This window comes from Gobius niger (assembly GCF_951799975.1).
Source record: "Gobius niger genome assembly, chromosome: 24".
Taxonomy (NCBI): domain Eukaryota; kingdom Metazoa; phylum Chordata; class Actinopteri; order Gobiiformes; family Gobiidae; genus Gobius; species Gobius niger.
The window spans coordinates 7,388,088-7,532,266 of record NC_136875.1 but is presented as its reverse complement, the minus strand read 5'-3'; the positions used below and the strand labels follow the sequence as shown (position 1 = coordinate 7,532,266).

General features: G+C 41.9%; 1 protein-coding gene across 1 annotated transcript; it reads right to left on the bottom strand.

The window, feature by feature from the left end:
• Positions 1–29,826: 29,826 nt before the first annotated feature.
• Positions 29,827–113,053, bottom strand: LOC306982494 (copine-5-like; the record flags this gene model as incomplete). The annotated part of the gene is made up of 3 exons (XM_079582430.1): positions 112,902–113,053; positions 32,708–32,748; positions 29,827–29,915 (listed from the first exon to the last, which is right to left on the bottom strand). Exons 1-3 carry the CDS (start codon positions 113,027–113,029, stop codon positions 29,827–29,829), a joined length of 258 nt encoding a protein of 85 aa, XP_079438556.1. The 5' UTR covers positions 113,030–113,053.
• Positions 113,054–144,179: the final 31,126 nt, after the last annotated feature.

Below are 144,179 nucleotides of genomic sequence, written 5' to 3'. Positions count from 1 at the left end.
ACATTTTCTAACAGTACAAGGAGCTCTAGTAGAATCCAGGAAACTTTCAGATGCTGTGATGCAAACGAGCCCAGTCTGAATGACTTAACCTCGCGGAGGCGTTTTGACTCCACTTCCTACACGCAGATATAACAAGTGAAATTGATCTAACTGATCAGAAACTCACTTTAGCTGCAGGGGAAGTTGCAGAGTAAAGGAAATGGTGCGAAGAAAATTGCGGATTATTGGAATAGTTACAAGATTTTGGAAGAGATGCTGCTTGATTTTGCGTTAATAGTTGCAATCGCAGCAACGCAAAATCCTGGAGGGACCTATAATATACTTTGAGTTTTTCTTAAAGCTACAGTATAAGCAGTGTTTTGCTGCTTTGTATTCTATTGTAATTAATTTCCGCCATGGCTGCACACAAAACATATTAATATATAACATATCACTACTTAACATATTAAAGAGGGGGTATTATGCAAAATCCACTTTTTCAAGGTTTACATCATGTTATTCTGTCACTCCCTCATTAAAAACATGCCTGATGTGTTGCCTTGGCACATTCACGTATTTTGGAGTAATCTGTAAAAACTCTGATGGCGGCCATTTTAGGGATAGGTTTGCCTGAGTCCTCCTAGGAACGCCCCAACCTCCTGGAGACGCCTCCGAGCTTTCGTCACCAGCCGAGTAACCAACCACTGCTCCTCAGCAGAACCCCCTCCCCACTGATGCCACAGACAGTGTGTGGAGGGGGCGTGTCAGAAAGGGTCAGAGGTTCTTAAAGAGACAGAGGCCTATTTCAAGACATTCACTACAGCCATTTTGAGAGAGACATTTTATACAAGAGAGTTATTCTAATTTACTGCATTTACAGACCAACAGAAGGTTTGGTCATCATTGTAGTGTGATATAGACTGGTGCTATGTGAATGAAAAAAAGCATAATACCCCCTCTTTTAGTAGTGATATGTACTTTTGTTAAAACATACAGTGTTGCAATAATACTCCCCAGTATTAGTAACAAGTAGCTATTGTAATCAACCCAAAACCAGAAGAGTTGTTTATGCCTTTCTGCTACACAAGTTGACTGAAAACACATGTCAGAGCCACAAAGCTGCACGACAGCTTTGTTTTGCACTGCTGAACTGTTTTTATTTTAATACATATGTCCAGTATATATAATTTAATGAGGTGCTGAGTACATCTTTGAGTAACCTTTGGATCTTCTCCACTGGCTATTTTTAGCAGCACACGACCACCTGAAGTCCATCCATGACTTCCACACCACGCTTTCCTCACCTCTCCATCTCTTGCTAAGCTCCATCCTTTCACCATGAAGTGAAAGCAGCTGCGCAGCAAAGGGGAACAAGAGGAGGGGAGGGGCTTATTTTAGTTCGTTCGAAGGATCAGGAAGTGAAACTACTGGATGTATACTGGATATGATCTGTTTTACACTGATACTGCATTTTCTAACCAACAAAGGGTAATGCTAGGAAAAGCTTCACAACTGTTACTACGTGTTACCATTAATAAATTGTAAATAAATTATTGGGCCGTTGGGAATAGTTGCATCCAGCCAGGAATCTGTCAAGAATAGGGCGAATGTGGAATCTATAAGTATAAATAAATATAATCTAGGGCTGTGCAATTAATCGAAATTCAATTACAATTTCAATTACAACAGTAAACGATTACAAAATTAGCATAATCGCCAAAAATCGCTTATAATTTTTTTTTCAATATATATATTTTTAATATATATATTTTTTTTTTAAATGCATTTTTTTTTTCTTCTAATTTTTGGATTTTTGTCTTTTTTCTGCTGGATTTTTGTCACTTTCAGATGGATTTTTTGTCTTTTTTCTGCTGGATTTTTGTCTTTTTTTGCTGGATTTCTGTCTTTTTTTTTATGGATTTTTGTCTTTTTTTTAATGGATTTTTGTCTTTTTTGATGGATTTTTGTCTTTTTTGATGGATTTTTGTCACTTTTTTGCTGGATTTTTGTCACTTTTGTGATGGATTTTTGTCTTTTTTTGCTGGATTTTTGTGTTTTTTTTATGGATTTTTGTCACTTTTTAGCTGGATTTTTGTCATTTTTTTAATGGATTTTTGTCACTTTTTTGATGGATTTTTGTAAATTTTTTTGATGGATTTTTTGAAAGGCAACAAATAATCGTTTGAATAATCGTGATTTCAATTATGACAAAAATAATCGTGATTATTATTTTTTCAATAATCGAGCAGCCCTAATATAATCTAAATAAAATCACTCCCATTCTTGTCTGCAGTACTGTATATTGTCGGAGCTCATGGAAGTGGACAAGTTTTGTTTATTTGCAAACAAAACTACACAAAGCTGGCTTCATTTAGGGCCATATTGTAATATTCCAACATTGGGAAAATGAGACTCTGCCTGTTTGATCGTCACTTTTAATTTTTTTTTACTTCCAAGATCAAGCTGACAGCCCTTTGGGAACGGTTAGCAACACTCAAAAGCACTTGTAAATCCACTCAACCTACAGGATTAGTTTGTTATGTTCAACCCAACTAGCAATTCATGAAAGACAGACGAGGTCGGTCGTGTGACTCCCGCCGAGAGCGGGGACGGTACAGAGGACTCGGGTTCATTAGAGCGCTCCGGGGGGAAAGAGAGAAAAGCAGCTAACGAGGATCTGACACACCGACAGGCCGACGGGAGTCGAGTGTGGAGACGGAAATCGACTTTTCTGTCAGAGGCGAGGCAGATCTGCAGGAAAACTTGCACGACGCTCGCCGAAAAAACATGGCGGTCGAGGGATTTGTGCTTTTATAGACCCCATCAGCAGGTCATATCTGTCCCCGGTTTTCACCTCATTTCTCCATGAAATCGGCCAAACTACTACTATGAGAAAAAAACTACAGGAACAAAGTAAAGAGGTAAAGCAAAAAGGTCGTACTTGAGTTGGATTCACACCAGCCCAACGCCCTGTCGCTGTTTAGTTCCCTCCTATTTTCCTGCTCAGGTTTCCTCTCGTCTCACCTGCTAAGGGCAACGCATGCATGGAGCGACATGAGCCCCAGACCAAGCCCGACCGGCTCATGATGCTACGCAGGGGCGGACTGGGACTGAAAAACAGCCCTGGACTCTGACTGGCCTGGCTCTTACCACCCACCTTAACATTCACGAGTGCATTTTCTCCCAGTTCGGCTTTTGATTATTATTTTTTTGATCGGTGTCATCAGCAAAAAGAACGGGAAAGGTGGTCGTAGAAACAGAAGCAAAATCCTTAATATAAATAATAAATAATAATGGTCCCAAAATTGAACCTTGTGGTACACCATGCTCCACGGAATTCCTTTTAGATTCATGTTTTTTTTTTCTCTCTTTCTATCGTTTTTGTAGGTTTTTTACTGTCCGTGTTTTTCTCATGTTTTTGTTGACTTTTCATCCTATTTTTCTCGCTATTTTGATGCTTTTTTTTTAGCTTTTAGATTTGGGTAAAGCTCGGTTGAGGCGGGACTGGTGGCTCTAGAGCCAGTGGCCCTTCTGTGCTCTTCCAGAATGGAAATATGGCCAGTCCGCCCCTGATGCTACGTCTCTCTGTGAAATGTTTAGAACGCGTCTCTAGCAGCAGGGGCCGTTTATTCCTATAGGCAAACTATGCAAGTTGCCTAGGGCCCCCCGCAGCTACAAGGGCCCCGCGTGTCTGGCAAACTACGGTGTTGCTTCGCTGATTAATCAAGGCGTTGTTACGGCCTATTTGTCTCAAAGATGAGTTGAATCCACACGGTTCTCATGTGCGCAGTTACTTACAGTAACTGTGGTTCTCTGAATGTGCACAGTCTAAAACCAATTGGGCGACTCACAGGCTAATTCTCAGTGGTCAGACAGAAATAACCGTCAGGTGCAGGTGTCAGCTAGTTTTAAATCAGCGGTTCCCAAACTGTGGGTCAGGGACCAGAGGTGAGAGAATGTGTCCATTTCAGTGTTAATTTTGACAACATATTTTATTTTAGTTTTAGTTTTAGTCTTTTGACTAAAATGTAATTAATTTTAGTCAAGATTTAGTCAAAAAAAGCTTTTCAATTTTAGTCTATTCTTAGTCGATTAAAATTGCATGTCAATTTAGTCGACTAAATTTAAGACTAATTTAGTCGACTTTGCATTGATAATATTCATTATAATCATATTTAATCTTGTTCCTCTGCTTCATGGAGCTGCTCCAACATGAACAAAGCTCAGAGCTGATCCTTTGGCAGAGAATTAAATGATCTGAGGCTTTTTCAGATTGTCAGTAGAAGTTTGGCTGATTTTAGTCTCTCCTTTTCTTTTTTATTTAGTCTTATTTTAGTCGACTAAAATATCTGGACATTTTAGTCATAGTTTTAGTCTCATGAGAAACTTTTCATTTAGTTTTAGTCCAATTTTAGTCGGAAAAAATATCACTTTGACTAAAATTAAGACTAAACGTTTTAGTCGACAAAATTAACACAGGTCCATTTGCCATTGACCATTTTCAAAAGTTGGGAAATAGACTATAATTATCCTAAATCCCAGTCTCACAGTGGCTTAGTGGTTAGTGGTTCTCGCACAGGGGGCGGGGCCTGAATTGAGGTCATCATTTTCCCCTTTTGCCCTGCACTACTGCACAGTGGAACCGTTGTTGCCTGTAAATGGGTCCGCTCTCGTAAGATGCTACTGTAGGGCCCCCGTGTGGATTTTTGCTTAGGGCCCCAGAAGGGCCAGCACCGGCTCTGTCTAGCAGTGAGTTGTGAAGAAAGTGCCTCGGAAGTTTGTACATTTATCCGGATAGTTGATGAAAGCATGACACTTGTCTCAAAAATTAGCCAGAGGCAGCCCAATGTAGTGAGTCCCACAACTCAAAAACAGAGTGCAAAAGCTTCCCTTCCAATATCCAGCTGATTCAGAGTGTGTTCATAGCCATCTTGGAAGCAGCTGAAAACTCCAGTTGTTTGGAGGCTACCTTGTCTTTTCTCCTGCCACGTCCTATGGATCTTTAACTACACCCCCATGGTCTACGCAGGATCTCCCCGGTATTCAAGCCCACGTCACTGTTGGGGAAAGCTCCTGATTGGTCGACGCTCGCAAATTTCCCCCAAAAAGTTCAACAATTCCAACTCTAGCGTCGGCTGCTGCTTTGCTTTGGTCTAAACCCGGCATTAGGAGTGTGACAATGTATATCGATTTTCCGATATATCGCGATGTTTTACGGGACGATGCGATTACTTTTTATTACGATATGGATACTTTTGATGACGTCATGCATATTAATGAGGAACGTCATGCACATTAATGGACAGCAGGGGGCAGCACTACAGTTTTAAGCACTTGGAACAAACACTGTCACACATATAAATTACTTTTAATGATAGTTTGTATAATCATTAAAAAAAAAAAATGGGGGTTGATTTATTCCTTTTTAAATAGGACTGTGGTTTCTTGTTTATTTAAATGTAAATGAAGTCACTGACAGATGTATAGGCCCATTTTCAGTGTGTAAATCAGGGATCCTTTATAAAAGTGGTACAAAGAACACCAAAAGAAATGTAAATGATGAATAATATGTGGTATGTTAAAAATGTTATTGTTTTTTTTTAATCGTGATGTACCTTTTTTTGTGTAATATATCGCTTATCGCAGTATCGGCATATTGTGAGATAATCGTTATCATAAGCCATGTATCGTATCGAATCGTGAGGTACCACCATACACACGCCCGTCGTGAAAACCTGCTCGGCCACTCCCAACTGGAGATTATCACGTTGGTGTGCAAGAGCCTTTAGACTTGATGAGCTTACCCCGGACGGTCCCGATTCTGAGCCACATGTCCAGATTTGGCCGAAACCGTTGAGAGCTGCACAGCGTCTCCGAGCTGGAACTTCAGTCTGTCTCTTAAGAATCTGCTTCCTCTCTTTGCTCGAACATCGCCGCGCTCAATGACGCGCACAGGCTTTTCAGTTGGCTAACGTTCTCCCATGTCAGAGGGCACTTCCTGGGGGCTCCTGCCTCAGTAGCTCCTCACTGTTTCATAGGTCATGTCAGCGGCCCGAGAGCGATTCCAATGCGTGTCCATTGACCCTGGTCCTTTTTATTGTTGGTTTAACAGTATTGCGGATATCAATATGGCTTCAGTGGCTTTTTGAATGACTTTGCCTTCAACTGTAAACCAAGAACAAGCTAGCACTACTTTAAGCCCTGCAAATTTGTGGTTTTTAAGGAGTCTCGTGTTGTATCTGCACAATCAGTTCGACATAAATGGTCCAAAGATGGCTCTAAACTCACCCTACAAGCGTACTTCTGAACTCACCACGGTAGATGTTTGTGTCTTGAAGCTGACTGCAAACACCAAATAAGATTTTCACCAAAAGTAGCTGGCCTGCCTTCAGAATAAATACCTTTTAGCTGCTTAATGTTTGTGGTGTAGTTTTGGATATTAGCCATTAGCTCCGAGATAAAAACAAAAACAAAAAACTACCTCTTCCTGTCTCTGTCGAGTACAGACGTGTCTTCTCGCTGCTCCTGAATTGCCGTTCGCCTAGCGGTCCTGTCGGTCGAAGACATCAAAGATATTTACTTATTTGGACTCTTGATATCAGGGTACCTGTTTATTGGATGGTCTGCCCTGGATTATGGGAAATTTGGAATGACAGCAGTTTGCAATATGACCCCGCTGCTGAAATTAAAGAGCGGAAAGTAACACACAACAATGATGGACTGTTGTATTTGTGGAGATGGACAATGGGTGGACGATATTTTGGGAGGAAAAGGGATGAACTGTGAAGGGAAGGACCTGCCCTGGAGAACTGAAACAAATGCTGAAGCCAAGTAAAAGCTAATGAACTATAAATCTATGAACTATTACCGGAATAATTCTCTTCCTCCTGAGAGAAGAGGTTTGAAGCAGCCGGACCGCTTAACTCTCCTACGCCGTCAACACTTCCCTTCAAGGCCAAGCCATGAAGCTAAACCAGACACGGACTGAGCTCTCTGGGTCATATTTTTGCATAACACTGACTTTAAATAACTAAACACACATATCCCCTCCCTAACCACGCCCCCGTCATTCTGGGTCTGCCTCAACACGTTTCCTCAGCCCCTCCAGCCCGGTCAATGGCCCCAAGAAAAGGTTAAGTTAAGTTGAGAAGTTACAAATGACTTCGACAAGGGTAATACAAGAATTGAAGTGCCACATGATAAAGGCATCCTGTGTTTTAGGTGCTGGATGTTGACATGTGTTTTAAAGGTGATGCCAAAGACAAATTTCCATCTTCCTAAACTAGGGATGTACCATCACCGATGCCAGTATCATCAGCTCGATAACATTTGCTTTGTACTCACTGAGTGGTCCCGCTCAGTGTTAGTAACTGAGATTATCCAGTAATGAGCAATGTCTAAGTAACTGAGGTAATTATTCATCAAGGCTCACAGAAAAACGGCGTTCCCTCAGATCCTGCCCTCATCTGTTTTTTCCGAGGAGCGCCTTGTTTCAGGGGAGTGAGACAGAACAAGAGTGACGTTGATTGTCTGATAGAGTGATCGTCTGCACAGGGGAACAATCAGAGGAGGTGCTTTGCAGGCAAAAAGTGGGTCTGTTGTCTTTCCTAAAAGTGGACCAAACTCAGCCTGACACATGAGCTGTTTTACTGATATATATATAAAGCTGGCAACGACAGACGTGAAGTGCGGGAGGTGCTGCGTGTTTGTGGAGTTTATAGAAGCCGACAGCGAGGTGGGTAAGTCAGTGTAGAGATATTTATTCACTTTGCGCTTCATCTATCGTAGTTTACGCACAGCGACAGGCGCTGACATGAGTCTGGATATGACCTGATATAATGATACATTTAGTAAATGTGTTGTTTGGCCATCGTCTACAGCTTAAAGATGTCAGATTGGTTGTTTTACTTCTGTGCGTTCGCTGTAGCTGTTAGAGACTGAGCTCTGGGTGATAGACTGAACATAAGGTTATGGTTATGGTTACCTGGTTATGAGAGCTTTAGAGATTTTATGGCTAAAACAGGCTTATGATTTGCTCCAACAGGGCGAATGAGCGCTCTTCCTTACAGTATCTTTGTAACTTAGTACTTTGTCCTGCAACGAGTTACTTTTATCATACTGTAAAACATACTTTAAAGCAATCTTCCCAATACTGGTCCCGATACCAGGAACCGAAACCCCTTCAAGTGTGGCACACTCACAACAAGCTGGAGACATTGTGGAAACACAATATATCACGTACAGCTGACTTCATTATAGACTCCACTCCCTAAGTCAGAGTCTGTGCTAAATGTCGTCTTCATTGGGCCACAGGGCCGGGTTGCAGTGTTTACAAAACAAGCTGCTGCTGTTCTAACTAGCAGTTAACAGGTCTGGTGATTCTTCACGCTCAAGGGGCCAGATCTTGTGGCGGCGCACGGGGCGGCGCAGGCTCTTGGCGAATTATTGTCCGAGTGGCGGCGCTATATGTGCCATTCGCCTCTGCCACCTGTGAGGGGGCGTCACAAGAGGAGGTGACTGCACTGATGGAAACACGGCTGACATTCACTTCCTCGTTTACATTGCGCTGTCTTGCGTTCTTTCTTAAGCCTTAGGCTCTCACAGGTCAAACTAAAAACTTTATTTACCCCATCGTGAGCTAAATCATGTTCACGTCTCGAGAGAAAAAGAGCTACAGTGTCCGCTGTGGCGCGGATCGGCCAACGCTTGGCGTGAACGCGAAGCAAAACAAAAGCACATGTTCACCCCCCACTCCCACACAACCACTCTCCTGGACGCGGAGTCGATCTGGTTGGAGGAAAATGTCTGTGTCTCAACCCACTAAAATGCGCTAAGTCTGGAGTGGCAAGATCACAAAGTGCGCTCCGACTGAGCGCAAAATGTCACGCTATCGTCTCCGTTTTGATGCACAAGATCGGGCCCAAGGACTTAAAGGAACAGGCCAACGTTTTTCCATACTGAGATATGTTCTTACCTGAGCTTAGACGAGTTGATATGAACCTATCTGGTCTTTGTGCGTACCCGTGAAAGAGCGTGGTCGCTTTCAACTTCACCCCCTGTTTGGAGCTATAGGAATACATAGGGAGAGGCCAAATGCTAACAACATCTTTGGTCGTTTTGTGTGACTGAGGGCACGCACAAAGACCAGACAGGTATGCATCAACTCGTCTAAGCTCAGGCAAGAACATATCTCAGTATGTAAAAATGGTGGCCTGTTCCGTTAATGCACGGGTCCTCAAACTACGGCCCACGGGCCAAATCCGGCCCGTGAGATGCTTTAATCCGGCCCCCCACTTATAGAGCACAAATCCCTGAGTATGTCAAAATAAAAAGTAAGTTTCTAGTCCATTCCTGTGCGGAGTTGGGATATTTTAACTAAATAACCAGTTTACTCATTCCAGCCACTAGAGGGCAATTTGAATAAATAAAAAATAATTCCACAGGTGCCCACCAGAGGGCACTTACATAAGAGATCAGAATATAAACACATTACAGCCACGTGGTAAATGAAGCTTACCACCACAGACTGTGGAGAGAATGAATAATGACTACAGTACTTTGAGAAACTTGTGACACAGGCTTGTAAAGCACAATACAAGTGTAAGAAGTTATTACTTTGGTCACATTACATAATGATGTTTTATTTGAAAATACAAATAAATGGAAACTAAAACAAAGTGTGAAGACTTGATTACTATTTTTGCAAACCACTACAGCGAAACAAATATGAGCCTGAATCAAGTGTTGATCTTGTGGATATCGTCGTGGGGACGACTGTGCAGGCGAGTCATCTCTACTTCACAATGAGGCATTTTGGTCGAGTCATGCAATTCTATGTAATAGCCAACCCGGTCCGGCCCCCCATCACAGTCAGGAACAATAATGTGGCCCCCAGAGAAAAAAGTCTGAGGAACCCTGCTTTAATGCAGCTGTAAAACAAATCCAGCGACTAAAAAGTGCTACAGCGTGCACTTGCTATACGCAAACACCGCGTGGAGTTGTAGTCAGGCCTCTTGCTAGTATCGGCTTTGGGAAAAGTGTTTTCTGTGCGTCACATATATAGCTAGTGGCTGTCCATGATGACTTGGCGCTGGCCTCTGCTTTTTTTTTTTTGTAGTAATAATCTTGTTCCAATTGTTTCTTGGCCGTTACGCCGTCCTTATCGTATTCCCTGTCCTCGCAGTAATCCAAATTAGGGACACTGGATATTGTATTTTGTGTCACGAATCTCTCCTCAAGCCCTTGTTCTGCAGCGGAGCCTATTTTTATCAGATATTTTTAAGTATTTTCTCTTCCCCTTTTTTTTTTTACACGAGCGGTGAATATTTCATTATTCCCGTCCCCAGAGCTCCCTCGCGCACAATGTTATGAATATCCAGTTGCATCGAGTTGCTCTCTCTCTCTCCCTCCCGTCATTGTAACATTAAGCCTTTCTAATTAGTTTCTTCCCGTTCGGTGCTGCTCAAAGGTGCGAACGCTCCCGCCATCTTCAGACTAAAATCTCCTGGGGGGTAATCTGAAGAAGAAGAAAAAAAACATCTAAAACAAAGGGAAGACTAGAGTCCGGAGAGATTAAGTAAGGAGCTCGAAGACTGGGAGTAGGAGTCTTTTTTTTTTTTTTTTTCTTTCGAGTTCTAAAGTGTTCCCAGTTGAACCGAAGTTTGGAGGAGATCTTCGCGAACAGATGCGATAGGACAAATATATGCATAAGAGGATAAACACAAAGCGCCGTCTACTCGGTATACAAAGCACTGAAGTAATTAGAGCTTTTTCGCAAGTGTCCAAATTTAATTGCCCGTCAAGCTTTTTCCGAAAAGCTTTGGTCTCCGTGGGATGCTCATTTTTGGGGGGAATATGGCGAACAACGCACCCCCTCGATGACGTTATTACTTCAATTCTCCATCTGATTGAAATTACAGCCCCCAAAAAAGAAAAGTACGGGAATTCAAAATGCGTAAAAGTTCAGCGTTTTGTGCACATTTCGTTTCATTTCAAGCTTGCTTTGTTCCTGGCTTGATTGTTATTTCCCTTTCGTTGCTTTCGACGTGGACTTTCACGGATTTTCTGTGCAATGTTATAAGAAGATGTTGTCAACAAAAGTCAGCAATACAAATATGACGAGTACGAGGTCCGAGAAATAGTAGAGCTCATTTGAAAGCCAAGAACCTCTACTTTCCAAAGTGAAAAATCCGTAAGTCAGGATCGCTTTCACTTTTAGCTTTTAGCAAAAGTCGTTGTAGATGCGGTATACTATGTACTGTTTATGTGCACCGTCGTGAGAACCAGGGACACAAGTCGGCAGCCCAGGTTTGGAGAAAAACGCAGGCTAGCAGTAATGGTGTATTTAAAGGTGCAAACTTTTAGGTTTAAACTGGCTTGTTTAGGGAGATTTGTGAGCGTGCAGTAGGGGCATGGCTTTGTCTGTGAGTATTTACATACTTTGTAAACACCGGGGGCCAGATCTTGTGGTTCAAAGCGCAGGCTTTAGAGAAGACGAGGACGCAGACGGGAGGCGCTCCTTGCAATCTTCAGTGTCATACCTGCCGCAAAAAAGTGGGCAGGACAGGAGGGGGGGAAGACTCGCATTGCGATGTTGTTGTGCCGCCCCCCTCCATGTGCAACATGCGTGATGCAGCGCGAAATGTTTAATAAAGATTAAAGAAATAAAAGTGTCCCTCCGCTGCTTCAGCCACTCGCTGCAGATCCGACATGAGTGGGCGGGGAAAGAGAGGCAGCAGCCTCGCGTTGGACACCGTTCGAATGCACAAAGTTACGAAATGTACAGGATTTAACTGATCAGAAACTGTCATATCGGCTGCGGAGGAGTTGCAGAGTTATGCAGCAGTTGCAAGAAAACTGTAGCGTATTGGAACATTTGCCCTACAGCTGCAGGATTGTTGGAGCGGCTGAATTGGAAAAAAAAAGTTGCTATGTGCCCTGTAAAATGCGCTTCTTTCTTTTGGACTGAGCTGTGGCTACACAAGGAGCATCATCAGGAGGTAAAGACTGACACAAGATGGAAATGTCACCTTAAAACGCAGATTAGATGTGGTGTTGTGGCACTTGAAGGCATGTGTGGTTTATTTATGGAAAACTGTATCAAAGTAGGCCCGTGCGTAACCTACGCTCAAACAGATTTTCAAGGCAATTTCGCTTTTGTTTTCGATTTGAAATTTTGATCCCCTTTGAATAAATTTTTTTTGTAACTGATCCACGAATAAAACCATGCATTTAAACCTGGCCCATCTACCATTTACATTTACATAATGTAAATGCAAACGTCATAAAAAGTGCAATACATGTTTTCCTCATATTTATATCAGTAACCTACAGCACAAGCTTCCACTTGATATCACTCAAATGCATCTCATTCACCTGCAGCGTCTCGCCTTAATGGATCGGCCAAAAGAAAACATTCAACAAAAGATCACTTCCTTTTCTCACAGGCCGTTTATGTCGTAAATCTGCAGGACAAGTTCAAACAGATAAACCTCAACATTTCAGTTTTATGTTTATGTTTTTGCTCTTCACCTGCAGCGCCTTTAGATGTAACGAACGTTCTTGTATATTAACAAAAAGTATGTTAACAAAAATGATCAGGACACCGTTAAAGAAAACAACTTCTTCTGGGGAAACAAGTCGATCATATAATTAAGTAATTGGACTCATTGAAATCCTTATCACATCACGATGTTCTGAAAATGAAGTCTTTGTGCAGCTGCTAGCGCCTGATGCAGTTCATATTCTGCAGCAAACAGTGCTTGACTCAAGAGCTGTAATTAAATGTGGCTGTGGCCCTGTGGCGCGTTCCACTCATTTCTACCACCGCCTTACAGCTGCAATTACTTCCCATGAATGCAATTAGAAAATACCGTTCAATTGCCGCGCTTTATAATAATGGAGAATAGCAGCAATCAGCTCATGTGCTTTTAACGTCAGAAGTATCTCCACTTTAAAGTGTCTGGAAATGACAGGGCTGAGCCGAGACCAGAGGTAGAAGCTGGACTTATGAGAGTAGTAGAGTATTAGAGCTGCAAGGTTTATCCATATTGAATCGCTGTCGAGGTTTTGACTTTTTTTTTCCTCGTAAAGTATGTAAACTGGGTTAGGCGTATTAAGTATTCATTCATTTCGGTCATGCTGTACATGTATAATGGAAATGTTTCTTTAATGTTTAAAGGAATGAAATGACCGAATAAACTACTACTACTGCTACTACTTTTACTACTACTACTGCTGCTACTACTATTACTACTACTACTGCTGCTGCTACTACTACTACACAAACCAGTAACATTTTAAAATAAGGTTACATGAAGTCATGTATGAATAGCATGAAATTATGCATGAATGAATGCATGATTTCATGATGTATTTATGCATGACAATATCATGACTTCATGTTCTTTCATAGATGCCTTCATGCATGAATTAATGAAGTAACTACTGTAATGAATTCATGAGAAAATCTTATTAACAAACACATGAACTAATCATAATTATGAAGTTAATGCATGAATATAATGATCATCATGATTTTGAAGAAAATCATTTTGCAAGTTTTATATCTTAATATAGCACTTGCTGCTGTAATGAACTCATCATTAGCTGATCCTTAGTTCATTCATAAATTCATGATGATTTTGTCCCCTGTACTAAAGTGATGCACTTTTATGCTTTGGACAATAACCAGGACAAAAGGACAAAACAAACACGAACATCACTGACATTATAATTTAGAACTGTCCACAAAGCATTAAGAGTTTAAATGTTTTGTGATCCATTACATTTCACTTACATCAACATAAACACTGGCTATTGCTTACATTTATGCTTAGCTTTTCAAAAACTTCTATTAAGACTTATTTATGATGTAAATAATTTTTCAAAATTTTTTTGCTCTTGCACAAGTTTGTCCAAAGCATAAAAGTGCATCACTTTAGTATCGGGGACGCAGACATCATGAATTTATGAATGAACTAAGGATTTGCTCATGAGTTCATTACAGAAGTAAGTGTTGTGAAGTGTATTAAGCTATATCTCGCAAACCTATTTTCTTAAAAAACATTATGAATAATGATATTCATGCACAAACTTCATAATTACTCTTAGTTAATGTTTTTGTTTAAAAATTGGTATGAATCTGATGTGCGAAGCACCCGCTTTCTTTATTTAAAAATGCAAATGTTTTAATGAATTCATCATGATTCTAAGATCATGATATACTAACAAGATTTTCTCATGAATTCATTATAGCAGTTATTTAATTACTTCATGCATGAAGTCATCTATGAAAGAACGTGAAGTCATGTTAACTCATGATGAGTCATGATATTGTCATACATGAATACATCATGAAATCATGCATCAATTCATGCATAATTTTATGTTGACCTCAAGTGGCTGGTGTTTATTTTTTTCCTTCTGTCTCTGGTGTTTGAGTTATCGATGTTCACTGATCAGAATGGTCGAACCTTGCGATCTCAGGTTCAGCTGCAACAGGGAAAATAGAATCCATATCCATATCCAGAAGTCCAGCAGATTGTTCTGTAGAAGTGAATGAACGGCTGTCATAGCAAGCACTAGCTAGCGTTAGCATTAGCACCTTTTTTTTCATGTATTTATGGGCTGTTGAACCACTTTGCTCCTCTCCACGTCTTTGTATTTTTATGTAGTAGAAAACTATATTCAGAATTCAGCGTTTGTTGAAGTAGTTTTTGAATAATTAGAGAAAGTTTAGATTTTTCTCAATATTGTTTTCCCCCTTAACTGTTTTAAAAAATGACCATATATGGGCAATTCCAGAGATGCCATCTGTATCTATGATTCACTCAAACCCCGATTTGATTCGATTTCCGATGTTGCTCAGTTTGAAGTCTTCTGTTGAATATAGTTTATTAAAACGGGTTCTTGTGCGTTGTTTGTGATCACAGACGATGCAAATACACGTCCGTGGGCAGAACATGAATTGAAATAAAGTGCGTCGGGTGAGGCGGCTAAAGCTAGCTTAATGATAGCTACGGTTCCACAAGTCATTAGCTATTAATAAATAGACTTTTCCTCCTGGAATCCCTCGTTTGAGCAGCGAAGAATTTGTAGCTCTCTGTAGTGAAGCTATATTTGATCCGCTTTACAATGTATACAGCATAACAATGTTTTTAGCTGCTAGTAATTTCGGGCTTCCAGTCACTTCCGTTTTGTTCGGTCACTTCCGTTGCGGTTTTCGTTTAGTTGTTGTGTTGTGGCTTTCGTTAAGTTGTTGTGTTGTGGCTCAAAGTTGTTGCGCTGTGGCGTTTGTATTTGTTTTAGCATTTGTATTTGTTGTGACCCCTCTCGGCCACCGTACATTTTAGTCCTGGTAACAAACTGCAACTTTCTCATTAAGAGAACATTACATTACAGAAAAATGACAAGACGTGAAAATCAGCAATCATTTTGACACAAGTGCTTGTAATTTTACATGTTTTCAGCATACATAAGATTTGTAGCAGTTCTTTCCCCACAAACTGCACATTACAAAGGCTGCCTCCCGGTGCCGCCTTTGTAATCATAAGGAGGAAAAAGACATGACGGCTCTCTGTTGGATAGAGATTGGAATGGACTCTACACAGGGACGAGAAACACATTTCCAAAATAAAAGCGTGCGCCGTTTTATTTTCACATCGCTGTTCCCGAAGTGGCTTTAGGTCAGTGCTTTGTGAAGCGGAAAAGGCAGAAGCGGTGACTCAAGTCCACGCGTAATCCGTCAGGACAACCCCCCCCGTGGACCTACAGGTGCTGAGCGGGGGTCAAACTTCAAAACAAACATGCCATTGGAAGCGGCGCTACACGATGTTAGTGACACATCGGTCCTGCAGCCCTGCGACATCTGGGGCGGGGGGGAGGGTGGGAGGCGGGATTTAACGCCTGGTTTAACGCTGACGACCGGAGACCAGAGGGAGAGGTAGAGAGTGGGGAGAGAAGTGAAGAGAGAGATGAAGATAGAGGAAAGGGAGAGAGTCGGCGGAGTGTAAAATGGACCAGAGTCCAGTCCACAGACCTGTGACCTCAGCTCCTCCAGTCACTAAAACCAACAACAGACCCCCTCATGGCCACCTGGACCACTAACCAACCACTGGAAAGCTGGAAAGAAACTATAGATGTAGCTACAGGGGTTGCACACATTTGTACAAACTGACCTGTGCCCACAACCGCAAACAAATGAACAAATGACTGACCGACCGACCATCCGTCTGTCCGTCCCTTCCTTCGTCTGTCCCTTCATTCCCTTGTTTGTATCTGATACATGGTCAAGTTACTTTCAGATTGCCAAACAGCATGTTCTTGCTTAAATTGCCCCACATTAGAACAATACACAATTATTTGCTTATAAAAATGTTTAGTTTTGTGTGGACAGCGCCCTCTTCTGTTCAGCTTTCACCTTTCCCCAACATCCAAAGAGTAAATAAGTCGAGGACGGAATAATAATAATAATGCATTTGTTTTATATAGCGCTTTTCTGGACACTCAAAGACGCTTTACAGTGCACTATTCGTTCACTCCATACTCGGCAACTATTGTAGCCACAGGTGCCCTGGGGTAGACTGACGGAAGCGAAGCAACCAGTCTGCGCCATCGGCCCCTTCGACCACCACCAACCACTCACTCACTCACTCCATTCGCTAGGCTTCCTGGTGTTCCCAAACGGTCTCCCATCCAAGTACCGACCAGGCCCTTCCCTGCTTAGCTTCCAAGGTCATAGAAGGGGGCGTGGCCTCACCAAAGGGGAAAATAGAATCTTTTGGGAAACTGTTTTACACTATTTTTAGCCATTTTCTGGTGAAATGTAAACTTGTTTTTTCAAATACAAGTAAAGTTCACAGCAGATTGTTCAGTAGAAGCAAAAAAACGACGGTCATAGCAAGCGCTAGCTAGCGTTAGCATTAGCACGTTTTTTTATGTGTCTATGGGCTGTTGAACCTCTTTGCTCTTTCCCATGTCTTTTTAACTTTATTTAGTAGAAAACTATATTCATAATTCAGCATTTGTTCAGCAAGTAGGCTAGATTTTGAAAAATTTGAGAAAGTTTAGATTTTTCTCAAAATTGTTTTCAAACATGACCATATATGGGCGATTCTGGAGATGCCATCTGTCTATGGCCACAACATCACATAACATCACATCCGTCTAAACATTTTAGAATCTGCTTTAGGGAAACTTTTATCTGTTGCAGCTGAACCTGAGACCAGAGGTTCAACCATTCTGATCACTCAAATGCTGGACAGAGACAGAAGAAAAAAAAAACTCAGCCTCTTGAGCTTAGGTTATTGCGGTTGTCAAAACCTCCATTACGATTCGACATCGATAAACCCTGCAGCCCTAATTCATTCATCCATCCTGCCTATTGGACATGTTTTCAGTGGAAGGGGAGTACTTGGAGAGAACCAGACACAGTGAGAACATGCAAACTCCACACAGAAAGGCCCCGATGCTACCCAGGCATCAAACCGGGACGCACAAACTGGTTTTGTTAAAGGCCCATTCCCAAAGCCCACTAATAGGACGTTTCCACTTGCAAGGCCCTACATTTTATATTGAATTTGAGTCGGTTGAGTCGGTTTGAACTTATCCAAGTTGAATCTCAGCAGCGGGACCAGAAGCACACGGGCTTCGGAAGCTGATGCACATTCGGTTTTGGCTTATGCCTGGTGTACCATCTTACATCTTACACCATGGTGTAAAGTATCATCTTATCTTATCTTACACGGTCTGTCTTATAAGATTTTTAAATGTCACATTGCACCACATGGGGATTGTAGAATTGTGAGCTGCTCTCGTCTCCACTGTGCGATTGTCCAAAGAGACAATTGCAGCTACGACCAAAGTTTTGTCGTATCAGTTTGAGGCTTCAGAAAGGATGTGTTGAGCCGAGGAAAGTGCCGGGGTTTATTTTCATGGAAAAGTGCAGGGAAAGTCCTGTAAAATGAGTCGGACCCGCTCATGCCTGGGCTCTGTTGCTTGTGACGCCGGCGTGTTGACGAGGCACTTGAGATCATTGTTGCAGCGAGAGGAGGCTCACTCTGCGACGATTGTTCCAAAATATACACACTGCCTGACGTCTGTCGTAGCTCGTCTTTTAAGGCGAGACACGGCAGGTGAAAGTATCGTTTTTTCACGCGGTGGTCGAAGTGGAGATTTTTATCTATTTTCCTCCCTTTACCTCTTAGTTTTCATGTCCGAGTATAAAAATGACAAGGAAGAGTGCGGAAGAGTCGAAGAACGGGCAGCTCCCACAGACTCCAAACTTTCAGACTTAACAATATTTTGATGTTTTCTTTCAGAGGGATTTTTTAATATCTAATTCCTAGCCTGATTTATTCAGCTTTGCGCCCCAAAAAACAGGCGGACTTTGAGTTTTTACAGATTTTTTCACTGATGATTAGTTTATTGAAAAAACTAAAGAATACATCCAAAATCCCCTCTGAAAAGATCCATTATTTACATTTCGTTGGCCAAAATATAGGCAATTTTAGCCATTTTCATGCACAAAATGCCTTATTTTTATGTAAAAACATATAATGATAGAAAAAATGCAATACATTTTTTTCTCATATTTATATCAGTGATGTTCAGCAAAAGTTTCAAATTGATATCTCTACAATTTTTTTGTTTTCCCTATTCACCTGCAGTGTCTCGCCTTAAATCTTTGTCCCTGTCTCACTCTACGACCTACGACAGTTTTTGAGCTACAATCTAAGACCTCCTACAAATTTAAACGATTCGGATTCAGCCTTATATACAAAAGAACCTGAATGAGTGAGATTAATCTTCATTAAACAGACTTTTTTCAGTATTTTGGAGAACATCTAAAAGAAGCAGGTCTTTAGATGTTGGGTGCAGTCTTATTTCTCAAACTCTTTTGGGAGGCCAGAGGATGTGCGCAATCACAGCCATTTTCATTATAATCATGCAACACTGCAGCCCTACTGTCTCCATTTAATACATTTCTAAATTCTTAATCAATAACATTATAGCGGCAGCTCCCGAACTCTCCATTCTCCACGTTTCGTAATCCATCATCCATAAACGACTTGCTTCTGAAGACGGGCTCCTACACAAACTAATGCCACCTGCAGCATAAGCTCGTTGTTATAGCCTGATATAAAGCAGCACATCGAGCATTTCCACACTTCCACGCGGCCTACACAGCATCTGCTCTGAGCGGGAAGCCACGGGGGTCAACGCGCTGCAGCGAAACCATATGAATCACTCTCCTCACAACAAAACCTGCCTCCGAACGCATCGCCGGCCCTTTCGGAACTGCGAGTTAGCGGAGGAAACTCGCAACAGTTGGAGAGGTCGGAGGGGCAAACGGAAGCCAAACGTTGTCCAAGAACATGTTTAAATAATAGCGTGTTTGGAATGATTTAGTTTGAGACTTTTACAACCTCAGGCACTGCTGGTTCAGGCGTATTTGTACAGACGAGATTGTTAATCTTAGTGGGACTTTCCTGGTTGGATAAAGGTCAAATAAACGAAATGATGGACAATAAATCGAATGAAATTGATGAACTTGTGCTTTTGAAAATGGCTAAATCGTTAAATCAGGCCCGTGACTCTATGCATCGCCCCGACTCTTGAAAGAGTGGTGCGCACTGAATGGGTGCTGCTGCCGGATGCTCTCTCATCGAATGCAATTTCTCCATCTGTGAGATCAATAAAGTATCATCTAATCTTATCTTATCTTATCTTCCTTTCATTCTGAACTGAAACAGCAGCAGGCTTAACTCCGCCAACTTTTCAATCACAGACTGCACTCAAGGTTTGAGGATGAAAACTCAATGGAACCTATTGAGAGCAAATCGAAGCATATCTAAAACAGTTTTAAGTTTTTTGTCTCTTTAAGTGGGTAGTTGACCAGGTCTAAATGGAAAGGACAGGCCTGATTCCAGTGGCCTGTTCAGTTAATTTAGAATAAAATCGCTTAAAGAGGGGGTATTGTGCTTTTTTCAATCACATAGCACCAGTCTATAGCACACTACAATGATGACGAAACCTTCTGTTGGTCTGTAAATGCAGTAAACTAGAATAACTGCCTTGTATAAAATTGCTCTCTCAAAATGGCTGTAGTGAATGTCTTGAAATAGGCCTCTGTCTCTTTAAGAACCTCTGACCCTTCCCGACACGCCCCCTCCACACGCTGTCTGTGGCATCAGTGGGGAGGGGGTTCTGCTGAGGAGCAGTGGTTGGTTACTTGGCTGGTCGGAGGCGTGTCCAGGAGGTGGGGGTGTTCCTAGGAGGACTCAGGCAAAACTATCCCTAAAATGGCAGTTTTTACAGATTACTAAAAAAAACGTGAATGTGCCAAGGCAACACTTCAGGCATGTTTTTAATGAGGGAATGACACAATAACATGATGTAAAGCTTGAAAAAGTCGATTTTGCATAATACCCCCCCTTTAAAGTCGTAATAGTCCACAGAGAGAAAGAAATCGAGATTTCCAAATCGCCCAGCCCTGTGCTCACGATAAGATTGTCGACGGTGATCAAGGAAACTGATGAGCCTGTAGGATGTAAGGAGTTTGGGAGTGCTGAATATGATGGAGCTGTTGAAGTGTAAAGTGTTAACGTTTCCAAAGGTGCTAAGTTGACCCGTAACAGCCAACCAGGAAAACTCCCAGTTGCTCCAGTTCTGCCAAAACATCAGCAACATTTACATATTTTTGTTTGTGAAAAACCGATTACTACATGTGAATTTGCTGGTTTTCCGAGCCCAACAATAATTAAACCAGGCATCAGCCAGTGTTCAGATCTTCACGAGCCCTTGTCAGCCCCGGGCCCTTGGAATCGCTCACACCTTTCACCCCCTTTTCCGCGCCCATGGTTCCAACGGCGGCTTCAAGTACTCGTTTGAAGCTATAAGATCTCTTCCCTGCAGCAGGTTAAATGCACGGCTGAACCTCAGATGCGGATCATTCAGGCGGCTCGGGGAAGGGAAGAAAACGTGAATGAAGAGGCGTCTCCATGACAACGGGCATGGGGTGTCGCACGTAAAAGGTCCGTCTTCACAATAGTCGGGTCGCGCGATCCAACGGCCGCACTCGAGTGAAAACTGAAAACTCTAGCTTCAAGATTAAACATCTCCCTGCATGATTGTGGCTGCTCTGTGTTGGCATATTTCATGTTTTATTAATCAAATTCACTCACATGTGCGGAAGAGACATCTAATGAGTATCGACTACTCTTTGAAGAAGGAGGGTATTGCACTTTTGGAGGAGGAGGAGAACACATCTTGACCAATATCTCACACTTTGTTATTTAGAAAATCCGTATTCAAAGTTTCCCTTGGCCCTCCCTCCTGGTTTCACAAGCACTCTGTTCTTGAACCCCTTGCTCCCTTTCACAACAAACTAGATATGTCACGGTAACCGGTGTAGCGGTAAACCCCGGTAAAAATTTTGACGGTGAAAATGACCGTCTTGTTTTGTGTTTTTATTATTATCTCGGTGAATAACCGCACCCGCGGTGTAGGCACGTTGAGCCTCACCAGCCACCGTCTCATCTGCTGCAGTTTCCGCGCATGCGCACTTTGTTGTTTGCCCACACAAAACTTTCTCGAAGCTGGAATCATGTCCGACACGACAGTGCGCAGGATCTATCAGCCTCAGAGTTCAGTTTGCGGAGCGTGCAGGAAAAAGTGTCTCCAAATGCAGCAATACTTCGAACCTCTTGACTCCCCTGCGTGACCGTCTCCCACAGCTCTATAGCAGTAAGCTAACGTTAGCGTTTTAGCTGAAATACTGATGTGGGACTTTGGGTTGAGGGAGAATGTAACGAGTCGCCCCATAGTGCAACTGCAGCACCACCGCCAGTACATAAACATGTCGCGGATACCTCCGCACGATGGCACAATGCGTTACGGGGCTCCCGGTGGCAGATTGCAATAGATTCACTCTCGCCGCAGTTTTATGAATTTAATAATGATGGTATTTTCCCAAATCTGCAAAGCGAAAGCTCACTGGAAGTACAACAACAATTTTCCTGATATAGACGGTTTATCTTGTTCAAAAATATTCTTCGTTTCTGACGCTATAAATAGTCCATGTAATACCCTCGAAACATCAACAACACATCGTTATAGTTCCTTTACTTTGATGTGAAAAGGCTTTGTCTGTATTTTTTTTATGTAACAAGCACAGTTAAACTTTTTTGAAACTATTTCAGTTTGTGTAGGACTATCAATGCTTTCTGAACATATTAACACACATTTAAAAAAATACCACGATAATACCGAAAACCGTGATAATTTTGGTCACAATAACCGTGAGGTAAAATTTTCATACCGTGACAGCCCTACAACAAACCTCCGCACAGTGCTGTCAAGACATGCCTGGGCTGCTGCGTGTCACTGTTACCGGAGGTTTGGCGGATGTTTTTGCCTGTCACTGTTCTGCGATGGATGGAGAGGCATTGCCAGAGATTGTATGATGAGATAAACACTTCCTGGTTAACTAAGAAGCAAAATTGTACATACAGTATAGCAGGGGTGGCCAACACGCAGCTCTCGAGGCGCACGCGGCTCTTGGCCAATCAGAGTGCGGCTCTTTGCATGATTGGATATGTTAAATACAATGCGGCTCTTTGCAAAATAATTGGTAAATATTTCCCATAAACTGTAACAGTCTTTGACCAAAAATCCAACCATCAATCTACAGACCCTGTTTCCATCTCTACACACATGAATGAGAGTCTGTACCTCTCTCCTTTTCGAGGCGGTGTGTAAAAGGAGCCCGTGCAGCAGGATGTAGGTTGAACAACAGTCAGGCAGATTTGTGGCACTGGGATCAGCTTCTGTGCTTTTCAGGTTTCTGATCAGCTACTCTTTATCTAATGTAATTTGGCCTCATATTCACAGAAAACGATCAAAAGTAGGAAATGGAAAAAAGCGGAGCTCTAACGAAGCATATGATGCGAAGCGCGACATCGTAACACGGAAATACGCAAAGTCCTGACTTTTCTTTCACATGTGACTGAAACTGTAACAGATGCAACTTAAAACAGACTCTCAGACGTCCAGAGGCTCCTGATTATGAACTTTGTGCAGCCTAGAGTGCGTTCTCTGCACAGTCCAGTCAGGACAAAGCTGCAGGCACTGAGCGCACAGGCCAGGGGCGAATCAGAGAAGGGGGCTCAGTGGGCAGGGCCCCACATACAAACACACCCCAGCATTAAAAAAAAGTGAAAAATCTAATTCTGTTTCAGTCAGAGCAGAACAGCACAAAATTTCAGTTAATATACTTTTATTTCAATCTTGGTGAGGAGTAAAACCATTAAATCGAACACAATTATTGAACTAAAAAAAGCAAAAGGCATAAAGTTATAGTTTACTGTGATTAAATAAAACGGTCACATTCTATTTAATCACAATAAACTACCGCCCCGGGATCTCACTAATGGTCGGTGCCTTTGTGGCTCTTCACAGGATCAAGGTTGAACATTTTGGCTCTTGGTCTCTGACTAGTTGGCCACCCCTGCAGTATAGGCCGTACTTGTCTATAAGCCGCAGCTGTCCACACAGTAACAAGCGCCATCAGCACACTGGAAATACAGGACTTTTCTAACCGTGCCCCGTCAAATATTTTAAAAGAACGGCGATGCATTTACTTTGGTCAGACCAGATGAGGGAACAGGCCTGTATTGCACCACTCCGGCACACAATAGAAACTAAAAGTGGTGTGCCATCAGGGCCAGCCGGGCCTCCTCTGCTATCCCTGGCCAAATGAAGAAGTGTAAAATGCTTTAATAGTATATTTAACTTGTATTTTATGTGTTTGATGTACAGTTGAGTTGCTTATATCGGTATTGTTTAGGTATAACTGTGATTTCCTACTCAAAAAGTGTCTTAAAACACCTGACTCCGCCTTAGGGCCTGCTGTACAGATTGAGATACCCCTGTGTTGACAGGCCACACACATGACAGCCACAGGTAAAAGAGATATATGCTGCCATTCTTATCTAATGACATGCTAACAAATCCATTTGAGCGTGGATGCTTCTCAGAAACAAGTTTGGCAATGGTTAGACGTCAACATTTGTGGAGGGTGCTTTTGAGTTCTACTTTATGCAACAAAAATCCAGGAAATCCAGATCGAAGAAATTACCAAAGTGAAACAGGACTACACAAACCTGCGTGAACGAAACAAAGTACTACAGGTATGTTTTAGATCAGGGAATAAAGTCATGCTACAGTTAAAAGCCCCTAAAAGTTGATCTTGTGTCCCATTGTATGCTTGAGACCTTTATATTTGTATTTTCGACAAACCTTCGCAGTAGAATATAAAAGTTTGTTGACTTTACATGCCCCCTTTTAAATATTACTTTTCCTGGACACTCCTATATCAATCTAAATCAACCAAATCGATGTCCAGAGAGCCATTTCTAAACACAGGTATTGAAATTGCTGCCAACGTAATCCCTTGTTATCCCCGGCTTACGATACCTGGACGTGTGTCTGCAGACAGCTCTTAAAGGCGGCGGCCTGTTGTCTTTGCTCTTTCATCACACTTTTATAATGACTATTGACTGAATCGACGGAGGACTCGCGGTGGCGGAAAACTCGGCCGTAATTGGGGGCAAGGTGTCAATAGTCCCAAACAAAATCTCTCACAGCAAATACCAGAACTATTTCAGGGCTGATCGCAGGGCAAGCCCTTCCAATTCTTGAATTTTATACTTGCGATCGGCCTCGAATAGTTAACGCTGTGAGTTCATAATGTTTTGGAGATGAAGCTGAACGATAGTCGTGTTGGGCGATTCTTTGAGACACATATTGAATCGAGAGTCTACTGATCATTACAGGTGATGTCTTTTCACCTTTGTGCGTAGACAGGACTTGTATTGGTGAAGAAAATCTGCCCTAAAGTCCATAGAAACGAATATAAAAAGTGCTAATCAATATACGCTCGCAAAGACAAAAATAAGAGCCCTCAGAAGTGGGATAACACATGAAAGAGCGAGGGAGAACAATGGAGCAATGAGAAGTAGAATGATCAAAAAAGAGATGAAAAGATGGATCTTTGTTGTGCTTTTCTTCTTCAACCCAAGCACGTCAGCCCCAGGGGCAAAACCCGGCATGCCAGCATGAACCTGCTATGGCCCCATTATGATTATAGAAGTAAACTGCCTGACCAAAACCAAAGATCACCACAAATAACAGTCACTCACGCTCTAATATCTTGTTGTAGCGCCTTTAGCCATGATTACAGACGGCATTCGTTGTGGCATCGTTTCAAAAAGCTTCTGCAATGTTTCACAGATCCAGCGTCATTTTTCAGCAACATCTTGTATAGATGATAGGAGAGTGTGACCACTGCACAAAGCACATGCCAAAGATTCTCAAGGGGGTTAAGATCTGGACTTTATGTGTAAAAAGGATGTCTCATGAATCTCCTGAATAACTCTTTCACAATGATGAATCATGGCGTTGCCCCGTCTGCAGAGGAACCCCTATCCAACAGGGACTGGACAACAACAACAACTGAAGCTCCAACAAGGACATCTGTCCTGGGTCTATCTGCCAGAGTGTGCATCGCCTCTTGCTGTGGTTCTCCCCAAGGTTTCTCTTGTCTGCCACTGGGCGGAGAGAAAGTCTTAGGAGGGGGACATTTCTTACGTTGGGATATTTATCAGCCCGGACACTACATTGGTTAATGTTTCAGCGTTTTAATGCTTGGTGCAGCCCTGTGAAGCAACTTGTGTCGTGAAATACAAAAAAAGGCAATACAAACACAACTTGATTGATTGGTTGATCTTTGAATATGCCTGTGCCATCAGGAAAGAAGAAATCCATTAATGATAACCTCGTCATTGAGGATGTTCAGGTAGTCATCTGATCTCAGTCTTTGGGCACGGGTGGTGCGTTCCAGGCAGCATTGGTACACAGTGTACATTTATCAGCCAATCAGACATGTATAGATTAGATTAGATCAGTGTTTTTCAACCCTTTTTGAGCCAAGGCACATTTTTTTCATTGAAAAAATCACGAGGCACACCACCAGCAGAAAATATTAAAAAACGTGACCCTGTAGCCTATGTCGTTCACATCAAAGTGTCTTTAAGAGGAACAGCGTATAGTCTCGCTAGCCACCGTGCCACAGTCACCGCCACCTGCCGCATCCATGCATCACTAATTCTCTTGTCTCAAAGAAATTAGCGACCTAATATGGAGTATTTATTACATGGTTACTCTACTCTAGACAGCATAGACACTCGAAAACAGTACATTATTTGCGGATAATCATGAATTTGTTTTAAAAAAAACTACTAGGTGAAATTGTATAATTTTCCAAGGCACACCAGACAATATCTCACGGCACACTAGTGTGGCACGGCACAGTGGTTGAAAAACACTGGATTAGATCAGATTAGATTAGATTAGTCAACAGCCCACTATCCTTAAAGGGACTAGATGCAAGTTGGTCATTTTATACTCACTACTGCCACCTCAGGTCTTATGCATAACTATAGTTTCTATATTAAGCTCGTGCAGGATTTTAGAGGCAGTTGTGGTGAACAGGTCTGAGCTCATTCTACACATTAAGACATTGCTGGAACATGTAGGGGGATACAAATACATCATTTTAACATCACTTCCAGGCAACTGTTAACTGGTAAATTTCCGACCTCCCACTTGGAAAAATGCTAAAAGTGGCAACATGTAAACTCGGAGATGACCAGAGAGCTCCGATATGGGCATGCTGACAGCGAAGGCTGCCCCCTGTGAATAAGTGGAGACGACCGCATCAGTGAAGTTAACGTTCCTTTTTTAAATATATCTAGAGTGGGAAAACCTTCATATCTAGCATCTTATTAGCTAGCCGTTGTAACATTAGCCGTTTTATTTACACATGAGTTTCTTCAGCTGGAACGCTCTGAGGCCGTAAGTCGTCATTTTCAAGAGGGAAAAACAGGTGCCTGTTGCCTGGAACGCACCAATATTGTTGCTGATTCTGAGCAACCGTAGCAGTCCCAGATCAGAACAGCTAGTTACATCCATGTGGACACTTTTTGTCTGTGGTCAGGCTATGGATTCTAACAATTTCTGTCAACTGTCTGTTCTTTAAAAGTGGGCTACTTTTCATTTCTTGCATCTGGACAATGACTTCCTCACTTTACAAACAGAGCTTCTCCCGCAGACAGCTGGCCCTCATTCTCAGCAACAGTACTAAAAAGCGACCGGACGTCTCCGGTAAAGAGCAGCCCGGGCGCCCCATGGAGCTGTTTAGCACCGAAATGTCAACAAATCGATCCGCGCTCTACTCCGGCCGCCCGCTTTGTTTCCGCAGAGTTTCCCAATTAGCGTGGCGTTCGGCGCACGCTTAAGTGCGAGCCCGCGGCGGAGCCCAAAGTCAGGGGGGAGAAGGCGGAGGAAGCGACTTCAGCTGGACACAAACAGCTTTAAATTAGCGCGTGCTTAAAAACATCCAGAGGGCAATTCATTAGGGGAGCTGTGCGTAACAAAGCGGCCGCCAGGGTGGTGTGAATCTGAGCTGTAACAAGGGGTAATGTGAGGTGGAGTTAATAAGAAAAAAGTTAGAACCAGCCTGGCCAAGCATGCTGTACAACTTTAACATGGTGTACAGGGACAGTCTGCTGCGCCGCATGGAGGCACAGTGGCCGTCTGTGAGGAGTGAGGGCGTGACTGTGGAGGTTTGGCCAATCGAACTGCTCAATACAGGCCAGCGGAGAGGTAGACTTGCTATACACCTTGCTTATAGGACTTAGTTCAAAAGACATGTGAAGAGTAAGTGTGAGGAGGAGATGAGAGACTGATGTCCTCACAAACAGTGTGTGTGTGCCTGGGAATGGTCGAAGCACATCCGCACAAATCAAAATATGTAAAAAAGAAAGTGTGTGGAAATTATATTATTGCAATGATCAGTCAGACAATTACAGTGATGCGGGAAATGTTTGTAAAGGTACCCATATGGATTTTTGTGATCCCGATACCGATATGAAGGGGGTTGGCATGGCCGATATATAGTCCGATATTTTAAAGGAATAGGCCACCGTTTTTACATACTGAGATATGTTCTTACCTTAGCTTTGACGAGTTCTTTAGGACCAGTCTGATCTTCACCCGTGCCTTCAGTCACGTAAACACAGCGCAGACGGCGTTAGCATTTAGCCTCTCCCTCTCTCCTCTATAGCTCCAGAACTGGTCAAGATAGAAGCTACCAAGCTCTTCCAGTTTTCTCTATTTAAATATGGTTACGTGAAGTGTTCCACTACAAAGTATAATTACACAAAATTAAACAATGTGGATTTTCTAAGCGGATAAAAGGGGGAACTATATTGTAAGGTGTAATAATACCAGGAGTAATTTGGCATCCGCACAGTAAAGTGAAGATTACTACGAGGTAAAGTGAAGATTGAGCACCCAAATGATCCTGGGAGCTCGGTTATCGGAGGCTTCGTGCCCCTGGTAGGGTCTCCCAGGGCAAACTGGTCCTAGGTGACGGGTCAGACGATGGGCGTTTCAGAAGCCCCTTATGAGAGACCAACAGGCCTGGTTAGAATCATAAGGCCGTCCTGCTGTGGACCCACCACCTGCAGGAGGAGCCATAGGGGGCTGGTGCAATGTGATCCCACAACCCAGCAACAGACAAGTGGAAGAAAATGGATGGATGGATGGATGGATGGATGGATGGATGGATGGATGGATGGATGGATGGATGGATGGATGGATGGATGGATGGATGGATGGATGGATGGATGGATGGATGGATGGATGGATGGATGGATGGATGGATGGATGGATGGATGGATGGATGGATGGATGGATGGATGGATGGATGGATGGATGGATGGATGGATGGATGGATGGATGGATGGATGGATGGATGGGTGGATGGATGGATGGATATATGGGTGGATATATGGGTGGATATATGGGTGGATGGGTGGGTGGGTGGATGGGTGGATGGATGGATGGATGGATGGATGGATAATCCTGTGTATGATGCTTCTAAACTGAGTCAGGGTTGAACAGTGACAGCAGGCGGCGCTAAATGAAGGCCATAAGGCTCATTAATTCAGGACATTCAAAATCGGCCGGCCGATATAGCTGTCCCTAGTACCTTTGTATGCACTAAGCTTCAAGCGCATGACTGTTGCACATGGACTTTTGACCATTCGAAAAGATAGACCAAGGTTCTCAACCCATCTGCACTGGGTTGTTTTAGCCTGTCCATCCAGGAACCATGCTTTTTCTATTCAATACAAAGTTCTGATGGGCATGATTGACGGCTGGATTAACCAGTCAGAAAAACGCCGGTTCCTTTGTACCAAAACAAACATGCGATTTAGGGCGTTTTCACATACTGTATGTTAGAGGCTTTATGGGACGACCCGATACCACTCTAGTTCCAGCTGAATTTACTTCACTTCAGTCGCGTGCTCTCGCTCCAAAAGTCTTACCATCAGCCACGTGACAACGAACTTATTCCCATGACAACGAACATAAAGCGATTAAAGCCAGGTAAAGTCGGCGACCCCTAAAGTTATTTATCTCGTGGCTAAACACAGTGAGGCTGATGCGCAAGACCGAGGAAATATGCACATGGCGAGGAAAGCTTTACTGTGCAGTGGACAGCCAGAGGGAGGCCCGAACTAAACAGTCACAGTTGGATTCACACTGACTCAAAAGGACCACTCTCAGGTTGGATCGACCAAACAAGAGCCAGTGTGAAAACGCCCTAAGAACTAAAACTAAATAAGTAAACTTCAAACAGAAGATTGAGAAACAGAACAGTCTCCTGCCAAATCAACAGACGAAGCTCGGATGCTGTACTCGACGGGCCAACCTGCTTTAAGACAAGTGTTGTGCGTATGGGGTGCAACAATCCCTTACCTCTCTCCACTGCTTGGTTTCCACTCCCTGTGTGTAGAGCACGCATACTGTGAACAAAAAGGAAAGAGCAAGAGAGCGAGAGAGAGGGAGAGAGAGAGACAGAGAGAGGCGTGGGTTAGAATCTGGCCCGAAATCAGAAGCAGAGAATTGGACAAACAGTGAAAATCTGGCCCAAATTCAGGCACATGAAACGGACAAATGCCGAAGTGTGGAATCAATGCGAGGGTTGAGCTCTGGCTCAGCGCTCAGACAAAACAAACAGGGCCAAACACGCCCAGGCTGCCAAAATCACGGCGAGGACGGATGCTTCGGGGACACGGACGGAGGAATTATGCATGTGCGCCGCAAAACGGGAACAGCTATGACTTTAACGCGAACATCATCGCCGTGCGTTATAACGGGGCTTACAGCATCACGCAGGGCTGCTCGATTATTGAACAAAATAATACTCACGATTATTTTAGTCAGAGTTGAAATCTTGATTATTTGTTGACTTTCAAAAAAAAAATCTTTATTTTATTTATATATTTATTAACAGTCATAAAAGTAAAAATGATTTCAAGTTTGCCTCAATTAAGGCGAGACACTGCAGGTGAATAGGGAAAAAATGTATATTTACAGATATCAATTTGAAACTGTTGCTGTAGATCACTGGCATAAATGTGAGAAAAAATACATGGCAAGTTTTCTGTCATTTTATCTTTTCATATAAGAACAAGGTGTTTTATGCCTAAAAATGCAATAAAAATGTCCAATCTTTTTGGCGACGAAATCTGAATAATGGATTGAGCTACATTCAAATTTATGGTTTCATTTTATTAGTAAATGAGTTGCCAAGACTTTTTCAGAGGGGATTTTGGATTTCTTGTTTAGTTTTAAAATAAACTGTTTTTTAGTGGAAAATTTTGGAAAAATTTGATTTTCGCCTTATTTTTTGACATTCAAAACTCAATAAATGGGGCTAGAAAAAATTCCTCTGAAAAAATCTTCCAAATATTTTTCAGTCCAAGGCTGGAAAATTTGAAGTCTTTAGGTCCTACTGACGTGGACATAGCGTTGCCACAATGACAGAAAAATGTGTTTTGAGAAAAAGGCCCTTGAAATTGTGTTATATATATAAGTCTATGGGGGAACATTGAATCAGCGCAATATTTAAACATGTTATTGTGAAGATTAGGCATATTTTCTGTTTCCGGGTGAAAGCTTATATGTTCAGAGACCAATTTGGCCCAAAACCTGAAAACTGAAAAAATTGAGTTTTGCCTGTAATGTCTCCCCTTAAGGAGAGGTCTCTGTTTCACACCCGCCCCCTGCTGGCCAGCCCTCACACCTGCACAAGCAAACTGAGCAGCGCGGCTTGATGACATCATCACACAGCGCTGTCAAAGCATGAGCCATGGCACGTGAAATGTGGAGGGAAAATAATCCCAGCGCCATGAAATAATGCAAGACTGCTTTAATAATAATAATAATAATAATAATTAAATAGAAAAATAAAATATCTTGTTTTTTTTCCCGATGATGCTAGTTTTATAATCGTTTAGTGTAATAATCGAAATTGTAATCAAATTTCGATTAATTGCACAGCCCTAACATCACGTTCTACCATTTCAACAATACGTCATGATGAGGAAAGGCTGCTGTCTGGAGGAGGGGAATTGAGCCAAATACAAGCCATCACTTTCAGCCAACATGCTAACAAATCAATAGCGCCGTGATAAATGGAGTCCAAGTGTAGAATAGCTCACAACCTTTGGATTATTGAATCAGCTGCTGACTTCATGTATTTGTTGATGTAACACTAGGTTGTTTCTTTAGCCTTTATCGGTGAGTGGCACTGTTTGGTACAAATACACTACGGCCTAACTTACGTCTATTTCCAGAGCATTGAGTTTGTTTTCTGTTTGTTTTTTTCGCCAATTCACAGCATTTCCTTATAAAAGAAATACATTTAATCCATATTGAGTCTTCACACCTCGCGACAGAGTACGCTGTGGTGATGTGACGTTCATGAATTTGCTCTTTGAGGTTAACACTTTGAACTGCATCTTGATTGTGAAAAGAGCTGGATCTTTTTGTCCTTCACAGATTCACCCTGAGCAAACTGAAGTGAAAGCTTATAGTACTGAAAATGAATCAGCAGGCGGTTGTAGCTTTCATTACTTGTGGCACAAAATGTTATTTATGCCGACATGCACATTTTTCAAAGGGTAGAAATCGGATCCATCGTAGCTTTGGATCATTTGAATCAAAAGAAGTGCCTGTCGTCGTAAAACTGTAATGTTAACGAAATTTTCCAGTGACTTCCTGTAAAGAGCCATGAATCCCATCACCGGTATGTGGGACGTACCTTAACAACAATAACTCGCATTTCAGATATTATATTATTATTATTATATATTTCCCTCTTGAAATGATGTGTTTGGCCCATGACACTGGCCCATTCTTTGGCCCCTCCCACACCCTTAAAGCTGGTGTACCTGGTGTTTCCAGTTTAAACAGTGAACTTGTTTCTAGAAAATGCTCTAATTTATATTCTACAAACAAACACAGTAGTGACAAAAAAAACATATTTACTCTACAAAAACAAAAAGTCAGGTACCCTAGCTTTAAAACGGAAAGTCTAAAATCACCCATAGGGTCCAGTGATGGTTAATGGGCTTTAAAAATGTACAAACAATTATATACGAAATATAGGAATTACAGATCTCCAGCAGTTGAAATGACCAAAGTGAACCGGATAACTCAAAACAGCACAGATTAAGCAATCTAATACATAGCTAGCACCATTTTTGCAAGTTTTATTGTGATTTTCTAAAATGACAGAAATGATACTCACATGGGTCGGATTTGGAGAACGTGTCTTTGTCCAACAGGTTCCTGAAAAACAAAAGGCAAAATAAAAGTTAGACTCAAAAGTTATTTAAAGGGTCTATACGGAGTTTAAAAATATTACAATTATGTATTTTCATCCCCCTACTTGTTCCGGCAATCAATAACACTCTGGATAACTAGGAAATGAGGCCCTATGTCAGAAATCCTGAAATATCCCTTTAAGTCACAGATAGGTTAGGTGGTACAAGTACTTTCTCTGATTGTTATGAGTCTATATTGTCAAGGTTGCCGCTGCTCGGGGTGCTAGCGGTAGCTTGTAGCTGCTACAATGCTACACGCTAAGCAGCCGCACCGCCACAGCCTACATCTGTGGAAAAATACAGCGAGTTTAGCTTTCATCTACATCATCTGTTTTTTCAACACTGTCAAAACTGTTTTTCCCTATAGACACTATTTACTACTACCGATTGTAGCTGAATAAGTATCGATTAAGTCTATAATGCTGGAGTCCTGATCAAAACAACTCAGCACTGGTCTTTTTCAACAGAATCAGGAAGAGTTTTTGTCCTCTTTTAAAGAAATAGGCCACCGTTTTTACATACTGAGATATGTTCTTACCTTAGCTTTGACGAGTTCTTTAGGACCTGTCTGATCTTCACCCGTGCCTTCAGTCACGTAAACACAGCACAGACGGCGTTAGCATTTAGCCTCTCCCTCTCTCCTCTATAGCTCCAAAACTGGTCAAGATAGAAGCTACCAAGCTCTTCCACGTTTTCTCTATTTAAAAGGGGGGACTATATTGTACGGCGTAATAATACCAGGAGTAATTTGACATCCGCACAGTAAAGTGAAGATTACTGCGCAGTAAAGTGAAGATTACTGCGCGGATTTCGAACTACTCCTGGTATTATTACGCCTTACAATATAGTCCCCCCCTTTTATCCGCTTAGAAAATCTACATTGTTTAATTTTGTGTAATTATACTTTGTAGTGGAATACTTCACGTAACCATATTTAAATACGGAAAACGTATTATATATCAAAAAGCTTGGTAGCTTCTATCTTGACCTGTTTTGGAGCTATAGAGGAGAGAGGGAGAAGCTAAATGCTAACACCGTCTGCGCTGTGTTTACGTGACTGAAGGCACGGGTGAAGATCAGACAGGTCCTAAAGAACTCGTCAAAGCTAAGGTAAGAACATATCTCAGTATGTAAAAACGGTGGCCTATTCCTTTAACTGATACATATTGAATGAAATGCTCTCTGGGAAAACTGCAAAGACAGGCCCAGAAACACTGGACAAACTCCATGGATGCAGAAATCTGTTCAACATATGGGATCTTTCAGTCCAAACCGGCATCAGAACAAGCTACAAACACAGCATTCTCAGGAAGGGAAAAAAAAACTGTCAAGACGGAAGTCAGGTAAAAGGCTCGGAACACTGCGGCGGCCGAGAGAGATAGCGAAAGCTTTTACAAATGAGGTGCATTGATTATCGCACAAACAAACATGTAAATCCCTTTGTTTTTAGCTCAGGGCTCCGGTCTCGTTTCCTGAAGGCAAACAAAAAAAGAACGCGCTCGCTTCAGTGAAGGGAGGGAGCCAGACTGTATCGACTCCTGCAGACATCGCACAGTTTTTACTTTGTTAAATTTACAGAGCGCTGTGAGATCCAGTTTAGCGAGCTGAGGACGCTAACAAGATCCAGGAATCAATACGCTACGTCCGACACGGCGATGGGCAGGAGACAGAAGTTGGAGAGTTCAAATTGGTATTAGAAGATCACTACTTTGTCATATAACTAGTTACTAAAGTGCATCCATGTGGGGGTTTTTGATCTCACCAAACACAGATCCACTCTGATCACATCGATTAGCATTCAACAGAGCTAAAAGTTAAGGTGCTAGCTAAAGGTAAATGGAGGTCAGGCAAGGCAAGGCAAGGCAAGTTTATTTGTAGAGCACAATTCATACACAAGGCAATTCAAAGTGCTTCACAGTTGCATAAATATAAGAAAACAAATACAATCAATAAAAACATCAACATAGAATTAATCAATTACAGTAAGAGGCAAGAGTGTAGATAAAATACTTTCAGTTATATGCATTTTTAAGTCTTGTTTAGATTCGCTCTGTCTTGAGCACTATTTTTAAGTCTTGTTTTGACTCGCTCTGTCTTGAGCACTATTTTTAAGTCTTGTTCTGACTCGCTCTGTCTTGAGCTCTATTTTTAAGTCTTGTTTTGACTCGCTCTGTCTTGAGCAATATTTCACTCTGTCTTGAGCACTATTTTTAAGTCGTGTTTGGACTCGCTCTGTCTTGAGCACTATTTTTAAGTCGTGTTTGGACTCGCTCTGTCTTGAGCACCATTTTTAAGTCTTGTTTTGACTCGCTCTGTCTTGAGCATTATTTTTAAGTCTTGTTTTGACTCGCCCTGTCTTGAGCACCATTTTTAAGTCGTGTTTGGACTCGCTCTGTCTTGAGCACCATTTTTAAGTCTTGTTTTGACTCGCTCTGTCTTGAGCACTATTTCGCTCTGTCTTGAGCACTATTTTTAAATCTTGTTTGGACTCGCTCTGTCTTGACCACTCCTTCTCCTCTGGACATCAACATAAAATTAATCAATTACAGTAAAGGCAAGAGTGTAGTCAGTTGGTTTTCTGAAATATTGAGCTAATTAATCTTTAGCTACTGGTCCTGTTTTAGTTTCAGGACAACAACAGCTCACAAGTCAGGCCGAGTAGTGAGTTCTTATCCCCAGGTGTGTGAGGGTTTTTAGTTTAGTTTATTTAACGGGGGTCATGTGCAAAACCATAAAAAAAAAAAGCTTTAAAAACATTTAGCTTCCCCTAGTGTCCATCTGCAGTCTCCCAGTATAGTTAGTCCATGGGCCAAACCCCAAAATCTGGCATATCGGTACCGAAAAGGTGGCAAAGGCTATCGTTGTGAAAAAACGTCCTCAGGTTTGAGTTTGAGGAGCTTTGGTTACCACGGTAATAGTCACAGTGTAGTACATTTGGGCTCAAATGAAACATGAAAATGTCTTCTTTACAATGATACCAAATACAATGGTGTAAATCAGTATCTAATGGGCTGGAAATGGCCTCAACCAAAATATGAACCAGTGTCAAAAGCGACTTTTTTGACATGGGGGTGGTTCACTTCAACAGCTGAAAACTATGATAAAGCTGTAACTCTGAAAAGGCTATCATACAAAAATATAAACCTCAGACATGGACCTACTTAAAAATCAACGATAGCCTTTGCCACCTTTTCGGTACCGATATTTGGTCTGGCCCATGGACTAAGTGGTTCCGAACCTTTTTCTTCTTGCACAGACCTTTAGTCGTTCATTCGTACTGACAACATTTGAGTGGAGTGTTGTGTTCAAACTTAACCCTAACTCTTTTGGACCGCTTGTATCTGTGACTTTGTCCTTTCGGTCCTCGCCCAGATCTCCTGACCATAGTGGTAGGAGATCTGGGTGAGGACCGATCGACTGGTAAATCGAGAGCTTTGTCTTTCGACTCAGCTCACTCTTCACCACAACAGTCTGATACAGAGGCCGCATCACTGCTGACACCGGACCTCTGTCCAGTGAACAAGACCCCCAGATAGTTGAACTCCTGAGCCCCTACCGAAGCCAGTGAATTGGTAAGAGGTCGTACGCCAAACTGGATGTGCGTCAGCGTCCAAATTGGTCTGTCAGTTAGGAGTTAGGAAAAGGAGCCTCAATGCTAACTATCATAGCCACTTTAGCATAGGGACCTCTGATGCTAATTAACCGGTGATAAGGAACTATGTGTGATCCCATAAGCCACTGCGCCAAATCCCCCCACCCCCCTCGGCCCCGCCCTCGAGTGATTCATGCGCAACCACTGTTGATTGACAGGCCCACATTAAATAAAAATAATAATATAGAATAAGATTCTACACAAGCCAAACTTTATAAAAGTGACCAAATACATGTCGTCATCACAGCACAGTCACATGTCAGTGTGTTAAAGAGTCGCCTCAGTAAACGGATTAAATGAAGGCAGTTTGTGCTTTTGCTTTCATTTAGTAGAAACTTAAGCCACGTGGCTAATTTGCTACTGTAGCTTTAACAGCTGTCGAGATAAAAAAAACACTTAAGGGAAATGTGATGGCTCATCTGGATATTTCTTTTTTTTCCCTCCTGTCTTTATTTGGACACTATGTTGTTGCATATGCAATACAGTAGGTGGCGACATGCGCTTATGTTTGCCTTCCAATGACCTTAAAGAAGAAAAACAGCTGTTGGTGTTGTCACATCCCCTTCCCCTGGGTAAGGACGGTCGAATTGTGCAAATGCTGCTGAAGCTCTAGTTCACTAACTGCATAGAGATCCAACACTTACTTACAGGCTATAATTTGATGGCTTCAGACGCAGCCGTGCTCTTTAGGCAAGGACTGTCAACCGACCTGGAGCTTAAGTCACCGTTTTTCTTGTGGAGAACCTTGGCTTGGCCAGCTCTCACACCTCCACAGCAGAGCAGCACTAATCAAAATCATCCCCTGAGCTTCGCAACAACAGCACCACTGATATCTGTGCCACAGTTTGACTATGCTATATTCACAGAGCAGGAAACAAATGAGGCAATAAGAGTTTTAAAGGCATAGGAGAAGGAAACTTTGAAAGAGCTGTTTATGAGAACTATAAGATGTTCTAACCAACAACAAGATCAAGAGGTGTTTGAAATCATCAAATACTGAGGGGAAAAAACATGAAGCTCCCACAACAATGCTTCTGGGCAGAAATCCTCATATCATAGGCTTTTGGAATGTTGTGATATCACTTGAAAGTCTCAAATAGAATCTGTAGCCTGGACACAGGGTTTCCCAGCAACTACTTTCTCACTTAATCAAATGTTTTGTTTTATTTTTAGTCCGGCTATAATTAACAGGTGAGATCTTTACAGCCTTACAGACGGGTAATGAAAGAGTCCGGCACATCAAGAGTGTAAAGTGAAGACAGACGAAAACAGCTTCTGTCTCTTTTACGACAAATTGACCCTCCTGACCGAGGTGGCTAAAGGGGAAAAGCGTCCCAGCATTTCAGAAGACTGTCCGAGAAACTGCTGACAAAGAACCTAACTCGGGATTTGGAGAAGGTCACGGTCGAACACAGAGGACAAATTTCCGTACAAAGACATCAAAGTGCACCTGATAGTCATGTCTGATTATCATGACACGACAAACCGCTTCCCTCGTGATATATTTAGACATGAAGTACCCATCAAATGCTCAAAATACTCTGCGTATCGCTGCATTCACTCCAACCTGAACTGTCTCGTAAAATATGTGTGTATGTAAGAGCGCGTGGGTTTGACAAACACATCAGAACGGTACTATCCAATTCCATTTTCTAATCCGAGAAGCCCCGTTGGAAGCACGCCCCCCCGCTCCTCGACTGTTATTGTGACCATTGTTCCGTAGTCTCCGCCTAAACAACCTCAGGCAACAGTTTCTCCTCATAGTATTTCCCGTTTTTGTGCAGTCTGATTAAAACTCTGTCCTCCAACGTGTTTCCATCTGAACTTGACCTTTTCATGCGTCGCTACGAAGCCAACACATGAGCGGCCAGTGTGAAGCTTCCTCAGGCTAAAAGATATCAACAAACAATGCAATACCCTTTATATATATATATATCCCTGCGTCTTCATGGGATCTGTTTGGTGGATGTGAGACAGGTTCCGACGTGGGATATTTCAGGTTTCCGTGGTGGACAGGTCGTGCAAGAGGTTGGGACAGGGATCGCCGCTGGATTTTAAGTTTAAAATGTATTTATTTGTAGGAAAAGGCTTCTTGAGATGCAGCAATTCGTTTACAAGGGGGGTCCGTGACATAAAGGGAACTGCAATAAACAACGTCACATTCATACCCACACTCACAACACAGTTCTCCCATTGAATCCAACCCTCAAGCTCTTCATACTATCAGATCAGCGTTGCAAAGTAAGAAATACTGAAGTATGTTGAGTAGACTATACACAATACTTAATAAAAAAATATTACATTTGTAAGTGACACAAATTCAATAGGTTGCGTTCACGTGGAGCAACTGAAAATTCTATGGCGGTAACTATGGTAACTGTGGTAAGTGGTGAACTTTTTGTCATAGTTTTTGGTTAATATAGATACAGACGGCATCTCTGGAATCGTCCATATATGGTCATTTTTTAAAACAGTTGAGGGGAAAACAATTTTGAAAAGATGTCAGTTTTCTCTAATTATTCAAAAACTACTGTAACAAATGCTGAAATATGAACATAGTTTCTACTAAATAATGATACAAAGACATGGGGAGGAGCAAAGTGGTTCAACATCCCATAAATACATGAATAACGGAGAATGCTAACTTGATGCTACATGTTAGCATCGGGCTAATGCTAACGGTTAGCTAGCACGAGCTACAACTGCTGTTTTTTCACTTCTACAGAACAATCTGCTGTGAGAAAATATCCATATGGGCCCGATTTACACTGGACTTTATTTATATGTGATGAATAAGTTTATATTCCACCAGAAAATGGCTAAAAAGAGTGAAACATTGTGTTTCTCTAAAGATTCTATTTTCCCCCTCGGCGAAGCCACGCCCCCTTCTATGACGAGATGCCGTCTGTATCTATATAGTCACTATATAGGGAATAGTGTGGACATTCGGATACAGCCTTAGTTTTTGGTTAGTATCTCAGTCATTACTGGAAGAATCCACATGGGAAAAAACTGTCTCAAAGTTCGTCGTCTTCTCTATCAGTACATATAAACCGAGGCCCAATTATTTTCTCTGAAAAGCGTCCCAAAGCAGTGACAATATTCTAAAACATGTGCGTGATGTTGGTCAGCAGAAAGGACTTTCAGACTTGAAAATAACATGGCAGGTTTGTGAATCCAATCACTACCAAATACTGATGAGGAAAAACATTTGTTGATTTTTGTTTTGGAGATTTCTTACAAAAACTATATTTCTCCCATAGAGTTGTATTGGCCCTCCCTCCACCTGACATTACAACATCATCACATTCTAAATCGTGAATGCCATCTATTAGCTAAAACAGGAACAAGTTGCTTTTAGGTGAAAACGAAAACATGGGTGGTCGAGATGGAGCGGATTGAGCTGGGTAAATGATTCCAGTTTTGTTAAATTTGCCACATCGAACTTCCTGAACAAAGAAGAGCAAAACTACACTTACCAGTCACAAAGATAAAGATTGTCTAAACCGGCACCGTTTCATCCCTCTACCACGTCTCTGTTAATTACTAATATTGACCAAAAATCCCAGGACGATTGTCTCAGACGATCCAACGAGCTTTATTCCAATGTTGTACCAATTAGCGCCGCTGCCAGCACTCATTAATCCCCATTATATCTGAGCACAGGCGTGTGTAATCCATCACTCTTTGTTTGCTACGTAGGCCTTTATTAATGGGGCGCTGTAGTTGGGCCAATCTGGTCCGAGCGCTTGGGAACAAAGTGAAACTGTGTTCTTTATATAAATGTGAGAAAGAGGAGGTGCGGATTTCCGACTGGACCGAGCTGCTTTGATTAAAGGGAGTGTGGGGGTGTAGCTGGTCACAATAATAACTAGAAAATGAATAATGATGCGTGGCGCTGATATTGATCTAAATATGGTTTTGATAACTGTGTTTGAGAAAATACAAAATTGAAAATGTGGTTTATCACAGTCTCGAAAGGATTTTTGGGGGCAGATTTTGTTAAACGTTGCGGGTTGAAACGGTCATTTCCCCCAGTTGCAATTGAAAGATGTGACTTTTTTTTTTTTTTTTATCTGCTTGTAATGACGTGACAATGACAGCTCCCTCGTGGACTCCCTCTCAATGTTTTCCTGTTGTCCATCTGTCACCTTTAGCCATTTTTATAAATGACTCGCCTACGCAGGACCGGCTCCACAAACCTCCGAGGCTCCAGATGTCACTTTAGAAAGTGGGGAGTATAGATGGACGGATGGCTCCCATTTATTACGACTAACACTTATTCAGATAGATAGATGGATGGACAGAGGGACCGATGGATGGACAAATAGATGGATAAATACTGTAAATGGATGGATGGATGGATGGATGGATGGATGGATGGATGGATGGATGGATGGATGGATGGATGGATGGATGGATGGATGGATGGATGGATGGATGGATGGATGGATGGATGGATGGATGGATGGATGGATGGATGGATGGATGGATGGATGGATGGATGGATGGATGGATGGATGGATGGATGGATGGATGGATGGATGGATGGATGGATGGATGGATGGATGGATGGATGGATGGATGGATGGATGGATGGATGGATGGATGGATGGATGGATGGATGGATGGATGGATGGATGGATGGATGGATGGATGGATGGATGGATGGATGGATGGATGGATGGATGGATGGATGGATGGATGGATGGATGGATGGATGGATGGATGGATGGATGGATGGATGGATGGATGGATGGATGGATGGATGGATGGATGGATGGATGGATGGATGGATGGATGGATGGATGGATGGATGGATGGATGGATTGGATAGATGGATGGATGAATGAATAAATGGACGGATTGGATAGATGGATGGATGAATGAATAAATGGACGGATTGGATAGATAGATAGATAGATAGATAGATAGATAGATAGATAGATAGATAGATAGATAGATAGATAGATAGATAGATAGATAGATAGATAGATAGATAGATAGATAGATAGATAGATAGATAGATAGATAGATAGATAGATAGATAGATAGATAGATAGATAGATAGATAGATAGATAGATAGATAGATAGATAGATAGATAGATAGATAGATAGATAGATAGATAGATAGATAGATAGATAGATAGATAGATAGGATGGGCGGATGAATAGATGGACGGATCGATGGATGAATGAATGGATGAATAGATGGACGGATGAATGGATGGATGGACAGATGGATAGATGGATGAATGAATGGATGAATAGATGGACGGATGGATGAATAGATGGATGAATAGATGGACGGATGGATGGATGGATGAATAGATGGACGGATGGATGGATGGATGAATAGATGGACGGACGGATGGATGGATGAATAGATGGATGGATGGATCGATGGATGAATGAATGGATGAATAGATGAATAGATGGACAGATGGATAGATGGATGGATGGATGAATAAATGGACGGATAGATGGATGAATAGATGGACGGATGAATGGATGGATGGACAGATGGATAGATGGATGAATGAATGGATGATCTGCTGAAGTAGCCGTGCGTTCGTTCCCAGCAGTGTAACGTTTCAGAGGCTCCTTCAAGCACTTTCATCACTCCATATGCACATGTGCACTGTGGTATATATAGATCATATACAGTGCTGAATAAACATGAGGAAGAACCATATACAGCACTGAAGACAAGACAGGAAACTGGGAAATTTGCCATCGCGTACTTGATTAATTTATGGGGGGTGGGGTTGTTGATTCACAGATGACATCTAAATAATAGATAGAGCCAGGTTTAAATTTATTGTGTAATTTTGTCGATATGTTAATTACACATTTTTGAAAAAAACGTATCATTGGTGGGAAAAAAATTGTAAAAATTCAAATGTTGCGTTCTTCTGTGGGGGCAAAACTCAATAAATCAGGTTAGGGATTAGATAGAAAATTAGAAGAAAAAAAAATCTTGAAAATAAACTCTCTGGGGCCTGAAGTTTTACAATGTCTGCACAGGCGCCTGGATCTCCCGTCTTTAGCCACAGATGTCTCCCAGAAAAATGACCATATTTGGGTAACAGTACCATCTCCGTCGCCTTTTTGTGCATGGATGCCAAATATCTCAGCATTTGTTAACGAATAAGCGTGGAGAAACCGGCTCATGCGTCGCGACATTAAAGCTATTTCCTGGAAACCTCTGGCTCGCTAGTGCCTTAAATAAACATAGCAAAGAGTGAGTTTCATCTGTTCTTTACTCTGACGTTAAAACTAAGATGTTACGGGAGAAAACTGGCAAAAATCTCAACATTGACCACTGCGTAAAAAAAGACAAAATCGAAGTCGTCACCTGCAGCGTCTCGCCTTAAAAGCCAAAGAATATTTTTGTGTCTTTGAAACCACGATGGCTTTTGTTCTGTCGTTTTTCAAAGTTTGCGTTATACCCCTTGATCGATAGGCCACAGCCAAGTCTCTAAACGTAGCTAAACAACAAGGCACTGAAGCGATAAGAAGTATGAAATTCAAGATGGATTTTATTGAGATTAATAATTCAGATCTTGTGCTAGGTTAGCAGTGTGAATGTTGTGTCCGGATGGGAGTTTAGTCCAGGCTATGATCTTTACTGCAGTCATAATTCTGCCTTTATTTTTCTTCTTCCCGCATTCTACCCCGTACACCTACTCCTTTGTGCATGATCTCTCCTCCTCTGATAGATCTCAGCAAGATTTACAGTGGTAATAAGTTTGCTAAGCCGGCTCCGCTCATTTGAATATGACAGACCAGGAGCCTGTGGCGAACAGTACCACAGCGCTCTCCTTTGCTCTAATGAGGTTAGCTCCTCCAAGATACGCGCTGTGTTGCATTTTTTTTATTTTTTTTATTCATTTAGTATTGCTTTATCTTCTCAGTGCAACCGCTATAAAGCTGCATAAATGCATAGATTGATACTCTTGAAATAGCACGATGTATCATCATTAAAATGTGTCTGATTTTTATTTTTTATTTTACATAATGCAAAGTGTGGCTCATCACGTTTGCTTCCATTGTTGGTTGAAGTCTGACACCAATAAAGTTATGAATGTCTCGACTATTGGGAATACAGTTTTTTTAAGACACTGCACAACAACTGTAAACTATTTACATGCTTGTGTAAGTTCTCAGTTACACAGAAGGTTTCTATCTTAGATGAAAGTCTGATGGATGGCTGGATGAATAGATGGACGGATGGATGGATGGATGGATGGACGGATGGACGGATGGATGGATGGATGGATGGACGGATGGATGGATGGACGGATGGATGGATGGACGGATGGACGGACGGACGGACGGAAGGATGGATGGATGGATGGATGAATAGATGGACGGATGGATGGATGGATGGATGGCTGGATGGATGAATACTTGGACGGATCGGTGGATGGACGGATGGATGAATAGATGGACGGATGGGTGGATGGATGGGTGGATGGACGGATGGATGGATGGACGGATGGATGGATGGATGAATAGATGGATGGATTGATGGACGAATGGCTGGATGGATGAATACTTAGACGGATGGGTGGATGGACGGATGGATGAATAGATGGACGGACGGATGGATGGATGAATAGATGGACGGATTGATGAATGGATGGATGAATAGATGGATGGATTTATGGATGGATAGATGGATGGATTGATGGACGAATGGCTGGATGGATGAATACTTGGACGGATGGGTGGATGGACGGATGGATGGATGGATGGATGAATAGATGGATGGATTGATGGACGAATGGCTGGATGGATGAATACATGGACGGATGGATGGATGGATGGATGGATGAATAGATGGACAGATGGGTGGATGGATGGACAGACGGATGAACAGATGGATGAATGGAAACGTCCCAATTTAAGTGTTGGGACGTTTCGTCGAACACCCAAGAAGCTTCGTCAGCAGTTCTTTCAGCTATGTCCATACTGTGTTCTGATAATGACAATGTGAGAAAGTCGGTTTGCCTCTTCCTCCAAGTTCACGGTCTGGGAAGTGCATTTCCAGATCTCGGTGGCGCTTGTTCCTCTCAGTGCCGTTGAAATGGTCCCTTTTCCAATCCATGAGGTGATTCTCTCTCTTGCAGGGATCAGAAACAGCAGATTACAGCCGCTCTTGCCGTCTAGAGGCTTGCGTTCATGTTTTCGATGTTTCCTTTTCACATTCCGTTTGGTGTTCTTTGCCACGATGCACGAGACAAGCAGCACGAGAACATCAAAAGTGCAGTGGTTACTTCAGACCACTGTAAGATGCAGAATTACCTCATGGATTGGGACAATGCTGGCCTGGCCATCCGTAAACTCCGGTCTAATATAATTTCCCTGCATGTATGTCTGGGTCTGATCTTGGTGGCCGTGTTACATCGGTTGAATTTCAACCTACCATTCAGCGAGCGGGGGAGGCGGGTGTTGTCGGTGACGTCAAGCACTTGCTGTTTGTAGTTTGGCAATGGCAGCGGATTAGGGCTGAAACGACTAATCGATTAATCGACGACTAATCGATTATTGAAAGAGTCGACAACTATTTTAGTAATGGATTAATCGTTTTCTGGCTCACACAGACTAAAATGGAGCAAAAATGACCAAAAAAATGTAGTATTTTTGATGAAAACCTACTTTGATTTTATGTTTAGGGTCTGTAGTGGTTTGTACAATGTAAATTTCATGAATAGAGCCTTCAAAAAACATTTCCCTTTAGTTAACTCCATCAGCACTTCCTTAACCCCTTAACCCCCGCCTGAACCGAGAGGATCTTTTTCCTCACGTCATCAGATTTTTTTTCCATCACTTTTTTTGTTGGGTATTCAACTCATTTTTGTAACTTTTTTGTCATTTTTTTTGTCATTTTTTGTCATTTTTCCGTCAATTTTTTATCACATTTTTGTCAATTTTTTGTCTTTTTTTCGTCATTTTTTAATCAAATTTTTGTCATTTTTTTAATCAAATTTTTGTCATTTTTTGTCACATTTTTTCGTCCATTTTTTGTCAATTTCTTGTGACATTTTTGCCACTTTTCCATCAATTTTTCATCACTTTTTTGTCAATGTTTTCTCACTTTTTTGTCACATTTTCATCATTGTCTCAGTTTTGTCGCTATTTTCACAGCTTTTTTCCAGAAGCTTTTGGACTGGGGTAAAGCCAAACTGGAGAAACTGTGCTCAGTTCAGGTGGGAGATAAGGGGTTTCAACAGCGCGACTTAAGCTATAATGTGATAAAAAAAAAAATTGAAAAAATAAAACTTTACTACACCATTCACAGCCAAGCGATTAATCGATTAATCGTAAAAATGATCGTTAGACTAATCGATTACAAAATAATCGTTAGTTGCAGCCCTACAGCAAATGCGAAAGTAATGAAAGCTCTTCAATCCGTTCTGGCTTGGCTCCTCTATAACCAGAAATTAAAATGGAAGCCTTGGAATCTGCAAGGAATGCTCCCAAGAGTTATGATGGCTGCTTCAATCACTTAGGCGCATTACATACGTCACGACCAAACGCTAGCGAAAATCAGATCCAAACCTTTCAAAGGAGTTCACCCCTCCCACCTGATAATGGATCTCAACTGTAAAGATCCAGACCCTCTGTACGAAACGAAATGAGTAGGAGGGTATGGTAAAACCAGGCTAGGACAATGCCCATGTCATTGGCACAGAGCGCAACAAGTGCCACCGTCATATGGGATAAGCCATCGAGATCCGTAAGTGTGCTTGCCAGACTGTGAACCGGGACAGGGGGGTACACACTGTCTCAAACCTGGGACACAGTTCTAAAGAAGAAGTCAGACTGCAGATGGCGTCGACGTCCTACAGCTCAAAGTAGGAAAATTGCGCCAAAAACTGTCTGGGGACATTGTGATCATCAGTGCTGTTGGATGAGCTTGGCGATATGGCCAAAAACAACATTTCAGTTTGCTTTATAGTGTCTGTGTATAATGTTATAAGTCTTTACCAGTTTGTAAAGACCAAGTATGTTTACATGGAATCGAGTATGCGGCCGGTGAAATCTATGGAGGGGACTGTGTTGACAAATGTTATGCGACTTCATTATTGCTTTCGGATGGTAGACTCTGACCCAGACACAAAAACCTGACTGGGAAAACTGAGATCAGAGTTGATGGGACATGCTAAAGGCCTGATCAGGAGTTTAGAATAAAACATAAAGCCAACACGGAGATAATAGGCTAGCCACAGGCGCCTGCATTTCTCAATTTCCGAAAAGAGTGGAGATACAAATACGACAAGAGTCACAGTGTCTCACAATCCAATTTCACTCATTTCAGTCAAAGAGGAAGTGTGATTTTTGATTCAGGGTTTATATTAGGAAAGCCCATAACCTACCGTTCATGACCTCAGATTAGCATAAAGGTCCACAGGGAAGAACAAAAACTTCCTGCGCCAACTGTAAAAGAGGTTTGGCAGATGAAATGAATTGTTTATAACTTTGCGAGTGAAGCCTGTTTGGAGTTGCAATATTTATGGCGCTCCTCGGAAAGTGCTTTTGAAAGAGTAATGTCAGAAATAGAGCGAAAGGCGCCTGGAGCTGGAACCGTGTTGGCAAAGGCGTCCTCCTGCATGATGTTACACTATATGGGCCAGCATCATACTTGGCTGAATGAGCTGCAAATCTACGATCCAGTGGTTAGCGCACAAGCCTCACAGCAGGTCTCTCAGTGTTGTTCAGAGATTTTATTTGTTTGCATTTGTTTTGAAATTACAATTGAACACTGGCCAGTCACCCTCATTCCACTCATGCAACAATTTTTTCCACTTTACTGTAGTAGCTCCTACACACTCCAAACTTTTAATTCTTAGACTTAATATTTATTTTTACATCCTAGTCTCTCTGGGTCTAAAAAGGTTCTAAAATAGATCTAAATAGGGCAAAATTCCACATGAACTGGGTGTAGACCAGGGTCGTTTTTCGTCAACGAAGACGATAATATCATTTTGTTGACCTTTTTTTAATAACAACGTAATGATGACGAGTTAAAAAAGGCTAAAACATGACGAGACGTTTATGAGTTTACCTCATTGAGACGAGACGAGACAAAAATGGGTAAAGTTCAAGCAAAAAGGTTATCATTACATTCATCCCAATCTCCAATACTTCAAAATGAATTATTACTTTTTTATAATGAAACTGACTGAAACTATCATATTTAGAAATGACTAAGTGACTAAAACTAAAAGCATTTTCGAAAACATCAGAAAAGAAAGAAAACATCAGACTTAATACATTACTAAAGCATAGATCTGGGTATCATATCAAAAACTGTTCCCACATTTTTTTTCTTTAGATACCAAGTTTCGATGCTAAAGAAAGTTATAAGCATTATCTTTATTCATTATGTTTAATCGATCTAAACAATGCAGTAGTGTAGGTACAACTATCTTACAACCATCGGTAGATCCCTAATTCTCCTATAAATCTTGGGAAACATTTCTGAGATTCCAGGCACATTCCGTATACAAGTGAAGCTTTAACCTCTTAACCCCCACCTTCACCGAGTGCATTTTCTCTTATCCGCTTTACCCATGTCTAAAAGTTAACCATCTACAGGCCAGAGCAAACGCCTCATTTGAAAGCTAAGACCTACAAAACTGATCTGGAAGGTTCTTTTCCCTCGCATTGTTGCTGCATTTTCATCACTTTTCTCCATCATATTTGTGTCGCTTTTTCGTAACCATTTTCTGTTGATCTTTTTGTCACTTTTTTCGGACTTTTTCAACCTCGTTTTTTTTTGTGCTATTTTGACACTTTTTTCCAAGAAGCTTTAAGATTTGGGTCAAGCCAAAACTGGGGAAAATGTGCTTTGTTCAGGGGGAGTTAAGCGGTTCTAAAAAGGAAAAATCCTGGAGTTAATAAAAGAATTTGGTCACCAATACGTAGTGGCCAACAGTGACCCGGCTATTCCACTTCACTTTTCACACCTTTTTAAATCAGTAATTGACAATGAATGCCTAACTTTGACATCATGCAACTGTGGTCGGTGGTAGGGATGGGTGGATTAATACCAAAGTATCGATATATCGACACCAAACGGCTACTTTTTAAGTATCGATATTGAGAAAAAAGTATTGATACAAATTTGCATAATATGTAAAAAGAAGGCGGGTCAGCAATTATCAACACAAAACGATGAGCCAAAACAGTCCACAACAGCAAAGGATTGAACTGATTTAAAATGTTGTTTATGTATTTAATTTTACATTATGATTTTTTAATTAACCATTTAAAGTAATATTAAAGTTTAATTGACCAATTCATTGCATAAAATAACCAGTTTTAGACATGTATATTGATTGAAATACATTCACCCATATAAAATGACCAGCATCGGTATCGATGAAAATGACCCCAACGGTATCGGTATCGTATCGATTCCAAAAAATGTGGTCCCTAGTCGATGGACAACAGCCGAAAACAGGGATCTTTGATAATCTGCAACGCTTGAGGCTAATGCTAATGGCTAATGCTAACGGCTAAAGGCTAATGTAATTCTGAAAACAGGAGTAGGCGGCTTGTTAACTGCGCAAATGTTGGCAAAATGGTGCTCATGAAGCAATATGACCCGTGGATAGTCACAACAGCGCACCTAAAAAATAATATTATTTTAGGTGGTTATTACCCTTTTAAGACTTGTTCAACTAAAAGTAAGAGATCAAAGGCACAAGTGAGTCAGGAGACATTTTTCCCTTTACCCAAATAGCGCCGATCCCTTGCCTCTGCGCTCGCTCTGTTGTTGTCTGTTGACAGAAGCGTCTCCGAAAATACATGAAACGCTGAGGGAAGACTTGATCCCAGCAGGACCTCTGCCTGAGAGCGTTCAAAAGGCTTTCAGAATGAGCTCCTTTTGTTTGGTTCTGCGTCTGCTTGTGCCACCCACGGCCCCAAGTCAACACCGGTCCTGGCCTACATGCCCACGAAGTATGGAGCACGCACACCGTCAATGCGCGCACGCATCCATGAGCATTAGCATTCGAGAGGAGACGGGGGTATGAACAGAATACAAGAATAACAGGTTTGCAGAGATAAACACAGCCAAAAAAAAAAAAACTTTATCGTAATATCAACAAACAGTTTCTGCAAAATCAGCAAAACCCCTTTATAGTGTAGTGAATATGACTTAAAGTGCATATGACAGGGTTGAAAGCTTTTGAAAATATGACTTATTTAGACGGATTAAGGTTGGGTGTAAGTAATAGTCATCATTTTATTTTAAGCAGCAATTTAATGACAGAAAAGTCAGTGTCCAATAAGGAAGCGAAACTACAAACATCACAAAAATAGTCAAACTTTTTGTTGTTGTTGCAAAATCTTAACTCATTAAGTGCTGCGCTGCTTTGGGGATTTAGCTGTTGAGTGCCAACAATCCAGACCATTTTTTATGATATTTGTAGCACCACAGCGTGCTATAGACACATGAAAGCTGAGACTCTAAGCTCTCCATAGGTGAAAACAGTTTAATTCTACGTGCCTCGGCTCCTGAGAAATCTAAGCTAAACAGAAGCCAGTTTTGATCAAAATCATTGATTTTTTTCGAGATTTGGAGATTTTATGAAACACTCTCCTTTCTGATTAACTCCTCTCTCCAACTCTCTCCTCTTCTATCCTCTCTGGACGGACACTAACGTTATGGAAAGAGGCAAATGCCTAAATATTTCCGTCAATATTTAAATTTCAATATTTCAAGTCAATTTTCACGGACAACATTATTGACACGTTTTGAAACACTGCGTGTTGCCGCAGATCAATTGCTTTTTATGGCGTGTGCATTTAAACAGCCTGGTTCTCGGATTGAAGACTTTAACAGGATGTTTCTCAGCCGTCCTTGGATCAATTTTAACCATTTAAAACTCAGAGAAATGTTAAAATCTCAACTGTTTCGATCTGCTTTGTCAAACGCGTGCGAGAGAGCGAGAGAGTTGTTAAAAACCCAACACCACGGCCCCTCGGACAAAAAAAAAGAGAAAAGAAACAAAATAATAATTGAAATGTCCAGATCCTGACTCTTCACAAGTTTTTAATCATCATTTATTTCACTTCTGTTCATCACAGAGCTACCAAAATCACACATAAGGTGCATCAGAGTGTCTAGTTTCGTAATAAAGAATATAATAATATATATATATATATATATATAATAATTTTGGCACTCAGTGTGTCAAATATACTTGTGTTAACTGTGTTTAAAGGGACTATAAGGAGTTTAAAAATGTTAAAATTAAGTATTTTCCTCCCCCTACATGTTCCAGCCATGTCCTAATGTGTAGAATGAGCTCAGACCTGTTCACCACAACTGCCTCTAAAATCCTGTGCGGTCACTCAAAAATGTGTCACTTCGGCCCGAATGGCTGTCATGCACGAGCTTAATATAGAAGGTGCAGTTACCCATATGGCCTGAGGTGGCAGTAGTGAGTATAAAATGGCGAACTTGCATCTAGTCCCTTTAAGCAAACATTGTGTCATATGCACTTTAAAAGAGCATTATGGAACTTTTTATGCAAAACGGTAACTTGGTCACGTGGACATTCCATAAGAGAACCTGCCAGAAACCTTAAAAAAACAATTGATCCTGGAAAAGAAAAGGCGTCGTGCTAACCATCCATACAACCACCAATTACAAACTAATATTAAGTAGTTGTTTTTTCACACAAAAAGTTTAATAATGCATCTTTAAATTCCATTGGACCAGGCAGTGAAGTTATGATGTCATCACTTTATTTCGCATTCCAATGGAACTTAAAGATCAGATTGAGATTGCTGTTGCCGTGGCGGGAGTGCTAACTGTTACCCAAAACATGACGATGGCAACAATTTTGCCAATTGTTGCCATCGTCAAATTGTATCTTTTTTTTTTTAAAGTAGAGCCAAAGAGAAGAAGGCTAAAGTCAGGAAAAAATCTGAACTAAAACCGAACTTTTGCACTTGCTAGCAAAAATGTTGACTCTTTAGTTTCTTGCGATACGGTTATTGTGACGACAATTACTTCTTAATACTTTGTTATACTGTATCGTGTAGCCCTAACGTGCGTTCATTCGACAAAGTAATAAGCCCACACCCTAACTGTGGAGGATATTAAAGCCTGGATATTAGAGTGGACTCATAAAATAAAGAGGCTAAACTCTCCCAGAAACCAATTAATGGTCCAACAGGGGGCTTAGTTCATGGAAATAAAAGCTCAGAGGATAATGAGGCGCTGAAGATAAAAATAACCTCAAATGAAAAATTTGGGAGGAGAACTACAAGGCAGAAGGCACTATCTATCTTGAAAGGGTGCCCGGACCTGAACGGACTTTGACAACGGAGAAAGTTTCGCCCTGTTTGGTAAAGATCTCCAACTTGAGGGCCTACACACACTAGGTTACAAACATAGACTGTATAATAAGAATGGACTGTGCGGGCTAACTGAAGCTCGTTCATGCTAGCAATTCAATATTCCTTCAAATTCTAGAACTGAACCAAAAAATAAGGATGACGTGCACGTTAAGACAAACACCTGGAGGTCAGAACGACAAACTTGTGTTCAATAATGAAAAACGTTTCAACAGAAAATCGAAAATGCACCAGGAATTCCCGGAGCCGGACGCCATTTCCTGGAAACAGCGGGACTTAACCTCTGACCAAGCGCACAGTGGTACTCAGCAACAAGGACACTTCTACAGCGTAATGGCTGCCAAACCAAAAAGTATTCGTTTTCATTATTATGTAACAAAGAGGTGTCCAGGCTTCCTTTTTTTTTTTTTTCATCGGCGGCCACATTTTGAGGTGTAAATAGTGCCATATGTGCCAATGTGTGCCAACTCAGCAAGAAGTCTGAGGGCTGACGAATATTAGTCTGGGGGCCACCTGTGGGCACCCGTTGATGTAAGACCAAATTAGTAACAAAGCAGCCACTCCTGAGCTTGTTATATCACAGATTGATCAATTATTGTTTTGTATCGCTGAAGTCGAGGTAATAAAAAAAAAAAATCTAGTACATTTCTTTGCCGCCATAAATCTACACTTTATACGAGAAGCATCTGTGAAAGAAAAACAGACAAAATATTGTTATGCGATATACCGCAATACGTCTTTGTTGTGATAGATACAGACGGCATCTCTGGAATCGCCCATATATGGTCATTTTTGAAAACAGTTAAGGGGGAAAACAATTTTGAAAAAATGTAAACTTTCTCTAATTATTCAAAAACTACTTTAACAAATGCTGAAATATGAACATAGTTTCTACTAAATAATGATACAAAGACATGGAGAGGAGCAAAGTGGTTCAACAGCCCATAAATACATAAATAACGGAGAATGCTAACTTGATGCTACATGTTAGCATCGGGCTAATGCTAACGGTTAGCTAGCGCTTGCTACAACTGCAGTTTTTTCACTTCTACTGAACAATCTGCTGTGAGAAAATATCCAAATGGGCCCGATTTACACTTGACTCTATTTATGTGTGATAAATGAGTTCATATTCTACCAGAAAATGGCTGAAAAGAGTAAAGTTTCCCAAAAGATTCTATTGTCCCCCTTGGCGAAGCCACGCCCTCTTCTGTGACGAGATGCCGTCTGTATCTATGCGTGTAGTTTTTGACTTAAAGATGATGATTTTGTTCAATCTAATTTGGTGCCGATTGGATTAAACCAAAGAGGCCAGACTTTTAAAATGCTTTTGCCATTTGTGCTTTTCAAGATGTTGTAATCGATATCAGAATGATTTGTATTGTATTGCAGACGTATCATACACAACACAATAGTATGATCCCAGCCGACTAAATTTACTGCATTTTTACCGACCACAAATGTTCCCAACATTCCCAAAAAATTAAAAAACAAAAAACAAAAAAAACAAAACAAGCAAGCCCATTCCTGTGAGTTATGATTTTTTTTCAAGAATAACCAGAATGCTCATTCTAGCCACTAGGGGGCCTTACATTTAAAAAAAAAAAAGGAAAGAGTTCCACATGTGTCCAGCAGAGGGCACTGACATAATATTAAATTTTTGTAATTTTTTTTGTCACATTTTTGCCATTTTTTTGTCAAATTTTTATCACATTTTTGTCACATTTTTGTCATTTTTCGTCAATTTTTTGTCAATTTCTTGTGACATTTTTGCCACTTTTTCATCAATTTTTCGTCCCTTTTTTGTCAATTTTTTATCACATTTTTGTCACATTTTATCACATTATTGTCATTTTTTTTTCTTCATTCTTTCGTCAAATTTTTATCACATTTTTGTCAATTTTTTGTATTTTTTTGGTCATTTTTTTGCCACATTTTTGTCATTGTTGCTTTTCAAGACAAACTATCTATCTTTCATGATCACAGGTGTCTCTGATCTGAACTTGTTCATCATGATTTGAACACACCATAAATGATCATCCACCGGGAACTCACCGCCCACGACAAAATCTTTGGAAAATCTGATTATTATTCCAGGAAAAGAAAACAGACAGGAAGTCCAGGCGCTCACACCTTCAGGTCAGAGGAACTAGCATAGCCACACCGTGCAAACAAGCCAATTGCACTGCTGCTATGACAACATTATTATCATCATTATTGCCTAATTATTTTGGAAAATGCTGGGTTTACCACCTCAACACACGACTGAAGGAGCCCGACTGAACTCACTCCCCCAGACTTCCTGTATGCAAATGCGCTCCCGATCTGAGCGGGGGGGAAGCGTGTATGTGCGAGCGTACGTTTGGGAATTTAGAAAAAAAAATCAAAAGTAAAGGAACACAAATAAAAGTATGTCGGGAAGAAAGGGGTTGAGAGGCAGCGGGGAACGGGTCCCAGAGAGAGAGGCTCGGATCACAAATAACCTGGATACGAGAGGAAGACGCGCGGGTGAAGATGTTTTTTACACCACTTCTGACACGCCAAGAAGTAATTAGAGAAATGAAGGCGGCAAGACAGAGAGAAAAAACAGGCACAAGCAACTTTCAAACAATCCAAATATCAAGAGTTTTAATCTAAATACCCTACATTCAGGACTGCTGGTGGCAATGGGCTAAGCTACTGTTACAACTGCATTCGTAATTACAGTATATCGTTATTATATACTGTATCCAGTCATTGATAGACAGGTTTTCCGTCTTAGATGAGATATTAGGCAGAAAAGGTTCGTAGAAACAGTCCCTCTTCAGTCCTGGGACGTCTCTCCGGCTCAGCGTTCAATTATCCGTGGTCTGAGCGTGCGGCTGACTGTGATCAAACTGGGACATTATCTTTTCGCAGAACGGTTTCTTTTTTCACCCAGTTAAATACTGTAGCAGCATGAAGGCAGAAGGCACGCTGATGAACGAATTGTAGACGCCGCTGTTGATAAAAGAATCTCGAAGCGCGCATCAAATCGTGAGGAGAGCGGCCCCCTTTTTTGGGGAAAAGCCTCACTGTGACACTTCTGCCAGTGCCGGGCAGCCAGTCAACCTTCATCCACATGTACAATAACTTAGCATGTCCACAGAAATGAATTTGCTGAAATATGATTCTAATACTTGACTAAAACTAAAAGCATTTTTGCCCAAAAGACCAAGAGGGCTTTCAAAAACAACACTGACACTAAAATGGTGGCATGTGTCTGAAGACTAGGGCTGCCGACTTTATTAGTCAACTAGGCGCATTGAGTTGCCTTGTGTACGAAATGCGCGGTATAAATAAAGTTGCCTTGCCTTGCCTAGGTTAGGTTAGGTTAATTTATTTGTACCCGTGGGTAAATTCGTCTTGCAATTCTGAGAACTGGTCGACACATTAAAACACATTATACAAAGATAAAACATCACACATATTTAAATATAAAACTTGTTTGGTACAGACACAACTGAAGTTTAAGCCACTTGAAAGTAACAAAGATGAAAAGCCGTGTCAGGGGAATTTGATCCCGTCTTGTTCATAAAGGAAAGGGCAGCGGGAACAAAGCTTTTCTTAAAACGGTTTGTGTGGCTTATTGGCATCAAAAACCGACGCCCAGACGGAAGCGATCGAAACTCTGAGTGCAAAGGATGCTCTGAGTCTTTGACGATGCTTCGTGCCGTCCTCTCTAACTGTCTATCAAGCAGAAAGTCCAAACTGGTCTGAGGCTGGCCAATGACTTTACTTGACCACTTGACCAGCTGATTCAGGGCGTTTTTGTTTCAGAACAGAAACAAAAACCATTCTAGGACTAAATGGTCAATGTTGTCGTGGTCGACCAAGATTGTGATTGGTCGACTAAAATGCCCGCTCTTTTGCAACAATTCAGATGCTCTTTATTTACATATCACCAGAGGCCTGTGGCAGGGCTATCTTTTACCTTATCTTTTACCAAAAAAATAAACTTTGTGGAGAGAGATGAGGATGGGAGAGGCCTCTTCTGCGTGCGCTGAGATCAGTGGCTCTGTGTCTTGGTGAGATGTTGCCTTCAATAGGCCAGAGTTCTGCAGTTGTTAAAACCTCTAATACCCTGGTTCTACAGTGAAATAGACCTCACGTGAGTCTGACGCCTGTCTTTACTCAGCGGCTCTAAAGCACACGGGAGAACGAAAGCGAAAGTGACCCGTCAGGCACAGCTCATGGACCCGCGGTGTCTTTCTTCTCTTCATTCTGGCTTTTCCGACGTAAATAAGACGAGGAGCTCTGCGTAACGTGAACCGATTCATCACTACACCGTGCGGCGCAAAAGTCGAAGAAAAGAAGCGGCCTGAGAGGACGGAGAGGACGTCACACGGAACCACGTGGGCGGAGCCTTTCACAATAAAGCACATGGCTCGCGTTTACATTACGGCAAAACACCCGGAGGACATTTGAGAACAGGGACGATGATGGATCTACCACTTTATTTGGATTATATGGATGTACGGACAGCACACGTACAGCAGCAGATGCAGGAGTGAGAGAGCTGGAGTCTGAGATTAAAGGCAAAGGTGAGATTAATGTGACTTTTTACACATAAATGCACCGTTTACGTTGCTTCTATGTATAAAAAGTAGTTGCACGTTTTATGTTTTATGAGTTTGGGATATAATTCCAGGAGTTTGGGTCAGAAAAGTTGTTGTTTTGTCAGTGCCATGCCACACCCCCTTTTAGTCGACTAATCATGTTTTCGGTCGACCAAGACAGCCATTGACAGCCCTACCGAAGACATCTAGATCACACTTTAAAGCAGTACTAAGTAACGTGTTTACCTTAATAAATCCGTTCCGTAGTCCCTGTGGGGGTAATACAAGTGTTTATGGGATGATTGGAGGGTCTTTCATCTCCCCCTGGTGTCTCTGGCCAGAAAACCATGTTTGCAACTTGACTGCCACCGGTCCGGAGAAAGCAATACACACTAATGTAATCACGAAGAAGAAGCTAACAGGCAAAGGGGCTAACGGGCAAAGCTAACTGCGGGCTAACGTCACTTTAAACAGTATTTACAGCCAAGTTTGAGTGAAAAAAAAATATTTCCATTGTATAATTGGATGCACAGTAACCCTCTCTCCCTTCGCCTTTCCTGTGAGTATTTACTCTCCAAGACAATTAATAAGTTAAAAAATCGTAACTTGCTACTACACCTGCAGTTGCGCTTATGGCCTCTAGGGGGAAGAGTTACTTAGTACTGCTTTAAAGGTGGAAAATTCATAAATGATACAAATACAAACAAAAAACCTGTCCAGGGACCTGAAACAACACCAAGACCTGCAAGAGGTCCCCACAGTGCAACCATGGCTTTACACACACCGTTTGAGACTAAATCCAGCTCGCCCCCAAGCCCTCACACTAACCCAATAGTCCGAGGTCTATCTATGTGAGGTTTTCGTTTGCACGTACCACAACCGCGGTCTCTCAAAGCCCCGTGAAACTTGCCAACACCAGTGGATTCTAAGGATATTATCAGAATATTCCCACTTATTCCACGACTCGTTGCAACGGGACAAGAATCCGACGACCAGTGTGGGGGAGCAGCTGTTTGAGTGCAGTTCACGGTGAGAACTTTGGCCTTCCTGATTGCGACTGTGTGCGGTTGACGTGTCAGTTCTGGCGCTCTGAGCTCCAATTAGTGTCGCTCCCGTGTGCATTTGGTCATGTGCGGCTCCACACGCGTGCCGTCTTTTTACTGTAACAAGCAGCAGAGAAACGCGTGGTAAAGGATGTGCCCAGCAGAGGCTTGTTTTGATGGGGATGGAGATCAACTTTGAATAGAACCATTTTATATTGTTGTACTGTTTGAGAGAGACAGAGAGAGACAGACCGAGGCTGAGGTAAGGCGGCGAAATCCCGAAGAAAGCCGGGGGGGGGTTGGAAGTTGTTTGAAATTCGGCTGTGAGATTCTCCAGTCGGTGGAGTCAGCACAAAAACCACTGTGACGAGTTCATCCGAAAGTGCAGCGTGAACAGTTCACACGGACTTAAGAGGGATCTCCTTGTGCTTACACTTACCTCTTTGAACCGACAACAACCTGTTTCACTTAAAAGAAGTATCTTTAGCTTGTACGTTTAATTGCAAAATGAATTAAACAATTGCTAGAATGTGAGACCTTTCTGAACATTTGTGAAAGTCTGAAGCAGCTTTATGCATAATAAAGACGCAGGGTAAGTGATACTTCTTGCAGATTCTTTCCATTGCGCCGAAACTGCAGAAATGATCGGGATCGGGCAATTATTTAATATTCCTCTTCATTGTCTGCTGTAAATGTCATATTGAGTGAGACATAAAGGAAGTATTTAAAGGCACACTGTGTAACATTTTGGGCTATACTGCTGTCATCAATAGAAAACATGCAGCTCATGAGGAGCTCCACAAAAAATGCTGTTTCTGCAGTGGGTCATCAAAGAATGGATTTGGATGAGGAACTAACCGACTGAAATCTTAAATACTGCTGACTTAAGTCTAGGGCTGAAACAACTAATCGAATAATCGACAACTAATCGATTACTAAAATAGTTGTCAACTATTTCAGTAATCGATTAATCGTTTTCTAGCAAACGCAGACTAAAATAGAGCAAAAAAGACATGAAAATTATGTATTTTGGATGAAAACCTACTTTGTTTTTAAAGTGAGGGTCTGCAGTGTTTTGTACATTATAAATTTCATAAATATCTGTCTTTGTCTCGTCCAATCAGAAAGCAGAATTAGCACAAAGAGCCTCCTACAAACGTTTACTTTAAGTTTACTCCATCAACATGTCCTCAAGCGGAAGAAAATGGATGGATGGATAACATTTGTTTTAATGTAGCATGTTATTTGCATAGATAGAATAAAATGCAAATGTACACCACAAAGGAAAATAAAGTAACTATTATTATATGCAGTTTTATGTGTTTCACACTTGACATCGCCGTGTTTGGCCGTGGCCCTCAGGCACTTTTTCATTTTGGCCCTCAGAGATAAAAAGTTTGGGCACCCCTGTTCTAGCGAGAGATCAAAATAATAATAAAAATGTGGCGATTGATATACTGCCTCATTTTTGATCGCGATTAACAATAATATTGTTTATCGTCCCATTCCTAATATGAAAGAACGGTAAAATGTCATGAAAGCTGCACAAAAAAAATAGTCATGTGTATATGTACATTGAATTAGGAATATACAGTCAATCAATCAAACATGCAATCTCCGTCCTCGAACGCGACTCACTGAATCCGCTCTGTGCACGCAATGTTTTTGAAATTCTTGTTGGCAAGTGCAGGGTGGCTACAATAATGTCCCGGGGCATGGATGTTTATCCGAGAGACAAAAACTCCTGGATGCACAGAAAGTGTGGACAGCATGAAGCGGGAGGTGACCTATGTTGCAGCTAGAAAAATTGCTTCACATTGTTTGTTTGGCAGTTAATTACCCTACGAAAAACATTACCTCTAACTGGGCAAATATCCTGTGATTAATACTGTATCTCTGCTCTTTCACGCTCAGAAATATGGTCTGTGAGAGGCTATCGGTTCCTTTCCTGTTTCCTTATCTATAGCTGCTTTTTTTTGGACAATTTTTACTGTACAATAACACCCCATACCAAACATCATTCTGTTTCAAAGAACATAATCAAGAGACGATTCCTGGAACGGAGAAGGAATCTGGAGCGTGCAATTAAATCTGTACAGTAATAAATACCAGAGGTCACCTGTCATTTTCGAGGACTGGGCGGAGCAAGAAAGATTTATTATTCAGAAATACATGGACGAAGCAAAACAACACAGTGCAGGGGCACGTTTTTGGAGTGGAAATGAAATACAACGCAGTTAAAAGCTCATGATTCAAAATGTTAAGTCACGATTATTCACAATAAGTGTAGTTGAGAAAGACAATACTGAGAATTTCGTCTAAATGTTCGCAATAAAGAAACATACGTACATTTTAATCTTCATTTAAAGCCACACCACGCAAGATTTCACCCAATAAGCACAATTGAAATACAAGCATTTATTTTACGAGGGATATTTTCACCATTAAAACCAACATGTGCTTTTGCTAAAACATGACTAGAACTTTACCGGGAGTGCACTACAAAAAGTAAATATCAAGCATTGTCTTAAATGACTTGAAATGGGGAAATATATCTTGTTTTGAGCGTTTTTCACTCATTTAGACACTTTTCCTGATCGGACCAAGTTTACTTTGCTTGTTTGAGGACATTTCAGACCAGTTCTAGGGTAAATCTCGCTTGAAATATGAAAGTCAAATTGCCAATGAGATAAGACCAATTTTCTTACCCCATTGGCAAAGAAAATGACCTGAAATAAGAACGAAATGTATCGAAACGAGTCAGAAACATCTCAGAACAAGTGAAATAATCTAGGACAAATGCCCAAGAACTTCTTAACTAGTCAAAACAGCTAAAATTTGGATTATTATGCTCAAATTGAGATGTTTATACTGATCTAGTTAATTATTTTTTGCAGTGTGGGTACGTCTCCAGCTCGTCTCCATGGAGATGTCGACTACAGTCAGCAGAATTGAAAGTTAAACACGTTTGGTCCTCATCCAGATCCATTCTTGATTATCCACTGAAAAAATTGCATTTTCGGTGTCGAGCTGGTCATTGAGAGCATGTTTTGTGTTGATGGCAACAGTAGAGTCCAAAATGTTACACAGTGTGCCTTTAACGGTTGTTATATGCCATCTTTAATCTTTTTGCTTTAACCCTTACTTCGTAAAAATGAATTTAAATGAATTATGATTATATAAGAATAGTTAGTATTATTAGCCATATCTACTGGAAGAAAATCAGTGTGAATGTTTTAAAAAGATATTTTAGGCTTTCTGATCTGTGTGTCTTGAATTCGCGCTGATTCCGCTGATTTCTATACACTCACAGTTTTGTCTTTACCGCAACATGGTAACAGCTGCATTGCACACGCATGGTTCTTTTGGGACTCTTCTTCTGGCAACGTTGTGCAATCCTCTTGCCAAAGTGGATAAGATTTCCTCACTGCACATTATTGTATTGGATTATTGTATCTGCCACCGACTTAATGTGTTTTGGACGCTGATTCGTCAGTCTTTACTGGTGAGCGGCACAGTCGAGCACTCAAATACAAATGCCCCGCGGCTCATGAGACCGTGGGTCCGAAAATTCTTGCGATCAACTCACTGTGAGCTTTAAAGCAGTACTAAGTAACATGTTTACCTTAATAAATCCTCCCGTAGTCCCTGTGGGGGTAATACAAGTGTTTATGGGATGATTGGAGGGTCTTTCATCTCCCCCTGGTGTCTCTGGCCAGAAAACTATGTTTGCAACTTGACTGCCACCGGTCCGGAGAAAGCAATACACACTAATGGAATCACGAAGAAGAAGCTAACATGCTAATGGGCAAAGCTAACTGCCAGCTAACGTCACTTTAAACAGTATTTACAGCCAAGTTTGAGTAAAAAAAAATATTTCCATTGTATAATTGGATGCACAGTAACCCTCTCTCCCTTTGTCTTTCCTGTCAGTGTAGTATTTACTCTCCAAGACGATTAATACGTTAAAAAATCGTAACTTGCTACACCTGCAGTTGCGCTTATGGCCTCTAGGGGGAAGAGTTACTTAGTACTGCTTTATTAAGCGCGATAACTGTAAACCCGCTTTGTCTTTACATCCATATTTTGCATGATATAGACCATTGTTTCTCTAACTTTTCAGCCCATGTCCCACCTAAAAATATCGCGGGGCATTGAAGTAGTGAATGTTCAAACCGGGCAGTACCACCACAAGACGCAACATAACAGATAATTATAGTCGTTTTGATAGAGATAAAGACCCTTTGAAATGTTTGCTCCCTTGACTTTTAGTGGTGTTACAACACGAGGTAAAGTCTTAAGCAGGTAAATGAGTGAACCTGAATGGCAGCTACTCAGGCTCCTCAAGGACAGAACACACAAAGACTTCAAGCACACAACCTGCAATGACTCACTGCATCAAAAACGAAAGTTTACAACGAGCTGGGAGAGTGACGACAGTCAGGCGTGTCCCTTTTCTTATAAATATCTTATCTGTTTTCCTGTACGTTAGGGCACTTAAGAGAAATAGTTATGACATAATTACACAGGGCAGTTCCTTCTCTTTGTTTAAACCGCAAATAGGTTTGGCGTTCTTTAAAATGGCACACCAGTTCTGTGAAATGCTGTTTGAGGACAATATAAATATAGTGAAAAGGGATAGGCCTGATAAACCAGCTGCACAGAGACTTAAAGAGTGTGCACATACTTTCCTCTTCTTTCTAAATAGACGTCTCAACATTCCGCGCTGAGCGTCAAGTCAAATAATAGTGCAGACTTGCCACTCGCATGGCTCTGTTGATGTACTGTTGCCATGATAGAAATACAAATAATTGGCTAGTTGCACGGTATGGCTACGCTAGTTCCTGTGACCTGAAGTTGTGAACGCCAGTAGTTCCTGTCTGTATTCTTTTCCTATACAGATTAGCTCAAACCTGCTGGAACAATGATCATATTGTCTAAAGATTACGTGGTGGGCAGTGAGTTCCTGGTACATGATCATTTACTGTGTGTTCAAATCTTGACGTAGGATGTAACAAGTTCAGAGGAGACACCTGTGATCATAAAGGATTGATAGTAATAATGAAATAATAATTAAAGTAGGACAAGATGGTTTATGTGTAGATTAGTTTATATTTGAGACACTATTTCAAATGTTACAATGCATGAAATGAATGTTAGCCTTTAGCTTCAAGACAAACTCACTGATCCTTATAAACATAGACGTCTCCTCCACTGAATTATTTACACTGTACAGCAAGTTGTTGACCTGCAGGAAGTGATCATCTACCAGGAACTCACTGTCTACAACAGAATCTCTTGGAAACAAAAGATGATTCGAACGGGTCTAAGCCAATCTTAATGGAAATTAATACGGACAGGAAGTACTAGCGCCTACAACTTCAGCTCACAGGAACTAGCGTAGCCACATTGTGCAACAAGCCAATTGACCACAAGCTTGGCATTCTGACCTCCATGCATTTCTCTTTAAGCGACAGTCTGTAAGATTGCAAAGTGAGTAGAGAAAGTCTGAAATTAGAAAAGAATTGTTTCCTTTCTAATTTCAGAGTTTCCCCTTGTGACTGTGCCCCGTCTAGTAGGGTTGTGCCGATGGACGATGTCATCGTCCATCGGCGATGGATGAGCAACATCACGATGGAGAGCCACCATCGTGATGCCACGCCCCCTCCAGTCAAAAACACGCACTGGTCTTCTGTAGGCCTTGCAAACCTACAAACTTTTCAGGGATTGCACTGTAAATTAAATCACTGATGTAACTAATATGCACGCTAGCGTCAGTAGCCTGCCAGAAGCCATGATGTGTTGGCCGTAATTATTAACGTAAAGACGCAGCTGCTCTGTTTATGACGCGCGGGGCTCTCTCTCTCTCTGCAGCTCAGAGTTTAACAGCGCGTGGTTTTGTTTTGCTTTGCTGCGTATTGAAACTTAAACCGTTTTAAAATGAGATGGCTCTCACATCGGAGCTAGCTGAGCGCGTGGACTATTCTCACGAAGGACCGAGAGAGGAAAGAGAGAGGAGAGAGAAAGGCGCGGTGCAGCAGGAGTTAAGGGGTTACGAGCTCACGGACCGGGCGGCGCGTGGAGCGGCTTCAAACATGTAGCTACGACGCAAACTTCAAAATATTGTCCCGTTCACCCACTGTTTCTTAAACATTACGTTAAAACTGAGCAAATGCAAATAATAAGCTCCGATTTACATTTGTATTAGTGTGATAAGAGCCTTGAGTTCACGCTCTGAATAAGTCGTTCTCCTCTCAGACTTTGCGCACAAGTTTTAACACATTTCTTTTGCAAAAGTCGTGTTCCGTGACTCTGTTCAAATCATGTTTAGTTTAGATCCATTTATGCTGCAATCTCACGTTTTCCTAACATACATAGTAATATGCAGCATATATAGGCTATGCAAATGTCTTAAAAAAAAATGCTTATAATGAGAAATGGACGATATCATCGTCCATCACGATGGTTCACTGTAAACATCGTCAACGGCCAATTAAGGGGACATCGCCCAACCCTACCGTCTAGTTTGCAAAAGGAGGAGATCGGGAACAAAAATCTCAAAATTAAATGATGAAACGCCCTCCCCCTTCTCTCCTGATTGGACCTGACAGTTTTCCTGTTTTCCGGTTCACAGGAAAGCCCCTCTCATTGGTCAAAGTGTTGGCTCCCAGGGATTCTGATTAGATTCCGAGATGGGAAACATACAAACTATCACTTTAACGCTCACGACACTATACTATTCTGCACTCCAAAAAAAGTAGAAACTAATCTAGATTAGTTTAAATTGAGCAGCATTTTTTACATTTGAGATATTTTGACTGGTTAAGATTTAGTTGGGCATTTGACCTCGATTACTCCACTTGTTCTGAGATGTTTCTGACTCGATTTGATCCATTTGTCTTTATTTCAGGTTGATTTATCTGCCAGGGTGGTAAGAAAAATAGCACTTGTCCCTTTGGCAGTTTTACTCTCTTATTTTCAAGAAAGATCGCCTTGGAACCAGCCTGAAATGTCATCAAATAAGCGAAATAAACTCGATCCGATCAGGAAAAAAGTTTAAATGAGTGAAATCAAATCAAGTCAGTTAAACTAGAGGTCGACCGATATGGGATTTTCCAAGTCCAATGCCGATTTTGGGGGATTTTTGTTGGCCAATGCCGATATGCCGATATTTTTATAGTCTATAATCCTGTGTATGATGCTCCTAAACAGCAGGGGGCGCTTTAGTGGGGCTGATTTGTTTATGTTTTGTAGGTACTTTAAAGGGAGCATGTTTGAAAGACAAAAATCAGCACATTCCAAAACAAAAAAACGGTAAGTCTCTATCTCTTATGGTTCCGAAATTATAAACAGAAGTTACTAAGAAGTTACTAAGAAGTTATTAAGAAGTTACTCATATTAAAGCTCTGACTGTGCTCTTTCCAATGCAAAAAACGGGAAATCTCGATCACTTTTGGTCAACCTCTAATTTAAACCCATGCTTGGCTCCAAAAACCCAGCCAAACTGCTAGCATGATTAAGCTTCAGTTAGCCCGCGCTGAACTCGCCCTCACATAGTCCGTCGTCAATACACAGTCTATGATACAACTTTCTATTCGTAGTGACAGAGGCACACAAGCAGGTATAGTTTTCTTCAGCGGATGCAGAACTTTGTCATCAAAATGAGCATAAATTAAAATGTCCCTAAGAAGTTTTGATTTTGAACGCCCACCCATGCTGCTCTGTCCTACTTTACCGACTTCACTGACAGTTTGGACAGTTTCGGGCGTCCATCTGTGATTCAAAGTTGCCTCAAATGTTTTATACTTTAAAAAGTCACAAACTGTTAAAGTTGCGCGAAAACGAGACCTTGGGAAAATATTCAAAAGCTCAGAATGTGCTAATTGGTTTCCAGCAATGCAGAAAGTCAAACGATAGTCCCTTTTTAACATTTCTGACTGCACAACGCGCCTTTCTGGATGTTCGCATTTGCTTTACCATTTCGTGGACGACATATAGGTGTCAAAGTCTAGATCAGGGGTGCCCAAACTTTTTGTCTCCGAGGGCCAAAATTAAAAAGTGCCTGTGAGTCGCGGACCAAACACGGCGATGTCAAGCACGAAACACACATATAACTGCAAATTATAAAGTTACTTTTTTTATTTACTCTTTTTTTTTTTTTTTTAGATAGCCTAGATTTGCATTTGATTCTATCTATGCAAATAACATGCTATATTAAAACAAATGGTAATTATGGCAAAACTACTACTAATTTTTGTAAAACAAATTCAACAATTGCAGCAATTTAGTGCAAAAAAATAAAAACACCTGTACCTACAGCACCTAGAGTAACTTGACCTCACTCGTTCACTCAAAGAAAATGCCACATTAAATTATTTTGAAAATGTCAGTTCAGCATCAATTCTTTTATAAGTCGATTTTTAAAATAAACTGTTGTTGATGTAACAGCCTTTGCAATAAACGTTGGAAAACTGTGAAAGTTGATGCTACAACGCTCTGTGATCGATAAATACCAAGACACCACAACAGTTTCCTTAACTTTGCGAAAGGAGTGAAACAGCGCCCCCAATTTGACGCTGGTGGTCATAAAGTGTACTGCATCCATATTTACCATTGAGAATGAATGGAAGAGTTAGTATTAACCACACGCAGCGCAAAAAGTAGGTCAGAATTGTTTCGGCGGGCCCCACTTTGGGCACCATTGGTCTAGATCAAGTCGCCTTTTATATTTGCGGACGAGTGCTCTATCCACTGAGCCACTGCTACCTTGTTAGTAGTAAATGGTAGCAGCCGCAGTAGAAGTTAGGGCCGGGCAACGTTTTGCTGTGTTTTGTTGTTTCAATAAAGTTTGGCCAATTACGAGTTCACTCAATTTGATTTGGTTTATATAATATATATATTTTATTTACATTTTCCAATGTCAGTGTAATGTGTATTAATAGGTTGACCATTTTTGGCACACTGTCCCTTTAAAGGCCACCGTTTTTCCATACTGAGATATGTTCTTACCTGAGCTTAGACGAGTTGATGCGTACCTGTCTGGTCTTGACGCTTGCGCTCAGTCACACAAAATCCGTTAGCATTTTGCTAGCATTTAGCCTCTCCTCTATGGGGCCAAACGGGTTGAAGTTAGAAGCAACCAAGCTCTTCCACGTTTTCACTATTTAAATACAGTTACATAGCAGTTACACGATCCAAGTGTAGTCAAGCGGATAAAAAGGGGCACTATATTGTATACTCTACACCAGGGGTCACCAACGTGGTGCCCGCGGGCACCCAGGGGCCCTTTGGGGCATGTCCAGTAGCCCTTGGGACTTTTTCTAAAGTGTAAAACACTTCATTTTCTTGAATCTAATTCTTAAAATTACTATTTCGGTTCTTGTGACTCAGTATGAGTTTAAAATAAAGCTATTTTAATATTTAATATGGGGTCAATATCCTATAAGTGAACAGTGTACGTTTAAGTCTTTAGGATTTGTTTTTAACTGGTAGCCCTCGAACAACTTAATGCTCTTAAAGTAGCCCTCAGCTGAAATAAGGTTGGTGACCCCTGCTCTACACTATATTTTAATTGCATTTTAGACGCTTTTTTGTTTTTTTGTCACTTTTTTTTGGTAAAGCCAAACTGTGCTTGGTTCAGGCGGGGGTTAAGCACCCAGTTGAATGTTTCACTGCAATGTCACGACAATTTTCCACACTGCCGATTTTTAAATGCAAATATAGCCTATATATAAAATCAAATAATGTAATTCCATTCACAGAATTGCTTGGTAGAAATAGCAGTAGGTACAGGCCCTGTGATTGATATTTTATCAATCCAGTGTATCGTCCATACGAGCCCGGCGTTTTGGGGGTCTTTAAACGAACATTCTCCAAACTAGGTCCCAGAGTGGAAAGATCTCAAAACGCTGTTTACGTGACACCATTGTTACAACGTCTCTGCAACTTTTACTAAAACGATGACATCACAGCACCAGATCTACTGACCTAATCTACTGACCTTATAATGAGATTGTAAAATGTACTTGTAAAATGTAATGTAAATGTTTAAATGGCTTGGCACCTCTGTATCTGTCTGAGCTACTCTCTGTCCATGCCCCGTCCAGAGCACTTCGCTCATCTGACCTGCTCCTTCTGGATGTGCCCAAAACGCACATGAAAACCAGAGGAGACGGAGCCTTTTCCGCTGCTGCCCCCCGACTGTGGAACGGTCTGCCCCTCAACATCCGTTTGGCCCCGACCCTAAGCAGTTTTAAGTCCTCCCTTAAAACCCACCTCTTTACACAGGCTTTTTAATATGTTCAACTGTTTCTCCATTGTATTTTTGTTTAAATTGATTTTGACGTAAAGTTTATTATGCCTTGTTTGTATTTGTATTCATAGTTTTTATCATCTGTTTGTGTTGTGAAGCACTTTGGGCAGCCGTGGTTGTTGTAAATGTGCTATAGAAATAAAGTTGACCTTGACTTGACCATGGTTTTACTCCGCTCCTCTTTGTTCCACTGCCGTCCACAAGCCACAGGTGACAAGTAGAAAAACACGTTCCGAGTCAGTCTGTATTTTTGGACTGACAGTAAAAGTCGCTGACGGGTTTTCCTGCTTTAGTCCCGTTACGTCTGAAGAATAAACTCGCCTCCTCGTCTCTTCTGTAGATCCTAAATCCTTGAATCAGTTTCATTTTCACCGTTTACATTCCACAAAAGTTGGACGCACACGTTTACTGAGCCGGCTTCGAGCTTACAAAGAAAGTTTCTGAAAACATACGCGGTTTGTCTTTGTGTGGATATAGCCTTAGTTGTAGAGGTACTAGATGTAGTATTAACAGCATAAGTACAAAAGCAGCTCTCGTTGACGTCGTCGGTGCACTGTGATATTGGAAGTATAAACCACATGTTCCACTCCAGTCCTTGTAACACTTTTGCTCCTCTTTTAAAAGCCGGGAGCCGCGGTGACATTGTTTTTGATGCTGAAAGTTTCGTCTTTGCAGCTCCGGTTTGTCAGAGAGGCGGAGGACAGAACAGCCTTCCCTCCCTCCAGAGAGACATCTCCTCAAGGACTCTCACTGAACCGATCACAGTCAGAAGGAGCTCGTTCTGCCAAACACGCACACAAAAGTTTTCAATGGAAGGCAACAAAAGACGAGCGCGCCTGTAGGCTGAAGGACATGGATTTTTAACAGAAAGTGCAGGGGGAAAAAACTGCATGACAGGACATATTTTTAATGGCGGATACTACATTTTAGTAGGGCTGTGCAATTAATAGTTTTTTGATGGATTTTTGTCTTTTTTCTGCTGGATTTTGGTCACTTTTTTATGGATTTTTGTCTTTTTTTGATGGATTTTTGTCACTTTTTTTATGGATTTTTGTCTTTTTTATGGATTTTTGTCAGTTTTTTGATGGATTTTTGTCAGTTTTTTGATGGATTTTTGTTTTTTTTCTGCTGGATTTTTGTCACTTTTTTAATGGATTTTTGTCTTTTTGTGATGGATTTTTGTCACTTTTTGATGGTTTTTTGTCTTTTTTTATGGATTTTTGTCAGTTTTTTGATGGATTTTTGTCAGTTTTTTGATGGATTTTTTTCACTTTTTTGATGAATTTTTGTCTTTTTTCTGCTGGATTTTGGTCACTTTTTTATGGATTTTTGTCTTTTTTTGATGGATTTTTGTCACTTTTTATGGATTTTTGTCTTTTTTATGGATTTTTGTCAGTTTTTTGATGGATTTTTGTCAGTTTTTTGATGGATTTGTGGGTTTTTTCTGCTGGATTTTTGTCACTTTTTTAATGGATTTTTGTCTTTTTGTGATGGATTTTTGTCACTTTTTGATGGTTTTTTGTCTTTTTTTAATGGATTTTTGTCAGTTTTTTGATGGATTTTTGTCAGTTTTTGATGGATTTTTGTCTTTTTTCTGCTGGATTTTTGTCAGTTTTTTATGGATTTTTGTCAGTTTTTTGATGGATTTTTGTCACTTTTTTGCTGTTTTTTTTTAAAGGCAACAAATAATCGTTTGAATAATCGTGATTTCAATTATGACAAAAATAATCGTGATTATTATTTTTTCAATAATCGAGCAGCCCTACATTTTAGGATCTGAAGATGCTATATTTCGAATATTTGTGCGCTTTCACCAGGGGACAAAACATGCAGCAAAATTTAGGACAAAACTATTCAATTCAATTTAGTCTGTCGGACATTTTTTTGCACTTATATCACAAAAGCTGAGCTGAACTTCTAACTGAATAAAAGCCCGTTCAAGTCAATATGCGCACTCAGAGTTCATACAGACTTTCCAAAATGATGTAATCAAGCTGCAAAATCCAATCACAAAGTCTGCAACAAGCTGCCAAGGCCCAAACATCGCCAGGTCGCCAACTTGCGCCGCAGACATTATGCCCGTATATTTTCCTCTAAACAATGCCCGGTCGTGCTTCTACTGTAAAACACCACAACCGCGGGGAGCAGTTCCATTTTTTTAAACAATCTGGGCATTCTGAGGCTGGATTCCGTGCTTTCACAGAGAAGGAGCTTGGCCTCTCTTTTGGGTCGATGGATCGGTTTTCCCACCAGCGCATCAATTATTCAGCACCGGAGCTTCTCCAGGGGACGCTCCCGCCGACTCCTCCGCACTCGCATCTCGCGCTAACCCGGGCTAATGCTCCCGGATTCAGGCGCGGCGGCGAGTATACAGCGGTCCGCAGTGGACGTCACGGGATTCCATTTTCAAGAATAGGGGGGGGTAAGTTGTGTCAGCTGTATTGTTTTTGGAATGGATAAGTGGTGTAAAATGGAAGCCTTTTTCTCATAACTGTACTAAACAGTGAGTTGCTGTTGAAGTTATTCTTCCATCTGAGCAAACATGGTGGAGTGCTGCTTAAGGCGAGACACTGCAGGTGAATAGGGAAAAAATGTATATTTACAGATATCAATTTGAAACTGTTGCTGTAGATAACTGGCATAAATGTGAGAAAAAAATACATTGCAAGTTTTCTGTCATTTTATCTTTTCATATAAGAACAAGGTGTTTTATGCCTAAAATGCCCCAAATTTCCCATCTTTTCGGCGACGAGATCTGAATAATGGATAGAGCTACATTCAAATTTATGGTTTCATTTTATTGATGAATGAGTTGCCAGGACTGTCTCTGAGGGGATTTTGGATTTCTTGTTTAGTTTTAAAATAAGGTGTTTTTTAGTGGAAAAATGTGTAAAAATTTAATTTTCGCCTTATTTTTTGACATTCAAAACTCAATAAATGGGGCTCGGGATTAGATAATAAAAAATCCCTCTAAAAAAATCTTCCAAATAATGTTCAGTCCAAGGCTGGAAAATCTGAAGTCTTTAGGTCCGCCTGACGTGGACATAGTGTCGCCACAATGACAGAAAAATGTGTTTTGAGAAAAAGGCCCTTGAAATTGCATTCTCCCATATAAGTCTATGGGGGAACATTGAATCAGCGCAATATTTAAACATGTTATTGTGAAGATTAGGCATATTTTCTGTTTCCGGGTGAAAGCTTACATGTTCAGAGACCAATTTGGCCCAAAACCTGAAAACAGAAAAAATTGAGTTTTGCCTGTAGTGTCTCCCCTTAAGTATTTGCCTCCAGTGCGATGTTTCTGCCAGAAGAAGCTACTGCCACAGTTTTCCGAACATTTTCAATACCTGGGAGGCTAGGGTATGAACACATCCGTCGTAAATAGGTTGGAGTCCTCGGATCGCGCGCCTTTTACGCGAGCGAGGCCGGGATAACGGCGTGTTCTGAAAGACGGGAAGTGACTTAGAGATTTTTTTTTATTTTTTTATTGGAGGACTCCTTTTGAAGCGAGGATGGCTTTCATCTCCCGCCGCTCCTGGCTGCAATAAAGCGCTCACAGAATCAAAGTACAGTAGAAATCGAGTCAGCGGTTTCAAAGAGGGCCCCTTCCGAAATGAACCATCGTGATGAGTTTGAAAAGGTATGAGAGATATTGCGTTAAGATTTCAGAAAAGTGTCATACATTTGTGACTAAAAACGTTGTATTATATCTTTTAAGCTTTGTTACATGACTGTGTTTTCCTGGTGAGGATGCAGTATAGTATATTTTAATCCTGCCTCCTGTTGTATGGCTGCAGAAGTGTGGGAGAGAGGCAGGAGGTGATATGGAGCTCACAACAGCCTCGGGACAAACACATTATGGAGGGAGAAGGAGAGAGAGAGAGAGGTTTAACATCCATTCTACTGCAGCCCATATGAATGCGTGGTGTTTTGCGGAGGACTGGGAATCAAGCAAAGCGATTTGCAGCAACTCTCGTGGTGTAATGTAAACTTCCTAATTGAGTTAGTGGTAGAGATGAACAGATCAAGCTTTTTTTTGCGCTTCTGATGCCAATACCACCACTATCTGATATGAACCGATACCAGGAGACTTTAAAACTGATCATGACTTTATTGCCGCCGGGTTGTTTGTCACATTTTTGAAGCATTTTTGTCTGGTTTTCGTATTCGCTTTTTTGTCTTTTTTGAGGTTAGATCAGTTATATTTGAACTTAAAGTACAAACTCTCGGCCATATTATTCACTATTTATGCTTTAGATGACCCAATTTCTGTCCCAGCTTTGATTAGTTCTCGCTATCGCTAGCATGCTGCTGCTAGCGAGCATTTTGCGGACGCTAAAACTAACTCGGCGACGGTTCAGAGCTTGAAATTGATGCTGTGTTTTGAAAATGGTGGGAGCCAAAGCAGATACTGGTTCGGTATCAGATATTTGGAATCGGTACACGATATCTTATTCGTTCCAGGATCGGTTCCGGTATCTGACACCAGAAAAGGATCGGGGCATCCCTAACTGTGATGTCGTGTTTTGACAGAAGGACTCACAGGGAAGACTCAATAATGCATTAGAGTCACTTAAAGGTCCTTTATGTTTTATGTTACAAATGTGTTTTCATTGGGGATTTCGGATCTTCTTTAGTTCTAAAAGAAGTTATTTATGAGTAAAAAATCAAACATCTGTAAAAATTAAAATTTCGCTTTGTTTTTTATTTATTCAAAGCTCAATAAAGCCGGCGGGCAGGGAATTACATTTTTTTTTTTTTTAAAGAACCCTTTGAAAAAACTTTACAATATGCTTGGATGATGCAAGAGTGTAAAGAAAACCGTTTTTCGAAAAATATGCTGCTGTTGTCTCCCAGAAAAGAAATTACCATATTTGGATGACAGAGTCGTCTCAGCCGCCTTTCGTGCTACACGTGGATACCAAACCTGTCGATATTTGTGAATGAATGAGCGTGGGAAAGACGACGTTATAGCGATTTCCTGGAAAAACTACGACGTACGAGCGGACAAAATGTCAGAAATTACGCATCGTAAAGGGTGAGTTTCTATTTTTTTACACTTACATTAAGTGTTAAGGGAAAAAACTAGCTGAAAATCTCAACATTGACCACTGCACACAGTCACACTAACAATATGCTAATCTGCGAAGCGTGGAGCATTTGCCCGCAGACGCGAGACCGCCAGACCACCAGAGCAAGTTTGGTGAAAGTGTCTGGGCTTTGACGGGCTAAACAAAATAATCACTGCTCGGAGCTTTGCCGACCAGATGTTTTTTTTTTGCCCAAACAACAGCTTTTGTCCCCAGAATAAGCCCTTCTGCTGGCTCTGACGGTCTGGTGCCCAGTGCATCTCCAGCCTGTGTCCAACCCACTGACCTGGACAAAAGGATAATCGTGGTCTTTCACACGCAGCACCGCACGCGCCTGTGCCTCCAGCGGTGATGCATTTAGCGAGGGTGAAAAAAAAAAATTGATTGATTGATTTTTGTTCTCAATTTCCTAGTAGCGAAAAGTAATCATGAAATAAGCATAATAGATAGAATCTTATGGCAAATGGCAGGGCTGTGCAATTAATCAAAATTTGATTACGATTTCAATTACAATGGTAAACGATTACAAAATTAGCATAATCGCAAAAAAATGTTTTTTTCCCAAAATTTTTTTTTGCAAAGCAGACTTGCGTTATTTCATGGCGCTAGGATTATTTTCCTTTCGCTTTTCACGTGCCATGGCTCATGCTTTTGCCTGACATAAAAACAAACAGCGCTGTGTGATGATGTCATCAGGCCGCACTGCTCAGTTTACTTGCGCAGGTGTGAGGGCTGGCCAGCAGGAGGCAGGTGTGAAACAGGGACCTCTCTTTAATCAAGGCGTACTTGAAATCATTTGTACTTTTATGACTGTCCAGAAAACATAGTGTAGTGTAGTGTTTTGATTAATAAATAAAAAAAGATAGACTCTTTTTTAAAGGAAACAAATAATCGTTTGAATAATCGGGATTTCAATTATAACAAAAATAATCGTGATTATTATTTTTTCAATAATCGAGCAGCCCTAGCAAATGGTCTCAACTTACATAGCACTTTTCCACCTACATTAGGCACTCAAAGCACTTTACAGCAAGGATCCACTCACCCATTCACACTCTCATTCATACACCAATGTACGCAGAAAACCCTCCCATCATCTTGTCACCCCTAATCTCAAGAAATCTGTCCATGGGGCAAGATATTTACACTCAAGCACCTACAACAGTTCCATTTCAAGTAAATTTCAAGGTATTTCAAGACTTTTTGCAGTGTATGGCGAGAAAGTTGGGAAAAAAAGTCCTAAAATAGGCTTCGTAAAGGGAGAGTTTGGTCTATTTATGTGACATTAAAATGATGTTGATAAAATATGTGAATAATTGATGTTTTCACCTGTTCATGAAGGTCCAGGACCATGATGCACGACATTGAAACTTGGGAGGAAATCGGGGTCCTAATTTTGCAATAGCTTCAAAATCCCGTTTTTGATGTTGAGCGGCAGCCAGTGTACACTTTCAAGGTCTGAAAACGTTCTGAAGCCAAAGTATGAGCTCAAATTGCTCAATGTGTTGATTGACTTATTGGTGTGAAAAGAGAAAATAAAGGAGGCTTGATGTATATTTTGCCAAGACAAGAATCAAATTGGATGGCTCAAGCTTTGGCAAAAAAATAAATGGAAAAAGCTTTAGAAAGGGAGCTCCCAAGAAGAGATCGCTCCAATAGTAATAAACGCCTAGGAGGGAAACGCCAACAAACTGCTGGCATTTCCCTCTGCGTGTTTGAAGAATGTCTTAGATGTTCAAGGACATTTCACCGGTAAAAATGACAATCCATTTTTCAGAGTCTCTAATGTGTTTACAGGTGGTGATTCCCCTCAGAACTATCCGGAAACGGTTCAAAAGTGGGTTCATCCAAGCCACTTTACTTTGCCCTTGAGATACATGTTTTGACGGAGGTAGAGGTAAATGCTTTTTAGGCAGAAAAAAAGTATAATGCTAGCTTCATACTGACGATCCTGCTGAGGCCAAGCAGTGCTGATGTCGAACATTCTGCATGTTTGTTCCAAGAGAGGCTTGGATTATGGAGTGTCATAATGATTTGCAGAACGAGAGATGATGACGTTTGGAAGTTTCAACCTCTTAGCTTGAAAATACAACAAAAAAGATGTAGGGTATGAGCGAAGGGCATAGGTCACCCTCACACGCTACAAAGACAAGAAAAAGAGACACAAGAGTGACAAAAACACAATTAAAAAGTGGTGAATAAGCGACAAATGAGTGAAAAGAGTGTCCAGAAAAGCGACAAAAGAGTGACCAGAAAACCGGCAAAAGAGGCGTCACAATAGCGACAAAAGAGTGTCCAGAAAAGCGACAAGAGTGACCAGAAAAGCAACAAAAGAGCGACCAGAAAAGCAACAAAAGAGCGACCAGAAAAGTGGCAAAAGAGTGACCAGAAAAGCGACAAAAGAGTGACCAGAAAAGCAACAAAAGAGTGACCAGAAAAGCGACAAAAGAGCGACCAGAAAACCGGCAAAAGAGCCGTCACAATAGCGACAAAAGAGTGTCCAGAAAAGCGACAAGAGTGACCAGAAAAGCAACAAAAGAGCGACCAGAAAAGCAACAAAAGAGCGACCAGAAAAGTGGCAAAAGAGTGACCAGAAAAGCAACAAAAGAGTGACCAGAAAAGCAACAAAAGAGTGTCCAGAAAAGCGACAAAAGAGTGACCAGAAAACCGGCAAAAGAGCCGTCACAATAGCGACAAAAGAGTGTCCAGAAAAGCGACAAGAGTGACCAGAAAAGCAACAAAAGAGCGACCAGAAAAGCAACAAAAGAGCGACCAGAAAAGTGGCAAAAGAGTGACCAGAAAAGCAACAAAAGAGTGACCAGAAAAGCAACAAAAGAGCGACCAGAAAAGTGACAAGAGTGACCAGAAAAGCGACAAAAGAGTGACCAGAAAAGCGACAAAAGAGTGACCAGAAAACCGGCAAAAGAGCCGTCAGAAAAGCGACAAAAGGGTGACCAGAAAAGCGACAAAAGAGTGACCAGAAAAGCGGCAAAAGAGTGTCCAGAAAAGCGACAAAAGAGTGACCAGAAAACCGGCAAAAGAGCCGTCAGAAAAGCGACAAAAGGGTGACCAGAAAAGCGGCGAAAGAGTGCCAGAAAAGCAACAAAAGAGCGACCAGAAAAGCGGCAAAAGAGTGTCCAGAAAAGCAGCAAAAGAGTGTCCAGAAAAGCAACAAAAGAGCATCCAAAAAAAACAAGAGAGAAATTAAATGATGTAGGAATGGCTTGACCTTGATAGAAATATCTGGGACATTTCATTCCTGATGAAGATGTGTACGGGCAGAGACATATGATGTAAGCACAGGCCAATGTGCTCAGGTGCAGGTTTGGTGAGTGTACAGATGTGATGAAAAAGACACTTTTTAAGGCATATTGCTTCAAAAAGAACTCTGTGAACGGCAGAACTAATGAGCCAGTTACATCGACTTCACTCCAATCATCAAAATCTCTGAAATGATTGGTACAAATGTCCTCAAATTACACATAACCCGAGACCAAACCACCACGAACCGTTGCCAGGCCGTGGTAAGAGAAAAAAATATTATTTTAGCCTTGGGGGCTCTGTCACTCTGTCTTTATGTTATATTCCATCACATGGTGTTTGTCTTACTGTTCTTGAGATTTTCTATTTCAGCGTCTATGGCAGTCGTGCCCATGGTTTCATACGAGCTGCTTCCTGGTAGTTTTTGGCTTCAAAATTCACGGATGTCCGACCAATTTAAGGACCCACGGTCAACCGCTGTCACGTCTCATGGGCCGTAGTGTATTTGTGCCAAACGGTGCCACTCGCCGATAAAGGCTGAAGAAACAGCCCAGTGTTAAATCGACCCCAAACACAATGTCAACGGTTCAATAAGCCAATGTGCAGAGCCAATATTATCCATTTTCACGTGATATTTGCATAACATTGCCAAAAGAAGAGTCCCAAAAGAACCATGTGCAACGGCGTTTGTTATGTCACGGTAAAAACAAAAGGCTCATTAATTTAGGAACTATTTTGCAATTACAGCGAATTCAATATCTTAAAATAACAGATTTTTTTTTTATCTTTACACAATTATAGAAGCATGAAGAAAAGAGATAACACAGGCTGAATGTTCAACAGGTTTTAAATTAAACTTATAAAGCCTTCTTTTGTGAACATTTAGACTGTGCTGTAAAGGTTTGGAGAAATTCTCAATGACCTTGTTTTTTTTTCCAGTTTGGCTTCTGGACTGGCGCTTACAGCCTATAGCCTCATTTGAAAGCTAAGACCTACAAAACTGATCTTACGGGATCTTTTTCCTTGCGTTGTTGTCGCTTTATTGATGTTCTTTTTCATCTTTTTTTTACTTTTTAGTTTCTCTTTTGTCACTTGCTCTTTTATTGCAGCTGCACATACGACAGGGCACTGTTCTGTCCCAGACGCACAGAGCTCTGTTGGACTGTGTCCCAACTCAGACCTGTCCAATAAAGCAGCGCCGGCTCCAGGACAAAATGACTGACGGCACATAAAAAGTTCAATAAGGGTGAAAATTGAAATGCTCGCCATTGACCTCTTAACCCCCATCTTAACCGACCAGATTTTCTCTAGCTCAGCTTTACCCAAATGTAAAGGCTTCTTCACCTGAGAGCTTACAGCCTATCGACGGGTGCAACGCTTTATTTGAAGGTAGGGCTGCAGCTAACGATTATTTTGATAATCGATTTATCTACCGATTATTTTCACGATTAATCGATTAATCGCTTGGCTGTGAAAGGTGCGTGGAAATTGTATTTTTTCATTTTTTTGACCACATAAAGCTAAAGTGGCGCCGCTTGAGGACATGTTAATGGAGTAAACTTAAAGCAAACATTTGTAAGAGGCTCTTTGTGCTAATTCTGCTTTCTGATTGGACGAAGCAAAGACAGATATTTATGAAATTTACAATGTAGAAAACACTGCAGACCCTCACTTTAAAAATAAAGTAGGTTTTCATCCAAAATACATAATTGTCATGTCATTTTTGCTCTATTTTAGTCTGTGTTCACTAGAAAACGATTAATCGATTACTGAAATAGTTGACAACTATTTTAGTAATCGATTAGTTGTCGATTGATCGATTAGTTGTTTCAGCCCTATTTGAAAGCTAAGACCTAAGCTCTCTCCTGGTGTTTCTTTTGTCACGTTTTCGTCAGGTTTTTAAACCTCACATTACACTAAAAACGAGAGAACGTGACAAAACTGCAACAAAAAGCAAAGAAAAAAGGAGGCTTAGGCGAGTTTTGTAAGCCTTAGCTTTCAGGCGTTACACTCGCCTATAGGCTGTAAGCTCTCAGGTCAAGAAGCTTTTAGAGTTGGGTAAAGCTGAACTGGCAATGTGCTCGGTTACGGTGGGGGTTAAAATACATCATGATAACAGCAAAATTGAGGGTGTAAACTAGGGATGGGCGGATCGATACCAAAGAATCGATGTATCGATACCAAACGGCTATTTTTTAAGTATCGATATTGGGCAAAAAGTATCAACTCAAACAGTACTCAAATTTTTCAGACTTTGGTTTGCTGTCCTCTTATTTTAAACCAACGGTCAGAAACCTCGGGGTTGTCTTTGACAACTCACTTCATTTCGACAAACAGATTGACAGTGTGGTCAGGTCAAGTTTTTATCAGCTGCGTGTTTTAACTAAAGTAAAGCCTTTTTGATACCGCTCAGACCTGGAGCGAACCATCCACGCTTTTATCAGTTCAAGAATTGACTTTATTTTGGAGTTTCCCAGTCCTGTCTTGATCGTCTTCAGTTGGTGCAAAATGCTGCAGCTCGTTTTTTAACAAACACACCCCAGCACATCAGCCCAGTCCTTTTTTCGTTGCATTGGCTTCCAGTTTCTTTTAGAGTTGATTTTAAAATCCTTCTTTTTTGTTTTTAAAGCCCTCAATGGTCTTGCCCCTTCGTACTTGTCTCAACTTTTAACTGTTCGTGACTCGGGCAGATCCTTGAGGTCGTCAAACCAGCTCTTGCTGGAAGTGCCCAGGACCAGGTCCAAGCACTGGGGTGATCGGTCCTTTTCAGCAGCTGGACCCAGACTCTGGAATAAGCCGCCCCCTGATATGCACCATCACTGACTTTGGCCTTTTTAAATCCAGGCTCAAGACGCATTTATTCAGACTGGCTTTAACACTAAGCAGCACGACGACACTTTTAGTACATTTTACCTGTTTTATTGTTTGGTTGTGTGAATGTTTTTAATGGATTTTATGTGGTTTTATTGTAAAGCACTTTGGTCGCCTTGAGTGTTGTAAAGGGCTCTGTAAATAAAATTTGATTGATTGATTGATTGATTTGATCAATACTAATTTGCATATGTAAAAAGAAGGCGGGGCAGCAATTATCAACACAAAAGGATGATTTATTTCTTTGTTCTGAGCCAAAACAGGCTATCATTCTGGTTTAGGTTCTGTTTGTCATTTAAGTATTCATTTAACATTTTGTTTATGTATTCAATTTCACATTAGTATTGTTTAATTAACCAGGTAAAGTAATATCATTTTAATTGACCAGTTAATTATATAAAATAACCAGTTTTAGAGATGTATATTGATTGAAATACATTCACCCATATGAAATGACCAGTATCGGTATGGGTATCGGCATCGACAAAAATGACCCCAAAAGTATCGGTGGTGATGTGGTATCGCCCATCCCTAGTGTAAACCTTTTGAAATTAGGTTAATATCCACCCTTTTACACCCTTGTAGAAGCGGGCCTGCAATGAAGCCTGTTTCAGGAGGCAGCATAAATGATTTAGGAAGATTCACTTGTGCAGGGGGGGAAAAAGTGGGTCAAAAATGATGAGGGATTCGCCGTTTGAGCCGTGACTTGCTGGAGCACTTGGACACAGATTAAAGTTTGTCTGAAGACTAGAGAGAGCGAGAGCCGTCAAACTGATCAAAGCTTTCAGCCTGCCGGGCCTGTACTACGGCAGACACTGACCGTCATTACCACAGCCCCACTCCACTCTCAGCCGTCTCCTCTGGGTTAACCCCTGCACCGCTTCAAATGAACCGCTGTCAAAGTCAACAGGCTCAGAGCGGCCAGATACAAAGTGCAAACAAGCGCGAGTGTAGAAGCCGCGCAACAGGAGGAAGAAGAAGAAAAAAAAAAAAAAAAAAAGAGCTCACATCTAGCTAGTTCTCATTGATGTCCTCACGCTCCACGGTGTCTAAATGAATCTGCGCGGGCTTTCACACTAAATTTCAATCAACCACGTCCAATTTTACCCTGAATTTATTTTTTTCCAAAACTGAATGAAGCGATGTTCAACCCGTCGATCCAAGACGCGGTTCCATCCAACGCTTGTTTGGTCTTTGATTGAAAGCTTTTGAAGCAGACCACCACAGAAAAGGGCTCAAATCAGCGTAATGTCTCTCTTTTTTATCACTGCTTTAGTGGGAATTCTGCTCAAAAAATGAAGTTACAGGTGACGCTGCTGCCGCCTGTCTTCTGACGATGTGCCGTGTTTGTGCCGCCGTGCTGTTTGTTTTCCTGGACGATACTACCTGAACGATACTTTATACACATTATTTTAACTCAATTAAAATAACATAGGTATCGAAAAAAGTCCCGTTAAAGGAATAGGCCACCGTTTTTACATACTGAGATATGGGGCCCGATCTTGTGCATCAAAACGGAGACGATAGCGTGACATTTTGCGCTCAGTCGGGGCGCACTTTGTGATCTTGCCACTCCAGACTTGGCGCATTTAAGTGGGTTGAGACAGACACATTTTCCTCCAACCAGATCGACTCCGCGTCCAGGAGAGTGGTTGTGTGGGAGTGGGGGGTGAACATGTGCTTTTGTTTTGCTTCGCGTTCACGCCAAGCGTGGCCGATCCGCGCCACAACGGACGCTGTAGCTCTTTTTCTCTCGAGACGTGAATATCGTTTAGCTCACGATGGGGTAAATAAAGTTTTTAGTTTGACCTGTGAGAGCCTAAGGCTTAAGAAAGAACGCAAGACAGCGCAATGTAAACGAGGAAGTGAATGTCAGCCGTGTTTCCATCAGTGCAGTCACCTCCTATTGTGACGCCCCCTCACAGGTGGCGGAGGCCAATGGCACATATAGCGCCGCCACTCGGAAAATAATTCGCCAAGAGCCTGCGCCGCCCCGTGCGCCGCCACAAGATCTGGCCCATACTCTTACCTCACTTTAGTCGAGTTAATATATCCCCGTCTGGTCTTTGTCCGTGCGCTCTGCCAGGCAAACGGAGCACATACACAGCCTCTCCCACATGTCATATAGCTCCAAAAAAGCTCACGATCCACGTGTTCCCTATTTAAATAAAGTTACGTGAAGTGTTTTCTTGCAAAGTATATTTACACAGAAATGTAGCATGTCGATTTTATAAGCAGATAAAAAGGGGAACTATATTGTGAGGCGTAATGATACGAGGAGTAAAACGTCCGCGCAGTAACTCCTAAAGGTTATTGACGGAAGTGAGCGGGGGAAGTCTTTATAGGAGTTACTGCGCGGACGTTTTGCTCCTCGTATCATTACGCCTCACAATATAGTCCCCCTTTTTATCTGCTTATAAAATCGACACGTTACATTTCTGTGTAAATATACTTCGCATGAAAACACTTCACGTAACTTTATTTAAATAGGGAACACGTGGAAGAGCTTGGTAGCTTCTATCGTGAGCTTTTTTGGAGCTATATGACATGTGGGAGAGGCTGCGTATGTGCTCCGTTTGCGTGACAGAGCGCACAGACAAAGACCAGACGGGGGATATATTAACTCGTCTAAAGTGAGGTAAGAGCATATCTCAGTATGTAAAAACGGTGGCCTATTCCTTTGAGGCACGTAGTGGTATAAAAAAAAAAATCGAACGGTACCCAGCCCTAGACACAATTTCCTGTTAATCATGAACTTATCTCTGAAGATGGCACAGCTTGACATTGACGCTTTGAGAACTAACAGTATTGAATATCTTCTTAACTGCTGTCTTTTAAGAAACGTGTCTCACCAATGAAGGAAAACTGCACCTTCAAATTGATTGCGGTCAAAAAGCGGATTTCTTTTTTATTAACTAGAACAATCCTGCAGTCTGCCTTTATATCACGTCACTAACTTTGCACATTTCTTTTCTCTGCCGGTCGAACCAGTCCGTCCACGTATCCAGGACGCCGAGTAAGTTTAAAAGTATGCAAACTACGAAGGTCAACTATTTGGTTTCGTTTTTCGAGAGGCCCAGACTGACTTCGGATTCAAAGACACAATCATTATGTCACCGTATTATTGAAAAAAACAAGGCAGACGCAATGAAAACGATTCATTTTGCGAACATTGAGTGGAGAAAGAGAAAACCCTTTCCCTTCACAGAGAACGATGAGGTTTGGGGGCTCAGACGGGACATGGGGGTCCTGATGCAGGGGTGGTGCACAGTAAACTGATACTCCGATATTACAATAATCGATATATCGCCCATAATAACCTGAGATACATAACTAAAGTATTTTTAAAGAAAGGAGGACTTTTTCTCCAGTTCTGCCTGACCCAAATCTAAAAGCTTCTTGACTGGAGCTTACAGCCTGTAGGCTTATGTGAGGCCTCATTTGAAAGCTAAGACCTACAAAACTGATCTAAGCCTCTTCCTTGTTTTTCTTATCACGTTTTAGTTGTTTTTGTTGCATTTTTTTGGTCAAATTTGTTTTATTTCTTTTTTTTGGCATGTTTTGGTGCACAACTGTGACGAAAACACAAACGACAAAAACGTGACGAACGAGAAAGAAGCTTAATTAATTTTGTAGGTCTCAGCATTCAAGTGAGGCGTCACACTGGCTGTAAAGTCTCTAGTCGAGAAGCTGTTAGATTTGGGTAAAGCTGAATTGGAGAAGATGTGCTAGATTAAAGTTGCCTTACCAATGGCTTTTTGAATTTTTTTCATCAGTAGGTGGAGTCAAAGTGGAGGTGGAGTAATTTGGCATCCGCACAGTAAAGTGAAGATTACTGCGCGGATTTCGAACTACTCCTGGTATTATTACGCCTTACAATATAGTCCCCCCTTTTATCCGCTTAGAAAATCCACATTGTTTAATTTTGTGTAATTATACTTTGTAGTGGAACACTTCACGTAACCATATTTAAATAGGGAAAACGTGGAAGAGCTTGGTAACTTCTATCTTGACCTGTTTTGGAGCTAAATGCTAACGTCGTCTGCGCTGTGTTTACGTGACTGAAGGCACGGGTGAAGATCAGACAGGTCCTAAAGAACTCGTCAAAGCTAAGGTAAGAACATATCTCAGTATGTAAAAACGGTGGCCTATTCCTTTACCAGACAGGTTGATAAATGAAACCTGACCTGAAAATGGCCGGTTTCCATTTTTCCATTTTACTTACTCTCATGAAACAGCCTCCATTTCTATATATATTATATCCTGCCATTGTCTTTAGGACCGGCAGCGACACCAAATGCTAAAAGTCCACCGTCTTGAATATGTTAAACAGTTACTTCTCATTCCGCCGAGGCCGCCTGCCGTCCTTTGTATGCAAACGGGTCAGTGCGGACGTGCCAGCGTAAAATATGGCTCATTTAGAAGAGCGCGGTGGACGAAAGTGAGCGGTCAGCAAAAAACGCCGGGCTCCGGTGCGTGTTTACGAGGCCTGAGGCGCCTTCGCTCGCTTTCATTTGTCAATTGCCAAATGTGCTCAGTCTTGACCTTAGAACTGTTTAGGAACTACACACAGGAAAGGGGAGAGAGAGAGAGAGAGAGCAGTCACCCGATTTTGCAACGCTAAAGATGGAGCTTCTCTCTGAGGCTTTGAAAGATGGGTTAAATAAAAGAGTCTGGGAAGAAGGGCCCGGAGTTTGTCCACACATAAAGAAATGGAAAGAGTCTGGCATCACAAGTCTGGCAAACCTACCAAGACCCAGCCGTCCTCCTAAACCTATTGACCGAACAAGGACAGCACTGACCACAGCTGCTGCCAAGAAGCCGATGATGACCCTGGACTGGCAAGACTTCACAAAACCGAAGCACAAGGATCGTGTGCACCGTGTTTTGGGAGTTTTGCTCGGATAATCACGTGCTGGAGCAGGACTCTCCGTGTTCCGCAGCAGATGGACAGCGTGTTTCCCTCTTTCATCAGTGCTAAGAGCCTGATCAGCAACTCCAAGGTAACTGAGCTGAATCGAAGCTGATGGCGTTTTGGGAAACAACCTGAAACTGGTCAGCACGTTAAACCTGGCTATCTGGACCTTGATGACTCACGGTGGTCTGGACGCTCCAGGATCAATTGTTTGGAAGGTTTTCACCGCTGGCAGGCCCCCTTACCAGAAAACCTACAAAACAATTGATCATGGAGCGTTGTAGAGACCACGGTGATGGAAAGCAAAGGCGCCATGCTGACCACTCATAAAGCCGCTGGCTCACTACAAGGGTCAAACACGCTCTAGAAGGAAAGAAAACGGTCGATTGACATTGATTACTAGCTACCATAGAAATGCGCTAGCCTAGCACCATTAAACTCTTCAAATATAAGGACTGCATTAATTTAAAGGGGGGGGGTGTTATGCAAAATCGACTTTTTCAAGCTTTACATCATGTTATTATGTCATTCCCTCATTAAAAACATGCCTGAAGTGTTGCCTTGGCACATTCACGTGTTTCTGAGTAATCTGTAAAAACTCTGATGGCGGCCATTTTAGGGATAGGTTTGCCTGAGTCCTCCTAGGAACGCCCCCACCTCCTGGAGACGCCTCCGAGCTTTCGTCACCAGCCGAGTAACCAACCACTGCTCCTCAGCAGAACCCCCTCCCCACTGATGCCACAGACGGTGTGTGGAGGGGGCGTGTCTGAAAGGGTCAGAGGTTCTTAAAGAGACAGAGGCCTATTTCAAGACATTCACTACAGCCATTTTGAGAGAGCAATTTTATACAAGGCAGTTGTTCTAATTTACTGCATTTACAGACTAACAGAAGGTTTGGTCATCATTGTAGTGTGATATAGACTGGTGCTATGTGATTGAAAAAAGCATAATACCCCCTCATTAAAAAAAAATCGGAAATGAACAATTGGAAAACTAAGAAATGAGGCACTATGTCAAAAATCCTGAATTATCCCTTTAACTTGAGACAGCGTAGAATGAATGGTAAAATAGTGCTGAGCCGAAACAATAATCCTTTAAAAAATCCTCTCAGAACCAGACATAGTAATTATCGTGCCGCAAAGCCATTAGTTTTGGCCTTTATGTACCGTGATATTTTTTTGTGACAAAAGCAAATCTCCGGAGCTCTAACAACCAATAACATTGAATACTGATCATCAAATATCCTTTTCCTCGGCCCATCTCCGAGCTCAGAGATTTCTCCTTTTCACTTATCAAAGTTTATAAATTATGTTTTGTGGATCCGGTGAAAGCAGACAGAAACGCAGAGGCAAAACATAACCTGACTGACCTACAGCGCTTTCAATTTAAACTTCATGTGCGCTTCATCCAAATCTCGCCACATTCAGCTCAAAAGAGCAACATCTGTGGAGGTGTTTTATTCCTTTCAATGTAGCTGCGTTCAGGTTAAGTTTTCATATAAAAGGAAGACATTTTATGCTGATATTTTCAGCGACGAAATCTGAATAAGGGATTGAGCCAGGTTTAATTGTATGGCTTTATTTTGTGGATACCGTAAACGCTCTAATATAGGCCGGGGCCTTTATTTACTCAAGGGCATCTAGGACCAGGCCTTTATTGGAACCAGGCCACAATTAGAGACAGGCCTTTATTTCTATTTGAGCAAAACGGACGAACAGGAAAATGAAGAAAAACGAGATTTGTGTCCATTTGCACCTAAAATATTAGGTTCATTTATTAATTAACAATACAAACACTCTCCCAGCGGCTGGAACATTGACGCCTTTTATTTTGTCGGGACAACAGGAAGTGTTTCGTTGCTGTTAGCGGAACATTGACATCAATGTCACTGCAGGTTTCTGTTTAGTTTTTACCGCAGACCGGATTATTTGTTGTTATCTTGTGTAAAAGGCGAGTTTAGACGGAGCGTTTGTGTTTGTGATCGATCATGAGACTGACCCGAGAGAAGACGAGACGCTCGCGCTGATGGGAGGAGTTATTTTGAGGCGTGGGACTGACCTGCACACGGAGCAGCTGGACGTGCTTTGAGGACGTGATGGAAACTTTATTAAAACCCTGGAGGGTCACACAACTCTCCCCCTGTTTCCACAAAAAGTCACAGGAGGTTTGAAAAGTGGCTAAATCTGTGTCAAAGTTACGCTCGGATCAGCTCCTCCGCAGCGTCCCCCTCGGCCCGGGTTCCCGTTTGTTTACTTCCTGCACGTGAGTTTTCTTTTACACGAGTATGAGACAAATTCCTAACATGGGGAATATTTCTACTGCTATAGTTTCTAATAACAGCCATGGCCTGTTTTAGAGACCGGCTTTAATTTTGCCTCCGCCAGGCGCAAACCCGGCCTCTGTTAGAGACCCGGCCTCTGACCCAGCCGCTAATGGAATACAGGCCAGTATTAGAGAATTTACGGTATATTAGTTACAACGATTTGCTCAGAGAGATTTTGGATCTCGTCTAGTTTGTAACCTCGCCCGAACCAAGCGCATTTTCTCCTGGTTGGCAATACCCAAATCTTAAAGTTTCTTGACTGGAGAGCAACAGTGTAACGCCTCATTTGAAAGCTAAGACCTACGAAAGTGATCGGAACTTTGTTGTCACATGGTCGCTGCGGGGGGGTTTTTGTCACATTTTTTGAAGCATTTTTCATCTCTTTTTTGTCTCATTTTTGCTTCTTCTTCATAGCGTTTCCGGCACATTTTTTGTTGCTTTTACGTCATGTTTTTGCTCTTCTGTGGAGTGGCGGGTGGATCTTGTCAAGTTTTTACATAAGATGTTAAGGGAGACGACTAGCTAAAAATCTCAACACTGGGAAAAATGGATGTTTTCACCTGCAGTGTCTCGCCTTAAACCTGGTTCTATCCATTTTTCAGATCATGTCGCCACGAATAGCCAATAGCATTTTCCTCCCACAGCTGAAGTCCAAAATGATACGACCAACAGAAACTTTTTTTCTTCCAGTGTGTTGCCGTAACGTGAGCGGCAGTGAATGATGGGTCAAATGCACGGGACAGATTTCCCGACGGGGACGAGGGCCGTGAACTGCATGTTTTACCGCCGCAATGCGATAAGGGTTATCGGCTTTCTGTCCAGAGTGAGGCGTGGCTGTTTATCACGTGGCAACAGTTTCCGCATGTTAAATGGTGAATAATGCATTCGGCTTCGACCCTTCGTGTGTCCAAAAACGTCACCGAAATGATCAGTCACCGCAGTATTTCACCCAGCAGCGGGATGGGCTTAGCGTCCTGCTGTCATCCAGTCAAAGAGGTAAAGAGGTTTGCAGGTATAATCTCAAACACATCTTTATCACTAACTTACACTTTGTTTGTTAGATAGGGCTTTTTAAATATACATATATAAAGAAAGAAAAACTCTTGTACATATCCCATAGCTTAACTCTCTGATTTCCAAGTGCTCTGGCCATAAGCTCCTCCTACACCACCTCCTGACTTTCACTGACATGAAAAGAAAACAGACCTCTGGCTAGCGTGGCTTAAGAGATGGAGGGTGGAAGAAAGCATTTACTGGATATGTAGGACTTCAGGAGGAGGTCTGTTTTTGAGAACACCATTGTAACATGGTAAGAAGTGCAAAAAAGTTGATGTTGCATAATTAACCAAGCCATGGAGGAGCCAAAATAGAATAGCATAGATCCAAAAAATTTCTTGAAATAAGGCTGTGTTCACGTGGACTGGACTTCTATCAAAGCTAGCCATTTGAATCTCAAAGGCTAAGTTTTAGTTTGTCCATTTTAGTTTTTGCTAGCATTAATGTGGGGAATTTCTCTAACAACTATATTGCTGACACTAACAGCTGACACTAAAGTCAAGAAAGTAGCAGAGTTTGACTAAAAAGCTCACGTTACACGATAAAAGAACAAATCAGCAGATTCAGCGAAGTCGGGAAGATAGTTTTGACCCGAGGTCTCCAGTTGTTTTTCCCCATTTGAGCGAGCGTTCATGTTCATGTTCATGTTCTAACTGGGGAAAACGTTTCCCCCAATTCCAGAGGACCATATGAACGTGATAGATAGAGACGGCATCGCGTCATAGAAGGGGAAAACAGAATCTTTTGGAAAACAATTTTTCAGTCTTTTTAGCCACTGTCTGGTGGAATATCAACTATCTCAGTAGAAGCGAAAAAAACGGCAGTCGTAGCTAGCGCTTGCTCGTGTTAGCACTAGCAAGATGATAACATGATGTTAACTATCATGTTAGCATTCTCCATTATTTATGTACTAGCTGAAACCCGGCCGGGGTCTCCACATGTGATATTCTGACATTATGAGTTATTACAAAGAAATGTCCACCCTAGTTCCTATAAACCGTCACTCAGTAGAGTAAAATAATGAATGCTAAAAATAATTTCAAACAAACTGCAATTGGAGTGTTTTATGCACCCGTACTCCTTTCTTATATTTGATGATTGTTACTCATGACCCTTTGACCAGACAAAGCTCTGAGCCTCTGTAATGACTGTATAGTGTAGTGCAAAGTTACCGACTCCTGCAGCTGCAGAAAGGAGTGAGCCTGGTGTCCAGAGCACCAGTAGAATGAGCCACTATCGACGATATGTTCGCTAAACTCAGGAAATAGAATTCAAGACACAGTGGAATAATTATGGCGAAATATTAGGGGTTCAGCTTCACGGTGCAGGACCCGTGGTTTGGTGCATCATGGTGCAAGTGCAATCTAAAAAATAATAAGTTGGTTTTGAAATGAAATAGCCTAATGATCGTTATTAGACAGTATTTATAATCTTAGAATACAATTGTCAATGCTTTCAAAGCTGCTGTATAATGAAATGTACCTGGGCTCACAAAAAAAAAAAAGCAACGCAGTGCAGGCCATGCGCTCGTTAAGTTTCATTTTCGCTTTCCTCACACACCTTAACTGTTTTCACAGATGACCATATATGGGCAATTCCAGAGATGCCGTCTGTATCTATAGTAGAATATGTGACCTTGATTTGAGTCAGTATAGAAGTCTTACCTACTACACTTACTGACACTGAAACTAGATACATCGAATTCATTGAAGTCATTGAAATAATAACATTAACTCTCTTGTTGAATCAGAATCCTCAAAGTAAGGTCAGTCACTCTTTTGTCCGCAGTGCAGTCAAATTATGTGAAGATTTTGAAGAACTTTCAAATGAAATCCTAAACCTTTGCAAACAATCCTTCTCAAAATCCCAAACGGTTACGGCTCTTTGTGCCTGCGTATTTCCATGTAGCGGCTCTCGTCATATGCAGATCTGAGTGGCATTACGTGTTCATGGAGTCCACGGGGGGAGGGGGGGGGGGGGGGGGGGGGGTCTGCCTTCATAAGCCTCTCTCTGTCCGCTCCCTCTGGGCCTCTCCTGTTTCTGCGTGGAAGTAGCAGAGATATGGAAACCATAACCAGCTGCTAACTTGCCCCGCGCCGGCTCAAATCTGTGGAGTGCTATCTGGAGTGCTGCGTGTATGCAAATTCCACGTCCGGGGGGGTAAACTGCTCTGCATCCCCCCCCCACGCCAAGAGAATTCACCGTGCAGCTTCACAACATCCGCCCTCCGCAGGCCCAACGAGGGCGCTGTGCGGGTGGTCACGGAAATTCAAGAAAACGGACATCGCAAAGTGAGCAAACCACGAAGGTTGCGATTATTGAGGCCATTTAATTCCTTTGATTCCCCTTCTTTGAGGGAAGAAAGGACATACTTTTTAAGGAATTAAGAGAGAATTGACCACTGCGTAGCATCAGGGAAGTGCGTACATGGGAATGAGTTCGGTGAACGGCTGATGCTCATGGATGATGGTTCGGCTACTGGAGCGAGAGCATGTGAACGAACTGAACTAACTCGAGGTAAATGCAGTCTCAGGTCAATCACAAGGCGCTCCAACAAGTGTGAAAACAACCTATGTCTAAACCAAAAAAAAGTGCCCTCAGTCACGCAAAACGACCAAAGATGTTGTTAGCATTTGGCCTCTCCTAAATGTATTCCGAAAGCTCCAGACGGGGGTGAAGTTAGAAGGGACCAAGCTCTTCCACGGGCACTCACAAAGACCAGACAGGTACGTATCAACTCGTCTTAGCTCAGGTAAGAACATATCACAGTATGGAAAAACGGTCACCTGTTCCTTTAAGGCAACAATACTGTCCCGGAAATGTAAATATTAGGGCTGGGACAATCCTATTTCGTCACGATCCGATACGTAGCATGATACTCAGGGGCTGATACTGGATCTGATACGTATTGCAATGCAGTAAGTAATTATAATAAGTCATATATTTACCTTAAAATGTGTAAAAAGTAATGTGTCCAAAGTTTATAAACCAAATACAAATTGACATTTATTGAAGTGTTAAGATGGAAAAGTGCATTAGTGCATTTAGCTTGTCGCGGCTAGCTTGTTAGCTCCGGGAAAAAGCCACTCGGCTATGACCCATTGTAGATGAAATGTGAGCAATAAAGTCAACAAGCCAGGCTCCATGTGTGATCATTGTTAAACGGTTCTTTATTTATGTGGTGGTTTTATTGACTTTATTTGTGCATATTTCTCGTTTTCACGTGATGACTCGAGGTTTAGCTTAGCATTAGCTTTCTCCGGAGGCTCTGTGCATCATCAAGGCCATAAGACATTCCTAGCGCAGAACCAGACACTGAAATAAGTGTTCTTGTCACCGGTTTGAATCCTGGGTGTTTCGGGAACAGAAACACTGATGTGTGTCTTTGTAAAAGTCTCAGAGCTGCTGTAACTCCGGCTCACAACACATGAAGCTAATCCTCCATGATGACTGTTTACATCTTAGGGCTAGACACTGCGGGGAGGGGGTTCTGCTGAGGGGCAGTGGTTGGTTACTCGGCTGGTGACGAAAGCTCGGAGGCGTCTCCAGGAGGTGGGGGCGTTCCTAGGAGGACTCAGGCAAACCTATCCCTAAAATGGCCGCCATCAGAGTTTTTACAGATTACTCAAAAATACGTGAATGTGCCAAGGCAACACTTCAGGCATGTTTTTAATGAGGGAATGACATAATGATGTAAAGCTTGAAAAAGTCCATTTTGCATAATACCCCCCCCTTTAAAAGGAAGTGACAATATTTCGATGACGTTGACAGCCTTGAGACAGTTATCGGGCATGGACGGTTTTGTTGCAATTCTCGTGGGGGGAAAAATAATGTAAATCGTTCAGGCCCATGTCAGTTGAGCAGACTCGTATCATGGAGTGGCCTAATCATGGAAAGTCCCCGCACTCCGTCTCCATGTGTGATCCATCTCCTCCATTGAGCGTGTGCACTTCACTGTCGCCTGGTGAAAAGGACAATCCAGTAATGGGCTCAGCTTGTGGTGGCTCCGTAAGACCTTTGACCCTCGGAGCTGGGCGATGGTTTGCCCTCTCTCGCCTCGGGACGTGTCTGCAGATCAATGGAGGAGTGTCCGGTGTGGACCGTGTGGACTGGTAAGTCATCTCATTGCCTTTGACTAGTATCGGCAACCTGAACCTGCGGCCGGACGGAGACATCTCAAGCTCTCCATTCAGCACATGAATATTTAAGCTTCATCACATCAGACGATTCTGACACCGAAACACAGCTTGTTCAAGTCGTCATCTGTACTGGGTTGTTTATAGCAGTAGAAGGATTTGTCAAACATGGTAAAAAGGTCTAGTCTAAAGGCTCCAATGTAAAATAACCAGTACAGATGATGCACATTCTGTTCACTTTCTCCTATTGATCAATTGGTCATCTTACCAAATGATTATTGATTAACTGACTGTGTCGCATTCATTTAAACAAGAGCGTTGTCTCAGAAATAAGAATTGCTAAACAAACGATTGAACAGAGACTGACTTAGGTCTTCATGTCAAAAAGGTTTCATTAGAGCTCGGCGATATATCGATACTTAAGATATGTCGATATATTTTTTAATGAGATACACTGCAAAAAGTGAATATCAAGCATTGGCTTAAATGACTTGAATTGAGGAAATGTATCTTGTTTTGAGCGGTTTTCACTCATTTAGACACTTTTCCTGATCGGACCAAGTTCACTTTGCTTATTTGAGGACATTTCAGACCAGTTCTAGGGTAAATCTCGCTTGAAATAAGAAAGTAAAATTGCCAATGAGATAAGATCAATTTTCTTACCCCATTGGCAAAGAAAATGACCTGAAATAAGGACGAAATGCATTGAAACGAGTCAGAAACATCTCAGAACAAGTTCTTCTTAACTAGTCAAAACAGCTAAAATTTGGATTATTATGCTCAAATTGAGATGTTTATACTGATCTAGTTGATTACTTTTTGCAGTGTATGGAATTAGACCATATCCCGTATATCGGGAAATATTTCAAATTCAGATAAGCTATTAAGTTAACATAAAGAAACAGGTAATCTCGAGCTTATTTTTGAGTAAGTTTATCTTAAATTGAGCACTTTATTTAGTTAACTCTTTATATATAAATGCTGTCCTCAGAAAAAGAGTGACCTATTTTATCCAAGATTTTTATTTATTTATTAAATGTGCAAATTTCATAGAGCTTTCATTAAAACTACTCGTATTTGGCTTTGACTTTGACTTAACATTTCATTTCACTGCTCGGGATATATAGCGTATATCGATATTCAACCAAAATATATAGAGATGTGACTTTTGGTCCATATTGCTCAGCCCGAGGTTTCATGCACAATTCAGGCTTAGAAACATTCTTTTAGGTACTGCAGCATTTATATTTTATGTTCTCAAACCTGAAAAAATATTGCCCAAAATATCGACGGTGAAAACAGCATTGGCCTTGGATAAAAAACATTCTTTATAATGCTGTGAATGCGATAACTGCAGCTGATCTTGACTGGAGTCAGGACGGAGGCTTTAGGAGCAGGCGTTTCAAAATTTAACATGAAGCGTCTCTGTTGCTTGAGTAGACCTTGGCAAGGCGAGGCTCAGGCTTCGTGTCTTGGATTAACTCCGACAAGTTGTAGCATATACAGTATGCAGCCGGCAACACATCATACAAGCCAAGGAGGAAGAAACCCTCTCATGAGAATCACAGTTTTTCACTCTTTTTAGACGTTTTCTGCCGGACTATAAACACATAATTTATCACACATCAATAAGGTCAAGCCAAAATCAGGGCCCCTTGGGTGTTTATTCACAGGAAATCAAAAAACGGCACTCGTTTGCTAGCGTTAGCATCTGCAGCATGAAACCCTGCCCTGAAATAATATTTATGTGAAGAAATTATGATAAGAAGTGAGAAACTGGACTAGTCAGGATTTCCAATTGACATGGAACGCCCTCTGTAGGCACTAGTGGGAATGACAGTCCACAAAAAGAGTGAGATTGTCTATTAGCATATCTAATATATATATATATACCGATACCACATGCTTGTACTCATACTCGTACACATTCATGAGGTCAGCGCACCTACGAGGCGCAGCTCTCAGCTGAGGAGAGAAGAAGCAACAAACTGGAGAATTCTGTAGAGTAAATACAATATTCCACATAGAGCTGACTTTATTACAGACTGCGCTCTCTAAACCAGAGTCTGTGCTGGATTTAACCTGAGCTAAATGTTGTTAGTGCTGCAGCGTCTGCAGTGTTTACAAGATACAGGCTAACGTTGCTAACTCGCGGCTAGCAGTTTTGGCCATTCTGACACCGTTTTATGCCCAGGGGTTTATTCTTCTGAAAAACTAACCCAGCGACTAAAAAGTCCTCAGAAAATCCAACGTAAAGACATACAGCATGTTCATATTGAGCGAAAATGAGCTGCAGCAGAACAATAAAACACTGTAGCTGCTCGCTAAGATGCTACAAAACACACGAGAAAATCTTCACGAAGCTGAAGTAAAGACGAAAAGAGACCATTTAAGTAACATCTCAATACTATTGTTAAATAACAATACATAAATGAATAAAGCACAGGCATTGGGCTTTTCTGTCTATGATGGACAGTGCAATAAAAATTAAAAATGATATTGAATGAAAAAATAAATAAATGGCATCAGCACAATTCTAATATAACTGCTCTTAAATGTGTCGCCTACTTTACTTAAGGAAATGTACATGAATTCAACTAATTACAAACCAATCTGCTGTGAAAAAGTAAGAATGTTGAAGAAAATGCCTTGTACTCGTATCGGTATTCGGTATCGGCGAGTGCTTAAATCCAAGTACTCGTATCGTATCGGTTTTAGAAAAAGTGGTATCGGTGCATCCCTAATTCAAAGCCAATAAATTCAGCTGTTCCACATGTTTTCGTTTCACACCGGGCACGACTTCCAATGACAGCAGCAGCTTCATCCCATCCCAGTCGCGTAGCCTTTAGCAGAACCCCGTATACACGCCGCTCTCCTCGCGGTCGATGTCCTGTAATTGGAAGTACACGCCAAACAAAGTGCCCCATCGCCTCGCTCGCTCTGTGATACACCGGCATTATCGCTTATCAATATTATTTTTAGCAGCTGGGGCCCGTCCAATTTGCTGACCCACTTCGACGCGAGCCGGTCTGTCTGCGCGAGCTGGCCGGGGGAGAGAGGCAGGAGCTCCACGAGTCTAATAAGGTTTAGATTGACTGGAGAAATAAAGAAGGAGAGAGAGAGAGAAGGTGAATGTCTGAGGTTGTAGATTCCATTAATTTTTTAAAGCCAATTGAGCAGCTGCCCTCTCAATCTGACCAGGAGCGAGCTCGTTTGGCAAGCGCTGAGAGGAGAAATCGTGGCATCTTTGTCGAATCGTCTGTAGTTCAGCAATCCGAAAGACCGCATTACTTTTCGGAAAGTCCCACGGGCCTTTGCGTAGTTACAACTCCGTAGTTTTGTTAAATCAATGTTCCCATGTAGGTTTCTAGGACATCGCTGAATCTCAATGGTCTAAGGATCAAGACAACGTCCACTCATCTTCAGTCTGCGTTCGTCATCTCCAGTTCAAAGTTCTGCACAGGCTACACCTTTCCAAAGTAGCACCTTCCAAAATGTTCCGTGGGGTGAACACAGCTTGTGATTGGTGCGGCCAGGAACAGGCTTCACAAGCTCACACTTTTTGGAACTGTCCCAACAGTTTACTGGACTTAAATCTCTTAAATTGGTGTCCGACCCAGCACTTTTTGGAGTACCCCCAGTAACTGCTAATCCTAGGGAAAACTGTGCTATCTAGAAGATTGATATTACTAAACTGGAATTTAAAAAAAAAACTCCAACCTATATTCATTTGTTACATGACGTAATGAAGGATGTTCCATTGGGGAAAAATATATTTGAATTAAAAGGCAATGTCCCCTCCTGGAGCCGCCACCTTAATGTGGTGGAGGGGTTTGAGCGCCCGAATGATCCGGGAGCTTTGTTGTCGGGGCTTCGTGCCCCTGGGTCTCCCTTGGCAAACAGTTCCAAGGAGATGGGTCAGACAAAGGGCGGTTCATAAGCCCCTTATGAGAGACCAACAGGCCTGTTTAATTATGAGGCCGTCCTCCTGTGGACCCACCACCTGCAGGAGGAGCCATAGGGGCTGGTGCAATGTGATTTGGGCAGCTCCAACGGCTGCCCCCACGACCCGGAAACGGAAACGTGGAAGAAAATGGATGGATGGATGGATGGATGGATGGATAAGATAAGATAAGATAAACCTTTAAACCTTTAAAGGATGGATGGATGGATGGATGGATGGATGGATGGATGGATAAAATGGATGGATAAAAGGCAATGTAGAGGATTTTCCTTTGACATGCGGTCCGTTTCTGGGGTACTTTAACAAGTTCAAGCAAGCAAGTTTATGAATGAGGAATAAGTTATGGGCTGAACCCCCCCACCTGCCCCCTCTCCACCTCCCTTTTATTGTTTTTTACTATTTTTTTTTTAATTTTTACTAGATTGAAGTTTGGTGTCTGTAGGAACAAAAACCTAATTTTGAGAAAACGGGCCTTAAAGGTGCATTATGCAACTTTTTATGTGAAAAAAAAAAGTTGATATTTCTGCACATATGACCTTGTAGTGACTCAGCAGCTGTATAATTGGTCATTATGGCACCTCCACTTTTGATCACAATGGTCTCTACAACACTCCAGGATCAATTGTTTGGAAGGTTTTCACTGCTGACGTTTTCTGGCGGACAATAAATAACATGTTTATCACACCAATCAAGTCAAGCCAAAATCGAGTTTTTTCCACAGCAGATTGTTCAGTAGAAGCGAAAAACGGCACTCGTGAGCATGTGCAACATGAAGCTAACGCTAGCTTCCTGGTTAGCATTGTGTTTATGGGCTTGTTGAACCACTTTGCTCCTCTCCATGTCTCTGTATTTTTGTTTAGTAGAAAAATATATTCAGCATTCAGCTAACCCTGGCTTCTTCAAACATGACCACATACTATGGGCCATTCCAAAGATGCCGTCATCTTATGTGCATCTCATATTGTGCGGCCCTTACAGTCACACGAACTTGGAATTCCGTTATAATTCAGTTCCAAAAAATGAAGGTTTTTTTGGAATGTAATCCGAACACTGGTCATAGCCAAAAGTCGATATACAACTGAATCTTAGAAGATGCATATATCGATTTTTCACCACAAGAACACACAAGACACAAGAACAGATGCATTCGATGACATTCTGAAATATGAGTCCACGGTGCAGGTTTGTTATGCCTGGCCTTTTATGACATGAATCCCGAGAGGTGTTCCCATCTCTCCCACCGTCTCACTCCCACACAACAGGGCGCAGCGGCAGACGCAGACCGGATTAGATACCCGGGCTCCAATATCTATTAATGACTTCTGCTTCTTCAAGTGCTCCTCCGCTCTCAACGAGGCACACGCTGTACAGTATCCAGGGCTGCACCCGGCTGAGGAGGGGTCTATGCAGAAGGCTGTTCGCACAATGCACCTTGATAGATCGTGGACAACCATGGTCACCAGACAGGTCAATATATACCCTTCAATACGTCGCAAGAGTCAGAGGAGAAACAGCCGGCAGCAGCAAGTCTTTGAACTGGACACAGTGTAAAAATCTGAATGAATAAGAATTGCCACAAGCAGCGTTTTTAAATTAGAATTTAAACTTAAACCTCGTTCTGTGCCTTCACTGAAGGTTCAGAGGTGAGCTCCTCTCTCCTTTTTCTTGTTTTTCTTTCCAGATTAGCACTCCCACACAGTGCGAGTCTGAGCTAATTATCACAGCTCCAGCGAAAGCTCTGCTGCCGCTCTTCCATAAGAGCATGTCACACCGCACATAGAGAAAGGAATATCGACACAATATAGTCTGAATGTCTCCCACTGTGTGTTTAGGTTCAAACCTGGAGGTGAGACCAACACCTTTCCTTCAGAGTAGGTGTGTAAGAGTTTACTACAGGGACAGGGTGTATTGCGCTGATCACGGTTAGTAACCCTCTGCTCCATCACTGTGTGGCACGGCGCCAGCACCGCCTCCTGCCGAAGGAGCCTCCAGCGCATCGTGAGAGCAGCGGAGAAGATCTGCGGTGCCCCTCTCCCCTCTATTAAGGAGGTGTACTCGACCCGTCTCACCCACAAAGCCGTCAAAATTGCCTGGGACCCTTCGCAGCCATCACACAAACTCTTCAATGTTATGCCTTCAGAGAGGAGACTGCGCAATCTACGGGTCAGTTCCAGTCGACTGAGGGACAGCTTCGTACACAGGGCCATCGGGAAGCTGAACTCCCCACCCTCCCTCCCACCCCTCTTCCCCCTCCCCCCACTCCACAATCAAGGATGAGAGATTCACATGGTTTGACAAATAATCTTGAATCTAATCGTAACCGATAAAGAGTCCTTTGCCCAGTTAACTGTTTCATATTGCTGGAGTAATCTCTACAGCATTTGTTATTTTACAGAAGTAAAACAAAGCAGAGTGGAGACAAAAATCCGACGGGCCGTGTTTAACTTATTGCACAGTGTAATGATGACAGCAGAGAGAAACACAATTAGCGCACAGTGATGAGGCGACAAGACACGTGTCCCACACATGAACAACCACCTACAAGAGGTGTAGAGGAGCGAAACAAGACACATCCTGCCTTTACAAACGGAGAGCATGAACGCTCCATCAGGGCCTGTGCAGTTTACACAAATGAGTGCGATCAAGGGAGAGGCTCGAGCAAGGGCAGATGTACTATAGGCTACTTGGTTGGCTTTATATTTTTGCACAAAAAATGCCAAAAGACAAAGATAACGTAGAAACGACCTTATGCGTCATGGTCATGGAGATATAAACGCTCATGAGATCACTTAATGTCCTCAATCTAATGCTAATTCAGACCGCACGCTTCTTACACGTGAAAATCGCGCCCAAAGCCCCTATAGTTGTGAACGCACCTCAGCTCAAAGTGTGTTCTTAAAGGGATATTTCAGGATGTTTGATATGGGGCCTCATTTCCTAGTTATCCAGAGTGTTGCTGATTTCTGGAGATATTTATTTTTGTAATTCATGCAGTTCTTATATTTGAAGAGTTTCGTGGCGCTAGGCTAGAGCATGTCTATGGTATCAGCTAGCCTGCATTAAAAACAGTGTGACCCGCTCCACTGTGCACCTGAGGCAAATCACTTATAACACCAGACTAACCATATAAATGTCTGTGTCGATTTTTAATTTTCGGAATATAACTGACCTTGCATCACATGAATGATCGCATTTTGACGGACTATTTTCTAGCAGATCACTCCGCCGCCGTGTAGCTTATACAATCACGAAGCTGATGCTGCTCAAATATCAGTTATTTCAAATGCTAAATGGTTAAAATAAATTTATTGACACAGACATTTATATGGTTAGTCTGGTGTTATAAGTGATTTGCATCAGGTGCACTGTGGAGCGGGTCTGAATGTTTTTAAGGCAGGCTAGCTGATATTGTAGAAATGTGCTAGCCTTGTTGGACATTATGTTTGCCTGGATACTTCATTCGCCTGAACTTTACATTGTCATATTTGATTTCTTTAATGTTGGACGCAGCCCTGTGAAGCAACTCCTGTTGTGATATTGGGCAATACAAAACCATTGATTGATTGATCACTGTCTTACACTTTATTTGTTAGAGAACGCAATACTGATCTTTAAGCAAAATATCCAGTAGATTCACTTCCGTAAGCCCCTCCCACCGCTCGTCACTTGTTCCACTGTTTCATGGATGTGTAGGACCTCAGGAGGAGCTTTTAACTCATTGACTGCCAATGACGTCTATAGACGTCAATTGGGTTTTTTAATGGGAACAGCTGCTGCAAAGCCTTGAGCATGTCTGGTGTTAAAATCTTAGTTGACTCAATAAAGAACTCATGACTCAATAAAGAACTACAGGTTCTTTTATTGAGTCACTCTTTGGTTTTCTCAGCTTTTTGGTCAGAAAACAGCATTTTGGGTGATTTCACCGATTGCTAAATAATGTCATAGAGAGACATAATAGAGATATTATAGAACCTTTCTGCTCTGAAAAAGGCTCTCATGATGCAACTGCATTTTGTGCCTGGAATATGCAAATTTAACCAAATACATTATGATAGAAAACATCGAAACTCAAAATGTATGATCAATTTTGTCACCACGACCGGTATCTTCGTGGCGAAGGTTTGGAGAGAAGAGAATTGTTTCGCGCTCAGACGGAGGTGGCCGAAGCTGCCGGCGCACCTGAATGGAAGCTAATTGCTAATTGCACATCTCCGAGGCAGACAGGCGTAAACATGCGAGCGCCGCTCCAACGAATCAGAGCCACTGATCCCTCTATAGTCTCCCCGCTTCACCACAGAGCGCTGGAAAAACACTGGATACTTTCTGTTTGGGCCCGTTGCGTTCACGGCATTGCCGAAATTGATGTCATAGTGTCAGATGGAGAGAGCTGCCGGTGAAGCACACGAGTGAGTCACTGCTGTTTTGAAAGTCCCCTCTAAATAGAAAACCCGCTCGTCTGTAACCTCATCATTTTTTGTGAGTAAGAACAAAACGGTTCGAGCAAAATCTGCAAAATTGACTTCTTTTTTTTTTTTTTTTTATAATGTTCCGTCGTCAAAAACATACATGGGGAGGAATTTGGCTTCATTCACACTATTTGGCACCACAATCCAGGCTTCTCCTATTCTCTACAAAGACGTTGCAGGATTACTTAAAGGTGCTAGATGCAAGTTCGCCATTTTATACTCACTACTGCCACCTCAGGCCATATGTGTAACTGCACCTTCTATATTAAGCTCGTGCATGACGGCAATTCGGGCCGAAGTGACACATTTTTGAGTGACCGTACAGGATTTTAGAGGCAGTTGTGGTGAACAGGTCTGAGCTCATGCTACACATTAGGACATGGCTGGAACATGTAGGGGGAGGAAAATACATAATTTTAACATTTTTAAACTCCTTATAGTCCCATTAAGAGTTGCCTGTGGCTGTGAGCATATTAACCAATGGGATACGACATGGAAGCGAGTGGTTTTAGGACGCATCAGCTAGTAGAGCAGAGACGAAGGTGAACCATCAATGTTGTTTCTGCCACAAAAACTTAAAGGGATATTTCAGGATTTTTGACCTCATTTCCTAGTTATCCAGAGTGTTGCTGATTTCTGAAGATATTGTTTTTGTATTTCAAGCAGTTCTTATGTTTGAAGAGTTTCGTGGCGCTAGGCTAATGCAAGGCTAGCGCATTCCTACAATATCAGCTAGCTTGCATTAAAAACAGTCTGACCCGCTCCACAGTGCATAACGCCAGAGTAGCGATGTAAATGTCTGTGTCGATAGAATAATTTTAACCATTTTGCATTTAAAACAACTTATATTTGAGCAGCATCAGCTTCGCGGTTGCATAAGCTACACAGTGGCGGAGGGATCTGCAAGAAAATAGTCCCTCAAAATGCGATCATTCATGCGATGCAAGGTCAGTTCTATTCCAAAAATTATTCTATCGACACAGACATTTATATGGTTAGTCTGGCGTTATAAGTGATTTGCCTCAGGTGCTCTGTGGAGCGGGTCAGACTGTTTTTAATGCAGGCTAGCTGATACCATAGAAATGCGCTAGCGTAGCACAAGCCTAGCGCCACATAACTCTTCAAATATAAGAACTGCATGAATTACAAAATATATATATATATATCTCCAGAAATCAGCAACACTCTGGATAACTAGGAAATTATGCCCTATGTCAAAAATCCTGAAACATCCCTTTAAGGTCACAAGGAGTTATTAGCACTGAGCAACTGGGTTCAGATTTTTTATGGTAGGAGAATCCCAACAGGTCAATGTGCACTGGCTGTTCTATGTACGTTGACAAGAATATGTTCAGTAGATGGCAAAATCCCTCCTCTTCTTTCTTAGAGAAGATAAAGCATCAACGAGGACAGTGAAGAAGATTTGTCGTCGCCCCTCATTCTCCAAGCTGATCACACGGAAAAGCATTACGCAGGTACAATCTTGTTAAGTAACGTTACCATAAAAAAAATGCTTTACTTGCAGTATGCGCCATAGCTACTGTGAAATATGGAGGTGGCTCGCTGATGCCACTGGATCCAGCAGAATAAAGTGAAGGTTCTGGAGTGTCCATCTCAGTCTCCTGACCTCAACATCACTGACACACTGTGGGGAGAGCTCAAACGTGCCAGAGCCCTGTCTTAGACCCTTGGGAATGGACGGACTTAAAGCAAACCCGATCAAGCAGGTCCCTGTTGCCTCATCTGTGACATAGATCTATTATTAAACTTTCAGAATACGTCTGTTTAGACCCTCACCACTCAAAGCTGTCAAACCAAGGAAGCGCAATAAAACGCTCTGAGCCAGCAACAGAGAGTGACTCACACAGAGCCAATAAAACACTCTGACACGATACACACACGCACACAGCCGAGCAGTATTCCAGACTTTGAAACTACGGGGATTTTTAAAGGTATTTCTCAAACACATTGTTATTACAATGTCTCTCCTTCTGTGGTTCTCCCCGAGGTTTTTCCGTTTTCTCCTTGGGTTTTTGAGTTTTTCCTCGCCGTGCTGGAGAGTCTAAGGACAGGGGACACCCGCACCGCCCGTCGCACCTGCTGCCGACGCTTATTGGACATTATGTTTACCTGGATACTTCATTTGCCTGAACTTTACATTGTCATATTGATTGCTCTGTTTGATTGCCTTAATGTTGGACACAGCCCTGTGAGGCAACTCCTGTTGTGATATTGTGCTGTACGAAACCATTGATTGATTGATTACTATCTTTCACTTTGTTAGAGAACGCAACACTGATCTTTAAGCAAAATATCCAGTAGTTTCACTTCCGTAAGCCCCTCCCACCGCCCGTCTCTTGCTCAGCTGTTTCATGGATATGTAGGGCCTCAGAAGGAGCTTTTAACTCATTGACTGCCAATGACGTCTATAGACGTCAATTAGGTTTTTTAATGGGAACAGCTGCAGCACAGCCTTGAGCATGTCTGGTGTTAAAATCTTAGTTGTGCTGCCTAATGCTTCCACCTCATGACTCAATAAAGAACTACAGGTTCTTTTATTGAGTCACTAGGTGGCAGCATTGTCTGCGTACTGGTGAATGAGAGTGTGAATGGGTGACTGGTTCCTTGCTGGAAAGCGTTTTGGACCGATAGAAAAGCGCTATATAAGTTGAGACCATTCATTTACTATTTACACCACATAACATTTCTCCCAATAAATAGAAGAGTAAGCATTTATTTTACTACAGACTACAGAAGTGAAACAAAAAGCATCACAAAAAATGTCCATCAAAAAAAAAAAAAGGTAAAATTGTTATATATAGTATAATTGTGTTAACTATGTTTCAGCAAAAATTGTGTCTAACAGCATATTAATATAACACAAATCTCAATGCCCTGAATGCTATGTGTGCCACATCAGCACAGCTCCGATCGTTGCATGTTCTCCACTCGCGGCGGAGAGAATCCATCTCTGTGAATGCCAACATCAGCCTATCAATAATGCACACGTACATCTCCGTCGCGCTGCTCCTCAAGCTAAAAACAAGCTTCAAAGCCTGCCATACTTTCTCCACATACATACATTTGTTTCTTGTTGACTGAAAAAAGTACCGCGAAGTGGGGCGGCGCGGCTCAACGGAATCGAGAATCCCGATAGTGATACTTGTATTATCGGCTGGAAAAATATATATCACAGAATTATTGTTATCGCAATGTTGTGGCGCAATATCCACATCGAACCAAGCCACAAAATCACAAGAAAACCACTGATATTTACAAAGAAAATTGTGCGTATTTTTTTTTAATCGTTTTGATTACGATTGCTTACGATTTAAATTTAATTGAAATAAAGTGGGTGGAAATGTATTGTAATATCACAAGCTTTGTGCATGGATTGTTTCACAGCAACATGATGCTAACATCCTCGGGTAACGATTGTCTCCTGTCCTATTTTTTTTGCTTCCGATGCTGATACCAAGAGTTGCTGTGAACAGAATGGTCCTACTGGTTCTCCATTATAGTCTTGTCTTTTCTTGCAAACAAGATGTTACAATTATCAATCATCTCTACTAATAAACTGTAATGTTTTCGTAATGTTTACGTTTTGGGAGGCACTAAAGGTTGCATGAATAAACCAGAGGTACAGCATGTCCATATTCATTAAAGGAATAGGCCACCGTTTTTACATACTGAGATATGTTCTTACCTTAGCTTTCACGAGTTCTTTAGGACCTGTCTGGTCTTCCCCCGTGCCTTCAATCACGTAAACACAGCACAGACGACGTTAGCATTTAGCCTCTCCCCCTCTCCTCTATAGCTCCAAAACAGGTCAAGATAGAAGCTACCAAGCTCTTCCACGTTTTCCCACTATATTGTAAGGCGTAATAATACCAGGAGTAGTTCGAAATCCGCGCAGTAATCTTCACTTTACCGTGCGGATGCCAAATTACTCCTGGGATTATTACGCCTTACAATATAGTTTCCCCTTTTATCCGCTTAGAAAATCCACATTGTTTAATTTGGTGTAATTATACTTTGTAGTGGAACACTTCACGTAACCATATTTAAATAGGGAAAACGTGGAAGAGCTTGGTAGCTTCAATCTTGACCTGTTTTGGAGCTATAGAGGAGAGAGGGAGAGGCTAAATGCTAACGCCGTCTGCGCTGTGTTTACGTGACTGAAGGCACGGGGGAAGATCAGACAGGTCCTAAAGAACTCGTCAAAGCTAAGGTAAGAACATATCTCAGTATGTAAAAACGATGCCCTATTCCTTTAATACTTAGTTGGCAGAAGTTGTGTTTTTGAAATGGTGAGAGCCAAAATAGGTAGGAATCAACAGCTGATACCATTTTTTTTTCAGGACCGTCTCTGATACCAGTATCGGCTCACTGCATCCCTAGTTCCAGGCAAGTGGTAACTGCTAAATTACTAAAGCTGCGACTATGAAAAATGTGTTGTAATAACTACAGCAGTGATGGGAACCTTTGATATTGATCTCAGCCTTCACTATAATGCCATTTAGCAGAAACATTCATATAACGTTAGCATTTTAATAGCACACTGTTAAAACCGCTTCAATGCTAAGGGGGAGTTAGCCAAGTCTCGCTGAAATACAGAAATATTTGAACATCATGTGACAGATTTACATTGTACAAAACGTTGCGTTTGTTGTAAACACTTCACTGGAGGCGACTTCTGTGCTCATGAATGTAAATGTTTTATCTTGAAGCTAAATCCTAACGTTAACACTAACTTGATGCAAATAAATGTTCAAATAGCTTTGCAGCCTTAGCTAATTTCCTTTCAAAATACTCTTGACTCTATTGATTCATTGTTTTATTTATTACCCTTTTTTTTAGTTTTAACGTGTGCAAAAAATGTGTACAGGAAATCGCCCTACTCTGACAAACAGGAAGTAAGCCACACAGTCAGGATAAAGTACAAATCTGAACGCAATAGTGGTCAGAAAATTGCAATGACATACTTCTTACTCATTCAACTCTTACAGATACCTTCATGAATGAGTGGAGCTTGGTGTGGCGCGCACAGACGTCAGCGGTGAATAGGAGAGCACCTCGTTGTGGAGAGTGCAGTAAAATTAGGTCAGGGACATCTCTGCCGCTGCCTCCGCTCATGTGAGGCAACAGAAAAAGCTTTGAATGTTTAACATTGGTAAAAGCGTCTTTCGGATGCTGCTGTGGCTCACGGGGGAGACGGGGAACGGCGTGGGCTGAAAGTGGAGTTATCTTCTATATGAGCTACAGTTTGCGAAAGTTGAGAGACATTGATGGAGTCATGCACATGTTTTCAAGTAAATCCACCGAATAATGACTGTGTGATTGAAATCAGAAAGGGAAAAAAAATGCCCCTTTGGTACGCACATCTGCAACAGTCAGATACCATTAGAGACTGGAGACTGTGGCTCAAACTAGCGGCTTCTCTTTGCTCAACAAATACAAGCATGTGAGTGACAAATGGACAAAAACAAGCCACGTTAGCCAAAATGAAAGGCCACCCATGTGTAAAAACTGGATAAACAAGATGTAGGTTTGAAATGCTCTGCTGAAGCTGAATGATTATGAGAAGATCAAATGTGCCGTCACGGCGCCGCTGCAGCAAACTCGCGTCATTTGCTTCCTGGTTGTTGATTTTCCAGTTGAGCTGAACCACCGACTGTCTGCAGCACTTAGTTTTGTTTTGCTGAATGCAGTTTTAGCTGGTGTGATTGTGAGTCTTAAAGAACCATTATGTAACTTTTAACGTGGAAACAAAAGTTGACAGTCTTTGACAGCTGTGTGATCGGTTAGCATGGTGCCTTTCTTTCTATGCATCAATTGTTTTTTAGGGTTTCTGCTCAGTTCCATCAGCAGTGAAAACCTACCAGAAACCCTGAAAACTATTGATCCTGGTGCGTCCTACAGGCCACATGATGGGAAGTAAAGGCATGTGCTAACCACTCACACATCCACTGGCTGACTGAAATGTCAAATACGCACTACTATCAGAAGTGAAATAAATGACGATCAAAAACTTGTAAAAAGTCACGATCTGGACATTTTAAATATTTCATTGCGTTTCTTTTTTTTAGTCTGAGGGGGCGTGGCGTTGCGTAGCGAACAGCTGTAAAGGCAACACTTCTCTGGAGCGCGTTTGACAAAACAGAGCGGCTATCCATGGACTGATCGAAACAGTTGAGGTTTGAGTTTTTAAATGTTTAAGATCAGTCCAAGGACGGCTGAGAAACATCCTGTTAAAGTCTTCAATCCGAGAACCAGGCGGTTTAAATGCACACACGACAATAACACGCAGTGTTTCAAAACTATATTGTCCTTGAAAATTGACTTGAAACGATTATATTTAGGCCTTTGCCCTCTTCTCATAACTGTCCAGAGAGGAGAGAGTTGGAGAGAGGAGTCAATCAGAAAGGAGAGTGTTTCATAAAACACTAATTATCTCTGAATCTAGAAAAAAATCTATGATTTTGATCAAAATTTAGACTGTTTAGCTCAGTTTTCTCAGGAACCAAGGAGCGTAGAATAAAATTGTTTCCACCTACGGAGAGCTAAGAGTCTCACCTTCCAAACATGTGTCCATAGCTCCATAGAATATGCAGTGCCGCTACAAATATCATCAAAAATGGTCTGGATTGTTGCACTCAACAGCTAAATCCCCAAAACAGCGCGACCTCAATGTGTCAAGCAAAAAATATGTATAAAGTAGTATTTCATGGAGCTGTTTATTCTTATTGAATTATAGAGGTGTTCCAGGCATGTCCTAGTGGGACAAGGCCTCGTGGAAGACCCAGGACACGGTGGTGGGACTATGTCTCGGAGCTGGCCTGGTGTCGCCTCGGGGTCCCCCCAGAACAGCTGGAGGAGGTGTGTGTGGATCGGGAAGTCTGGGCATCTCTGCTGAGACTGCTGCCCCCGCGACCCGGCCCCGGATAAAGCGGAAGAAAATGGATGGATGGATGGAGAATATTAGCATTTTTATTTCTCTTTTACACAACACTGGAGTGTCTGCAGTGAAAAAGTTTGTAATTGATAACTGATTTACGCTGTAACCCTAACCTTTTTTTGAGAAGGCGGTTTGATAGTAAATTGTGCTTTATAGTGATGTGAAGAGTAACTGGTTTCACAATTACTGTGGTTATAAACCCTCACGGCAGGTTGATCATAAGAATGTTAGGACCAACGGTAAAACGGTTTGACGTCTCATGAACCAAACTCTATTTGTGCCTAACGGTGCGCACTCGCCAGTGAAGGCTAAAGAAACAGCAACCAGTAAAAAAACTCCGCCTCAAAACACATGAAGCCAGCGGCAGGTTCATAATCCACAGTGCAGAGCAAATGTTCTCCACTTTCATGATAATTGCATAACGTTTGCCAAAGTCCCTGAATATATTACCGCACGCTGCCTACCTTGCAAAAACTGTTTATTTGGATGAAATCAACGTCTGCGTCCTGAGACCTTCATCAGGCAAATTGCTCAAAGGAAGAGTCCCAAAAGAACCACGTGCAGCGGCTTTGCTAAGGCTTGTAAAAATGAAAGTGAAACAATGGGAAATCAGCTTATTTCAAATCATTTCATTTATTTTCGTTGTAATAAAAGTGAATTATTAAGACAATAGATCTGAGGGGAGAGGCTATTATAGAATGTCTTTTGAAAACATTCACCAGTTTGCTTCCTTTAGATATGGCTAATAGAAATATTACATTTATCTACTGTTGATCATTTTTTAAAAACACTTTCTTACTTTATTTCAACACAGAATAATTGAATAAATAAACATGAGCATTTTAGATTGTGATCCCTATTTGCATATCTTCCAACTAACAATTTCAGTATCATGAATATGAATGTGAAAACATGCAGAATGAAACTTATGATCATATCAGGGCTAACCACTCTGCCACCACATGCTAGCACAGTCTTCTTACTCCAGCAAATAAAACCTTTTTGGACCACCAATGTGAAGAATACCACCAACTCACATAATCAGTTCACATTTAAATACAATTATTATAAGCATAGTCAACATTGCTCTCAAAGCCATCAAATGAAGACCTTGATTCAAACAACAAACAACTTTTGGTTCTTTCTGCCGTCCTCGTGCAAAATCGAAATGTGGATGTTTCAAAAGTTTGAACCCTATGTAAGGAAAGGCAACCTTCGGCCCAAATGCTGCTTTTCATCCATTCAAAAGAGCGACAAAAAAAATGGCAAAGGGTGCCGTGCGTAGCGACAACAGCTAGCAACACGAATGAATAATAGGATTGTCGCCATCATTCAGCGCGATCATTTTCCGTCCATGATTTCCAGAAAATGACTGTCTGATTGTGATTTAAAGACCAAAGTACAGGCTGCAAAAACTACTCTGATGTAGCTGAGAGACTTATGCACGTATTTGCGGCACAATACGCGGACCGACGCGATGTACAATCAAGAGTAAGCAGAGTAAATAGGAGTGAAAAGGAACCGCTGCCAGGAGAACAACTTGCAGTAATAACCTCAACAATCCAAAGGACGATTTCAGAGGAAGTGACTGGAGATCGTTTTCCCCCATAACTGATGCCACTGAGGGTCTGGGGTTGGCTGTCACATGGAGTATCAGTACTGCTACTACTACTACTACTACTTTGGTCGATTTCAATCATCGTCATGGGACTTGTATAAAAGGACTCATGAATCAGCTGCATGTATTTCTTTTGATCATGAAAAGATGAAGTTAAAGGGGCTGGATGCAAGTTGCCCATTTTATACTCACTACTGCCACCTCAGGCCATATGTGTAACTGCACCTTCTATATTAAGCTCGTGCATGACGGCAACTCGGACCCGAAGTGACACCTTTTTGAGTGCAGGATTTTAGTGGTGAACAGGTCTGGGCTCATTCTATACATTAGGACATGGCTGGAACATGTAGGGGGAGGAAAACACATCATTTTAACATTTTTAAACTCCCTATAGTCCCTTTAAATCGGTCAAGATGAGACACATGGGGCACATTGAGACTTTATAACCATTTTCTTGTTTGCCATAAACAGCTCGTATAGTTTTAGTGTTCGGACGAGATGACGGGAGAGTTTTGTACGTTAAATGAAACTGGAGAAAATCAGTTGTTACTGTTTGAGGCGCTGCGTGTATTGATTCTGATATCGTCAATCGATCGATATGAGAGCGATAAATGATTTTATTTGATATACTGTCCAATACCCATTAATAACAACAGAGAAAAACAACCACACATTGTGACAATCTGCCACGAACACATGGGGCACATTGTCACAGTGGATTGGCCGGTCTTTGGTGATGAATAATATATAATACTATTGAATCCAGTGGAATATTAACAGGAATAGGTGCCTTCTCAAGTGAAGTTTCTTTTAATTTATGTGTGACTCCTGTGTAGGGCAGGATACCATTAAACGATACCAGTATGGTATCGATCAAAAAGTTTAGGTACGACTGGTGTCAAAAAATAAAAGTACTGAATCCAGAGATATATCTAGACCAAGTTTTGACGCCTGTTGGGTCCAGGGACAGCATTAATGGAAGTGAGTCGATTGTTTCAGTGCCCCCGCTTTAAAGCAGTACTAAGTAACGTGTTTACCTTAATAAATCCTTTCCGTAGTCCCTGTGGGGGTGATACAAGTGTTTATGGGATGTTTGGAGGGTCTTTCATCTCCCCCTGGTGTCTCTGGCCAGAAAACCATGTTTGCAACTTGTCTGCCACCGGTGCGGAGAAAGCAATACACACTAATGGAATCACGAAGAAGCTAACAGGCTAACGGGCAAAGCTAACTGCGGGCTAACGTCACTTTAAACAGTATTTACAGTTTGAGTGAAAAAAAAATATTTCCATTGTATAATTGGATGCACAGTAACCCTCTCTCCCTTCGCCTTTCCTGTCAGCGTAGTATTTACTCTCCAAGACAATTAATAAGTTAAAAAATCGTAACTTGCTACGACACCTGCAGTTGCGCTTATGGCCTCTAGGGGGAAGAGTTACTTAGTACTGCTTTAACCAAGTGCATTTTCTCCAGTTTCGGCTTCATTCCAAATCTAAAAGTTTGCAGCCAATGGTAGTTAAGACCTACAAAACTCATCTAAAGGAGTCTTTTCGCCTTGCATTTTTATTGGTTTATTTGGTCGGGACAGTGCATGTTAAAGCCACACCGCGTACAATTTTACCCAAAGAATAAAATTGAAATTCAAGCTTTTATTTTATGACAGATCTTTTCAGCATTGAAAAATATCTCAAACAAACATGTCATTTTGCTGTGAGCGGCCTCAGCTCACCCAAAGACATAACATAACTTTACCGGGAGTGGGTGCGTCTCGTTTCCATGGAGATGTGACTAAAGTCAGCAGAATATGACATTTAAACAGGTTAGGTCCTCATCCGAATCCATTCTTTGATTACCCGATGCAGAATTAGCTTTTTCTGTGTCGAGCTTGTCATTATAGAAAAATGTTTTGTACTGATGGCATCAGTATAGTCCAAAATGTTGCGCAGTGTGCCTTTAATGAACAAACATGGATACATGCATGTAATAGGGCTGAAAGATGTATCGTTATCGTAATGATATCGAGATGTGAACATTCAAAGCAAGATATAAACAATATAGATTTTCATCAATAAAACTGCACTCTTTTGTATTGTTTTTATTTTTCAGAGAAATGCTTAGTTTTCACCTAACCCATATATATATCGTATCGTATCGAGATATCTGGCATGAATATCGTGATATAAAATTTGGTCCATATCGTTCAGCCCTAGCGTGTAAACAAGCCATACCGGATTGAAATTTGTTGCCCATACTCATTTCAATCCGTCGTCCCCCATGTGCACTTTCAAACACACTCTCGTTCATCCTGGCCTATTGTACATGTTTTTAGTGGTAGGGGAAACCTACGCAGACACGGGGAGACCATGCAAACTCTGCACAGAAAGGCCCCATCCAGGTGGGAATCGAACCCGGGACCTTCTAGCTGTGAAGCACGACCGCTGTGCCACCGTGCATTGTCGCAGTTGGATTTTTGCAATTTTTTCATTTTTTTTTTTGCCACTGTTTTAGTTGTGTGTGTTTTTCATCCTCGGTTGTGTCGCTCTTTAGACTCTTTTTTTAAAGAAGCTTTTAGATTTGGGTAAAGCCAAACTGGGGGGAAAAAAATTGCTCGGTTCAGGTGGGAGCTAAGGGGTTAAAAGTCTTATTACTAAAACTTAGGGCTGTGCAATTAATCGACATTCGATTACGATTTCGATTACAACAGTAAACAATTACAAAATTAGCATAATCGCAAAAAATCAATTCTATATATATATATTTTTTTTTTTTCAAAACATTTTTTTTTTTTTTTTTTTTTTGCAAAGCAGACTTGCGTTTTTTCACGGCACTGGGATTATTTTCCCTTCGCTTTTCTCGTGCCGTGGCTCATGCTTTTGTCTGACATAGAAACAAACGGCGCTGTGTGATGATGTCATCAGGCCGCGCTGCTCAGTTTGCTTGCGCAGGTGTGAGGGCCGGCCAGCAGGGGGCAGGTGTGAGGGCTGGCCAGCAGGGGGCAGGTGTGAGGGCTGGCCAGCAGGGGGCAGGTGTGAGGGCCGGCCAGCAGGGGGCAGGTGTGAGGGCCGGCCAGCAGGGGGCAGGTGTGAGGGCCGGCCAGCAGGGGGCAGGTGTGAGGGCCGGCCAGCAGGGGGCAGGTGTGAGGGCCGGCCAGCAGGGGGCAGGTGTGAGGGCTGGCCAGCAGGGGGCAGGTGTGAGGGCCGGCCAGCAGGGGGCAGGTGTGAGGGCCGGCCAGCAGGGGGCAGGTGTGAGGGCCGGCCAGCAGGGGGCAGGTGTGAGGGCCGGCCAGCAGGGGGCAGGTGTGAGGGCCGGCCAGCAGGGGGCAGGTGTGAGGGCCGGCCAGCAGGGGGCAGGTGTGAGGGCTGGCCAGCAGGGGGCAGGTGTGAGGGCCAGCCAGCAGGGGGCAGGTGTGAGGGCCGGCCAGCAGGGGGCAGGTGTGAAACAGGGACCTCTCTTTAATCAAGGCGTACTTGAAATCATTTGTACTTTTATGACTGTCCAGAAAACATAAAATATCAGCATAGTGTTTTGATTAATAAATAAATAAAATAAAGATAAGACTTTTTTTTTAAAGGCAGCAAATAATCGTTTGAATAATCGTGATTTCAATTATGACTAAAATAATCGTGATTATTATTTTTCCAATAATCGAGCAGCCCTACTAACACTACTGTTCTGTTTTCTGGTTCTAGATGGCAAATACTTTTGTATAGGTATAAAAAAAAAAAAAGCATTGTTCAGGCAACGGTATAGTAAACCAAGTATCGCCTATTGTTCAGAGACCAGCGGCACTACTCATGTGGAACGCTCCGCCGATGAGCAGTGTGAGAAATGTGACAACCAGCCCCGGTCCTACACCGTCCTGTAGTGTTTAGTCTACAAGCCATAGGTAACAGAAGAAGCACTAGAACAAAACACATCTCAAACAAATTGATGTTTTGGTTTTGCTTATGTTAAAAAAAAAGAAGAGTTCATCCTACGTCCGTTTCAGAATCGTTTTGGATATTTGTTACCGTAGCCTAATCTACAGACGCACTTGCGAAGCTGTGTATATTTGACCACGAAGAACCAGTTATACTTTCACGGCACTGAAACAGACCTGGTAAAAGAGAAATTTGCAAAGCATGCGTGTTTTTTCAATGGCGCAATAGCAATCAGTTTTTTTGTTTGTTTTTTTGCAAACGAACTCTGCACTCGTTTCACTTTCCCGCTCAAATCGAGGACAAACGAACTCACACGAGAAAATCGGACTTAGTACGAGATGACTTTTTGGAAGTGAAGGCGCGGAGCTCTCGCTGTCGGGGCGTCTCGGTAAAGGCGAAAAGACTGGACTGAACTAAACTCTCTCATCATCCTCACAAAAAAAGTCAAACACATCGTAGCCAAAATGTCGCCCACATGTAGCGCGCGTTTCGCTTCTGGGTGGGGCTCGTTCCGCACAACTTTCCCCCCTCCCACCCACCCACCCCCCTCTCCCGCGCCCAACTTTGCCCTCACCTGCAGGAGACGGTGATCTCCACTTTGGTCGCGGGGATGTTCCCGGTGAACGGGTCGAAGTCGTCCCCCGTAGACATGTCCTCCAACTTGTCCATCGCGTCCCCCTCCATCATCATCAGCGGGTCCATGACGGCAGGGGGGAGGAGGAGAGAGGAGAGAGGAGTCAACGAGGGGGGGGGGGAGAAAAAGGGGGGAAGAGCTGGAGAATTCAGCCGGAAGTTAAGTTCTGAAGATGATTTTTAAAGAAAGAAAAATCATGAGATCGAGTGCGCGAGCGGTGTCGGCGGAGGCGAACGCGCGTGTGCCCGGGCGATGTGCTCTCGGTGGCGCGGCTGCACGCTCTGTGCGCCGCGAGAGGAAAAGAGGAGTAGTAAAGGAAGTGACGGGGGCTGCAGACCGGAGCCGCCGCACGTTCACCGCAGCGGATTCAGGACGTCGCTTTCATTTGTTTTAATTGTTATATTGTGGCAGCGCCATCCGCTGTTCAGAAGGTGGAACGACAACTGAGTCCGAGACACTTCCGCTCAAAGGGTTTGTGTTTTAATATGATTTTGTGGCATTTTTTTTATGTAGTTGTTGCTAATATTAACCTCTTAACTCCCGCTTTAACCGAGCGCGTTTTCTTCAGTCCGGCATTACCCAAATCTGAAAGCTTCTTGAATAAGGCATCAATATAGCGATGTAAACGAGGCATTAATGAGGACGACAAAGCTTTTAAAAAAGAAACACATTCGCAAGATAAAAAGTGACAAAAACAAAAAAAGTGTTGAAAACGCCCAAAAAAAAGAATGAAAAAAGTGATGAAAAAGCAAAAAACGCAATAATAAAGTGGCGAAAAAGTAAATGCGCAACGTAAAGAAGCAACAAAAAAGTGACGAAAAATCTAAATATGGAGCCAAAAATATTACAAAAGAGCGCAACTAAAGAAGTGTTGAAAAAAAGAAAAACAAAACTGTTATATAAACAAAAAAAAGGAAAAAAAAAACGCAAAAAATGCAAAAAAGCTACAAAACTGTCAAAAAGCTAAAAAAAAACATGCAATGAAAAAGTGACAAAATAGCAACAAAACAGTGACGAAAAAGCAAATAACGCAACAAAAAAGTGATAAAAACGGCAATAATACGCAAAAAAACCTGAAAAAACGCAAGCAAAAAGAAGCAACAAAAATTGTTGTATAGACAAAAAAAATGCAACAAAAAAGTGCAACAAAAAAAGCATAAATCCTATTTATGCATAAATCCTATTTATTAACCTCTTAACTCCCGCCTGAACCGAGAGCATTTTCTCCAGTTCAGCTTTACCCAAATCCTGTAGGCCGGTGTAACGCCTCATTTGAAAGACCTAAATGGATTTTTTTCCTCACATCAGATTTTTTTCATCACTTTTTTTGTTGGGCAGTCGTCTCATTTTTGTCAAATCTTCGTCAATTTTTTCTCAATTTTTCGTCAATTTTCGGTCCATTTTTTTCATTTTTCGTGACTTTTTTTGTCACTTTTTCGTCAAATTATTCGCATTTTTTTGTCAAATTCTTATCACTTTTTCGTCCATTTTTCCCTCAATTTTTAATCACAAAAGAGCAAAGAGGGCGACAAAAAAAGGGAGGAAAAACCGCTACAAAAACTGTTGTATAAGCAAAAAAAATGCAATGAAAAAGAGACAAAAAAGCAACAAAAGAGGGACGAAAAAGCGGGAAAAAAATGCAATGAAAAAGTGACAAAAAGCAAAAAAATGCAACATAAAAGCAAAAAAAAAGCAACAAAACAACATTCTTCTCACTTTTTCGTCCATTTTTTCTCACTTTTTCCTCAAATTTTTGTCAATTTTTGACATTCTTTGTACATTTTTTGTCACTTTTTAGTCAATGTTTTCTCACTTTTTTTCCCCACATTTTCATCCTTGTTTTCGTCTCAGTTTTGTCGCTATTTTCACACCTTTCTTCCAGAAGCTTTTGGACTTGGGGTAAAGCTGGAGAAAATGTGCTCAGTTCAGGTGGGAGTTAAGGGGTTAATATTGCCTTGCAGTTCACAAACTATCCACCAGGGGTGCTGCAGCGCCCTCAGCACCCTGGGTTCCCACGGCCTTGTATGTAGTTGTTGCTAATATTAACCTCTTAACTCCCGCTTCAGTTCGGCATTACCAAGATCTGAAAGCTTCTTGAGTAAGGCATCAATATAGCGATGAAAACGAGGCATAAATGAGGAGGACAAAGCATTTAAAAAAGAAACACATTCGCAAGATAAAAAGTGAAAAAAAAGGGTTGAAAACGCCAAAAAAAAGAACGAAAAAGTGACTAAAATTGCAAAAAAAAAGCAACAAAAAGTGATGAAAAATCAAAAAACGCAATAATAAAGTGGCAAAAAGGAAATGCTCAACATAAAGAAGCAACAAAAAAGTGACAAAAAATCTAAATATGGAGCCAGAAATGTTACAAAAGAGCAAAGAGCGCAACAAAAAAAGGGTTGAAAAAAAGAAAAACAAAACTGTTACATAAACAAAAAGAAGAAGAAAAAAAACGCAACCAAAACTGACAAAAAGCTAAAAAAAAAACATGCGATGAAAAAGTGACAAAAAAGCAACAAAACAGGGCCGAAAAATGGAAAAAAACACACAAAAAACAACAGTGATGAAAGAGCAAACAACGCAACAAAAAGTGATAAAAACGGCAATAAAACGCAAAAAAAAACCTGAAAAAACGCCAGCAAAAAAAATCAACAAAAATTGTTGTAGACAAAAAAATGCAATGCAAAAGTGACAAAAAGCAAAAAAATGCAACAAAAAATGCAACAAAAAATGCAACAAAAAGCAACAAAACTGACAAAAAGCTAAAAAAAAAAATGCAATGAAAAAGTGACAAAAAGGCAACAAAACAGGGACGAAAAACTAAAAAAAAACAACAGTGATGAAAGAGCAACAATAAAGTGGCAAAAAAGTAAACGCGCAACAAGTGAATAAAGTCATAAAAACTGCAATAAAACTGAAAAAAAAAAAAAAAATCAGAAAAGGAAAGGAAAAAAGGAAAAAAAAATCTAAATATGGAGCCAAAAAAAGACTAAAGAGCAAAGAACGCAACAAAAAAGTGTTGGAAAAAAAAAATGCTGTGAAAAAGTGACAAAAAGCAAGAAAAGAAAACGCAATGAAATAATGACAAAAAAATATACAAAACAAAGCAACAGTAAAAAGCAAAAAATGCAACAAAACAGTGATGAAAACGGCAATATCGCAAAACGCATCATAAACAATATGGCAAAAAAAGTGACGGCAACGCAAGACAAATGTACGACGGTAACCCAACCTGCGCATACGTTGAGCATCAGTCTTCAACATCATCTTTTTCAATCTGTAAAGGGGCAACAAAAAAAGCGGCGGTCGTGAATCTGCTGTGGTGGATCTGCGGCGGCTCTGGGCTGCAGCTGTAAAACACGAAGCGCAAGAGCAGATACAAACCCACAAACCCCTCCCACAGCGCGTCCACACTGCCTTGATGTCGCTAAAGTGGTAGTAACTAAATCTGGTCTTTAGTCCTTTCTTTGGACTTCCGGTAAACGGAAACTGCTCTCAGGCTCTCCCCATTCATTCATTTTTTTCAATTTGATTTTGAATATCAACATTTCTTTTTCCTCACGTTGTTGTCACTTTTTTGTTGAGTTTTTCTCTTTTTATCACTGTTTCTCTATTTATCACATTATTGCCACATTTTTGTCTCTTATTTGTCACTATTTTGCTACTGTTATGTTGCACTTTTGTCCCTTTTTTTGCAGCACTTTCATCACTTTTTTGTCACTTTCTTGCTCCCACTTTTTTGTCACATTTTGTCACATTATTGTCTCTTTTTTGTTGCTCTACGGTTGCTTTTTTGTCACTATTTTTTTGGGCCATTTTCCTGGCATCCGCACAGTAAAGTGAAGATTACTGCGCAGAGTTCAAACTACTCCTGGTATTATTACGCCTTACAATATAGTTCCCCCTTTTATCCGCTTAGAAAATCCACATTGTTTAATTTTGTGTAATTATACTTTGTAGTGGAACACTTCACGTAACCATATTTAAATAGGGAAAACGTGGAAGAGCTTGGTAGCTTCTATCTTGACCTGTTTTGGAGCTATAGAGGAGAGAGGGAGAGGCTAAATGCTAACGCCGTCTGCGCTGTGTTTACGTGACTGAAGGCACGGGTGAAGATCAGACAGGTCCTAAAGAACTCGTCAAAGCTAAGGTAAGAACATATCTCAGTATGTAAAAACGGTGGCCTATTCCTTTTATATAAATATGAGGAGGCTGCTCTGGCAAAACACCAAGTGCATGATCGACTCCTAGACTCTTCATTTTCCAGCCTTGCACTTAACATTTTCACATGTTTTTTTTTCAATATTCATGTCAGTCTGATCAGATCTGTGGAGTTGAAATGTCGGCCTCCCGTAACCAAAGCTGGACTTTCCTCCACCCCGCAGCGCCGACAAACGACACCTCCCGTTCCCCCGACCGGGCCGACCGCGCTGGAGAGCGAGGCGCCTCCTCCATGACGCGGGCCGTAGGCGATGAAACCACGCCGTGTGAGGCCCCGCGGCGGCTGACACAAATGAGTGGTCTCAGCGCCGGGGCATTTCAGCACCGCGGGAGAGCGGACAGCTCCCTGGAACTAACCCCCGACAAAGCAGGTTCAGAAGTGAGGAACGTGTAGGGAACAGAGGCTTTAGTTCATCAGCACAATATATATGAAAATAATACATGAATAAACTGAATATAGGGCTTTATGAAAGAGCAGCAACTGTGAATATGATGAAACGGTTTTATTCAACAATAGGCTGGTGGTAGTAGTAAAAGCTGTGGCAATAGTAGGAGTAGTATTGTAGTAGAAGTAGTTGCATTAGTAACTGTTGTAGTAGTAGTAGAAGGCAATTTTGCATTCACAATTTTACATTCATACCCTGTGGTTGTAATCTAGTTTTGAAGCTTCTGTTTCGCGTGGGGAATCTGTACCAACGGTCCCGATACGAGTACTTTGATTTAAGTACTTGCCAACACCGAATACCGATACGAGTTTTTGAAGTGAATAGCTTGTAGACTTTTTCACAGCAGATTGGTTTGTAGTTAGTTAATTTACTCATTTACAAGTTGACTACACTTTTAAGGCGAGACACGGCAAGTGAAAGTATTGATTTTTCACGCAGTGGTCGAAGTGGAGATTTTGATCTATTTTCCTCCCTTTACATCTTAGTTTTCATGTCAGATATAAAAATGACAAAACCATGAATTTAAACCAGACTCTATTATTTAGATTTTGTTGCTGAAAATGTAGACAATGTGGCCATTTTTTCCCCCCTTATAATATAAATTATCCGTAATGTACAGCAAAAGTTTCCAATTGATATATTTAAATGTTTCTTTTTTCCCTATTCACTTGCTGTGTCTCACCTTGACAAGTCTTAGATGCTTACAGCAGTGGCTGTAATAGTGTAGAAGTAGTTGCAGTACTACAGTTACATAGGTGATATCGCAGTAGTTATTACAAAATGCCGTTTACTCACATTTTTTAATGTTTTAAAAAAAAATCTGTTTCCCCAAGGTCAGAGCCTGTTTTGTTTTCCGTCTCGTCATCCCTCCATCACTACCTCCGCATGTTATTCTTATCCCCCATGTTTCCCGAGTCGTCTCTTCAGGCAAAACCTATTCTGGGCCGTGCATCTGCTGCTGTTCACCGCCGACACTGTCGACTGGGGTGATGAAGGCTCTCGGTGCCCGCTTTGGGAGACAATGCTAATTGATCATCACGTGAAACCAGAGTAAAACTACTGACGCCGTACTTTTGAAAAGATAAATACATAACACTTTCTACTGCATTTCTAAAAAAGGTTTCAAAGTACAAAGTGAATTTGTCCGAGGGCTATGTTGCACGACTCAGGGATGACTCTCCAGTGTCGAGATGACTCTCTGCTGTCGAGAAGACCTCTTGTGTCGAGATGACTCTCTGCTATCGAGAAGACCCCTGCTGTCGAGATGACTCTCTGCCTGCGCGATGATTCTCTGCCATTGGGCTGACTCTCTAGCGTTGGGCACATTCTAGCGTCGAGATGACTCTAGCGTCGAGATGACTCTAGCGTCGAGATGACTCTAGCGTCGAGATGACTCTAGCGTCGAGATGACTCTCTCCTGTCTCTCCCGGCGCGGTAGTGCAGTGGTACGACTCTCCGCCCTCGAGGCGACTTTCCACCGTTGAGAAGACTCCATGCCATGGAGAAAACTCTCTGCCGTTCAGAAGACTTTACATCGTCGAGAAGATTCCATGCCGTTGAGAAGACTCTGCGCTGGCGAGAAGACTGTCTGCGGTTGAGAAGACTCTACCATCGAGAAGACTCTCTGCCGTTGCGCTGAATCTTTGCCATCAGGAAGACCCTCTGCCATCGCAACGACTTATTCCCATCTCTTCAGGCACGGTAGAGCAGCGCTTAATGCTCTTGTTTCACTGCAAAAAGGTCCCAGGTTCCCACCTGGAACGGACCTTTTTGTGTGAAGATTGTTCTCTCTGCCGTCACGTAGATGCTGCAAAATCTCCCCTAACGTAGCTCCAACAGACTCCAAACTTCCCGGCTCTGCTTTTAACCCAAAAAAAACAAGTTGGAATTTTAATATTTACAGTTTTTTTTTACTTACACAGCAAAAATCTCCTCTGAAAAATATTTTGTAACTGATATATCAACAAACCTATTCTAAAAATGTGTACCTGGATCCATTCATCATTGGCAAGTCATCCGATACAACAACGCTGCAGAAAGAAGCTTTGGAAATCGCACTTGTGAATCTGACATTGATCACCATCAGCTTTGACAGCTCAAGCGGTGTCGCCATATGACAATAACGCGACAACCACCTGTGATTTAAGGCACAGAATTGCATGTACCGCCTTAAATCCATCTCTCTAACCAGGAACCTGTTGCAACCGCGGCCATTCTCACTGTAATAAGGAGCCGATGAAATGGCGAACAGGCTCTGGCCCTTCCTGCTCCTCGTTCCCCTGGTGCTCCGTACGTCTCAGCAGTCCTGTGATGTACAACACGCATTGAAACCGTATAGTAACAGGCAGCATCTCCATCTGTTCACAGCAGCTCAGCACCAGAGAGGCGCCATGTTGCTCTGTCCATATGTTTTCTCGCATTCTCTCGACTTAATTGGTTCTTCTTCATTTTGAGCTGAGCAAACGGAAATGCTTCTAAAATATCGACTAAAGAATGAGGGATCCATTTGAAACATGAAATGGTCGTAATAATTCAGGACGTTTCACAGCTAAGTTGAGCTCATGGTTGAATGTTTTGAACCTTAGAGAAATGGGTTAATCAATGAGAAATGTGTAGCTATATAAAAGCCACACTGGAGCATTCCAGGTTAGGCCTTAGTTACATGGAATCTAATATGACTCCATACCACATTCATTACTCATTACTCTAAAAGTACTATAACAAATGCTGAATGATTAATGTATTTTTCTACACAGTAAAGATATCAAAACATGGAGATGAGGAAAGTTGTTTAACAGTCCATAAATGCAAATAAAACCAAATAATTCTAACGTTAGCTTGATGCTATATGTCAAGTGTCTGTTTCTCACTTCTACTTGACAATTTGCAGTGAAAATAATAATTAAGAATGACTCGATTTTTGACTTGCCTTTATTTCTGTATGATGAATACGCTTGTAGTCTGCCAGAAAACAATTACAACATTTGGAAACATTATGAGTCATATAGATACAGACGGCATCTCTGGAATCGCCCATATATGGTCATTTTTAAAAACAGTCAAGGGGAAAAACAATTTTGAAAAAATGAAAATGTTCTCTAATTATTCCAAAACTACTGTAACAAATGCTGAAATATGAACATAGCTTCTACTAAATAATGATACAAAGACATGGGGAGGAGCAAGGTGGTTCAACAGCCCATAAAACATGAATAACGGAGAATGCTAACTTCATGCTACATGTTAAAAATGTCTAAAGATTCTATAAATGTAATGTAAATGTAAATGTAAATCAGGCCCATATGGATATTTTCTCACAGCAGAGTGTTCAGTAGAAGTGAAAAAACGGCAGTTGTAGCTAGCGCTAGCAAACCGTTAGCATTAGCCCGATGCTAACATGAAGCATCAAGTTAGCATTCTCCGTTATTTATGTATTTTTGGGCTGTTGAACCACCTTGCTCCTCTCCATGTCTTTGTATCTTTATTTAGTACAAAACTAAATTCATAATTCAGTATTTGTTAAAGTAGTTTTTGAATAATTAAAGAAAGTTTAGATTTTTCTCCAAATTGTTTTCCCCCTTAACTGTTTTCAAACATGACCATATATGGGCGAATCCAGAGATGCCGTCTGTATCTATTCACCTTATTCCGCCCCGCCCACTTTTGCCACTTTTTGCGTCGTCTCGGCGCCTCTTTTTCTTGACACTTCCGGTCGAGCGCGAAGCCCGTTCATTTTAACGGAGAACGAGGGAAAATATTCTCCGCTCAAATCTGATGTTTAGTTTTCTCTGTGCGGCCTGAAAACGGCTTTGTTTTCGTGTAGTGACTGATTTTATGCGGACTTCTCCAGCCCCATGTTAACACATAGGAGAAAAGGGGCGGGCACAATTCATGGCGGCGCCCACGCGAACGTCCGGAATAAGGTGAATAACAAGCTTCCTGTTGCTGTGGGCGACGCCACACCCCATTGGTTGTGGCGTCGCCCAGAGCAAGGAGTAATCTGGATTATACATTCCAGATTACTCCTTTAAAAAGTAACTTTACTGATTACTTTATTTTAAAATGTTACCAAGTTAGATTACAAGCTACTTAACTAGTTACATTCATCAGCTGCCAAAATGAACTCCCCGCCGCAGAATTCAAATGATACCGGTTTTGCCAATACTAGTGTTATAGGAAGTGCATTTTAACAGTAACATCAACAATGCTTCCCCAGATTCAGAATAGTGACGTATATCCAGCAGTATATAATTTTTGCTAAGGAATATGACTAGTATGAATAGTAACCCACAGTGACTTGGAAAAGTAACTTAAATTTTACTGTTTTACTGTTCTGGAAATAGTATAGCGTTACAGTGGGTTGCATGGTTGCAAGTATCAATACCCCTTTAACTTTTCGACATTTTGCCACACTATGGACCACAAACATAAATATATATAATTTACATTTTATGTGAAAGACACACACTAAGTGACACACAATCATGAAGTGAAATAAAATGTATACATGATCTATTTTTAGGAATAAAATCTGTAAATCTGTGCAGCCAATTGCCTTCAGAAGTTGCCTGGTGATTTCTGAATGATCACATGTTGACCCAATGACTAAATAGAGTCTACCTGTGTGTAATCTAATGTCGTCAGTTGAAATACAGCAGCTCTGTGATGGTCTCAGAGGTCTGTTAAGAGACTATTGTGGAGCAGAAGCATCATGAAGTCCAAGAACACATCAGACAGGTCCGGGATAAAGTTATCGAGAAGTATAAAACTGGATTAGGTTGTAAAAAGATTTCCAAAGCTTTGAACATCTCTCAAAGTAAAGTTAAATGCACCATCCAGGAATTGAAAGAGTTTGGCATCACTGCAAACCTACCAAGACCCGGCCGTCCTCCTAAACTTAATGACCGAACAAGGACTGGACTGACCACAGCTGCAAAAGACTTGAAATTGGGGCAAAGGTTCACCTTGCAGCAAGTCCACGACCCTAAAGGCAAGGCAAGGCAAGTTTATTTGTAGAGCACAATTCATACACAAGGCAATTCAAAGTGCTTCACAGTTGAAAACAAACAGAATCAATAAAAACATCAACATAAAATTAATCAATTACAGTAAAAGGCGAGAGTGCAGATAAAATACTTTCAGTCATATGCATTGGTAAAAAGAACTGTTTTCAGCCTGGATTTGAACATTGTCAGAGTTGAGGCCTGTCTCACATCCTCATGAAGACTGTTCCAGATTTTAGCTGCATGAAACTGAAACGCAGCCTCACCGTATTTATTATTGACTCCGGGAACCACCAGGAGGCCCCTCCCTGAAGTTCTCAGGGCCCGAGACGGTTCATACGGCTCTAACATGTCAGAGATGTACTTTGGTGCTAAACCATGAAAAGACTTGTAGACAAGCAGAGCTGTTTTAAAGTCTATTCTCTGAGTGACAGGAAGCCAGTGCAGAGACCGGAGCACTGGACTAATATGGTCGTATTTCCTGGTTCTTGTCAGGACTCGAGCAGCAGCTAAACATAAATCCAGGGCAACATGGATATTTTTGGTCGAATATGACTCCAAATTAGACAAATATCCATGTGTTAGAAAGGCCAAGTCAAAGTCCAGACCTAAATCCAATCAAGAATCTGTGGAAAGACCTGAAAACTGTGGTTCACAAGCGCTCTCCATCTAATCTAACTGAGCTTGAGCTGTTTTGCAAAGAAGAATGGGTAAAAAAATCCAGTCTCAAGATGTGCAGGACTGGTAGAGACATACCCCAACGTTACACCTGACTTTTCAGTTTTTTATTTACAAAAAGAAGTTCAAAATCCATCCATCCATCCATCCATCCACCCATCCATCCATCCATCCATCCATCCATCCATCCACTCATCCATCCATCCATCCATTTTCTTCAGCTTTATCCGGGGGCCAGGTCACAGGGGCAGTAGTCTCAGCAGAGATGCCCAGACCTCCTGATCCACGCACACCTCCCCTACCTGTTCTGGGGGGACATATTTTGAAGTTCAAAATCATGTATAAATTTCATTTCACATCACGATTGTGAGTCACTTAGTGTGTGTCTTTCAAATAAAATTGAAATTATATATATTTATGTTTGTGGACCATAGCGTGGCAAAATGTCGAAAAGGGGCGGCTGCTTAACCCACTTTAAGTGCCAGTAAATAGACATAACATACCTTGCCATACTTTAGTATTACGCCTGGCTTTCCTAATTATTTGTATGATGATAGAAGAACAGATAGCTAAAGGCATAACGGTGTTGCTGTCTGCACATATGCATTGCTAATAACACATTCATTCAAACAGTAGGTGCAGACAGCATCCCTGGGAACGCTCACTAATGGTCACGTTCAAAGCTGCCAGAGGGAAAATTACTCTTTCTCATCCACTACTGTATCGAACACCAAGTTATGGATGTATGCTCTACCAATTAAGAGGTTAAAGAGAGGAACAAAGCGGTTTAATGGTGCACATTTGTCGCTATAACAGGGAATGCTTACCATAATTCTAGTGTTAGCTTTATGCTACATGGTAACAGCACATTCATAAGCACCCGAGTATGACTTAATTTTATTTGTGTGCACCAAAGACGCTTACCATTTGCCAGACTATGTCCAAAAACAAGTTAGAATGTAGACCACAGTCATCATTACTTAAAGTGAATCCCCATGTTTACAAAAGTACTTAAGGCAAAGTTCTGCTAGAAACAAAATGAAATGAAAGAGCGATCACAAAACCCTGCTGTGATATTTACAGTTTGTAGAGTCAACAGAGCCTCAGTCAGAGCCCGTGTTTGTGCTGCGCGAGGCAATAGCAGTAGCCTGTTAGCCGCCACACAGTAAACAACTGCTGCTCGCATCTACGGCGGACTTCCTGTGGTGCAGCGTAGTACAGGCGAGTGCTGCTGTTGTTTGTCCTGCATAAATGTTTTCTGTCAAGTATCCGATTGGTGCTTCAAGTCTGATGTGAGCAGAGTTTAAAAAGAAGCAAGTTTGACGATCGAACTTTGAAGCGTCGAACCATGGCTGCTCTTTCTACTTTGGGCAATGACTTTCTGCAAACGGCTTGAATCCTCTTTGGTGTTGAATTTGTCATCCATCTACACAGAATACCCAATAATGACAAAGTGTGTACAAATTTGTGCAAGAATGAATAGAAAAGCTGACAAAGGTTTTATGTCCTCTAAGCACCTGATTTTTGTATGTTTTTTCTACTTTAGCCTGCACTGACTTTTTTGATCCAGTGCAGCACTCTCTGCCTCTTTCTGGTTTACACATTTATTGAAACATTGCAAATACAGAAGTGTTCACACCCTTTGCTCTGACCCTCAAAAACTAGCTCATCCCTTTTCCACTGATCGTCCCTGAGATGTTTCTACAGCTCTCCTGGAGTCCACACATACCTCTCTATAAGGTCCCACAGCTGAGCATGTCAGAGAAGAAGCAAAGCCCTCAAGTCAAAGGAACTTTCTGGAGACTCGGAGACAGGTTTGTATCGAGGCACGGATCTGGGGAAGGGGACAGCCGTTCAAACAGAGCAATCAGGGGAGAAGGGCCTTGGTCGAAATCATCAAATTATAGCCTCTATGTCCTAACCCTAGCTCCTGATCCTTAACCTTTCATGGGGTCAACTGTTAGATCTCTATGCAGTTAGTGAACTTTTGCTTCAGCAGCATTTTCCCAATTTGACTGTCCTTACCCAGGGGAAGGGGAAGTGACATCACCAACAGCTGTTCTTCTTCTTTAAGGTTATTGGCAGACTGCAGGCAAAAAAAAGTGCATGCCGCCACCTACTGGCGCACTGGTTAGTTAGCATCAGAGGTCCCTATGCTAAAGTGGCTATGATAGCTAGCATTGAGGCTCCTTTCCCTAACTCCTTCCGTACTGACAGCCAGGGGCGGACTGGGACTGAAAAACAGCCCTGGACTCTGACCAGCCCCTGGCCCAAATTAGCGTAATTGTGGACTTCCACAAATACATATTTTAACCTCTTACCACCCGCCTTAACATTAACAAGTGCATTTTCCCCAGTTCGGCTTTTTATTATTATTTTTTTGTGATTGGTACCATCAGCAAAAAGAACTGGAAAGGTGGTCGTAGAAACAGAAGCAAAATCATTAATGTAAATAATAAATAATAATGATCCCAAAATTGAACCTTGTGGTACACCATACTCCACGGAATTCCTTTTAGATTCATGTTTTTTTTATACTGGGCTTTACCCAAATCTAAAAACTTCTCGACTGGAGATCAACAATGTAACGCCTCATTTGAAAGCTAAGACCTAAAAAAGTGATGGGAACTTTTCGTCACATCACCACATTTTTGTCATATTTTTGTTGTTTTTTGAGCTATTTTATCATTTTTTGTTGTGTTTTTTTCATGTTTTTGTTGACTTTTCATCCCCTTTTTCTCGCTATTTTGATGCTTTTCTTTTTAGCTTTTAGATTTGGGTAAAGCTTGATTGAGACGGGACTGGTGGCCCTAGAGCCAGTGGCCCTTCTGTGCTCTTCCAGAATGGACATATGGCCAGTCCGCCCCTGCTGAGATCCCAATTCGGATGCTTCTTATCATGGTACCAATCTGCTCGTTTCAGAAGGGGCCACAGTCTGAGTCAGTGTTCAAGCTGCTCAAGACAAAAGCATCTTAGCATTTTACCTCAGCACAATAAACACAGGGTTGCAAAGGGTCATCAAAATGAAGCCTTTATAGAGGACTAATATGTATACCTCATGTTTGGCTACCTATGGTCAGAACAGGGCAGCGACATCTCGGTGAGGACGCGTTGGTGATGACCCACTCGCTGTAAAGTTAAGAGTCAGGTCTAAGGAGTGGCAAGTTCGCTCACAGCAAAGACGCATATTCTAGCAACAAAAACAACTGCAATTAAACGACTGCTTGTATCTTGTTCTTAATATTGGGTTGATCACGCTGATCCCAGAAAGCCATCGACCTGGAGCTGAGCCTCTTTATTTGTGCAGCACTTCTGACAAAGATCTCCTGAAGTGAAGTCCATCAAAGTGGGAATGAAGTCACATTTTGTTTGACCAAAAAAAGCCTCACGTCGTTTATCGCGGGCGCAAAGAAAAGGTCATGACGCTGGGCCTAAAACGAAGCTAACGATTTAACGATCTCAACTTTTTAGTCACAATAGACCAACGTCCGTGGACAGTGGAGACATCATGCAAGTTAGAACAAAGTCGAACTCAAATTTCAGATGTTTTGTTAGGCTGCGAAAGCTTTAAAAGAATGTCCTTTTCCCACATTTCAATGAACCCCATGAGTGTTCCCTCATTCAGAACACACACAGAACAGACCTCACCCACGCCGCACGCTGCAGCCAGAGCTCGGATTCACAAAAATCCATTTACTCCGGTCCTCATTTCTCTCTCCCTCTCTCTGTCCTCTGCCCACTCTCCCCTCCGGCTGTGGATCAGGCTGCACATGCTCTAGCGCGCAGTTGCAATGCAGGGACAAAAACTGCTCCGTGTTTGAATCAATTACTCTCCCCTATACTCTGTTCTCTTAGTGATTCATGTTTCGGAGCTCTCTTTGTGTGGATGCGTTTCATGGCACATGTGGTTGCAGTCTGGAGCCGTATTTTCTAATACTTATGCAAAAATATAATGTATTTCCCCCCTGCTCTTGCATATGTAACCGCACCTCAATCTCGAGGTATTTGTGAGTTCATGATCAATCGAGAATCCATCTTTTACCACTCGCGCTGATTTGTTTGAAAACAAACCACCGGTGGGTCTAGCAGCCAATTATGTGGCAGTGTTGCCGTGGAAGGGCGGGTCTAACATCAGTGGGCAAAAACAAGCAGTTTCATCAATAAATTAGTCGACAACATGGCCATGAGTGAAAACACAAGATGCTGCTACAGACTTACAGACACATAATGTCAAAGCATCTGGAATTCTAACTGTAGCAATTTGTTGTTTGAGACTTGATTATGATTGGTGAAAAAGAGAAACGCTTTACGCGAAACGCGAAATGTTATGGTGCTGTAAAGTCAATCTGGTTTTGCCGATGCTGCCTACGTCAGATGGAGAAACTGTGGCATTCTCACATTTCTTTAAAGATGGCACATCTTTAAGTTTCTCTCATCCATCCTATGAAAACAAGCTTTCTGCCATTCATTGTGTTACTTCCAAACAGAACACTAATAATAAAAAAAAAACCTTTTAGTGGTATCTCTTTTTCCCTCCAAGCCCCTGGTATTTCTCTAGTTTCTCATGTTCCTTTTTCCTCATACTGTATTGAAATCGCTTCGTATTGCTATGCCAACCACAGCGGCTTTCTTCTGCTCTTTGTCCACCACCACAGTGTCCGGATGGTTCACCATTACAAGAAGTCCGACATGATCTTGGCTCGGTCATTCTCTACCACCTTTGGAAGCGTTTCCCACTTTTCTTCTTCTGGAAGACCGTTTTCACTTCTTCTAGAAGACCGTTTTCACCTTCTTCTGGAAGACCGTTGTTGTTACCTTCTTCTGGAAGACCGTTGTTGTTACCTTCTTCTGGAAGACCGTTTTCACTTCTTCTGGAAGACCGTTTTCACTTCTTCTAGAAGACCGTTTTCACCTTCTTCTAGAAGACCGTTTTCACCTTCTTCTAGAAGACCGTTTTCACCTTCTTCTAGAAGACCGTTTTCACCTTCTTCTGGAAGACCGTTGTTGTTACCTTCTTCTGGAAGACCGTTGTTGTTACCTTCTTCTGGAAGACCGTTTTCAACTTCTTCTGGAAGACTGTTTTACCCCTCCTGGAAGACCGTTTTGGTTCAGGAAAACCGTTTCACGTTTTGCTCCAAAAGGAGGGTGTTGCTCCAAGAGGAGTGTTTTCCTTCAGGAAGTGCGTTTTTCTTCAGGAAGAGCGCTTTGCTTCAGGAAGAGCGTTTTACTCCAAGACTTGGTCTTAATCACGTATTTTGACCAAAGTTGTTAGCATTAGCCTCTCCCAGCATTTCCTACAGCTCCAAACTGAGGTGAAGTTAGAAGCGACCAAGCTCTTCCATGTGTTGCCTATTAAAATACAGCTACGTGAAAAGTTACACGATCCAAAGTATACTTACACAAAATTAAACATGGCAATTTTCTAAGCGGATAAAAGTGAAATGATATTGTAGGCGTAATACCACTGTAGCACTTTGACGTCGAAGTGCTCCTACAGTACAGTATGTAAAAACCCTAATCCTCTCATCGCCACTTGGCCTGAGCAGTGTGACTTTTTTTTCCTTCTGTTTTTTTCTCTTTATTCACTCGCTCGGTGGAACAAGGCAGTGAATGAAGAAAGTGATGGATGACACTTTTATGAAACACCCGACTGAAGTTACAAAGGGAAGAAACATTATTTGTGAAAAAGCGTCTTAAAGTCCAGCCTGACAACAGCAAAACCCGAGCGCCAGCGCAAGTCTCCCACGATTTGTTTCCGGAACCGCTTCCTTTATTTCTGAAAGATCCTCTTCTACAATCAAGCTCTTCTCCAATCAACTTCTAATAATCCCGCTAATTACCATGACCACTTAAAAAGACGGCTCTTTTAGATATTTTTAAACCCAAACCCTTTGTTTTTCCCTCAGATCTGGTTGTCTGACGTGGCCGCGTAAAGACGGTACTTGAAACGTTCTCTGGCCCCTGTGTCGGCGGGAGGGGGGCGGTCGAGGCCCATTGTGCCAGTGGCGTTAATGACACCATGGGGGATTCGGGACCCGTTTATTTTGAGCTTCCTGCGGTTTTCTCCACGCTAATGACTGTGTTTACCGCGTACTTGCGTCACGTCGTCCCCCGAAATATCGCCCTTTTGTGTCCCGAAAAGCTAAGACGGATAAACGCCCTCCCAAGTGATGCCGGGGTATGTTAAACGAAATGTTCTTTCTTTTCTCCCCAAGGACCGAGATGGATACAAGTGCGTTGTCCGGGGCTACGGCTTCTACTTCATGAAAGGCCTGGGTTGCGCGAGATTCTGGCTTTCTTATGGGACGCCTTTGAGTATAAATAATGTGTAAGAAAAACAACCCAGTCCTTACTTACCAGTGGATAAAAAGACTGAATAGAATTTTTTTTGCCATTTGTACAGGGACAAGCACGTGGGAATAGGGCTGAAACAACTACTCGATTAATCGACAACTAATCGATTACTAAAATAGTTGTCAACTATTTCAGTAATTGATTAATCGTTTCCTAGTGAACACAGACTATAAAATAGAGCAAAAAATGACATGACAATTATGTATTTTGGATGAAAACCTACTTTATATTTAAAGTGAGGGTCTGCAGTGTTTTGTACATTGTAAATTTAACAGTTAACCTACTGCCTACAAAAAAAACGTATTTCTCCCATAGAGTTGTATTGACCCTGCCCTCCATCTGACACTATGACATCATCACATTCTAAACCGTTTGTTAAGTGTGACATCATGACTTCCACGTCCAGGTTGCACTACTTCTTGTTGCTGCGCATGTGCAGAACTATAGAGTCATTTTACATTCAGCCATCGAGTTCCGCTTTTTCAGCAAATAACATGATTTCATACATTTTACTGTCGAATTAGGCAGTCTATTCTACATGTAATTAGTTAATGACGTAGCTGCTAAAACAATTTGCCTTTAAATATCTGTCTGTTGAAAATATAGGCTTTAAAAACAGAAAAAGTACAAGTTTTGTCAATAATCAGAAAGCATGACCGTTTAAATGTAATAAAAGTTGCTGAGGAAAGAGTCGTCTGCTCTTTAGTTACGTAATATTATGCAAGACAAAGTTTACCAGCTGTTAATAACGCTTTTGTAATGAGAAACAAAGACATGAGAAACAAGACTGTCAATGCAGCTTGACAAATAAGTTCATTTCGACGTTACACCGGCAAATATGCAAGAAAAAAAACATTAAAAACTCTATAAAACAGCCGTCAATATTTCTGAAACTCAGTGGAGTTACTGAATCTACTTATTTCTCAGACTCATTTGCCGCACCTCCTGCTAAATAAGTAATATTTACTAAAATCACTACTTCTGGGGTTAGCGTAGCTGCTGCGCCGTTAGCATTTATCTCCGCTAACCTAGATGTACCAATTTTGGTAAATATTACTTTTATAGCATTTGTGGCTGCTGGGCCTGATAAATAAGTATGTTCAGTAACTCTCTGTTGAGTTTCAGAAATATTGATTGTGGTATTAAAGAGTTTTTTGTAGTTTCTCGCGCATCTCGGGACCCGGAAGTGGAGCTGTGACGTCATAGCTCTACTTCCGGGTTCGAATAGACCAGCAGATGTGCGAGAAACTACAAAAAAACTCCTCACTACCACAATCAATATTTCTGAAACCCAACAGAGTTACTGAACAGACTTATTTATCAGGCCCAGCAGCCAAAAATGCTGAGCCTACTGCTGTAAAAGTAATATTTACCAAAATTGATATATCCGGGTTTAGCGGAGAAAAATACCAACGTCCAAGTCGGCGCAGCAGCTACGCTAACCCCCGGAAATTACGACTTTAGTAAATATTACCTTTTTAGCAGTAGGTGCGACATTTTTTGCTCATGAATCTGATAAATAAGTATGTTCAGTAACTCTCCGTTGAGTTTCAGAAATATTGATTGTTGTTTTTAATATTTTTTTTCTCGCATATTTGCCGGTCTGCTAGTACCCGGAAGCGGAAGTCGTGACGTCACATAACAAACGTATTGACTCTGTGCATAACTTCAAATCATAACAACACCGCCCAAAAAGTGACTTCCTGTTTCGATCCAGCACACTAAATTAGAATGAGACTCACTGATTGGTTCAGCAGGTATAGATACAGACGGCATCTCTGGAATCGCCCATATATGGTCATGTTTGAAAACAGTTAAGGGGGAAAACAATTTTGAAAAAATGTAAACTTTCTCTAATAATTCAAAATGCGGAATTATGAATATAGTTTATACTAAATAATGATACAAAGACATGGGGAGGACCAAAGTGGTTCAACAGCCCATAAATACATAAAAAAACGGAAAATGCTAACATGATGCTACATGTTAGCATCGGGCTAATGCTAACATGATGCTACATGTTAGCATCGGGCTAATGCTAATGGTTAGCTAGCGCTAGCAACAACTGACGTTTTTTCCACTTCTACTGAACAATCTGTTGTGAGAAAATATCCATATGGACCCGATTTACATTTGACTTTATTTTTGTGTGATAAATAAGTTGATATTCCACCAGAAAATGGATAAAAAGAGTGGAAAATTGTGCTTCTCTAAAGATTCTATTTTCCCCCTCGGCGAAGCCACGCCCCCTTCTATGACGAGATGCCGTCTGTATCTATACAACATGAATGAAATTAAATACACACATTTTAAGTGTTTTGTCTGTTAATAGTTAGGCAGAAAGGAAGCTGAACTAATGAATAAGATGGTGCTTTTATTTTGGCGTGCTGGATCGAAACAGGAAGTCACGTTGTTATGATTTGAACTTACGCACGGACCGACAGAGTGTGAGACATAAAGATGCAGTTTGAGGATGTGCGGACGGGCCCCTCCCTGACCGCTTTAATCCCTAAGGCACTGCTTGGAAAATGTGTCAAATGTTGAGGACATGAACAAACGAGCCAAATGTTTTTTCACTCAGATTTTTCTTTCTCTTCGCCTCCTCTTCTCTCACCTGTGCACCCGTCTCCCTCCCTCCCTTCAGTCTGCTGTGTTTGAGCTCGGCGTCTGGTTTACAGTCTTTAACCCCGGGGTTCCACGCTGTAATCCAGGTCTAATCCCTGTCCACAGCGGCCTCCTGGGAGCTCTTTGCATACGGACAACAAAAAGGCGAGGATCCTATGGGACCGGAACGGGGCCAATGGCGTCTGTATTTTTTAGGCAAAGGAGGCGGCGGATGTGTGAAAAGAGCTACGTAACTGCAGGGTTTGAGAGGGAAAAATAACAAAACATGAGGAACAAAAACATGAGGATTGTTCCCAAATTAACCACCTGTACAGCAACAGAGCCAGTGGTGTTGACAGTACAACTGCACAGCGCCACCTACTGTTACTCAAATAAATTTACCACACAAAAAATAAGGTCAACCTAGTCCATATGGATGTTTTTTCACTGCGATAAATGGCACTGGTCGCTAACGTTAGCATGTCGTTAGCCACATAGCATAACTGCCTAGTTGTAGTGTTAAAATGGCAATAAGAGAAAAACAATGTGTTTCCTATAAAACGTCTTTTTACATGTTTTCCAAAATCCAAACAAAAATGAGTTAGGCAATTATGCTATGTGGCTAACGATATGTAGCACGAAGCTAACGTTAGATTCATGGTTAGTATTCTTCGTTTTCATGCGCAGAATACTCTCCACGCCTTTGTATTTTTTTGTCTGACCTGGTGCAGCCCTACACCCCGGCACACTCATTGAAGTCAGCAGATCTGTCCTTTTCGGTGTTCCCAAAACAAAAAGGAAAACCAAATTCTCAGGCTTTAAACGCAGCCTGAAAATTTGGACTTTTGAATGTTTTGTATTCATCTGTTGATGACGTCATTGTTGCAGCACTTTGGTCGACATTGTGGTTTTTAAAGTGCTCTATACATAAAGTTGGATTGGATTGGAACAGATAGGTACTGAATTAAATAGAAATGAACTGCCGACTGTATTATGAAAGCAAACACACGAGAGCAGTGCACAGATAAGAGTGCCACCTCGAAAAATAGTTGACATTCAGAGTTCAACTTCCTAAAATACTTGATCTCACAAGTTCCACTAAGCCAGTAATACCACCAAAGATACCACATGCTGCTATCGTGCAAAAATAAATGGACAATTCAAAGTTATTTTACGTTTAATCCAGTTCAAAAAGGTAGCAGAACTTTCAGATACCTACAGAAATCAGGGTCAAAGTTTTCATAAAATGAACTCAAGATCCTTAAACATCTGTCTCAGTCCTTTTTCTTTGCCTTCTTCTTGTTCCTCCCCTCGCTCTCGCCGGCGCCGCTCGCCAAACTCCTCCACGGCAGGAAGTTGTAGGACACCAGCGCCGTGACGAGGTAGGTGGCCATGCCCGTGTAGCTCCCGATGACCAGGCACAGCGGCTGGGCCAAGACGAACAGCAAGAAGACGTTGATGGAGGCGCGGTCGTCCAGCTCCACGCGGTCCTCCTGCGTGGCCCGCATCACCCCGAAAAAGTACATCAGCGCCACCGCCGGGTAGAACGCCAGCTCCGCCATGTTTGGGCCGGGCTGGAGTTTGAAAATTCCAGTTTGAAGGGGAGAAAAACAAGCGTGGTTCGGTTTAAGAACGAGATTGACTGTTGGAGGAGAGTGCGCTGAGGGAGAGGCACTTGGAACTTTGCTCGGTTGTAAAGTCTGGTTAAATATTAGACAGTTTACAGCAGCTGTTAAAGGGACTGTTTTGGTCGAACAGAATGAGCCCCCACACTCAGAGTTGGCAGATCTTATGGCTAAAAGCTATTTGAAAATGACCATAAAGGGACTCTCTCTCCCCTACTCCAACACAATCCCAGCTCCTGTCCCCAATAAGGTCCTCATCAGTGCAAGTGCAGCCTCCATAGCTCAGTGATTGAACTGAGGTGTTCAGCTTTCAAATGAAAAAAATGGCACATATTGTCCTCATCTAGACTCAAACCAGAAACATGACGTGGAAAAGGTTTTCACACCAGCCCGATAAGAGATCATAGAAGCTTAGATGTGCTTGTTTTTGGTGATTGTGTGTGTACACACGTTAACTATGGTCCGGGTTCGGTCCTGATCCAGTCCGGGTTTGCCCCAAACTACCACTCACAGTGAGTCCGGCTGACACTGTGGCTCCGCCGGCTCGTGTACAGGTGGTAAACGAGACCAAATAAGTAGTGAGCAGACAGATTTTATTTTGAAATACACCGGATCTTCTTGTCTCACTAGACCTGACTTCCTGCTTGGCTCGTGTTTCTCTGTCAGCTTGATCTGCTGGGGCTCCGGCCTCCGGCAATAATAGACTTCTTGCAGATTCTTTCCGTTGACGCCGGAATGCCGCCGGATGGCCTCGGTAACCGGACTTCACGGAGCAGTGTGAGTGTGCAAAATTAAATTTAATGTGAGCTGGGCGTTAAGGTTAAGGTCAAAGTTGATTTATAAAGCACATTGAAAATACAGTTGACACTGTCCAAAGTGCTGTACATGTTTCAGCGAGAGACAAAAAGTATATATACAAGGTACAATAAGCAACAACGTAGAATGTCCAACTCAGCTCTTGTTGAAACCAACAAGAGCTGAGCGACTTAAAATCTCAATGGATGAGGCTGATCGAATGCTCAAAGGGAGCTCATTCCAAAGTTTGTCTTCCCTTGTCTTAAGGACAAAGTCAAATGCAAAAATATACGATCACTCCATCGTATCATCCACATGAACCGGGCGTTTTGGGGGTCTGGAAAGGAACATATTCCAAACTAGGTCCCAGAATGGAAAGATCTCAAAATGCCGTTAACGTGGCTCCACCGTTAAGGCGTCTCTGCAACTTCTACTAAAACGATGACATCCCAGAGCCAGCGCAGTGTATGTTATCCATAATCTACTGACCTTAAAATGAATTTAACTGCGAACTAACTCCACTCCACCACAAGCCACAGGTGACGGGTGCATTTCTGCTTTAGTCCCAGGAATCTGAAGAATAAATTCACCTCCTCGTCTCTTCTGTAGATCGTCAGTCCATTGAGAAATAACATTTTTACCACATCACATCACATTTTACTGAGCTCGCCACGTTTTTACAGAGAACGTTTCTGATATTATAAGCGTTCCGTCTTCATGTGGATATCTCCCTATTTGTACAGCACATGTGGCATGACACCCAAAGCGCTTCTCAAAAGGAGAATATCATTCAGTCCTGTCGCCACACAAGGAGAAGAACAAGAAACGTGATTTATAATAGCACCTTCCAAAGATCAAATCCCCCAGTGCCTCATGGAGCGAGGCAAGAGCCATCCTCTCACTGCAGCCATGATCTGTCAGCCGTGTCATCAACAAAATACAGCACCAGCACTGCTAGAGTCAAACGAAAAAGGGCCCAGGCAAGGCGGGTCTAAGTTTATGTTCTCAGAGCTGGTCTCACAGGTTTGGGTGTTTGGGCTGTGCATTCTCTGGTCCTATAACAGTGTGAGTGCTGGCAGAGTGCTGGCTCTTGACGTCTTGCACTGGGCTTAACACAACATTGGAAAAAAAAAAAAAATCACTTACTGCTCAGACTGTCCGAATTCAACACAGTCAGTGCTTTCAATTTGCTGCATTTCGACGACGCCTATTTCTTGCCGACTGACGAGACAAAGTACTTGGCCCTTGAGAAATTGCTTCACCATTTGCCACCATTTTCGAATAAATAGTCACGCGCTCATCTTAGCCTGAATTCCATTATGCTAACACATTGTTCCCAATTATCTGCACAGTTCACACGAGTTAGCACGTCGCCGCTAAAACCATTTCCTCTTCCACTTTTCCGCTTGGGCTTACAGAAAAAGTTTGATGTCTTTGAGTTCAGCATATGAAAGCTCAAAAGAGGTGCCTTTATATTTTTGTTCACTGTTTTTATTCTAAATATTTCTTGTAGAGTTGGACAAAAGTTGGCCTCAAAGGGGTTCTGTCGTTTTGCTTGACTTTTGTCTCTTTAGGGGTTACATGAAAAAAAAAGAAGAAAAACGGTATTTTCTCCACCGCTGCCAAACAATGTCTTCCAAAACGGCACACGGACGCGCCGAAACAGCCATTGTACCTTTAATTAGCCCCAACATGACGTCCGTCTGATGCCGTTAGCATGTAGCGTAGCCTGCGGAACATAATAGGATTAGCGCTGTTGTTTTGGTGGATAGTCCAAGCCTTTGGTTCGGTCTGGGATTTGGTCAGGTTTGAGTCCAGATGTTCTCAGCTGGATTCGGGGGACACAGCGGGGCGTCGTGTGTGTGCGCCTCCGCGGTGGTGAACCCCCCTCCGAGTGGAGCGGACTAATGGGAGACGATGTGTCAGGATTTCCAGCGCGCTTTATGGGCTTTTTATTCAGAAATCAACATATGGCCTACTACATTCACAGCGGTGTACAAAGGAATATGCCGGAACATTCCCACTACTGTGTACAGGCGCTATAGTAGGAATAATGCATTAGATCACATTCTTTTTATGTAATATTAATACCTTTCAGCGTCTTTCAACATTTCCAAAGCACTGTTGTCATCGACTTCACGCACTGTGGTGATAAACTATTTTAAACAAGGCCGACAGTGGCAGTTTTTGATATGAGCGCCCAGGGTGGCATGGTTTGAGCGACGGCAGAAGAGGAAAAAAACAATTGCATGACAGCATTTTCACTCCGTAGTTTACTGGGGCGGTTTCACTTGGGGAAAAAGATGCTTATAACTAATTAAAGGGACTATACAGAGTTTAAAAATGTTTCCTCCCCCTACATGTTCCAGCCATGTCCTAATGTGTAGAATGAGCTCAGACCTGTTCACCACAACTGCCTCTAAATCCTGCACTGTCACTCAAAAAGGTGTTAATTCGGGTCCGAAGTGCCGTCATGCACGAGCTTAATATAGAAGCTGCAGTTACGCGCAAGACCTGAGGTGGCAGTAGAGAGCATAAAATGACTAACTTGCATCTAGCCCCTTTAAGCTTTCAAACAACAAGAATTTCTTTCAAATGTGCCCAAAGATCACAAAGATATGGAGCGTTACATGATGCTAACCTAATAACAGCTTCCTGTTTTCATGGGTGGAGTTAACCAGGTCAGATTGAAATAAACAAATACGTAAACCCATAATCACCTGAAACGTGTTGAAAACCTTTCACTGGAAGTAAACATTTCACCAGAGGAGACTCCTCTGTGTGTCGGGGGGTTTTTCTGCACTGGACAAAAAGCCCTAAAATCCGGGAAGATTTAACAGATATTTTTGCGCATTTGTCAAAGATGCGGAGAATATCCAGAGATATGCGAGACGTATCTTCGTGGTATGCAAATTTTTGATCTTACCGGATCGGGATCATTCTGTATCCCGGAATATCCGAACTCCAGATATTTATCCCTGAAATATATGGAGATATCAGGAACCTGTATACTCAAAAAAATTCATCTCAGATCACACTGCATATTTACTGTATCTTCTAAAGATCGACGGATATTTTCCCTCTTGTACCGGAAAATATACGGAAGCAGAATTTCTGACAGATCCATTTCGGACCCCCTTGCATATTATCTGTATCTTTTGGAGATCACCATATTTTTATCCCATACTAAAATATCCTGAGCCCAAATCCTTAAAACATCCTATATGTGATCTCTTTACATATTAATGCATCTTCTTAAGATCTCGTTTGATATAGTTGTAATACTTGCTGCATAGCTGCGTAACTGGTAATTGGGACTTTAGTTCAGACACGAGATGAAGACAGTAGTGGCGCCCCCCAGTGGAGGAGCAGCTCACGATAAAACTGTACGAAAACCACTGCGTCAGTGAAGTGAACGTTACTTTTGGTCACCGCTTTCAACATAACGTTATGTCGCATGTTTTGAATTATATCTGTCAGGTTTTTCTAGCCTTTTAACGGGCGGGTTCCCACACCTGACGTGAGATGGGCTCACTACTGAAGTTAGGTACAGGAAGTTGTCTTTCTCCTTTTATTGACTTCATTTGTTGGTTTCATTAGTAAAAAACCTTAGTGGAAACAGAAAAGAAATTCCCAATAAGTAAAAAAATACAAACACAGGTAAGTATTCAGTACAAAATGTAACATTTAACCATGCATTTTAAATCATGGAGCTCACAGCGTTTTATGTGTAGATTACGGATAAATATTTATGATTTTAGCACATTTTACCCTTCACTTTTATAAATGTTTTTAAGCCTTTAAGGATTTTAACTTTTACACTTGCTTTACCACAGTTTAGTTCAGGGGTGGCTAACTAGTCAGAGACCAAGAGCCGAAATTTTCAACCTTGATCCTGTGAAGAGCCACAAAGGCACCGACCATTAGCGAGATCCCGGGGCGGTAGTTTATTGTGATTAAATAGAATTTGACCGTTATATTTAATCACAATAAACTATAACTTTATGCCTGGCCTTTTTCTTTAAAAAAAATAATAATTGTGTTAGATTTAATGGTTTTACTCCTCACCAAGATTGAAATACATGTATATTAACAGACATTTTGTGCTGTTCTGCTCTGACTGAGATAGAATTAAAAAAAAAAAAAATTATGCTGGGGTGCGTTTGTATGTGGGGCCCTGCCCACTGAGCCCCCTTTTCGGATTCGCCCCTGGCCTGTGCGCTCAGTGCCTGCAGCTTGGTCCTGACTGTACTGTGCAGAGAACGCACTCTAGGCTGCATAAAGTTCATAAACTTTAACCAGGAGCCTCTGGAGGATCTGAGAGTCTGTTTTAAGTTGCATGTGCTACAGTTACAGTCACATGTGGAAGAAAAGTCATGACTTTGCGTATTTCCGCGTTACGATGTCGCGCTTCGCATCATACGCTACATAAGAACTCCGCTTTTTTCCATTTCCTAATGTAGATCTTTTTCTGTGAATATGATTCCAAATTTCATCAAATAAAAACTAGGCAAATCAGGAACCTGAAAAGCAGAAGCTGATCCCAGAGCCACGATCTGCCTGCCTGTTGTTCAACCTACATCCTGCTGCACGGGCTCCTTTTACACGCCGCCTCGAAAAGGAGGGAGATACGGACTCACATGTGTGTAGAGATGGAAACAGGGTCTGTAGGACTATGGTTGGATTTTTGGTCAAGATTCTTAAACTGTTACAATTTATGGGAAACATTTACCAATTATTTTGCAAAGAGCTGCATTGTATTAAACATCTCCAATCATGCAAAGAGCCGCACTCTGATTGGCCAAGAGCCGCATGCGGCTCGAGAGCCAATGTGTTCGCCACCCCAGGTTTAGTTAAATGCAGTGATGAATTACTAAGAACTATACATTAAACCCATGTAAACCCCTTTCCACATACATAAATCAATATTTACATATACCACTGAACACAGCATTAACACAACAGAAGCACACGTTGGCGCTTACCGGCAGTCTCTTCAGGTCTTTAAGTGAGTCTGGTCCCGCTCAGCGTTTGTGTTTATTTAGAGTCTTTTGTTGAGTTCTAGGAGCTTTCCTGCTCCTGCCGTGGTGTTGGGCTGCTCCCGTTGCATGACAGTGGAGTGAATGAGGGTCATTATGAACAGTCCAGGTGTGTGCAGCTGATTGCAAATTGGTTCCACCTGGCCTCAGACGAGGAGGGCGGCAACCAAACGGGGAGGGCAGAGGAGAGGGCAGATCGCCGCAACAATATCTGGTTTGGAGAAACTTTCATATACCGTTAGCATCGTATGAGCTTACTGTGGTAGCATTAGCCGTTTTGTTCACATATGAGTTTAATCACCTGGGATGCACCATTAGTCTTAAAGAGGGGGCATTATGCTTTTTTCCATCACATTGCACCAGTCTATATCACACGACAATGATGACCAAACCTTCTGTTGGTCTGTAAATGCAGTAAATTAGAATAACTGCCTTGTATAAAATTGCTCTCTCAAAATGGCTGTAGTGAATGTCTTGAAATAGGCCTCTGTCTCTTTAAGAACCTCTGACTCTTTCCGACACGCTCCCTCCACACGCTGTCTGTGGCATCAGTGGGGAGGGGGCTCTGCTGAGGAGCAGTGGTTGGTTACTCGGCTGGTGACGAAAGCTCGGAGGCGTCTCCAGGAGGTGGGGGCGTTCCTAGGAGGACTCAGGCAAAGCTGTCCCTAAAATGGCCGCCATCAGAGTTTTTACAGATTACTCAAAAACACGTGAATGTGCCAAGGCAACACTTCAGGCATGTTTTTAATGAGGGAATGACATAATAACATGATGTAGAGCTTGAAAAAGTAGATTTTGCATAATACCCCCCCCCCCCGAAGGCCGGGTCTCAGCTAGTAGTCATTAAAATTTGTCTTGAAATCGCAGGGAAAAGTTTCAAATCGGTGTTGGAACCGAGGGCCTCAGTTCCAAGTTATCGAGAGCGTTGTTGATTTTAGGAAAAAAAAATTATTCATTTTTTTATTCATGCAGTCCTTACGTAGCGTGACGCTAACGTTAGCATATGTAGCATGACGCTAACATGTACTTCCTGGTTCATTGTTAGTCTTTTAAATATTTATCAGCTGTTGAACCACTTATACACTCCATGTCACTGTATCTGTATTTAATGGAAAAATAAACTTAATTCAGTATTTGTTTAAGCAATGGGAGAAGAAGAAGAATGGGAGAAGGGGTCACTAACTCGTTTTCCCTCTGGCTACTTTGAACATGACCATATATGGGCGATTCCAAAGGTGGTTCTATGATTCTTTCGTCACATGTTCTAAAGTCATGTGACCAAAGTGTTCTGCGTTTCCGCGGTGACACAGTAACACATTCTATCCATAGCCTACATGCTCAGAGCAGCTTACATTGTATCAGACCATAATCTACTAACACTCGAGACGACGCTACGTAGAAATAAACTACAGAAGCAAACTTAATAGTTATAGTTAACTTACTTCCCTACAAACACTGTAAAGATGAAGTTTTTCAGCAAGAAACCTTCACTTAATGCCTTACTTGTGCAAGAGCTCCAGCTCCAACTGACCTCTGCAATGGAGACAGCTCAGAATTTGCAGAGGCAGCTTCAAAGTGAGAGAGAGGAGAGGGCCGCCCTGGAAATTCAGGTGCAGAGAACCCGGCGGAACATGTGTCTGACGAATGCCGCGGTTATAAACGCCGCAAAGGTCAAAAACCTTTCTGCAGAAAATTCAGCTCTACAGGAGGAGAAGATGAAGCTAGAGACCTGTGTAAAAGAGCTAGAGAACAGGGCCCTGTTTCTCCAGAACGCAGAAAGTGAGAACATGGACCTTCGAAAGACGCTTCAGGAACAGACGTTTCTCCACGAGCAAACAGCCCAAGAGCTCCGACAGACCCGCACCGAGTTCGAAGCGATGGAGACGGTCAATCGCCAACAGCAAAGACAAGTCAACAAGCAGAAGAAACAACTCCAAAAACGGGGGGGGAGAGTACGGACGCTGCAGGAACAAAAGGCTGCGCTCAGGAAGGAGCTCAGACGGACCAACGAAAGCAGTGAGGCGTTTATCCTTCTGCAAGAACACGCTCTCAATGAGGAGAGGCTATGGAGGCGATCGCTTGGTGCCGAGGTCAGGCGGTTCAGCGGATTGGCACGACAGAAGGAACACGCCCAAAAAGTCCTTCCTCAAGCGAAAACGCAAGTGGAGGCGATGAGAAAGGAGCTCTCCGATTTTAAGCAACACTTTGAGAGTCAGCAACATGAAATGAAAGCGCTGATCGAAGCTTTCAAGACGTCGGTGATGATGGAGGTGACAACGTTCATGGAAGAGCAACATAGCAAGATGGAGTCGCTCCAAACTGAGGTGTTTGAGAAGGGAGAGGGGAGCAGAGAGCTCAAGGACAGTCTCAACGACATGACTGAGGCCGTCAGGAGACTTCAGACAGAGAGGCTATCCCTGAACAAAGCCGTCCAGATGTCCCAGGAAGAGGCTCGGTTCAGTGCAGAAAAAAGCAAAGAGCTGCAGCTGAGTATTGAGAGGAAAGATCTCACTATAAACAGCCTGGAGCAAACGATCCAAAAACATGAACAAGCTGTGAAAAAGTCCGTTGAAGAGGCAATAAAAGTCACAGAGGAGAATGCGGAGGATCTCAGGAAACAGATGCTTCGGGAGATTGAGGAGAAGTCTCAAAAGAACGATGAACTGCAGAGAGATCTTGTCAGGTCTCAGAAAGAGTCAGAGGAGCAAAAACAAATACACGAGCAGGAGATTGTCACCTTGAAAGACGCCTGCGAAAGGTCCGTCACAGAGGCAGAGATGAAGGTGAAGACGGCCTTAATAGAATTGAAAAATGAGAGCGAGGCACTGATGCTGAAAAACGAAGTCAACTCGCAGTTAGAAAGGAAAATTATGGAGCTCCAAGAAGGCCTCAAAGAAGCGTTCGAAAGGTCTGAAGAGGCCAGGGAAAATTCTGAGAAGAGGGTTGCAGAGCTGGACGATGAGTTGCATCAGAAAAACGAGGTCAACTCACAGCTAGAGAGGAAAATTACGGAACTCCAAGAAGGCCTCAAAGCAGCGTTCGAAAGGTCTGAAGAGGCCAGGGAAAAGTCTGAGAAGAGGCTTGCAAAGATGGACGAAGAGTTGCACCAGCAAAACGTGGCCAACATGCAGCTGGAGAAGACAATAACAGAACTCAGAGAGAGCCTCAAAACAGCGCTCGAAAGGTCTGAAGAAGCCAGGAAAAACGCTGAGGAGCTGACGAACCAGTTGGACCAGAAAAACATGGTTATCTCGCAGATGGAGAGGAAAATTACGGAGCTCCAAGAAGGCCTCAAAGAAGCGCTCGAAAGGTCCGAAGAGGCCAGGGAAAAGTCTGAGAAGAGGCTTGCAAAGATGGACGAAGAGTTGCACCAGCAAAACGTGGCCAACATGCAGCTGGAGAAGACAATAACAGAACTCAGAGAGAGCCTCAAAACAGCGCTCGAAAGGTCTGAAGAAGCCAGGAAAAACGCTGAGGAGCTGACGAACCAGTTGGACCAGAAAAACATGGTTATCTCGCAGATGGAGAGGAAAATTACGGAGCTCCAAGAAGGCCTCAAAGAAGCGCTCGAAAGGTCCGAAGAGGCCAGGGAAAACGCTGAGAAGAGGCTTGCAAAGATGGACGAAGAGTTGCACCAGCAAAACGTGGCCAATGTGCAGCTGGAGAAGACAATCACAGAGCTCAGAGAGAGCCTCAAAGCAGCGCTCGAAAGGTCTGAAGAAGCCAGGGCAAATGCTGAGGAGCTGACGAACCAGTTGGACCAGAAAAACATGGTTATCTCGCAGATGGAGAGGAAAATTACGGAACTCCAAGAAGGCCTCAAAGAAGCACTCGACAGGTCAGGAGAGGCCAGGGCAAACGCTGAGGAGCTGACGAACCAGTTGGACCAGAAAAATATGGTCAACGCACAACTTCAGAGTCAGGTGTCTCAGGCCAAGGAGCTGGTGGAGCAGACACTGAAACACCAGCAGGAGATGGAGGTTTTGAAGATGGCTTTGGAGAAATCTGAAGCTGAGATAAAACAGAAAGCACCGCAGGAGGAGGAAAGTCTTCCAAATCACACTAGTTGCACCTGGGTCATCATCAACTAGGAAAACAAAACTCCCATCGTCCCCCTTCGAATCCCCAAGTCTCATCCTAACGTCAAACCTAACTCATGTTCTTTTATTTTGTGGATTGTTTTTATATAGGACAGCAATAGGTGAAATTGTCAATAAGCCCAATGACCCCACGTGATTTCAGCCTGGAAAGTGACATCGGTGCTGTTCATCCTCTCCTCTGTCTTCTACATTCACAATGAGCAGGGTCCCACGCAAATGAAGAGTCAGCCCAAGATTTGGTAAAGGACAGCGAGTAAAGATTAGGCCGTGACTGGAGCAGGTTCAAACATTACGTGAGATGTTATGGCTTCACTGGGGGAAACCTCTGTGTTCAGAACGGTGGGTGTTTTTGT